General features: G+C 36.6%; 2 protein-coding genes across 3 annotated transcripts; one reads left to right on the top strand and one right to left on the bottom strand.

Annotated features, from left to right (window-relative positions):
• Positions 1-59,566: 59,566 nt before the first annotated feature.
• LOC145684471 (protein GVQW3-like) lies at positions 59,567-60,319 on the bottom strand. The gene has a single exon (XM_081756934.1). It carries the CDS (start codon positions 60,317-60,319, stop codon positions 59,567-59,569), a length of 753 nt encoding a protein of 250 aa, XP_081613060.1.
• A 7,557-nt stretch (positions 60,320-67,876) lies between these two features.
• On the top strand, positions 67,877-134,643 carry LOC145685290 (uncharacterized). 2 transcript variants are annotated; one of them, XM_081757659.1, is made up of 3 exons: positions 67,877-68,133; positions 91,131-91,311; positions 109,429-110,028. In XM_081757659.1, exons 2-3 carry the CDS (start codon positions 91,155-91,157, stop codon positions 109,833-109,835), a joined length of 564 nt encoding a protein of 187 aa, XP_081613785.1. In that variant the 5' UTR covers positions 67,877-68,133; positions 91,131-91,154; the 3' UTR covers positions 109,836-110,028. The 2 variants fall into 2 exon arrangements, with proteins under 2 accessions (XP_081613785.1, XP_081613787.1); XM_081757661.1 differs by lacking the exon at positions 109,429-110,028 and adding an exon at positions 133,967-134,643 and having other exon boundaries at positions 67,894-68,133.
• Positions 134,644-135,041: the final 398 nt, after the last annotated feature.

Raw genomic sequence — 135,041 nt, 5'->3', positions numbered from 1 at the left:
ACACGAGTGGCTAAAGACTTATGCTCCTTGACTTACACAGTCGAAATGTCTAAAAAGAGTATTGTGCTCATAATGTGTTCTTTTCCCCATCTTCTGCTTAGCGTAAGATGTTTGGGTTTCTTCTTTGTTAAGCCATTCATACACTACCATGTCATCCATGAAGCGTGTAAATGTTACGTCTCAAACCCATGGCATGAAGCAGCACTAGTAGATTCTAAGAGTTTCATGGAAAGCGACCCAGTAAATATCATGTTGATTTCTACAATCATGCATTGTGGAACTCGTGATATATATAACTAAGGAGTAAGGAACTCTATGAAGACACTTTCAGCACTTGATACAGCTAATGGGGCGTTTACACTTGGTCGATTTAGTCGCACGGCTAAATCGACTAGCTGCATTTGCGACTAAATCGAAGCGACTAGGCCGAATCAGATCGATGGATGTGTTCAATTGTTTCAACCGAAATTGAATGCTGCTTGTCGACTCGCTCTCCTCTGGTCGATTCGAAATCGACTGGCAATTTTAAAGATGTCCAAGCAAAAAGTAATTGGTACAATTTGCGGTGTTATAGCAGAAGAATTAAGGAACGAAATTAAATAGCAGTGACAAGAAAAAAAAAGAAAACAAAATGGTGTTGGATAAGGAAATTTATATTAAGAAAACAGTATTTAGAAGCATAGTATACGTATACTTTGATGATAGAATTTTCAGTAGAGAATCTTTGTTTATGCTTAAGCACTTGTCATGGTTCCACAGTAATAACTCTAAACTTGTAAACATAAAATATACTTTCCTATATTATAGAGAAAGACTTGTGAAATTAATATATTACACAGTCATGTTTCATATGGAGTCACTCATCATAACCGCAGTATACCACTTGTTAACATAAAATACTGCTTACTTTCATTTTGTAAAAATGTTCCATCAGTGGAAATGAGTATCATATTAATCTATTTTCATATATAGACAACTCTTTTTTTTTTTTACCATAAAATTGCTATTTTTATGACGGTCTACTATAAACTTGCACTATACAATGTATTAAAAATCATTAAATAATGAAAAAATGATATGATATTTTAATTAACATTATCTCGTAAAATTGACAAGTTCTTTAGTGGGATAGTCATTAGTAAGTGGAAACCGTGCAGTCCCAGTTTAGGTACACATACTTAAAATCATAATGTAACCATTATCTATATCATCTATGTATCCATTATAATGAGGAAGGCTATGTTACATAGCTGAAACTATAACACAAACGTATAATTTTAAAATATATATACTGCTTTGGTCAGTTGGAGTTTTATTAGTAATGTATCCATGTCTTTCAACGGCAGTTTTACTCTTGCAGAAGGGCGGACTTGCATTACTGGATGCAGATTTACTTTAAAAGGCTTACCTGTTATCGGTACAAGTACAGCGTAGTGCCATAAAAGCTAACAGTAAATAGCTACAAAAAGCACTAACCAACTTGTATTAAGCAGCTACTAAAAGCGAGAATTTAGATTTCTGGGCTTTCGGCATCAAAGGGCATGTTAGACCGTCACGTTTTTGAGGGATGACGTCTCTCGGCGAGCACACTGAAAGGGTAGAAATAAGGAATTGAGGAAGAAAGGAAGAGGCCTAGGATCTATGTTAGGTACCACCCCGGCGTTTACCATGAGTGAATAAGGAGACCTCATTCAGGATGGTTCGCATGAAAAAACTTTTTACAGTTTTTCGATCGAGTGCCCCCACCGGGAATCGAACCCGGGACCGCTCACACTGAAGGTAAAGCAAGAATGGTATTTAAAGCGCACAGACTAGGAGCAGCAAAACCTTTGCTTAGCACAAAATAATAAATTATTTTTAACAGGTCAAATCATAACACTTACCACTTTACTAGCGGGTGCAGGTTTTGTTTTTGTGCATTCTATTTTGGAAGATTTACAAGCAAGATTCAATATTTTGCATGAAAAAAATAATGTTTATAAGGAACAAATTTCTGCAGGAATCAGAATTAAATACAAAGCAATACACCTATATTTTAGGTTTACAAGTGTAAGGTTACTAGTGTAAAATAATTGCAAGTGCTTTACGACGGAAGAAATAAGGAGTGTGTATGAAAGATGGCTCTAGTAGATGCTTTTTCCACCTGTGGCATATTTCTGCACAGTGTACAGGACCTCTATTTTATGTTTACAAGTGCAGCGTTACTAGGATGAAACCATAACAAGTGCTATTGAAACTCGTATCATTGCCAAAATCAACTTGTTTCCACTATCTTCGATTGCGCGCACATCTACCATCGCTGTCGCTGCTGGTCTCTTCGGACTTCTTCCCTCCCGCGCTACTACGCGGACCCACCAGCTTCGTCCTGTCTGACTCCGTTAAATAGTATTTTTCTTTCAATGGCAACCTAGCCAAGGTTGGTTTGCGTTTCTTAACTGTAAGTTTTATTCTACACACTCAGAAGCCGTATTTATACGCTAATCGTAAAAGAATTGTAATTTTTCAGCAATTACTTCTTGTGACCCCTTTGGATTTTATCTATACCAAGTGAAGTATTTTCATGGTGCCCAGTGGAAACTTTTTAGGTTATAATAAGAATATTAGTGAAAGATTTATAATTTTTTAACAATTCTTTCTAGTGGTGTGGCAAAAGTAGACCTGTACGTTCTAATGGAGCTTATATAATCTAGCGTAAAAAGCGATAAGCTTCATGAACCAAGCTATCTTTTGTTGAGGTATATCTTCCACACCTGCACCTGACCTTTTCGAAGCATTTTAATATTTTTAATTTTATTACGTAAATCAGCAGTTGTGATTTTTAAATTCATTTGATGAATAAATCTAGTGCTGTTCATCTAGTAGCAATATTTCTGTAAAGAGTATTTTTTGTGTTCCATAAACATTCATTTTCTCATATAATTATAAAAGTAATTTAATGTAAAATAAGCATTACCGCATGCCGGACACTTTTCCTTTCCCCTGAAAATGTTTTCGAATCAGGTGTTTACATTAGGCAATCTAGTCGCATTCGCTAGGCAATCTGATCGAATCGACCACAGAAAATAGAACGTCTTTGCCAGTCGATTAGTCACCTTCAATCAACAAGGGATTAAGTTGAAGTCCGGTTTACACGGTCGATTAAGTTGAAAGTGACGTCAATTCAATTGAATCGAACGCAAATCGACTAAGTGTAAACGCCCCATAAGGATTAAATTAGGTGACGAAACAATGAGGAGAGATCTGGAAAAGGGAAATAGAAATGCTACTATTTGTTTCCACGAAACCAAAACGAATTAATTTTTTCGGGTTGGTTGTTAAAGATGCTATAGTGAACGATGTAATGAAAGCTTATGCCTACAGCATAATGGCAGCGAAACATTGACATTTTTCTGGACAGGAGCAGTTGCTCATCGATATTCGGTTTCTTGATGAAAAAATGGCCATTCGTGAAGAGTTTCTCGGGTTTGTTGAATTGAATGCAATGAATGTTGAAACTATTGCTTACGAAATATATTTTCGCAGACTACATTAAATTCATTTATTAAATTTTGCCCGCGATTGTATTTTTAGTTCATTATTCTTCTAATCGAATTGCACAGGATGGTGAAAGGAAACTTTGGATATTTTAAAACTCATTTATGATTAACTTAAGAATTGTTTATCTGCAAAAATTGTTTTGTAATTCTGTCTTTGAATTTGTTTCCACGTACCGAAGTCATTATGTTAGATCATGCATTGACGAACGTGATGAGAGACAGGGGCGTAAATAAGGGCCACGCAGACTCTGCATTGCGGGGGCCCCAAACCATTAGGGGGACCCCAAATAGTGAAGTGACACGTAGAAAGGGGAACCACACCACGCTGTCTGTGGGAGGGCCTTTAGTTACACCACTGATGAGACAAGTATATTCCTGTAGGTACACGTACCCAAGGGCACCCATGTTGTGGTTCCCAAGGGGGGGGGGAGTATAAGCGACATTTCAAATAAAGTTTCAAATTTTGATGTAACTATTCTAAAAATTCTATTGGATTTTCGATATTCCGAAGTACAATTTCATCTGGGGGGCGAGCGCCCCACCTTGCCCCTCTGATGGGCGCTCTTGCACGTACTTACTATGTTCACCATGAGTAGGCCTACAGTAAGTCGAAGAAGAAAACGACTTGGATTTTCTAAGTCGTGGCATTACGACGTTAGACGATAGGAAGAGGAGAACTCCGTATTAAACTTTGGATTTGACTGAACATTAGAGTTATAGTTACTTATACTTAAGTGTATCATCCAAGGGAGCCCATGTTGTGGTTTCCAAGGGGGGGCAAGTATAAGCGACATTTCAAATATAGTTTCAAATTTTGCTGTAACTAAGTAAAAATTATATTGGGTTTTCGATATTCCCAAGTATAATTTCCTCTTAGGGGGAGGGCGATCGCCCCATCTTGCCCCCCTGATGGGCGCCCTTGGTATCATCTACAGGACTTCTATATATGATCATCAATAAGTCTACAACATAAAAAGGCATTTATTCCGAAGTTGGGCGTCCGCTTTCGCCACGTTTTTTTTGCTGTTACCTCCTTTCCACACTTTCTGCAATTTGCTATTAGGTTCATTAATCCGTGCTCTTCACAAACTTTTAAAAGATTTTGCTCGTTATCAACGTATTGCTTCACAAAAGTTAAAACTGTTAGTTCATTGCCCTTGTACATTCGCCATGTTGATAACATAAATGCTCGTTTCTTTCCCACAATGCAACTGTTCGGGTACCTTGCGCCAAGTAGTTCCCTCCGCTCGCCATATAGTCCCATGTTTATAACCGCTTATATATAACTAATAAACAGATTTTTCGAGACTCTTATATATTATCAAGCACACAAACGATCAAATTATCCATATCTTTCCTGTAAATTTTAAAAAAATTGCTTGAAACGGACGCCCAACTTTGGAACTTAACTCCATAAAAAATATGGCACTCACTTTATATTTGTCCATGTCTAGTCATGATACTTGGAAGTCATGACAAGGGTACGTATATGTTAATCATAGATAACTAATAGCATAATCGCATGCTGGAGGCATTAAAATTATGAAAAAAAAAAAACTTACGATTTAGCACAGGCCCGCATCCACGGGGAAGCACTGGGGGCATCCCCCTTTAATTTTCACGGTAGGCTTGCAAATGAACTATAAAATGATGATAAACTATAGTATGGTTGGATCGGGCCCCCCAAACTTCTATCGGCTCACCTTATATTTTTGGACTTGCAACGGACCTGATTTACTATAACATGTAAATAAAAGATATACAGATATAAAAGATATATTTCTTATAAACAGGTACATAAAATGAAATTTTTGAGTTTTACATCCCAAGTTTATGCCGGCTAGGCTAAAGAAGATGGAACAGATACATAAAGTCACTCAGGTTTCTGACACGAAAGTAAAGTTTACATTAGTAATTAGTTCTCTCAACGCACGCGAGCAAAGTTCAATAAGCATGCGAGGCAAACCCGGTTAATGTTTATGTTCCGAGACAGAAGTACGTAAATTGCCGCGATTTGATATTAAATCCAGAAAGGATATAGTTTCATTTTTTCAGGACTTTGATGATTGTTGTAAGATAAACAGATATGACAATGACAGGACAGAAGCATTGTTGCCAGTTGTATTTAAAGATCAGAGGAGGCAGTGGATTAAGATTTTTCTAGATCCAAGTGACACTCTAACGCGCATTTTCATTGCTATTTTTTTTTAAATACACTTTTCCTTTTCAAATATCTAACATGTTTACAACGATTTGTTTCATTTTCCACTAGAGCTTCGCAAAAAGTGATTTATGTCTGAGTATTTGGCACTACTTCATCAGACGATTCTATCAAATATAACTCAATTAACACAGTAGTAACTAATTTTTGCTGAATTAAAAAGTGTTTCTGAAGAAGGGAAAGTTCATTATGTGCCATGTAACTAAGCTATAAGAGGTCTACGCTGAATGTCAACGGAGCACCCACCGAATCAAGTTTTGGAATATTCCATTCTATGAGTTTCTCAATGTAACTAAAGGAAAAGTATATGAATGCGTAGAGTTCTCCGTGGCTAAAATGGATAGAATCATGGTTTAATAGCTAAGAGGTTCGTGGTTTAAAAACCCATCTCGGAAGCTTAAGATTTTTAAATTCTTAATTTCCCAGGTCTTAAGATCTTTCTATCTCCTCGTGATCATCTGATACTCTAAAAAGTGTTCTCGAATTTATTTCGATAACTGCCTGATGTGATCCTCGCAGTTCGGAAACTTTCCTTCTTCTGTTTCACAAAATCACAAATTTCGTCATAATATGGATGCTGTCCGATCATTTTTTCTCCAGTTCTAAACTTGCATATGTAAATCATCCCTCTGTGTCCGTATTTGAATCTCTCTCTCGCTCCCCCCCTCCCTCTCTCTCAATGTCATGCACTATGAACGCACATGATTTGGGATCAAACCTTCGACTCTTGAAGCCAAATGTAAGTGCACTAGCAAGGTGCTATCGTAAAAGCAGGGTCATTTTAGATTTTGTTCGGGGAAGTGGGGTATTCTCAGCCAATATAAGAGTTTCACTTTTTATATCAGTTTTACTACACATTTTGACCATGTTTATCACACTCAAGCGAGGGGGAAATTATACCCCCTGTCCTGCCCAGATGACACCCCTGGAACATTTGCTTGCAATACTGGGGAGGGGGGAGAAATGAAATTAATTGGATACCACTCATTTCTGTCAGTAATTTTTAGAGCTCTGCGCCCACATTACAGACTTTGGGAAGCACAAAACCTACTGCCGTGATTGACAATTACCGTAGATTTCACAAGGAGCATCTTCCTACTTTGATGTAATATGAAGTTTTTGAAGAAGGGAAAGAATGCAAACAAAGACGTTTATGAAGCTATGGGAATATTTTGTGACATTTTTTTTTTTTTTTTAATTCAGGCTCTAAAATGGCATTTCAGAACAAATGAATGAAAATGATGGTTTTAGAGTTATAAAGCTTGTAAACATGGTTTCTATTTTTCCGTCTAAATGGAAAGAATATATTACGTCACACAGACAGCTTTAGACAAGGAGAGGAGTGCGAGTTGGATTGAATACCAGGAATATTTAGTCGGTCGAGACATGTGTTTCTGAATGCATAAGCACACGGCGCAAGACTTTGATAGTAATTGGGACTTAAACTTTTCGTAACACTTTCATTGTTTCAATCTGTACTCCCTACAGTTCAGTTGACAAACTTCTGAACATATGTTACAAGGCTGCAACATTGTAATGCTGTCCCTTCACAGAAACTCTCCACTTGTAACTACTACCACAACGTTTATGAGTAGCGCCTCTCCCGATGATGATACCATAATAACCCCATGATGAACCTTTCCTTCTAAACAAAAATTTCTACATGGTTTTGAACTGTAAATTCATTTCTAATTTTGATCGGAGTATGATTCGGAGAACTCACCGAAGAGTTTCCTCCTAGTAAAGAAAATTGCTTTCAAATCCGAGAGGAATTGAAGACTTTGGGGTAAAAACCCGTCAAGTCCAAAAAGTGAAAGTGTAAAGGAGATAGCTTCACAAGGGTTTCTCTTCATCCGATTTTCTTCAAACTTAGCACTTATATACTAGAGCGAAAATAAATCGACACATATTTTTTTTTTCGGAAAATAGGTTAAGGGGGGCAAAGGGCCCCTTTTCAAAAAAGGGTCCGATTGATTAAAAGGGCCACCTAAAGAAACGTAACTCTACCGATGCAAAGATGACTTCAAACTAGTAAATACGGGTTTTGTCGTTTTTGCGAGAAAAGGATTCTATGGGACATTGACCCCCTTCGAAATGACAACTTACTCAGCACAATCCTTACGGAAATTGGATTTCGGTGGAATTGCTTGAAACCGTGATATGTTGTAGATATGGCGTTCCTAAGAATAAGTTTCAATGGGCACAACTACAAATCACTGACTGACTGACCGTTTGGCCACTACAGGGTCTTTTTTTTTTTTTTTTTTTTTGAAAACAGTCGAAGATAACGACATTCTGGATTTCAGTAAAAATGACTAAAACCGTGATATGTTGTAGATATTGTGATACTGAGAAAACGTCTTAATGGGCATAACCACAAATCCCTGATCATTTGGCCACTACAGGGCCACTTTTTTGAAAGCAACAGAATATAATGATATTCTGCATTTCGATGAATATGGCTGAAACTGTAATATAATGTCAGTGGCGAAGCTAAGGGAGGGCCAAAGGGGGCCAGGTGCAACTCTTTTCTCGCAAAAACGACAAAACCCGTATTTCCTAGTTTGAAGTCATCTTTGCATCGACAGAATATCGTAGCTTTAATGAGGCTCTTTTAATCAATCGACCCTTTTAAGAAAAGAGGCCCCTTGCCCACCTTAACCTATTTTCCGAAAGAAACAAAAAAATACGGGTTGATTTATTTTCGGTCTAGTATATATTGTGCCAAATTTGAAGAAAATTGGACGAAGAGAAACCCCTGTGAAGCTATCTCCTTTAATTTTTCACTTTTTGGACTTGACGGGTTTTTGCTTTGGTCTGTGAATACAGATCCCTTTCAACCCATTTTTGAAATAACATCGAAAAGGAAACTTCCTGTAACAAACATTTGGAGCCAGGCATCATTAAATACACAAGTTCTCATCAGGGGCGGATCCAGGACGGACTTCTGGAGGGGGCGGTGGGTTGTAATACTGCTACTTAGAGCTACTTTTAAGAGCGTCAAAAAATAAACCATATATTTTATTTATATATAAAATTAAAAAGTTTCCTCTTCTGGGGGGGCGATTGCCCCGATCGCCCCCCTGGATCCGCCCCTTGTTCTCATTATGGCGCATGAAGTTGCACGTCTTCAGTGAGATCAAAAATCAGACATTGCATTGCAGCGGGCTCGAAACGTGTAGTGTGCTTCGATGAGTCGCGTTTTACTCTGTTTTCCAATCATGAAAAATTTGGAGCACACCGAAAGTCCGAGGAAAAATGTCACCCTCAGTGTATGAAGGTTGTGGTTTAGTTTGAAGAAGAGTCTGTGATGGTGTGAGGGTATTTTTGGATCAAAATAACCGAAAAAGACTCATTCAAACACTCGTTCAATATATTTCAGGCAAAAATTTTCTTGTAGGCCTTATATCTGGAGAACTAAATATAATGTAGCCAAAACCAAACTATCACTTAACTGACTAGGGACGATTCCATACCGGGACCAAGTACCTGGGGAAAACCTATATATCGTCTGAAAGCTCTTGCCATGCGTCGGTTTGTTGGTGTTTGTGACCCTATGTATGGTGTATATTTAACAGAATAAAAATGAATGTTACGATGCATCACGCGTAAGCGTCTGAGCCCATCACGTTGTTTTTCGGTTCATTGCTAGAACGTGACTGAGGCAAGGGTTTGATAATATCACTTTGCACCTTGACCTACCCATTTGGTCAGTGTTGCCAACGAATTGTAAATACAATGTGGAAGATTGGACTGGATGTATATTCAGTTTCTACGGGTTGATTTATTTTCGGTCTAGTATATGAACTGGATGTATATCCATGAAACGTGGCATAAACATCATTTGAAATTGGAGAAAATATACTGTGGACTTATTCCTCTCCCAAGTACCCCAGTTTGTCAGTGTTGTCAACCAATTATAAAAATGAGAAGGTGTAAAACAGGTTCCGTGCGATGAGATGTTTATACACCAAGCTTGGCAGAAACATCACATAACACTATAGCAAAAAGACGTTGAATGTTACCGGCTATCAACCATTCTAGGTTGTCAGTGTTTCCAACCATTTTCAAATACATTTTCTCTTAAGGTTGTCTGACCATTGCATGCATAGAGACAAAACTTGGCATAAACATCATTCGACACAGCAGCAAACATACTGTGGCTGGTACCGTTCCCCAAGCACCCCAGTCTGTCAGTATTACTAACGTTTTCAAAATAGAAGCTCTTGAAATTGTATACAAGCTTGGTGGTATTTTTATATTGTCTAAAACTATGAACATGTGGCTAAATATATATTATTAGACATGATTGTTGACCACGCAACAACGAACGGCACAGGTTAGGAACTCGTATAGAAGGAAAGGGTTGAATGAGTCATGCATACAGCTGGTCATGGGAGCTTTATTGTAAAATACCGTATAGAAAGCAATTGTGGAGAAAATGCGATTTGTCTTTAGTTAGAGTTTGCTCATGGTACCAAATGATGTGATATGCCACGTGCCAGGGTTGGTCCATACAGACCCAGGGTCCAACAATGTTGACAACACTTTCCACCATACAATCAGCAGAACATTGCGAGCGTAGGTAATCAGCAAGATGGGTCAATAGATAGTTTAAAAAAAAAAAAAAAAAAGTTATGAAAATGTATCACTCCAGACACCTTCCATGCAGCAGACGATTACTGTTGAATCCTAATGCTTTCACAATTGGATGTGTCCTTGGCCATGCGCATTACAAACTTTCGTCAAACGTAAACTTACTTAAACGTGCTGTGTTTGACATTTTTGTTTCATAGAGAGTTGAACAAAGGAAAACTCGTCTTGCTATTCTATGTGATTTTCAAGAATTCTTGTGCTAATTCTGACAACATGCGTTTCCAATGAACATTGGACTTTCGTCATGACAACGTCAGTCGGTGTCATGAAAACCCTCCTTGAGCTCCAACCTGTCCCTGATGCGACAGTTCCACCTACAACAATGGAGTAAACAATTTCACGGAAAATACATACCAACATGAAAATAATGATTGAGAACAGTAATCTTGAAGAGGTTACCATCCGGATAGAAAACAGCATCTTCGTCGATCAGAACGAAGAACCGACGGATGCCTTGTCATGTAAACCGCTTGCTCTTGGTGGTGAGTCAGACGCCGATGTGGATAAGGAGGAGACGTTCACTCTCTCGCAAGAAACTGCAGCGTTGCGATTGTGGAAGCCTGCCAAGATCGCTGCAGTAGTTCAAGCCTACGAGAGTGCACCAAGAGGTAAACAAGCTAAATCAGCATCCCGAAGAGCAAGAGATACAGTCACTGCCAAGGCTATCCAGCGCATGAGATGACAATTGAACCAGGACTCGAAGAACCTCAAGTTGAGCAGTCTTCTCGAATCTGTAAAGTCTTGGATTCTGTCTGAACGTGCTCCTCTCAAGTATAATCGAATTACTGAAGAGGAAATTCGGATATATGCACGTAATCGAGCAACCGATCTTGGGATTACTGGATTTATGGTTTCTCGGAAATGGCTTTCCCGAATCAAGAAGGAATTAAACCTGCAGCCACGGAAAATCATCAAATTCGTAACAATGGCTACTCATGCGAAGAAGGATAATCGGTCAGTGAAAGCATATGGTTTCGTTCGACATATACGTTGAACCATTCACGACAAGAAGTATCTACTGGAGCAAGTTATCAACGTTGATCAGAGTGGATTTAATTATGAAATGATTACGCCACGAACTGTCTCCACGAGGATCGAAAGACGTATTCTGCCAGATCTGATCGGAAGATAAGATGAAGCACTCGTTCACATTCCAATAGGCAATAAGTGCTGCAGGCAGATTAGCTGGATAGCTATGATTGTGTTCAATGAAATACCAGCCAAACACACAACAAAAGCCTCTCCAAACCAGGCAGTCAGTGCGCCCAAAGGATTCGGACTTCAAGAACGGCCAAACTATCCGCGTGTCCAGGGTTCATCTTGCTGGGTAACTCGTCCGGTAAGATTAGTGCTGACCTCTTTGAAGAGTACTTGGAAGCGTTGGTGGCCGAAACGGGAACGCATTTACTGCTGATTGAAGACGAGGCATCAATCATAAAGCGCTCTTCAATGTACGACAAATGGTCTGATTTGGAGACCAAATCCATTCCAGCTGGAACAACAGGTTTAGTTCAACTTTGGAATGTGTAGGTCATACTGCAGATAAAATACATGGTGCGAAAAGCCCATGAATATATCAGGAATCATGGGTTCTCCGAAGATGTGGCCATGACGAGCTGATTTGCTCTCGTCATCATCACGGCAGTGACTAGGAGCCAACTGCAGTCCGAAAGATTCCATCCTCTTTTGCAGTACGCGTTCATGAAACCAGGATACATCGATCCATCTGCAAACTTCACGTTCACGTCAGTCAAGGATATGTGTTCTGGCTTTTCAAGAATGGAACCTTCGCTCTTAAAATGAAGCAAATCCGATGAAGAACACTGTATGGACACACGTTTCATCCAGTGTAGTCACTGCCTCCAGCCTTTTTGTTTCTACCACTTTGTCATTAACAACAACATTGGGAAGGGAACTCAACATACATGGAAACCTCATTACCATGCTGTGTAATCAGCATGAATGTGTGTGAGATATATAGGCCTCACACATTATAGCATGGAAGTCGAATATGGAATGTTCGTTATATGGCAACAAAAACCAAACTCTGGTGAACAACATCTATCCAGATTTATCTCTCTCATTATCCGAGCCTTAGCATGGACAGAGTGTTTGAACTCATAGGGCCTTATGCAGAGTCGTTCTGATGCGTGAGTAGTACCATACTAAAGAGTTCGATTAACGTATGTTTTCTACAGTAATCTGGCCTTTAGTATGGCCCTAATCATACGTCAAAACGACTCTGCTTAGGCCCATAAAGTTCATCAAACGGGGCTCTAACAGAAGGAGTAGACATATCGATTTGATCAAGTTAACACATATGTACATAATAACGTATCAATACTGACTATTTACTTTCATGACCTTCCCTATTATGCTACGTTTCAAACAACTTGGTGCGATGCCAGAAAAAACACATATGCTACCAGTTTGACATCTATTAGTTTTCCTGTCACAGTTTTCATAAACGCTACCAGTAGCGGCTTTAGCGGGTAGGCCGGATAAGCACAGGCCTACCCAAAAATCTTGAAAATATATAAACCCTAAAATATACAATAAACAATAAATATATTTTCCATTCTTTGTATTAATGGTAGATAATTATTTAATAAGTAGCATCAACCACTATTGTAAAAGTAATTTCCTACTGTCATTAATCAATCAAATGTGTATATGTATCCATTAGCGAGGGAGTGGGCCTACCCAAAATTAAAATCTCAAAGCCTCCCCTGAACGCTACTAACGTATTAATAATACCTGACTTAAAATGAAACTGGATTCCTATGGCCCAACCCTAGCATGTGGCATATCACATCATTTGGTACGATGAGCAAACTCTAAAGACAAATCGTGGTTTCTCCACAATTGCTTTCTATGCGGTATGTTACAATGAAGCTCGTATGACCAGATGTATGCATGGCTCATTCAACTCCTTTTTATACGAGTTCCTAACTTGTGGCGTTTGTTGTTGCGTGGTAAACAATCATGTATCATGATATATATATTTAGCCGCGTGTTCATATTTTTAGACAATATAAAAATACCACCAAGCCAGTATACTATTTGAAGAGCTTCCATTTTGAAAACGTTAGTAATACTGACAGACTGGGGTGCTTGGGGAATGGTACCAACAACACTATGTTCGCTGTTGTGTCGAATGATGTTTATGCCAAGTTTTGTCTCTATACATGCAATGGCCAGACAAAGTTTCGAGAGGACGTATTTTAGAATGGTTGGAAATACTGACAATATGGATGCTTGTGGGTTTACACTAACATACTACAAAATAATATGGGTCGCAGTCTAACTATGTCCGCCAATGCTGTAGACTTCATGCTAAAAATACTTGAATGTTTGCATTGGTTGGCAACACTGCCAAACTTGGGTGCTTGGGAGACGGAGACATTCACACTATGTTTTCCACTATTCAATCATGGTTCTATCACATTTGTTCTACATTAGTTCAATGGCACGCACGCCATTTGCAGCATTATTATGTTTACACTTGGTTGGCAACACTGTCAGCCTAGGATGGTTGGGAGACGTTAACACTCAACGTCTTTTTGCTATAGTGCCGTGTGATGTTTGTGATGTGTCATCGTGTGGAATCTGTTTTACAATTTTTCATTTTTACAATTGGTTTGACAAACCGGGGTACTTGGGAGAGGAATACGTCCACAGTTTATTTTCTCCAATGCCGAATGATGTTTGTGAAACGTTTCATTAATATACATCCAGTGGTACAGAAATGATCTTTCACATTGTATTTATACTTCGTTGGCAACACTTACCAAATGGGTAGGGCAAGGTGCAAAGTGATATTATCAAACCCTTTCCCAAGCCACGTTCTAACAATGAACCGAAAAAGAACGTGATGGGCTCAAGCGTTTACGCGTGGTGCATCGTAACATTCACTTTTATTCTGTTAAATATACACCATACTAGGGTCACAAACACCAACAAACCGACCCTTTATAGGATCAAGTTACGGATTTGCCCGTGATTTGCAAACGGTTTCGTAGTTCTCATGGCAAGAGCTTTCAGACGATATATAGGTTTTCCCCAGGTACCTGGTCCCGGTATGGAATCGTCCCTAGCGAGTACGATGTGCTTAGGGACTGTTCAAAAATTGTGAGGCCCCTAATCCAAAAACTCCATATATTTCAATCAAAAATTTTCTTGTACGCCTTATATCTGGAGAACTACATATAGTGTAGCCAAACCCAAACTATCACTTAACTCAGTATGATGTGCTTGTTCCGTAAAAAATACGAAAACTCGGTTTAAGGGCCGTTCAAAAATTTTGTGACCCCTGGTCTAGAAACTAATTATTGGCCAAGATCGCAATCTTTTGATGCATTTTTTGGATCATTCCTAAAATTCTCGGCCAAGATCGCAATCTTTTGATCCATTTTTTAGAATTATTCCTAAAATTCTCGTTCATAACGTGATTTGGTCCCATTCATACAGGTGAATGTGAACAGGAGCAAGTATGTTTATTTAGACATACTCAGTGATCAGGTGTTACCATTTCTCCAGACATCTTCATGGTGAATCACAATGAAAACTCTCAACTTCCAAAATAATTACCGTATTCATAACGTATGCACATGATTTGAGGAACGTTCATGCACCCTGTCGCACGTGGTATGCCCTCCAAGTTCCCCAGATTTAAATCCAGTTAGAAATCTGTGGGACTATTTGGAGGAGCCAGTGAAACTCACAAATAGACATTCTCGTACTGTCTTCGAAACGGCATCACCAGTGTTTTATTTCTGGCGGTACGCAACGGTACGACGTACCAGCAACTTTTAATGAGAACGGAATATTTCCTCTTCTGCCTTAAAAAGGGGTTGACGAGAAACTTCGAAAAGACCAAATAGTAAATATATAGTGTTATTGAAAATCAGAGTTTTTATTGTTTTCCTTTTTTCTAGAGATAGAGTTGCGAATCTTTGTTCCTTCTTGAAGTCAGTAAATTGTATTTAGGGACCAGTTTGAGTCCTTCTGTTTCTCGCTCGCTGACAGGCCCTCGCGCCTCCCTGCTTCATTCGTTTTTCGTACGGTAATATAAACCATAAAGGCTCTGAACGGACCAGATTTTTTTCCCTTAAAAACACATCTCCAACAATGAAATAATCCCAACAAATTTGTCGCTGAAGTTCGGCTAAACTGAAAGCCAGTACAAAAGTCCTGTTGGGTAGTACAAAAGCCTGTACTTTCTCCGCACTGGAGGCTTTTCTCAGTTCCCATTTTAGTGTATCCAATTAATTGTTTTTATTTATTATTAGGAAGAGGATTAAGTAAAAACATCCCCTAGATTATTTTAGTAAAGTTTATCCATTAATTTAGTAGGAAGAACATGATGTGAACAATGTACTGAATGTGTGTTGTTATTGAAATTCAGTATTTGTGGAACTCTTGCTGCTTTTTGAAAATAAACAATAGCACCTTACTTTCGCCCGTTTACAGAAAGAGAAAAAAGCAAGAAACAATTCACTAAGAAATATTGATTATAATTACGTTTATTTTATTATAAAATTAAGATATAAGAATCAGACATTTTAAAGCATCTATATATATATATATATATATATATATATATATATATATATATATATATATATATATATATATATATATGTGAGAGCTTTTAGTTATGCTACTGGACATTATTATTTTTATTGTTAATAATAATAATAATAATAATAATAATACTCTGAAAGGTATGCAACTTTTAACGGTTATGAACCTGCAGTCCAACGTATTAATACCTGTACCTTTATTTTTAGAAATAAAACGCTATATATATATATATATATATATATATATATATATATATATATATATATATATATATATATATATATATATATATATATATATATAGAGAGAGAGAGAGAGAGAGAGAGAGAGAATCTAAATTCAACACGTCAGTTTAAAACATAAGTGAGAAAATCATTTTTTTTTTTTTGTATTGAATAAATATTTAGTACAAAAATGAAATCTTTAAGTTTTACGTCCCACGGTTATGCCGGTTAGGCTAAAGGAGACGGTGACAATGAGTGAAATGAAGGAAGTGGGAGAATCCCGAGAAAACCCACGAGCACGGTGTTTGTCCACCACAAAGTCCGCACGGCGCGAGCTGGGATCGAACCAGGGACCCCAAGCACCGGAGGTGAACGCTCTACCAATTAGCTACCTACCCCCCATATTTAGTACAAAACAGATCGCAAAACAACACAATAATATTGAGACAATCAAACGTAACCGTGAAGTTACTTTGACAATTTTTTACACATTTCTTCACTTGATGAGGCAATCAAATAAATTACTTTATCTTTGTCTGCATTCTGCAATAAATGTTTGTCTGTATCTTGCGATTGCGAAAATTCGACGAAGGCATGTAGTTCCTGTGCTTCGTGATTCCTGCTGGGCCCCCGGACCTCGGACCCTTGGCAATCGCCAAGTAGCCAAATTGGCCAGTCTGGCACTGCTTCGAAGTACGCAATCTATTGATGAGTGTATGGATTCACGTCGGAGTAGCCCATCTGTAACACCTCATGGAGTCATTTTAAAACATAACTCTGGAACTTATGGAGACCAGAAAGAGCCCTGGTATTAGGTAAGTTTTACGGTGAAAGGGTTTACTTTTTTTTTTTTTTTTAGTCAGATGTTCTTAATTACAACATACTACATAGAAACACCGTATCCCGTTCATCATCATTATAACACTCACTTTACTATAAAATGAAATGCAAGTGTTGACTGACGGATCACTATCTTGACCAACTGAAATGAAATTGTTTCTATAATTAGCTCCTAAGTACAGGCTAAGCAAGAGTTAAAACAAATTAAACACATAACGAGGTTGAAAAAGGCACTTTTCTTCTTTTAACCTGTCAAACAAAATATTTGACTCGCTAGATACAAAATTTGACATGCAAGGGGGGAGAGGAAAATTCCTACCAATACAAACAGACATGTAATTTGAATTGTAGATTCTTGTATTTCTTTACTGGCTTTACACTTACGTGCTATCTTGTGAAATTATGCAATATTATTTTCTTAAAAATCTGTTGTGTTACTTCGAGCGCTACACATCTAAAATATTGTGTCCGATGAAATGTTCTTTCAGATATAGCCTACTAATATTATTACCTATTTTAAATCACTTAGGGCTACAGATACCCTGCCTATCGAAAAAGGGGCAGATGGAATAAGATCTGGAAGAAGTTAGTATGGACTCTTGATTCTTCCAAAGGACAAACACCATCTGAACCAAGGATCCATATCTAAACCAGTCAGATAAGAGAATGTGCGGCAATGTTCAGGAATACAGTACAACTGGACTCAAATGTCATCATATTCAGGAAAGCAAAAATACACATGTAAGTAAATAAATAATAGAGTTAAAAAAAATAGTAATAGATCGAATATATGACACAAGGCAAAAATAGAAAACAAAATACGAAAATTTAATAAATATATGTCTGTAGTTCTTTATTATAACAGAAACATAAAATGTTTTGAATTCCAGACTCAGCTATTTTCAATTGATGGTTAAAAATAAAAGTTAATTTTTAATATGTAAGAAAGCATTGTATATTATGAAACATTCATTGCATTTTTTAAATACACAACTTATCTTTACATTTCTGTTTCATAAAATATGTGACTTTGTGGTGTTGATGATAATTAAAGTTGTTATTATCAAGTTTTCTTTCAGGCTTTTAGAGATATTATCAAAATAAATAAAGAAATAATTGCAAGTATCTCGTAAGAATCTGGCTGATTTCATATTTGATAAGTGACTGATGGTACATACATGAAGTGTGAATGGTCTTCTTTGCAAGTTGGCATTATATAGTTTTGAATGAACGCATAAGATACAATTATGTTATTATTGCAAAATACTTATAACCAAAACCCTAACTTGGAATGAATGAATCAGCGTGTACAAAAGTAACGTTTAATAACAGCTGCATTTGCCTCCTATCTCTGAACAGAAAACTCACAATAATCTTCAAGAGATATAATGTATTATTGAATAAAATAATCCACAATGTTATCATGTTTCGTGTTTTTGCATTAAAATGTTATGCAAATAAAATACATTAAAAAAAGATAACAATGAAATGTACTCAATAATTTATTTTAGTGTAGGACTGGTTCACATGAAAATGTTACGGAACAAAAGTTTTTGGTTGCCCTAAATGTTCTAGCAAAATATATTCTTTTTCCAGAATCTATTTCTTTCAATTCAAGCCATTACAACCAAGTTTGAGTTCACTTAAGACTACAGTATATACTAAGTCCCATATTGAAAAAGACGAATCTGGCTATAATTGTTTTACTCAGTCAGATGACATTTCATTTACTCAGAGGAAACACGTAACTACAACATCATGTCCCTAAATATGGCCAAAAGGTTTCTTTCCTTTCTCGTGACACTCTAATTCCAGTCTAGGTTCGTTCTGTTTGTTTCATCTAGTTTATCTGTCAATTGAGTTTGAGCCTTTCTGACTGACAAGTAAAGGTTCCAAATGGATGAATCGAGTTGCGGGATGAGATTTAGTGAGCTTGATAGAGGATGTTAAAATATGTATATATGCAAAGTTATATCGGCTGAGTGCCATAAGAAACGGAGGGGGAGGGGGTCAAAGTTAGTGGGAGAAGGGCTATGCTATGTAATTGAAATACATCAAATAAACTGTTGAATCGCGAAAGTAGTGAAAGATAGACAACGCAAACGGTGGTGGTTTCACATACAAAGGAAAAATGGGCAGAGTAGATCACGAACTTCCGCCACCGTCTTGAAATCCACCATTTTGAAATCTGTGATATTTTTTGAAATAGTAAGGTAGTAATGTGATATATGAATTCGGGCCAGCACGTTCTCAAAAAGTCAAGTTATCTGCACTTATTTGGGAGATTTAGGATCGTCTTTATAGTTATTTACGAAAATCTAGGAGACTGATACTCGTATATTGAAAGTTTGGATTATCACGAAAACACATGTAGGCCTAAGTTAAACATATCAACAAGCCAAGAAAGCTAAGAGTGAAATTTGATATCCAACAGGGAAATTTGATGATAATAATAATGTAATAACATACAAATTTTGTACCAAATTTCGTTGTTAGTTTTCTTGGTTTGTTAATATGTTTAACTTACATGCGTTTTCGTGATAATCCAAACTTTCAACATAAGAGTATCAGTCTCCTAGATTTTCGTAAATAAATACATAGATGATCCTAAATCTTCCAAATAAGTACAGATAACGATTACTAAAGTTCATAATTGAGTTTTTGAGAACATGTTGACCCTAATTGACATATCACATGACTACCTTTCTATTTAAAAAATATCTGTTTCAAAATGGCGGATTTCAAGATGGCGCCGGAGGTTCTTGATCTATTCTGCCCATTCATCTTTTTCCACTATGTCAAACTATCACAGTTTACGTTGTCTATCTTTCACTATTTTCGCGATTCAACACTTTATTTGATGTATTGCAATAACATAGCATTGCCCTTCTCCCACCGACTTTGACCCCCTCCCCCTCTGTTTCTTATGGCGCTCAGCCGCTATAACTTTGCACATATACATATTTTCACATCCTCTATCAAGCTCACTAAGTCTCATCCCGCAACTCGATTCATCCATTTGGACCCTTTACTTGTGAGTTTATATCTAGGAGAACCATCTATTTCATCAATATACTGATTCAGTCTGCTCTGATTCTGCGAAGATCGTGGGTTTCTTATACCTTCCAAAGATTCCGTCCTTTTATATAATGGAAGGATTTCCTCTTTTGGGACAAATCATTTTGAATCTATGTGAATATTTGATTTTTACGTCCTATTGCCATGTAGGTTTACGGAAAAAGAAAAGAAAAAAAAAGGAATGCTTGAGTGATGATGAAGGAATTGGTGAAATTTCAAAAAGGAAAGAATTGTAAATGCTAAAGAAGATAGCACTTAACTATGTGAAGCCATCATGAAGTGTGTGGGATAGAGTACGGACAAGTTCATAGTCCCTAAGTCAACGGTACTGCAGTCGGATTGGGTAAGGTGGCTAGTTGCTTCACATAAGTTCATTGAGGAGCAGTTTCTTCACTTTTCTTATGTAGAAGTAAGATAAAATATACATTAAGTAAAACGGAATACATAATGACTACAATGGTTTGTTAGGAAGGATAAGGTAATGAATAACTTCTTGTCTCCTCTCTATTTGGAAATTCGATCCGGCACTCATGCATTAGAACCCGTCTGTTAAGATATAGAATAACGAAACTATCTAACGTAAGTTCGGATTCAATTCTTCACATACATTATAAATGAAAGAACACAAATAAATCACTACTGGCAGTTTGGACCTTATGCAGAGTCGTTCTGACGTTTGATTAGTGCCATACTAAAGAGTTCCACTAACATATGTTTCCTACAGTAGTCAGGCTTTTAGTATGACGCTAATCATACGTCAAAACGACTAAGCATAAGGCCCATTATTTCCGTTTCCAGTGAATGATAATTAACTTCATTACTATTATGCCAGTGTTAGCTCTTGAGAGAAGCCACATCAATAAAAATGAAAATTTTATCGTTTCAAACGAAAGGAAGAACACTTATCTAATGTTCCAAGACACATGAGTTAGTATTGATATGTTAGTTAAGTTTTCTTTCTTCAATTAGAAGAGATAAAAGTTCAATTTTTACCGATATGACTTCCTTCAATTTACTTACTTTACATATTTCTGGGTGTTACCAGCATCTGTGACCTTAAACTTGTCACATATAAGAGATGACATCCTTCGGAGAGTACATTATCCAAGGAAGTGAAGTAGGAAAGAAGCGGTCTGGGATATGTGTGTTACGCACCATCCCAGCTTTTACCTGGTATGAAAGAGGAAAATTCAGAAAAAGTACACTTAAAACAGCTGGTATGAAAAGAAACTGTTGTACCTTTTTCAGCAAGTGTACCCACCAGGAATCAAACTCGAAATTGCTTGCACAAAGACATGAGGGTTAACAACTATGCTACGCGAGCAGCATGACTTCCCCCAGGAACCACCAGTGATTATTCGAATACATTCTCCCTTCTTATTGCAAATGCCTTATTTTCCAATTATTATTCGTGATCTCGGTGCTAATCTTAATATCTTACTGTGTAGTAGAAGTACTAAGAACAGAGTTATTATCTTTCCTTTAAAAACATTTAATCATAGGTAGCCGCACAATGGGTGCTGCAGCATCCACACTAACTCCGATCTTTCTTTTTCCTACAAGAATTCGTTCAGTTTCGAATCTCTATTCTTTTCTGTGTTTGGCTCATGTTGCTTTCTGTTCAAAAGTCATTTTCTATGTACATAAATTTTGAAGATGTTATGGGAACTGATAGTAAAATATAATACCGTCAGAAAACAACTGCGATCCTAGTCTCTGCAGTAGCTATGGTAAAACCACAGATGTGAGAAGACAGAAAATATTTTCTTTGCCAATGTAGAGGTCATTGTTGTTTACAATGTTAATTACATATTTACATAGTGAACTGGTTGTTTAGCGATTACATAAATGGCAAAAGTGACCAAGAAGATTAACTTAATGAGATAAGCTAAGATCTTAGTCAGCCTTAGTAAACTAAGATTCTGAGTTTTTCACTCCGTAAATCACAAATATATAATAGAAGTTTCAGTTTATTTATTTGTTTAATTCAAATCTCAAAATATTGTTTGAGAGTATTTCACTTTAAAACCGTCGTTAATTTTAACTGTAATGAATGTCTGTCCCATTTTTGTTTTATAGGCCATTGATTTATATGGAGTGTTATTTTCCTAATTAAATCTATTTAAATATTCCTTACTTGAAGAACATTAAATTTTGTTATATATAATTATAATATTTAATTTAAGGACTATTGAATTATATGTAACGCAAATTCATTTTGAAATACCAAGAGACGTTTAACTAACCTTGAAAAAAAGTCATTGGAATCACATCATTAAAATTTCAATTTATTTTTAAAACCCCTAAGTACTACGCGGAATCTGTCAGACTCCGCTTTTCGCCATGACTTTCCGTTCGACCGCGTCTCCTGATTGTTGCTTCCTCTACCTTTTTGGATATATTTAGTGTGTATGCGAAAATAACATCGTGTCGTTAGTTTGTCGGAGTTTGGTAGACTCCACGTAGTACTAATGTGACAAAAAACATGCGTAGTACTTATAATCTGGAGGTGACCCATGTAAAAATTTGCGACACTTTAACATTTAATGCTAATATACAATAACTCACTGAGCAAGGCTATGTGATAACATGTAAAAAAAAATAATAAAAAAAAAACAATCAGGTAACAGTTTCAACACAATAACTGTGTCTTCATCAGACTTCCACTCCTTCAGAGGAGTGGAAGTCTGATGAAGACACAGTTATTGTGTTGAAACTTTTACCTGATTGTTTTTTTTTTTAACATATTATCACATAGCCTTGCTCAGTTTGTTATTGTATATTTTTACAAAATGGAAACAAGGCTTGATAGAATAGTTGTAACATTTAGTATAGTTTTTTTCTTTGCATTTTATGATAGTTAGGTACTTCAACCTTCATATTATGACGGATGCCACCCTGGCACTCCTGGACAAGTCTCGTAATTCTTAATCCGAAATCTAAAGGTTCTATTTAAAAATAACTACCAGGGCCGGACTTTGCATGGCTGGCTGTAAAACACCCCATTACAATTGAAAATCAATTGGCGCCAATGCCACACTTACAAGTAATGCTAGTTTGAGAAAAATTCCCCGCGGCACAGGGAGATTTAGGAAAGATATTTGAAAGAAGGAAAAGGAGAAATTTTACGAATATAAGATAAAATGTGAAATTTAGCTTTTCAGTAGATGTTACATTAAACACTACGGTAGTACAACAAAAGACAGCAGCATTCTTTCCACAATCCCATCATATGCACAAAATACAAATGTAACACTCTTCATTTCTCTCCCAACAACCCTTCCGCGACTTGCTATAGTCCGCGTCAGCCGAACTGGCGTATGGCGTCAACCAATGAGTCTGCAGCGCGATGTTACCAAACCTCCGGTCAGAAAAGCTTCCAGCGGGTATATATTGCATGTATCAAATGTACTTGTCTCACTAACAACATCCAGTATGTTATAACAATGCAAAACTTTTACACTAATAGGATCATTAATGTATTGTCTGTTACAAATGTGGTATAAATACTATATTTCGTTTGGTTCGAATATTCAAATGATAAGCAAATTAATGTATATACAAATACTTGATATTAGTTGGCTATACGTTGTTTATAACCCAATTTACATCCATCTGGGGATCAAACTTAGTACTCCGCATACTGAAGGACAATGTCCTACCATTTTGATTTTTTTTAAATTCGCAATAAAAAAGTCTCGCAATAAGAAAACAATTACATGTTATCCACCAATTTATAAAGTATACATATGAAATGCACGGTGGCCTAGTGACGAGGCACTCACCTCTAATGATGACCATCTTAGATTCGACTAAAACCTTTACAAACTTGTCATGGAAATATGTTTATAGGTTTATCGAAATTTTTCCATTTCCTCCCAGTATCTTAACAGCATTAATTCTTCCACCTTCATTAATTTTTACTTATTTTTTCTGTGAATTAACCCACAGAGTATAACCGCTGTGCGTTGAATTAATAATGTATTTTTTTAAATTTAACGGCCCACGATTATTAGTGTTGCCACGAGACGAGACATTTCTCGTGTCTCGTCTCGTCTCGTCTCGTAAACAAGACGAGACACGAGACGAGACAGAACCCTTTTAGACGAGACACGTGACGAGACAAACTATTTGTCCCGTCTCGAAAACGAGACGAGACACGAGACGAGACGGGACGTCTCGTGAAATGTCTCGTCTCGTCTCGTGTCTCAAAAATGAAATTTCTGGCGGGAATGGCCAAGCTTGAAATTGCCAGTGGTCATATAGATTGCAAAAGGAAAATCCCCTTTGTGAGAAAACATGTTGAAAAGCCTTCATAGAAAAGTGTCCTCTGTCTATTGAATGAAACAATCGTGATACATGAGCTTCCAGGAATATCATCCTTAATGTCTTGTCCCCCTTGCTGTAAACTGAGGAATTCTCAGTTTTTTTATTTCTGGCTGGAATGATGACAAACAAAATCAAAGACAGGGAAGATTTTTACAAGGTCAAGAAACCGAACTACCACTACCATCTATTCAATTTGAAAACTGGGTAAGGTCTACACTCATTACAGGCTGTAGTTGAAAGTTCTGGCTGAGATGGCGGAAGAGAACAGAACAGACTACACTTGTCTTTATTCTCTGGTGGCGGTATTCTTTTTGCTACATGAACCGAAAACGGCAATTGAAGTATGTCATCTTGCAACTAAAATTTTGTCTTCTCTCTCTCTCTCTCTCTCTCCCTCCCTCCCTCTCTGTTTCTCTCTCTCTCACACACACACACACAAACACACTCACATACACATACACATAATAACATACTTTTACCATTTTACCAATCGCTCGCTTATTATACAGCAGTCATGTTGTAAAATTCACCTCTTCGTTTGGAAGGCGGAAGAAAGACAAAGAAAGCGAAGATATTATCGACGAACTCTTCAAATTGTTTGCTTTCAGCAAATTTATGATACTAAGAATAACACTTTAGGTGAAGAGGTTTTACAGGGGGACCTTCGTTTTGTTACGCGGAAATGTTTGATCTGACCAGAGTGCGAAATTGCCCTCTGCTTCCATATTGAGAGGAGGGGAATACTTCCCTTTCCTAGTGAATAATATTCACTAGGATCTGAATTATCTTCAGAAATTGTTTCTTACAGGCATATGAAACCTCTCGAACTTGATAAGTTTAAAGAACATTGAGTATAATATTTATGGAACTCCGTTGAAAGCAGAAAATATTATGAGAATGATCAAAATTCGAACATTGGAGAACATAATTAACAGAAAAGAAATAGGATACCCAAACCATATTTTTAAACCTGCTACCTGCTATAAAATGTATATCCTATATTTTTACTAATTCCTTACTCCCATGAAAGTATCCTGGTGAGGATATTCTCTCCAATTTTTTCAGACTGAAATCCTTTTATCCCGTACGATTTCGCCCCCTGACACAAAACGAAAAAACAAATGCTGTTAAAATTTGTACACATGACCCTTCCAGGACTCAACCGGTGCCTTCAAGCCATGGTCTATCGCCGCAGACCGCTCGGCTTGGTATGAAGATGTACGTTGTATGATTGCGAATAGATCACGACAATATAAGAAACTTTAATCCAAAATGGCCAACCAAAAATCAACTTCTTATTTTTAGCCACTAGCTAATCTGGGTGTACTGTTATGAGTTTGTTACACAAACGGGGCAACCACCACATAGTAGCACACACCCCGCGGTTATGGGAACAGATTTGAACCATGGCGGTGAAGACTGGCCCCAAGCATTCTATCGTCCGATGTATTGTTCAGCTCCCATTACTATGGCATTTTAAGTAGAGCTTATTGTGCAGTAACTTATAAAATTTCAATCAAATACTTTCCATTACTCAATATAAGTATTTGGTTCCAAGCTTAAAAAAAATAATAATTGCAACAAATCTAAACATGCTAAAATGGAAAGTACTTTTTGGACAACTAACAGCAGAGATATATTATCTTGTAAACTATTTGTCCTTGCCTTGTGAGCTTATTTGAATTTATTTTTAAGACCTTTAGGCAACTTTGGCCGAATGGATGACGATGGGAAAATTAGTGGAATGAAGAAAGCGGTAGGTTACTAGACAACTTCGAGAAACCACACACATTCGAAAAATGAAATGAAATGAAATGAAATCTTTGAGTTTTACGTCCCACGATTATGCCTGTTAGGCTAAAGGAGACAGTGATGATGAGTAATGAATGAAATGGTGGAATGAAGCAAGTGGGAGGAAACGGGAGAACCCCGAGAAAACCCACGCACAAGGTGTTTGTCACTTGGCGGGGCTGGGATCGAACGCGAGACCCCAAGCACCAGAGGTGAACGCTCTACCACTGAGCCACCGCGGTCCCCACACACATTCAATGTTTGTCCATCACAAAGCTCAAATCGCACTAACCGAGATCGAACCGACTACCACATACACTAGAGGTGAAGGCTTCACGGTCCAGCTACCGTGACATTTCTTGTCTTGTGTGTTCTGGGTAATACTTGTAACTTAGTTGTATCTTGATTAGCATGGTGCAGCCTGCTACATTTTACTTTCGTTCCCATGGTATGCTGCTATATTTTTTACGAGACCAGACGAGACAAAACGAGACAAACAAGACGAGACGAGACGAGACGGGACAGTACCTCTCGAGACGAGACACGAGACGGGACGAGCACATTTTTTCGAGACGAGACACGAGACGAGACATACTTTGCACGAGACGAGACGAGACAGACTGATGTCTCGTCTCGTCTCGTCTCGTGGCAACACTAACGATTATTCACCCAGACTAAGGGATATAAAGATGTAATGAAAGATGGTAGAATGATGAAAGTGGCGGAAACGAGAAAACATTGAGAAAATCCACGCACACTGTATTTTCCTCTATGAAGCACACTTCGAGAGCTAGGGTTGAATCAGGGACCTCATACGCCAAAGATAAGAGCTCTGCCAGAGCCACTGAGCCGCTCTGCACTGAGCTGTCCGAAATAAGAATGTTGCTCTTGAGTCCTAATTTGGTTAGCCTTATACAGTGTTCGAAGTGGAATAAAGAAAGAGGCGGTATGTTTTATTACGATTTTGACTCGACATACCGGCTATTTAAATGTTCAAATACAGTGAGGGTATGTTGCCTAAAAGATTGCATTTCTATTTGCATAATGACTGAAAACTATTGAAGAGCTTCTCTGTAGTTGCAGGAAGGGGGGCATGGAGAGACTTTGATCCCCTGTCAACAACTTTCTCGAAAGAAATCCTCTTATGCTGTACTATAGAGAATTATACACGAAAATGCTCTAGAACCGAGTTTTTATATTAATTTGTGTGGAAAATCTCCCGGGTCTCCCACTTGACTGAGGGGTATTCTAAACCCCTAGAAGATCCGCTCCCACGCCAGACAACCCCTAAATCCGCCCATGCTTAAAACAGGACATTTATATGCATTAAGGCAAGAACACACACACACACACACACAAAGAAACAATTCAATATGGCACATCAAAATATAAAACTAGATGAACTTCTTTGGAGACACCTCATTTTAAAAACATAAGGCAGGGAAAAAAACGAAAATGTTGGTGTTGTCAACTTAGAAAGTACTTCTACATAAGAAATAAAATCTTTTTACGTGCAAAGCTATTCGTCAATTACTGTGTATAAAAATGGATTTATTAAAGATATTTTAGCATCTTCTCTCCAGTGACGGTATGTCATGATCACTGAAAAACCAGAGGCGGTATACAGTCTCACTTTTACCACTGGTCTTATATACATATACACTCTAAATTTCAAAACACTATAATCGACCAATTCGCACTCTGTACCATCCAGAAGTGTCCCTCGCTGTACAATATACCGCTGTCCGGAGAACGGATTCTTCTCAGTGCACCATACCCTGTATCACGTCCCTCATGATACAGTTCCTTCTTAGCCAATGTCCTAACCAGTTTCTCTTCCTCTTCTTAATAATGTCTGAAAGTGTTTTTTTTTTCTCCCTCACAGCCTCTCAATTCATTTTCCGCTCGACCCAGCTAATTTTATCCATTCTTCTCCCCATCCATATTTTAAAAGCTTCCAGTTGCTTTTTTTAAAAAAATCATTTTTGCGCATGTCCATGTTTCTGACCCATACAGAACAATACGTCACACGAAGTATTTTATGAGTTTTTTTCTCAACTCTTTATTCAAGGTTCCACAAAATAGTATTTTCTTCCTCCTGAAGGCTTCTTTCGTCATTCCTATCCTTGCTTTTGTTTCACATTTTTCACTTCATATCATCACTAATAATACTACCCAAGTATCGAAAACTATTTCCCCCGCTCCTACTTCTATATTTGACACCAACCGTTTCGTTCGAAAAATCATGGCTTTTGTATTTCTAACGTTTATTTTCATTCCATATTCTTCAGAGCTCTTTCTCTCAAGTTTTCTAACATCTTAGATTTTATCTTCCGATTCCTCAACAAGCACCATATCATCTGTAAACCGTATTATTTGCCGTTGATGTAGAGAACGAAAAATACTAATAATCAAGTCCCTTCCACCTCCACCTCCCTCAGGGCTCACATTTATTAAGACTCATATTATCGTCATCCTAGGGTACATATGTTGAATATTTATACAAAACTTCAAGATTCTACGCCCAACAGTTTCAAACATTTGGAGAAAATGAAAAAAAAAATCAAACTCCTTTTCCTCCTTAGGGCAGGAACGTAGCCAGGATTTCGTGAAGGGGGGGGGAGGGTCCGTGACATGAAATACGTTGGTCATCACACCAGGGTCTTGATCATTCTAAACTATTTTACTGGAACATATATTGGTTCGTTTAACCAGGATTTCGTAACGGCGGGGGGCGTGACATGAAATACTGAAGGCCCAGGAGCTCGATCAATATAAACTACTTTACTATCAACATATATTGGTTTGTTAGGACAATAAAATGAGGATATGTTGGTAAGTATTTTAATAACGAACTATGAAGAAATCTCGAGTAAAATAAAAACAAAAAAGTATTTTAAAAGATTAAATAATATTTACGCCCTTCGTCTGTTTATTCAAATATAACAATTTTTCTTTCATTATGACCTCAACTATTATTATATAAAAAGTACATATTCACTATTATAAAAAGCACATACTCAATAATGTAAAATATTTTACAATATCTGAGTTTCTTTCTCTGTTGAATCAAATGTTAACAGAACGTTCTTTCCACATTTTTTTTTTTTTTTTTTTTTTTTTATTGTTCCGTCAACTACTGTCTGTTCCAAATGACAGGTTAAATAGCAGTAGAAAATTGTTTTTGAAATAACATGTTTGATAATGCAAGGATGCAATGACGAAAAATTATGATAAAAAATGTCCATTCTGTTACACAACGGCACTATGCGTTCTGAAGCTTGAAATCTCCCTGACTAGTAGCAGAAATTCTGAGAATTCCGTAACTTTTCTAGAATATTCTGAGAATTCCGTAATTTTTCTAGAAATTTCAAATTCCCTGACTCTTCCAGGATATCTCGCTCACTTCGCCACCCACCATGTATTGCAAGTAATGCAAAACTCTTAATAAGAATGAGTAACCAAAAGCTCCCTATAGTTTTTTTTCTTACTTTTAATGCTGATCCTTCTTTTTCTTGTTTCATTGTGTTTCATCCTTCCCTAATTTTTTCATTTCTGGTTTCGAGGGGGATGGGGTCCGGACCCACCCTTGGCTACGTGCGTGCTTAGGGGATCCTTTTTTCATAAAATTAAATCTTATCGTCAGCCTATGATGCATACGGGGATTATTTTAATAATATTATACGTTTGTGCTCCTAATAGTTTCAAAGTCACGGAGAAAATTAAAGAAATAAAAACAAACTTTCAAGCTCCTTTCGTCTCTCAGGGAACACATTTCACACAAAATTCCATCTTATCTACAACATATGCTGTAGGAATAATAATAATAATAATAATAATAATAATAATAATATATATATATATATATATATATATATATATATATATATATATATATATATATATATATATATATATATATATATATATATATATATATATAACTCTATGGCCTATGGAACCCGGAGGTTCAATGCCGCCTTCACAAAAGCTCTCCACTGACTTCTATCCTTAGCTAATTGGATCCAGTTTCTACTTTGTATTCCTATCTCTGCGAGATCCATCTTAATATTGTCCTCCCATCTGCGCCTAGGTCTTCCTAATTGTCGTTTTCCGATGGGTCTTCCAGTCAAGACTTTGAAAGCGTTTCTACTTTCTTCCATTCTAGCTACATGACCTGCCCACCTAAGCCTCCTAAACTTGACGACCCTAACAATGTTGGGTAAACCGTATAAATTATGTAGTTCCTCGTTATGAAGTTTCCGCCATTCCCCATTCCCGTTCCTCTTGGGTCCGAGTATTCTTCTCAGCATCTTGTTCTCAAATACTTTCAGTCTATGTTCTTCCCTCAGAGTAAGCGACCATGTTTCACAACCATACAGAACAACAGGCATGATTATCGTTTTATATATTTTAAGCTTCAAATTCCTCTACAGAATTCGCGATGACAAGAGATTTTGAACCGAATAGTAACACGAATTCCCTGTTTTTTAATTTCTTCGTGAATATGATTTTCGTCTGTTAATATCGATCCTAAATATTTGAAAGTATCCACTTTATCAAAAGTATTATTTAATATTTTAACGCGTTGGAGGCGCGGTGGCTCAGTGGTAGAGCGTTCACCTCCGGTGCTTCGGGTCTCTGGTTCGATCCCAGCTCGCGCCGTGTGGACTTTGTGGTGGACAAACATCGTGCTCGTGGGTTTTCTCGGGGTTCTCCCGTTTCCTCCCACTTCTTTCATTCCACCATTTCATTCATTTCTCATCTTTACCGTCTCCTTTAGCCTAACCGGCATAACCATGGGACGTAAAACTTAAAGATTTCATTTCATTTTGAATATTTTAACGCATCCACAATTTGCCGTATTACGGTCCCGACGCACTTCCATGTACAGTGGCTCAATAAAGAAGTCGGACATATACATACTTACACATTGCAAGAGGGAATAAACATTCCAAGAGTATTCTTCAGAGAACAAAAATTATATTTTAATTACTCTATATTATTTCCTTCTGAAAAATAGAAACATGAATGACAAAACTCAATTTGATGACTATAAAAATACCAAAAGTGAAAACATGGCGTAAATCCATGTCAAAAAAAGAACTCGGACACTTTATTTCTATCAAAATTTTAGACTGTTATTAGATATTTTTAATATTTTGTTGTCAATCCTTTATTTTTCGCGATTGCTTTCAATCTTCCAGACATCAATTTTACAAGTTTTTTGCAGAAGGAAGGATAATTGTTTGCCCATTCAGTCTGAAGTGCTGATTCCAAGTTTTCCTTTGTTCTAATAGTGTGATATTTTAACTGGTTTTCTAAATAAGTCCATAAGTGCTCAATAACGTTAATATCAGGAACTTGGGGACTTGTTTCCAACACATGCGGATAATTATACAGGAGCTACAAGCGCACATTGAGTGCGTTGTGCTTGGGATTGTTATCCTGGTGGTACTGGAAGTTTTCTGTTATTCCCAATGTTTCAGCACTTTTTACCAAATTTTGCTTCAGAATGTTTAAATATTTCGTTTGGTCCATAATTTCATCGTTTACACACAGTTTACGTGGACCAGCACCGGACATACAGCTTCAAACCATTACTCAGCCATCTCCATTTTTCACAGTGGATCGTAGATTACGCTGTCGGAGTTCTTCATTAGTTTTTCGCCAGATATAACATTGATCATCTGAGCGGAATAAATTAAATTTGCTTTCGTCCGCGAATAACACAGTACTCCTAAACGAAAAATCTTTATTTTTATAAGTTTTTGCAAAACTAAGTCTCTTTTGTCTATTGCACTTGCTCACGAATGGTTTTCTACGGGCTACTCTTCCGTGTAAATTGCTTCTTCTTAAAACCAATCTTATCGTTTCGGGATGCACACTTTTATTAAGATGTTCTGATACTTCTTTGGCCATTTTAGGACACTTATCTTGGAGTTTTTATTAACCTATAGTACAATCCATCGCTCAACTGACTTTGAAAACACTCTAGGTCCACCACTTTTTGGCTTATTTTCCAGTGTTTTTGTTGATTTAAAACGTCTAATAATGTCATGAACTTTGGAGTGTGACCTATTTGCTATTTCCACAGTATCACGAACTGATTTTCCCTTTTTATAATATTTTAAAATAAGTTCTCTTATCGCTAAAGAAGTTTGCCCAAGTTTACTTCCAATTTTAAATTTTAAACACACAGTTTTACCTACGTACAAACAGTGCGGCTTCAACTCGTTTCACTTGGACACCTGAAACTGTCAAGTAGATAAACTCTTGGAAATTCCTTTATTAAGCCCAAAAAGAAAGAGAGTGGTGTTGCCTGTCCGAGTTCTTTTTTGACATGGCTTTTAGCTGTATTTTCACTTTTTTGTATTTTTATAGTCATGAAATTGAGTTTTATTAATGATGTTTCTATTTTCCATAAGTAAATAATACAGAGTAATTGAAATATATATTTTGTTCTCTGAAGCATACTCTTGGAATGTCTATTCTCTCTTGGAATGTGTGAATATGTATATGTGCGACTTCTTTATTGAGCCACTGTATTTAGTTTTCTCTGCATTTACTTCTAAACCCAGGTACCTGCAAGCGTTTAATAAGATCTCTGCATTTCTTTCTATTGTTCTCCTATCATCCCCTATTAAATTTACATCATCAGCATATGCCATAATCTGGTGAATACCGTTCAACTCTAGGCCCTGGTTGCTATCTTTGATTTTCCTTATTGCGTATTCCAGCACTAAGTTAAATAATAATGGCGACAACGCATTTCCTTGTTTCAGGCCACTTTCGACGTGAAAGCTCGTGGACAAAAAGTTTCCTACCCGGACTTTACTTTGGGATTCATTTAAACATATCTCAATTAATCTATGTATGTATGTATATACAAATTTCTGAACTAACGGTGATGTTTTACAATGTAAGATTATATCGTAACATTGCTAATATAATTTTATCCTTATGCTTATTTTGAATAGCTGCTAGTTAATTGCGGCAAGTTTTAAACCAACGAAACTTAATCATTATCTATTTTGATTTGTAATGAAGCAAGAAACTTCAATATATAACGTGAGAGTCTTGACCGTTATCTGAGGAAAGAATGACTAAAAGTCTTTTCACCGATTGTAACTGCTATTGATAAATATTAGCATGTGGTGTTGGAATTCCAAACTAGATTTATGTGTCAGCATGACACGCAATATCGATCTATTCCCCCATTCTACAATATTTCCTAAGTTCATGTTAAGTTCACTTTTTTATGTATTGCTTTTCATTTCCGAAGGTAAACTTTCCACTCGTAAACTGACGTCAGCAAGAAGTTATTTTTGGTGGGAAGGGAATGAATTCGGTTCGAGGTTAAATTTTAGGGTTAATATATGTAACTATTGATTTAATTTTATTATTATTATTATTGTTATTATTAATAGGTTTCATAATAAACATTCTCACCTTCTTATTCACATTAAGATTGAAGAGAAATAGAGATAAACTTCAAATTCTTTCTACAAATCCTGATTCCGAATCCTTTTCTAAATGAGAAGAAACATATTACTGACAATAATTTTATAACAGTAAAGCTGAAGATAAAACGTGTTAATCTTTCATGTACACACTACTGAAAATACTTGTTTTGCAAGTTAAGTCGTCATTATTCACAACGGCGTAACTTAGATTTTTTCCTGGGACGGCAAGCATTAATATGCGTATGTGGCCCCCTAGAAAAAGTTGTTTTTCTAATTCTTGGCCCCTCTTACTCTTAATCTTTCTCTTACTCTTTATGGATCCCCGGAGCCTGTGGGCCCTTCCGCACGGCAAGGTCTGAGGTGCAGTCATTTACGCCCCTGGAGCCTTTCCATACGTAACAAATTAATTAAGGGGAATATGGACAAATCTCAAAGCCATACGAATAAATATTATTTCTAGGGCCCCTAATAATAGACTTTTTTTTTTTTTTTTTTACTGAAATGAGCCCATGGCTAATTTTTGTTTTATTTGCCTTTTGTGTGCTTTTTTGTTTGTGTAATGTAGTGAACCTGTTTGATGCTTCATTTATAATTTCATATTAGTATCGTATATGGAGTAAGAAAATTTTGTCTTTTTAAAATGGTCCCCCCTCGAATGGCGGGGAGCTTCCCTAGGAGGGCAGTTGCTCCCTGTCCCCACAAGTTACGTCCCTAATTATTCATTTTGTAAATATTCAGGTTACATACAGTCAGGGGGCGAAATTATAACAGTCGAAGAAGGGGGGAGAGACATAAGTGTGAAAAAAGGCTGTTCGCAGGGAAATGTTTCGACATATCTGAACATCCGTAATTACTAAACTATGTAAAATTAGGCATACCGTTAACCATTAGTTCATTCATTAATTATGCCTATATGTCCATAACCATATATTTGAATTACTATTAATTAATCTGCAAGCTTCTGACAATAATATCATTTTATTCACCCCTTCAGAAAGTTTTTAGTGAGGGAGAATCCCCCTCATCCTACGATTTAGCACCCTACATACATTGCGATATCCCATTCATAAATTGTAAGTTTCTTTTTCCTCAGTGATAGAATTAGAAATAAATTGCTAAATGCTCGTATGTGTAGACCTATATTAGTGCATTTCAATACAATAGAAGTTTTTTCTTAATTTTTAGAGCTGGTATGATTTTTGTTATGTTAATTTGGGATACGGACAAAATCTCGCGGCCGAAACCTCGCAGCCCAAAACCTCGCGTGGCCAAAACCTCGCCGCGAATGAAACTTTTCTTTAAAATTTACCCAATGAGTTTCTTAATATGCAATTCCACATTACAAATAATAATAATAATAATAATAATAATAATAATAATAATAATAATAATAATAATAATAATAATAATAATAAGAAGAAGAAGAAGAAGAAGAAGAAGAAGAAGAAGAAGGAGAAGATACAAAACATCGTGTGCGCGGGCTTTCTCGAGTTATTCCCGTTTCCCGTTTCCTCCCACTTTCTTTATTCGATCATTTCCTTCATCCTGGTCATCTACATCTCCTTTAACCTACAGGACATAATCAAGGGACGTCGTAAAAACTCATATATTATTTCATACTTTCATAAATATTATTAGATTTTTGTTAAAATTTTGTTTTTGGATGTTCCAAAGTTCACGAAACTAACCCCGCCCTACCTTCACATTGAAATCCTCTAATACAGAAATAGAATTTTCATATGGTATCGCGGGACTTGGTCAAATACCTGTGATACTTCTTCTGAAACAGCGTCTTTTATACCGTCATCCTTATCATCTGTTGGAATATTTACATTTTGGTCAGGAGAGATTTTGGGTATGGCGATATTTTGGGGCGCGAGGTTTTGGAAGACGAGGTTTTGGCCCGGCGAGATTTTGGCCCGCAAGGTTTTGGGTGGCGAGGTTTTGGCCAGGCGGGGTTTTGGCCAGGCGAGATTTTGTCCCGTGAGGTTTTGGGCGGCAAGGTTTTGGGTATGGCGATATTTTGGGGCGCGAGGTTTTGGAAGACGAGGTTTTGGCCCGGCGAGATTTTGGCCCGCAAGGTTTTGGGTGGCGAGGTTTTGGCCAGGCGGGGTTTTGGCCAGGCGAGATTTTGTCCCGCGAGGTTTTGGGCGGCAAGGTTTTGGGTATGGCGATATTTTGGGGCGCGAGGTTTTGGAAGACGAGGTTTCGGCCCGGCGAGATTTTGGGCCGCGAGGTTTTGGGAGGCGATGTTTTGGCCAGGCGAGGTTTTGTACCCAAACCGTTAATTTACTACCTATACATATGTGGTATAATATTATATTTAACTTTGAAACTCTTCCTGATATAATTTATAATATAGGTGTTACAATATGAAAATTACGCATTCTATCTGTTCACTTTGTTATTTAGGGTTAACTTTTAGGTTTCTATGCAACGAACACAAGTAAGAATTCAATATATACAGTTATCTAGAAAGACAAAAAAATAAAAAAATAAAAGCCTTCTCTTGCTAACCAAATGTAATTATAAACAAGAAAATATTCTGTACTCAATTTTAGTGAGGGAGTTCCAAGTTGAATTTCCAGCAGGATTGCATTGTTCCAGACCTCACAGAACCTCAATGTGAAACTGGATTCAAGGAGACAAAGGAATCATCTTCATAGGTATTCTGCCAATATTGGAAGGTCAGTTGCCACAACTGAGAAGTTTCTATACTCCACGATCTTCAGCTAACCTCTTCGTTTTCGAGTGTTTTTTTTTTTTTTTTTTCTGTTTTGATATCGTCCATTAATTGTAGCCTTGTTCGCCCCATCCCTTCCTTTCCTATCATCATGCCTTCTAGCACGTCCCTCATGATAAAGTTCCTTCGTAGCCAATATCCCAACCAGTTTCTCTTTTTCTTCTTAATAATATTTAATATTGTTCTTTTCTCCCCACCATTTCTAAATACCCCTCATTCGTTTTCCACTCGACCCAGTTATTTCTCTCTATTCTTCTCCATACCCACATTTCGAAAGCTTCCAGTGGTTTTTCGTCCTTCCTGTCCACTCAATGATACAAATGTATAATGAGAGTGAAAGTGTGACTCTGATTGAGAGTCAAAGTGTGCAAGTTGTAATCCTCAATATAACTTTAACTTTTTGTTCTATATGATTAACTTCCTTCTTTTAAGACGAAACAGACAGAAAAACATTTATTCTGGATTATTCATGTCACGTGATCAACAATGAACCCACTGCGTTCCCCGTAGTCTCATGGTTTTTCCTTCTCGAAAGCTTTTGATATGTACGAGCTTAAATCGAATATTGGTTTGAATTCCAAGCTTTAGTATTCTAAATGACATCATATTTTTCAAAAAGGTGCTAGTGCTCAAATAACGGAAGTATTATAGAAATTGTATTCTTGAAGACAAAGGCAACAATCTCTCTAAATTCCTTGTGCTTTGCAGAAAGCAATAATTGTGATTTGTCGAATATTTTTCTCAACATCTCTCACTCTGATCTCCGAAACATTATAATAATATAACGACTTTACTGAATATAACAAAGCATCGTTCTCTCTGGCTGGATATTCATAAACCAGGCTTTGCTTCTATACGAGACTCGTATTTGATATCAAAGCGGTTTATCACACTAGATCAAAAATCCCTGTAGAAAGAGAGGATATTATGCTTCTCACGTTCCCAACATGCTTGAGTGACCCTAATTACTAGAAACGTGTTATGTTCACCGATGAGGCATTACACATACAAAAGAAATATAATCCAGCCTCCTGTCAGTACGAACGGAGAGTGCGGACGGCAGAACGAGTGAATGCAATTGTTGGTAACGGATGCTCTACAGCACTGATAGCCAAATGACGGTCCGCAAGTATCTTTCATCCGACCCACGAGTTTGTTCTCTCTTTTAACTCCGTCGTAACAGAAGAATTGTAACAGATCATTATAGTATACCTGAATCGAAACTTGACTTTTAACCTTTTGGTTACCGAGACCATTCTGCTGGGTAAAGCCTTGGTACCGATTTTTTTTTTTTTTTTTTTTTTTTTAAGTAGCAAAATGCAGATCTTGTAAAGTTACATTCAATTTTCATAACTCAGATCCTAACCGGCCTAGAAACAAAATGAATGTCGAAAATAGAACAAAGAATCAGAAAATGTACGACCTACGCACTTTCGAGAACGGTTAATGCAGAACCGGGGGGGTTCAACGGGTCCGGCACCCCCGAAAAAAATTCTAACTCAACATACATTTGTCAATAAAACTGTACTTGTTTAACAGGTAAACGAACGACGTAGCATGAAAATTTGGTCTTACTCTTCATCTGTATTTTTTCTCTTATAAAAGAAAAAACTAATTCTATCACTTTTTTCCCCTTGGAAATATAGGTGGAAGTATTTTACAATTACTTATCGTCTTTTCGGGTGCAGAATAATATTAGGTTAATACTATATAGACGTAGTGGGGCCCTCACCCGCAAAGCTTGGACCCTTAGGCCTACCAACAAAATGAGGCTCATTGGGGCTCAATGAAAAAAAAAACGCTTACCTCTGTTTCCCTAGTTCGATCCCTGGCCAAGTAAGTTTGTGGTGGACAACATCGCGTCTGTGGGTTTTCTGGGTTCCCTCCACTTTTTCATTCTACCAATTCATTCATTTGCCTTAATCATCCGTCTTCCTTAGCCCAAAGGGCATAATCGTGGGAATTTCAACTGAAAGATTTTCCTTACCAACAAGAATTTGTGGGTGCACGCCTGCTGCACGAAGAAGGAAAATTGAAAAAACAAAAAAAAAAAAGTTCTCAACAATGGATCTTATTTTGTCCTGACCTGTAATAAATTGGCTCTCACTGTTCTGTAAAATTAAAAAAAAAAAAATAAATAAATAAAAATAAAATATCCACTTCTCATTCTCTACTTTACACCTTAAAAGTAAATTTATTCAAAATTAGAAGTAGTGAATTAGTCACTAAACTGTAGTCTGTTAACATGATATTCCAGAAAATACTTAAAATATTTAAGTTCTTTGTAATAAAATTTTGTTTCGACTCTCCCTTTGCGTAGTGACCAGTGGCGTATTTAGGGGGGGCTTCCGGGCTTAAGCCTCCCCCCGAAATCTTACTTACTATAGTAAAGTATATGAAATATCTTGCTGAATTTTCACATTTTCAGGGAAAGCCCCCCCCCTTCCCGAAAGTTAGCAAAGCCTCCTCCGAAACAAAATCGTAAATACGCCACTGGTAGTGACTACCGGTTTCGCGATCGGAGTTATTGTTTTCGACTTCAATTTCCTACACAATCCATAACCTCATTTTTCACCAAGTGTCACGTAAAAACGTGAGAGACTAAAGTACCAAGTGTAAAATGTTAAAAAATACAAATCGAATGAAGGTATGAATTCCGATATAGAGTGCATAATGAGAAAAAAAGTGAAGTCAATTGGTAGATATCAAGCTTATAAAAGTGACATGCTTTATGGTAAATTCTGATGCATAGTTCTTGAAAAAACCGAGAATATGAATTTTTATGGAGCTAAAATGTATGTTGTTAATTGCCAATCTGATGCAATTGATAGTTTTTATTCTGTTAGAATAGCTTATTTATTTGATTAAGAATCGAATGTGAAAAATAAATAGTATTAAGTAGTGGATCGTGCCTAATGTTCTTTGATTTCTTCTAACAGCGATACATAAAGTCCTGACAGTGACACTCATACCCCTAACAATTACGAGGAAATTCGACTTACAGAAATAAACTTCTACTCCTATTGGTTCACAGATACGAAAATTCGAGTTACTCTGATACCTGTCAACAGACAGACGGACTGACAGATGGACAGCTGTTCTATAAACTTCCTATACTTATGCATAGCTAGTATGAAATCCTAAAGGGGGTCTTAAACTTGAGTTAAGCAATGGTGTATCCGTGAATAAGGTTTCTTCATGTCGCCCTAAACCGCTCCTACATTAAGTAAATGCAACAAATGAATGTAGATGTGTTTCATCTAACAATATTGGTGCGAGCGATCCCGGGTTCGATTCTTGGTGAAGACACTCGGTCGAAAAAGTATTAAAAAAAATTCTTCAGGCCAGCTATCCTGAGGGAAGTTTTTCCTTGGATACCCTCATTCATACCAGGGAAATGCCGGGATAGAGATAACATAATGGTCCTGGGCCGTTTTCTTCCCCAATTTTCAGGGTAATGGTCGCCGAGGGACGTCATCCCTCGTATGTGACAGGCTAAAATGCGTAGATGCCGACAGTCCAGAAATGTAATACCTAAATGTGTAAATTCCAATCTAACAATTCATATATCTATTAAGAGATTTTCGTTTAAAAAAATAAATAAAAAGTTCTGGTATGAGTGAAGTTCTAATAACAATGATAAAGTCATATGAAAACTTTGTTCAACTTCATTCTCAAATGAATTACCTGCTGATATACTCCACGCAATCTAAACATTCATTGTTACACAGAAAACATCGATTTTTCTGAGTGACAGTAAATATGACCCAGATAAGATGTGAGTCAATAAAAGTCGTTTAAGAGTAGTGTGTATAATAGCTAATGCTATTAAAGAAAATGGAACAGAGTCCTACAGTGGGTAGATATTATTGTGACCATCACGCAAGGAGAGACAGAATATTCTGTTGAACAATTTAGCTAATATGGTTTCTTTGTCTGGTATTAATATTTTCCATGGTATTCTTCAAGTATACTAGGTACAACAAAATTGTTCCTTAAATATAAAACTTAAATGTTTCGTTCGTAACTGAGACAAATTTAGTTCTCTCAAAATATACATGATGGGTGATTAGTTTCAATCCGTCGTGTGAACTTGAATCCAGGCGAGATGATTTGGTTTGGGGAGAACCTGTTCTATACTGTATGATCTTCTACACTTATGAGATCTATGTTCTTTGCAACTGCATCGGGCCGCCCGAAAGGGGAAAGACCATGACTTTTTTATCTTAACTTTTCTTCATTCAATTGTGTGGTTTTTTTTTTTTTTTCAATTTTGAAATTCCAAAACAGTGACAAAATAATTAAAACTTTTCTAGAGGTTAAAATAAATAAAATCAGATTTTAAAAACATGAATTTATAAAATTAACTTCAAGAATATTATTTGCATTTGCGCTTTATTACAGAAAAAAGTAAAAAAAACAACATATATACCAATTGGTATATGTTACAGTGTAGAATAAAATGATATACCGGTATGTCAGTGTAAACACTCATGCGTAGTTATTGAGAAAATGAAAAAAAATATTTTGTAAACCTAAAAATCAATGCTTATCGATAACCATGCCAAACATTAAAATAAAACTAACACCAAAGTATATTATCTTAAATCTCTTCATTATGACACTAACAAGATAATAGTACTGTGATATTCTCCAAAGATAAAACATTCTGCAACCGGCCAATTATAAACTTTTATTCTTGTTGTACTTTTATTTCAAATGTAATATCGTTTGTCCAAAAAAAGAAAAAGAGATAAACAAACAAAAAAGATTACTATGCATAATTTCGTGTTAAAAATCCATTGTAAAATGTTAAAAAAAAATATTATACTGAAAATTTGCTTTATGTCTGAAGACAGCTTAACTTGCATAATGAGCTTCTTCAAGTTTATCTTACATTGACAGATTTCCATCGTCTGAGCCAAATTCTAATTTATACATAAACCCAAATTTCTGGATCAGTCTTTCGAGTGCGTGGCTCTACGTTATAACCAAGGGCACTTTAAGTAGCAACCTCAGCAAAAGTAATACATAGTATAAAACCTTAAAATACTTTCAAAATGGGATAGTGTGTACGTTGTTACATGGTACGTTGTTTCTATCTCGCTCTGAGACTGAAATTATATCTTGACTTCAAACTCCGGCGGAAAAAATAACAGTTTACATCAAGCAGCAGCCATCTATGGACTTCTACTAAGATCAAGTACTTGTGATGAGGTTGAACTCTAAGTAACCACGGTATAAAACATTCACATCAACTGGAAATAAGCAGGGATGTGCTCAATTAAAATCTGTCAACTGCATACAGGTCACACCATAAACACTTCACAGACGCTATATAAAAACAAAGAATCAAAATCATTAAACTAATTATACATTAAAACTTGTATCTACGAGGGTGATTTAGAAAGTATTGCCTCCAAAGTGTACCTTTATTTGTGTTTGACAGATAGCGACGATACAGGTATCAGTGGAACGCTTGCAGTGTCAGCTACAAATGGTGGCATCATTTTTCAACATAATCCCCATTACGGGCATTACACTTGCGACAACGCAAAAAAGGTTTTTCAAGCCTTCGGCGAAGAATTGTGGTGGCTGCTGGCGATACCATTGCCGAACTGCAGCTTTAACCTCCGCATCACAACTGTAGCATTGGCCCTTAAGGTGATCTTTAAGTTTGGGGAAGAGCCAAAAGTGTAAGGGCACAAGATCCGGACTATAGGCAGGATGAGGCAGAATGTCAACATCACTTTGCCAGCAGATGGGACAACTTTGAATTTTTTGGCGGAGGAGAGAACTTGTGGTGGTATTCCATCCACTGACGCTTTGTTTCCGGGTCGTAATCGTGTAGCCATGACTCATTCCTGGGCGCACAACCTTCTGCAGTCAGAAATTCAATGACAGCCCGCTGTTTCAACAGCATGTCGCCACTGGATGCCATGAATAGCTCCATTACTCTGGAACGAGAAGAGATAGGAAGGCGAAACAAGTGACATTTTATAGCTTAAACATTAGTGCATTAAGATAAACAGTTGAGAATGTTTGCAGCACAATTGGCCAAGTAGTGGGCTTGGCAGCATTACTTTCTGAATCACCCTCGTATTATTCAGGCTTAGAATTATCATGTTTTAATTCATGTCATAAAACTTTACTATCAGGAGTATAGTAAAACGTTTGGATATGTTTGGGTTACTAAAAAGTTCTCGCAATACACCTCAAATAAAATTTCATGAATAAACCATAAACGTAACCACAATACTGTACATCAGTCAATATATCACACTGAAATGAACAAAGTGACATGCTTGAATGTGAATTATTATTTGAAACTTTCAAGAAAATAGGAGAAACGAATCTTTATGGCGTTAAAATGTATGTCGCCAATCTGATGCAGTTGAACTATTTATTCTTAGGGAAAACAATATTAATAATTTATGTACCCAGGCCCGTATTTAGGTAAGTGCTACTCTGTGCTTGAGCACAGGTCGGCAGAATTTAGTGGGTGGCAAAATATTGGATTTTTTAAAAAAGATTCACAATAAAGTAATATTTAAATCTAGCAACCTGCAGAGTCCCGCGCGAGCACGAGAAAATATGTTAATGTGTTTAATTCGCTCTAATTACAGTAGTCTAATTAGCTAGCTTATCTGATTATTTGTAAAAAGTCATCCTCTCCCATGCCCACCCCCAAGGAGTAAGGATGAACTTGAATATAATGAAAACTGATATTGTTAAACTCAGCGACCTCGAAAAATATGAATTCAACACTAACATCTGCCGTTTTCGATTACTTTTAAAATCTTGCCCCTTGTCTGGAGAGTGGAGTATAACCTTGAAGTTGAATTGGATTTAAACTGTCACTATTCATCTCAGCGCCCCAAAAACTATGAATTCAACTCTAATATATTGGTCGTTTCCAGGAGGTGGCAAATTATTTAGAGTACAGGGACGCACAATATATAAATACGGGCCTGTGTGTACTGTATAAAAAATATAAACGTTAAGAAGGAGATTGTATCCATCTTCAACACTAATGCACAAACTACTTGCAAAATTAGATTTTTTAAAATAAGAAAGGGGGAGGAAACGGGAGAATCTCGAGAAAATCCACGCACACGGTGTTTGTCTACCAAAAAGCTCACTTGGCACGAGCTGGGATCAAACCAAGGACCCTATGCACTACAGGTGAACGCTCTACCACTGAGCCATCGGGGCCTCTGTCAAGAATAAAGTTAATTCCATTTGTAGCACAGGGATTTAGCTACTTTTGAATTGTTATTTTGAGTAAAACGGACTTTGCAACAGGGAGGTGCCTTGAAATTTATTTGGGGGCCCGTGTACTCTATGAGCGTCTCTGTCCGGGAGATGGGTGTTACTTATGGAAATATTACGTGCTATCCTTCATCATTTCTGTGTTGCTGGAGAACGTAAAGCAAAAATAGGTCATTCAAATTAACAAATAAAATGAGTTACCGTGTTAAGTATTACCGTCTTCGTAAAACGATTGATTTTCACCGCGTAAGTATATAACCGTCTTCTTCAAACATCAAATGAAATTATATCCTGATCACACCACTTTCCTCATTCAATGTCAATGTTGTATTACCGGTATGTTATCAATTGTCTGCATACTTTATTACTGTTCGTACTGTGCAACAAAGAAACACGCAAGCTTCAAGATTTTTAATTATATTTCATGTGGGAAATATTAGAAACAAAACACTGGCGTAAAATGTACGTACATTACGCTAATAGAAATGTTAAGAGTCTCTCTCTATGCCTCCCACCTTACATACGTATTTTGTATTATAAGAAGCCCTACAAACTCTTCGCGAGAAGACATTATTAAAAACAATTTTGCTCAGAAATCATGTCTGCCATAAATACTTTACAATTAAAAACAGAAAGGTAAAGAAATGTAATGAAATTTATAGTTTATGTCCCACGATTACGCCCGTTAAGCTAAAAGAGAGAGGTGATTCATGTAAATGAACGATGATGAAATAATTAGTAGAATGAGAATGTGGAAAGAAATGAGAGAACCCCGAGAAAACCAACGTACACGATGTTGTTTACCACAAACTCACTTGGCCTGATATCAAACCAAGAGCCTCTAGCACCAGAGGTAAACCACTTTTCCAATGAGCCTCGCTACACATTCAAATAGTTATCTATCTTGCTTATGATTCCACTGGTACTTTTATTATGCAACATCAAATAAAAAATATACTTACATCATATTAAATTTGATATAAAGTATAAACGGAACAAAGCCTTTGGCAAACATACAACGATAAACTGAATTACTTGACTATAGCCATTAATATTTTAATGGCCATTATTAAAGAGAAAACTATAATGAAGAGTTAATAGCTTATGACCAACAGGCAAAGTTCTGAATATTTTCTTAATATTTACATAATGTATTATGATAACTAAAGTCAGAATTAATCTGCAAATTTAACCGTTTAGGGACGGCTATTTTAGATTAGTCTTCAGTCTTTCCTGAATAAATAAATAAATGTAAAATTTAGAATTTTCAAATTGAATTTTTATTATATTCCAACACATAGAAAGACTTATTTGACAAATTAAACGGAAATCAGTCTTATAAATCTTATTCGTCCTCTTTGTCTAGATATTGTGTTTATATACCACCAGATTTCAACTACTTCCGGTCTCATTAAAGTATTGCTGGATGTTGTCTTAAGGGTATTCACTACAACGAAATTAAACTTCCGCTAATTTTAGAGCTTTTTTGTAATATCTTCAAAGCAAATAAACATATTCGAAAAGCAGAAACGTAGTGAACTAGACACTACGATTTTGCATGTGACATGTTTACCACATTCACCTATCTGCTTTTGATATGCCGCTATTTACAGAACACGTAAAAAAATGCTAAATCTATCTACCGTTGCAAATCGAAAGCAAATAGATGAGTTGTGATAACGGTATCACATGTAAAATCAAATTGTGTAGTTCACTACGTTTTTACTTTTCGAATATTTTTTATTTGTTTTGAAGATATTACAGAAAAATTCTAAAATTAGCGGTAGTTTAATTTCGTTGTAGTGAGGACCCTTAAGACGCTGAACAGATTGCAAAAAGCAGCTTGTCGCTATCTGTTACTCTGTTTGTTCTATGGTGGTAAACGTGGACACCGGAAATGGTTGATTTCTACCTACTTCAGGTTTGAGTAGAGGGTTAGATTAGAATATGGAACCTATCCTTGGGATGTTGAATTAACTGAAAAAAATCACTTCTAGAAACCTTTTTACTGTTTTTGATCTATGGAAATTAGTATTGAAAGCGGAAGTATAGGTAAATTTCAACAATTTTCAGTTTTGATAGAGTGTGGGGGATGATGACGATATATTGCCTTGTAGCGCTGAATCGACAGTAAAACATCGTTTGTCGTTACGTATTACCATTTTTGAGATACAGCGAAAAATGTTGAAACCGGAAATGAATAATTTCAACCATTTCTGGTTTGAATAAGAGGTTAACGAAGTAAATGGAGTTTATTCTTGGGACACTGAATCAATTGCAAGAAACTGCTTTTCGACTTCTTTTACCGGTTTTGATCTGGTACCTGTCAACAGACAGACGGACAAACGTATGTACGAACATAGCCGGTCTATAAAATTTCTGACACTTATGCATTGCAGTTTGAAAGTCTAAAAAATCAAGTTAGACTATGGTCCACTAATGTGCCAAAAATAATCTAAATCGGTGGAAAGTCTAGGAGGAGTTCAATGTAGAACATCGTTACATTCACTTATGCCTATTATTTGTTAATATTTTACCTTAAAATCCAGTGAAGTTACTGTTAAACTTATTTTGAAACTTCCAGTTCGTAGGACTCAGGAATGGATTAATGCAGTTTCTATGATATCATTTTAAACGGGAAAAGATATCTTGAAACTCGAACCAATTTGGAACACAAACAAGGTTCTTGGAAGGATTAAGTTTCGTATTCCAAATTAAATATCACTGTATACATAATATAGCATTGCACTACTATAATGTGAAAAAATATTGGATATTAGTAAAGCAAACTTGATGTGATTGATGCATACCATATTTTTCAACAATCAGCAACCTTTTACTAATCACTAATCGAATAAACTATTTCCAAAGAAAAACATATCCTGAAATATGCAGCAACCAGATAATCAACAAAGTAAGGTGGGTTTCATATAAGCAAAGGGTTAAGAACCATTTTGTAGTCTCCTTTCTCCAAATGGTTTAACACTAGAACGACGGTGTTTTTGATACTCCCTAGAACGGCGGGAGTGGGTCAAAAATGACCCATTCCAATTTTATTAAATATTTGTATTCTAAACCACTAACATTTATTGCATAATAAAACGTGACTTTCATTCAATAAAACAAAAAACTTCTTTGAACTCTAGCTTAATATTTATTGATCAATGTGTTTTTTGCCAATAATACAAATTTAAGAAACATGCTATTTTCTATGAATATAATATTATTAGAATGATATTATTGAATGTATTATATACAATGTCAGTTTATTATATTATATATCATTCTAATTCCTACATAGTTATTATTCTTAGATAGTTTGTTCAAGCGCATGACCTAACTGAACTAAACTAACCTAATCTGCACACATCTAAACTTGCAGTCTTACACAGAACAAAGTTCAGTCACTCCTCTACAAGGAGAAGGGTCATACAAAAACATTGTTCACAAATAAAAACGTGACGTATTACACAAAAAAATATTTTACTAATATGGTTGTAATACACATCTATACATTTCTATAACTTTCCTCTCCCTATTTAGCATTTGTGGAAACACATAACCTAAAGTAGCATACACAGTCGTAAACTTGCAGTAGTTCAAACCAGAAAAATTCAGCATTTAGTGATTGTTTTATAAATAGGATATGCTAGGTTCTAATCATGAAAACTCTGACATGAAAAGAATGGTAAACTACCTGTTCTTTCGAACAACTCCGTTAGAGATTCTACTTCTTTGGTTGAAATATAATTTATCGAAACATACAAGAAAGTAAGTTGTCTCCTATTTAGACCTCTAAATTTTTTGGTTTCGGTAGCTTCGAAATTTCGTGTTACGCCACAGGCTAGTAGTCTAAGAATTCTTGGCAGCGCCGGAAATTGAACTCGAGATCCCTCAATCCGTACTCAGCCACGTTCACCACTAGACCAGCGGGGCGGTCATATAGTGGCGATCACAGTGAGAACTTCGGCTTTCTTCTCCCAACCCGTCTGGTATATAAGAACCTTGTCCCAACCCGTCTGGTCAGCGTGGGAGCAGTAGACCAAGTCCTCCCTCCGGGGAGAGGCCTCATCCAATAGTGGATCGAATATGGCTGTGGTTTATTTATTATTATTTATTTGTGCTATAAACGTTTTCTCATGAAACATTTCAACATAGTGATACCAGAAAAAAACACTAGCTATATATTTTCACAATAGCATGCAAATTGCTTGCAATTTTTGTGTTAAAATGATTGAAATTAGTATGAATATTTTGTTACGATGTAAGACATATAATTTGTGTTTAACAATAATAATAATAATAATAATAATAATAATAATAATAATAATAATAATAATAATAATAATAGTCTTACCTATTTTACGACGCTTATTTGCAGAAGTATGGTTTTCTGTGCTTATATCTTCCTCTTTCAATATTTCATCCGAATCATCATATTCGTTGTTATTCGGCAGGTACTCTTCATCTGAAGAAATATCAAGGCATTCAGCGTCAGACTCGGCCTCACTTATGTCATTGAAATTTGCAAGTATTTCATCCAGTGTCATCAGTTTCTTGCTCATAATGAGTGTTTGAAATAGCACATCAGTCCGAAAATAATGAGATTCTCCTAATCAACAGACTTTCTAAAGTATTACTAACTCCAACTAAACTGACAAAATTGCTGAGAAGCTGGTCTTGAACACGAGGTGGATTGGGAGAGTATTATGAGAAACAGTAGGTAAAGATGCTAGCCAGCAGTGTTGCTACAATGCAACAAAATATCACTAATAAAAGAGTTGGGTCAAAATTGACCCACGCCGCCGTTCTAGTATAATTGTTTATTATTTCAAAAGGCAAAGTGTGGATAAGAGTGATACTTAGTACAAATATTTCTTCAAGAGAACGAGTAAAAGTCACAAAAATTCGACCCGATTCGTAAGAAAATAGAAAAGTTGTTAAAACGTAAATTTCGAAATGGGTCAAAAATGACCCAGCCGCCGTTCTAGTGTTAACAGTGCTTGGTGATGGATGTCGTGATCGCTTACATGACAGTCTTGGTTCACTTTTGCCAGAATATCATCCAGTGTTTCTGTGATTGGCCGCCTACTGCGAGGACCATCTTTTACATCAACATTTCCTAAACGAAAGCTACTGAAGATCTTTTGACTGTTGTCTATCTTTTGATAACATATCTTGTCCATAAGCGGTACAAATTTAAATACAAGCTTGCACAACATTTGCGTCTTTATAGAAATAAAATTGTAAAATCTAGCGAAGTTTTACGGAAAGGTTATTCATCTGATAGCGGAAAAGCGACATTTTATTTTATTTTATGTTTGATTCTTGTCATTTGTTTATAATGCAAAATATGAGAAGGGGCCTCATGTTGTTAATCAGTCCCGGGACCCCAACTACCTACGGTACGGCACTGTATATACACTTCTTTCTTGCACGTAACAATATGAATAGTTCCAAATTGTCATATACTTTCGTGTTTGTAGTGGAACAAAATGAAACTGCTATTATTATTATTATTATTATTATTATTATTATTATTATTATTATTATTATTATTATTATTATTATTATTATTATTATTATTATTATTATTATTATTATCATTATTATTATTATTATTATTATTATTATTATTATTATTATTATTATTATTATTATTATTATTATTATTATTATTTTAACACCATATTTACAAACTAGAAAGTAAAAATCAACAAAAGATTTAGAAACTACACAAACTGACATACAATTAATCTTAATATTTGAGTTTTTTTTCTTTTTTTTGGTAATGAAGAACCGTAATGTGTATTTTATATTTTTTTCAATATTTTACAGTTCGTTTCTTAAGCCTTTGGAACAGCGGACGATTCCTGGGCTTCTTCTTATAAATGCATGCATAATATATTTACAAAAGCATGTATCCTTACTGATAAACGGTGACACTTTATGCTATGCTTTTACATGAGAGTAATTTAATGTTAGCAAATGTTACAGAAGAAATACACACGAAAAATATTTATTGCTATACACAGTAAACAAAAAATAAGTCATTTTAAGTGTGAAATCAACTTAAAATATGTTTACTATTATTATTATTGGCTTTCACTGATTCCATTGAGCCTCTTCTTTCTCTGCCCAGTTACTGTGAGGACACTGTTTTTCAAACACCAGAAGAAATTGAATGCAGATTTCCATAATATACAGTTACTCACATAAGTACCTGGACCCCTGACTGTTATAATTCCATTACTTGGGGTCCAGGTCATTTGCAGTTGTGAGAACGCCTTGACAGATGCAACCCAACTTACACGTACCTTTTCTTGGCAATGACAGCAGTTGATAGCCCTGATCCAGGTGTTTATGCAGGTAAAATATAAAGTAGATGACTAACGAAACAGTTCTCCATTCTAAAATGAATCTCTATGGTTCGGATCGTGTTTTACAAAGAACGCCATATATTAATCTCAATATTGCTGTGTATGTAATGTATTACTTCTTTATATACTGTATGTTTAGAGAAATAAAAATACTGAGCACGCATGAATCAGTAAATGCTTGAAAGTAGCTGAAAATATCAAATCTAGAGCAACTACAGTAAATAAATTTGTAAATGATGGCCTCCATTGAGAGACCTTCTAGAATTCTCCTCATTGCAACATCTTTTTCTCCCTGGAGGAGAGAAGATCTTTCTTGTCACACTAAGTATGTGTTGAAATTGAAATTGAAACATTCGAAAAGGTTTCGGCCCGGCCGGGGTTCGAACCCGGGTCCGACAAATTGTCATTATTATTATTATTTTAACACCATATTTACAAACTAGAAAGTAAAAATCAACAAAAGATTTAGAAACTACACAAACTGACTTGGCACATACAATTAATTTTAATATTTGAGTTTCTTCTTCTTCTTCTTCTTTTTTTGTAATGAAAATAATGGCCGGCAACATTCTGCAACCGGCCATTCAATAACCTAACCACTTACCTACCGCGTCACCTCATCTTTCACCTAAACTATTAGCTAGTTAAAATTGTTGCATGTAAGACTATACAAAATACTAATGCTCGTATAATGAGACATTCCTTATGAGTGTCACATCGAAATTTCCTTCTTTAACCCCAAAACAAGTTATATAGACGTTCCTCAATCAGGAACATATCACGAAACGTTCTTCAAGTTAAGACTACGTCATTGCTTTCAGCGATGGTCCAGATTTACAGTACAATTCTTCTTGACCTTCTAGTTTCCAAAGAAGAAAAGAGGATAGAAATTAATTTCATATTCTTTGGATTTTATCAACACGTGTAGCAATAGTGTGTGCTATGTTTATCTAACATACTATTAGTTTATTTTTTATCTTTGTATGAAGAATTGATGGCACAGTGTGAAAGTAGAGAACTACCATTACAAGGACCCGGGTTTGAATTCCGTAGTGGCGTTTACTTTTTTCTTTATTAGAAGGTATTGTTTACGTAATTGATATTGTAATTCTATTATTCCTTTATTATTATTATTATTATTATTATTATTATTATTATTATTATTATTATTATTATTATTATTATTATTATTATTATTATTATTATTATTAATATTGCATTTAAATAATGTATCACGTAATAATGACTTCATTAGAAACGTTAATACTCAGAAGGAACTTCATTTGAATCAACGCATGATATTTAATACTGTATTCTATGCAGTGGCATATTTAAGGAGGTGGCTTCAGGGCTTAACCACTCACCGAAATTTTATCGCATTTTTTATTGTTTTATATATATTATAGAATTTTCACATTTCCAGGAATAAATTTAGCAAAGCCCCTCGAAACAAAATTGTAATTCACTAATTCTATGAAATGGAAAACTCAACTAAAATTACACACAAATGTTATTATTTTATCCTTACGGTAGCGTTTGGTAAATTTATACATATCTTTAATGTATCAGACATATTCTACAAGCTATTAAGGACCAGGCCCCATGTAGGAAAAAGAAAACAGCTATATATACCTAAATTAAACAAGTTATCACTAATAGAAATACATAATTCTACACAGAAACTTCTTACTCTATGTTAAAGAAATCATTTAATAACGTATTAGCACTCAAAGATGCCGTCAACGCTAAAACTAAATTCCCAGAGGCGAGCCTTCGCACCTTCCTAACAATGCGTGCAATCCCCAGCAATAATAACTTCGCTCCTTGCGCAGCATAGCCTGTCTAGCGAGCTGGTGAGGCCCAGACGGAAGGGCATCCAAGGTTTCCAACCTACTAACTTCTTACAGAGAAAAAGAAATGTTGAAGTATTGACTTCATTTTATAAGAAATCAAAGATAAAGAAAATATACGGTAGAAAACAGGGTAAGCCCAGCCTCAGAGCCTCATAGTACGCTTCGCCACTGCTCAGAACAAAGAGTACAAAAGAGATTATCGCCTTCTACTTTGAAATGGTCAATTGGGAATTTTCTCACTCCCTGAGATTGCATATACTTTTCATTTTGGCATCTTGGAATAAGCACAACCAGTTTTGCATGTCTTTTAACACAAAGTGAAGTAAAAAATCCTTCTGAGCGGAAGGTGCTGCGAAAGGAGGAATTCTATTTTTCCATTGTTACGCATAAAGGCAATTGGCAGTTGATTTCCATTATTTGCGGCATTGACAGTAGCCTTTGTTGATATTTTTTCTTTAACACAAAATATATTAACTTTTTTCTTTAATATATACATACACAGGATTCTGGAATAAAAAGCAATAAGCATTATGCTTTATGCTTTATTTCTGTAAATTATGCTTATGAGATTAGCAAATTTGGATATGTAAAGTGGTCAAAATCACAGATATGGTACCAACCATAGATGAAAAATTCCATTATGCTTTTACTGCTTTTTAGGCTTTATGGTCGCCTTATACATTACATACACAGCAATATTCAGATTAACATATTATATTCATTGGACAACATGCTCTGAACCAGAGAGATTCATCTCAGAAAGGAGAAATGTTTCGTAAGTCATCTACTCAATTTTACTTGCATAAAGACTTGACTCAGTGCCGAGAAAAGTTACGTGTAAGTTAGATTGCATCTGTCTAGGAGTTCTCACAACTGCAAATGACCTGGACCCCAAGTAATGGAATTATAAAAGTCAGGGGTCCAGGTACTTATGTGAGTGACTGTACATGGTTGCTTGTTTCCACAGCTAGAAAACACTATTCGAATTGGTCAATTTATTCCGACGTTATTGCCGCCTTCCAAATAAAAATCTAGCGATAGAAATCCTGTAAAAGTACAAAATTATGGCTTGGTTAGTTTACCTCTGAGGTCCAGATATAATAAAATCATCACCATCATCATAATCAACTATTGTCAATCCACTGCTGGATGAAGGTCTTTTCAAGTCTTCTCCACAACTACTGTATCTATCTTGGGCAATTCTTTTCCAGATTACTACCCAGTGATTCTTGAGTTCATCACACCTTCTTGTATGCGGACGTTTCCTAGGCTGTTTTTGCCCCATGATATGCAGTCTAGAATTGTTTTCGTTCATCGATCATAATTTCTTCTTGCAATATGTCCAGAACATTTTCCAGCCCATGTTAAAAATTATTTCATTAGTAGGCCTACCAGTCATTAGTTGCCAAATAATTCACTTCTATATATTTGGGCAACAAATAGTTCAAATCCATTACTTTTGGAGAACAGACAAGCTACTTTTTGATCTTCGGATCTAGCAACACTGACTCAATGATTCAAATCAAAACAATGTAAGGACTCCCACTTGGTCTAGCGACTAGCACACTTGACCGGTTCGCGTGCTTCCGAGTTCGATTCCCGATGGGGGTAAAGTTGAACGACCGAAATGGTTCGGATTCCAGTATAATCAGTAGCTCCACGTCTCCTTTAGCCGCCTTTAGACGCCCGTGGAACGTTAAACTAAACCAAAACAAAACAAAAATCAACACAATATTTAATACTAACTGTAAGTCCTTGAATAATTGTATATATGGTATGGATTGAGTTTGAGATGGTTGGTGATCAAACTAAAAGAACTGAAATGTAATTAGGGTGTACGCCTAATTACTTCTAATTAAGCGATTTTAATCTAAAGTGTACAGCAGGCCTAAGGCTTAGAGACAACAACTAGTGTTACTGAAAAGTTATCAGTTACATTTAATTCCAGTTACAATTTGTATTTACATGTATTGCTGGAACGAAAACTGGAGGGAGGAGAGATGGCGCTGTAAACTATAAGTATTGGGGAGCTCTGCTCTCAGTGTTTATTCATTTTTTATTATTTACTTTACAATATTTTGGACAATTTTGTTATTTATTACAACTTTAATATACTATGATTCAAGTTATATGAATTCATGCGCCGCTTATCCTTCCGTATTACATTTACAGAGTGAAAACAATTATACTTAAAACCGGCTAATTCGGCCATATTGGCACGAGCCATTTTAATACATAATTGTATTTTAAACAATTTTCATTCAAAACAAGTTTAGTGAAACAGTCTACAGTGCTCTAAGGCCGGGACTTCCTTTATATAAATCTCCCGTAAGGGAGGTAACTGGAACTGGAACTGGAACGAAAACTTTGACATTCATCAAAAGTAACCCAAAGACTGTGAAAATCGTCGTCTTTTGAAAACATTCTTGCAAGTCAGTCAGTCTTTTGAAAAACTATATTTAGCAATTGAAGTTGGAAACATTCTTTAAAATAATGTAACTGCGACTTGTAATTAAAATCACCAAAAACTATTGTTGTAATGTTATAGAAGCAAAGAAAAGCAACACACAAATACTGTATGTTATTTTAAGCAGTACTACTGATATGTTTGGTATCTCTTAAACGGTTTGAAATAACAATCGTTCTAAATGACATAATGATTACTTAAGTCTTTTGGAAACATCTACATGATGAGCCGTGATATGTCAGCACAGTGACGACGCCAGCTTTAAGTTCTTAGGGGGGCAAAGAAGGGGCAGATACTTTTTCGGGGGGGCGGCTATTTGCCATACCAAAAATGGCATATTTATTACGTTTGACTTATTTTACATCACATTGTCTATTTCGTTGCTGTTTTCATATTAGACCTATATGATTATAAATTAAACTTATTTCAAGTAAAATTTGTAACTAAAAAATAAGTAACGTCTGCACATTAAATATTTTTCAATGAAACTTTTGCAGCGTAAACATAAATTTAATTATTTTCTCGTATGCTACAAATGCTACAAGTAACACATTCGTCTAGTACTATATATAGACGTACTTGTCTAGTACTAACACACGTATCTCTCTTTATATATATATATATATATATATATATATATATATATATATATATATATATATATATATATATATATATATATATATATATATATATATATATATATAGAGAGAGAGAGAGAGAGAGAGAGAGAGAGAGAGAGAGAGAGAGAGAGAGAATGAGAATTTACGAGGAACTGTTGAAAATGTCGTAGTCCAATTCAGAAGAGGTGTAGGTACTAGGTAGAAAAATGAAACCATAGTTTAGAAAAAAAACATATCTCTGCATGTACCAATACAAATTTTCATATTAATAATGAAATTCTTATTGTTTCTCAGACCTCTGAAGTTATTATGGGTGCCCAAACACCAAAATTTCACGAACATCCAGATCCTAAATGTTACAACATTTTTGTTCCACCAAGGAAAGTCACCGAAGTAAATTAATTAGGAAATCAGTGAAACACTACGGGACTCTCCTCCGTTATATACAGTGATAAAGAAGTGAGTGGCTTAGTATAAACGTGGCGATTTCTCAACAAATTATGCTTTACAATCAGGTTGACTAAAAGCAGTCACTCTTCCCTAGAGATGCAAGGGCTCGGAAAAAAACGGCTTTTTTGGAAAAAAACTCGGTTTTTTCTGCTTTGCTTTTTTGCTTGGGAAATTTTGGGCTTTTTCCAAAATTCTGCTTTAAATCGATAAAGCAGACTTTGTTTCGCTTCTCTATAACACAGAAAGTCATTTAATTAGTGGTTGATGCCGATAATAATATAAAACCTCGAAAGTAAACCACGAATTTCGAAAAGATATTTTAAACAATTTTACTTCAACATTTTTACATTATGAATGCCAAAGGATTAACCAATGTATATAATAAACACATTTTAACCGTGAGTGTACGTCTGATGAGGATCTTGGATAGAAGATCGAAACGTCACGTGTAAATGTGTTTTTATATTAAATAAGTGCAGTCTTGTTCAGCAGTGTGTTTATTTTTCTAAAACTGAGGTATTAAATTACAAATTTAGTATGTAGGTATCATTGAAAGTCCAATCCAAGCTAATGTTGGAAGGTAAGTAGGCAATCGATAAATTTTACCAATTTTAATCAATATATTTAAGCAACCTTCGCTTCTTTATAAAACAGGCATGCAGAAATATATAATTTGGTTTCGTTTTGTATGTTTAGGCTTAACATCCTTACGTAATACCGAGGTTATCAAGGAGAAGACTTTCGCTTAAAGTGACATCCGAAAGAGTACTTGGTTTACACATGAAAGAAGGGTTGTGGTTCGACCGAGAATTGAACATGGGACACCTTGATTAAAAGGTGAAAAGGAAATAAGACTAATGCAGATGGTTTGACATGTGAAACGTCACCATGAAGTTCACACGATTCGCATTTTTGTTCTTTTAATTTTTTTTTTAGTTTAAACCAGTTATTAAAAAAAAACAGCTGGTGTAAACGAGCCAACCCTAAGAGTAAAAACTTCTTTCAAAAAATACACAAATAACTAGCAAAATTGTATGTAGTATTTTTACTTCAAAATATTCCATACCCTCTTTTTGAAACAAAATAAAATTAAAATAAAACATAAGAGAAATACTTAGATTTGTATGATACAATTAAAGGCTGCACATGGTTCTGTATAGTCTTGAAATTCTACAGTCAAGTTTTTTATAACCACCATCAAGGGCGCCCATCAGGGAAGTTAAGGGGCCGCTTGCCCCCCCTAGAGGAAAATGTACTTCAGAATATTGAAAATCCAATAGGATTTTTACATTAGTTACAGCAAAATTTGAAACTATTTTTGAAAAGTCGCTTATACTTTCCCCTCCTTGGAAACCACAACATGGGCGCCCTTGACCACCATCACAGTTTACCCAGTCCTCAAGTTTTCTGAATTTTTAACAAGAGGGATTCAACATATCATTACGGAACAAAAAAAAAAAAAAAAAAAAGACTACGGAATATATTTAAGTTAAGCTAAATACAACTGCACAACAAACGTGACTGAGTGGTTGGCTTTTGCGCTTCTATCGGGAAGTCCGGGATTCAACCCAGCATTCGACCATTCTGACAAAGCATTCCTTCATTCCATCTGAGAATGTAGAAATAGTGCGTGTACTGGCCGACTAGGAGTGTAGGAGTTGGCCGACTTCCTTTCTTATTGTTTTTAAATCATTATTATTACTAATTACCAGCAGTGACGGTTTTGCGAAGGTTAGAGGATCGGTCTTTCGGACTGAAGCCTGTTCTCCAAAGTTGTGGAATGTCTAAAACGAACGAAATATCTATTAGTTATGCCTTTACTCATAAACTTTAAGCTCCCGTCAAATAAAAATTACGAATGTTTAGAAAAACTAAACATTAGTAGTAAGAAAACCCCTCCCAAAACACTTTTTAAAATTCGCCACTGATTCTCAGTATAAAATGATCTTCAAGGTTGTATCCGGAAGATTATTGCTAAACATATAAACGAAACGAAATATTAGTTATGCCTGTACTCATAAACTTCAAGCTGCTCCCAAATAAAATTAGGACTTTTTAGAAAACGAAACAATCAGAGAAACCCCTCCCAAAGTACTTTTCTAAATCTGCTATTGATTATTTGTATAAATTGGTATTCAAGGTTGTATCTGGAAAATTATTGCTAAATCATTGCACAACTACAGTATAACAGAAATGTGGAAATACGGTTTGACGGACATATTGAAAAACGTATGCTTTGACGGATATATAGAAAAACGTAAGTTTAATTTTCGTGCTAGAAGCTGGAGTACTAAGCTCTTAGAAATGAAACACGGATGACAAACTAAAATGATCTAGAGAAGGAAAAAAATGTCGATAACTCAAAAGTTAAAATAAAGTTAAATAACCTGTAAAATTGCCCTCAAATACTACATTCTTCATGTTAGCTTTAATTCGTAAAATATGTGCTCCATCCATCTTGATGGTGAATTACAGAGCTAAATATGGCATTCAGGTCGTGGAAATCTTATCTAACTATAGAATATACTATAAGAAAGCTATTTGGATAGAAAAATCATGAAAATGAAAAAAGCCAAAATTTCCAAAATTCTCGTTTTTTTTTCTTTCTTCAAAAAAGCCGGCTTTTTTGCATCTCTACTCTTCCCGAAGTCATGGATGCAATTTGTTACATTATTCTTGAAAATTACAGCATTTCAGCAAGTGGTGAATATAGCCCGGGGCCGGAGGGCCTAGGCCACCCCAGTTTTTGAGTGACAAAAATAATTTAAGCTATTATTTATAGCCTATAGTTTTTAAAGTATATAGTAAACTCACGATATACTAATATAGTCCGAGGTCTGGCTGCACCCCGCTTTCTCAGTTGTTACCTTCTCAGCAAACCTTGTGTCAGAGATTCTGGGCATTTCTTTGGAACTCGTCGGTAGCATAATTCAGAATGGTTTCTGTATGCGCAAGTTCTCGGCATAACGAGTTTCCAAAAATTCTGTCAGGAGAATAAAAGAGTAACGGCATTAAGAGAAGTCTTCTTCCAATTTGACCGTAATGCTGATCAATTTCGCTCATGAATAGTAACCATGGATGAAATATGGTTGTGCCACTATGATCCTGAAACGAAACAACAGTCAATGGAGTAGTAGCACTCATTTCTCCCTCGCCCCAAGAAGTTCAAGACACAGAAATAGGTTGAGAACTGTTTGCAATATTCTTCTGGGATAAGTATGGAGTCGTACTCATAGACTACCTCCGCAACGGTCAGATATTTAATCCAGAATCTCTATATTACTTACAAAACTGAAAGAAAAATTCAAAGTTCAACGCCGCGAAAAATGAAAAGAAAGGAATTCTGTTCCTTCAGGAGAATACACCTGTCCATCAAGCCCCTGCGAACACAACTGACATTGCATAATCTTGGATTTCAATGTCTAGATCATCATTCTTATTCCGCAGATTTAGCTCCGTCTAACTATTACGTGTACTTATTTCCCAAACTTAAATAACACTTGAAAGGACGCCATTTTAGATCTGATAGGGATAGTGCTACGAACAGTGGTGCGATGAAATATTCAGATTTTTAAACTTTTCTGCAAAAACTGGAGCACTGTACGAGGTAGTATATTGATTCTTGGGGGAAGTGTACAAGTAAAACTTCACCATTCCACGTTCACTCCTTCTGGGTTGGGCTACGAATTTTTCAGCAGTTCCTAGTCATTATGGTAGACGCCACGTCAGTACTTTGAAACAAAATAAGTAAGGAAGCACTAGTATATAGGGTTCATTATGAAAGTAATGAGCATTGCTTTAGAAAAGCTGTTTTATTGTTCCGATTGTTACAAATCTTTAAAATTCCTCAAAATACGCTCCTTCTTCATCGATATACTTCTGGAGACGTGTTTTCCACGCTTGGGAAGCATATTTAAAGTCCTCGGCTAAAATGGCTTTTAAAAACCTTGTAACATGGGCTTAAATGTTCTTCACGGAGTCCCAATGTTTTCCTTTGAGGTGTCTCTTCAAACGGGGAAACAAAAAAAAGTCACTAGGAGCCAGGTCAGGACTATAGGGGGGGAAACAATGGGGTTCTGCTCCGGGCCAGGAAAACGACAACAGTGAAGGCGGTGTGACTTGGTACATTGTCGCGGTGGAGTCTCATTGAGTCTTTGATGTCACTTCGAAAGCGGGCGACCCTGCGTTTCAGTCTCTTGAGCACTTCTAGATAAAATCCTGCGTTGACAGGTTGTCCTGGTGGCACAAACTCGAAATGGATGATTCCTCGAACGTCGAAGAAGACAATGAGCATGGTTTTGATTCGGGATTTGCTCATGCGCGCCTTTTTGGGGCGGGGGGAGGATGAGGTGTGCCACTCCGCACTCTGCCTTTTGGATTCTGGATCGTATTCGAACATCCAGGATTCGTCTCCAGTTACGACCGAGTCTAAAAAGTCCGGATCACTTTCACAGAATGCCAACAACTCCTTGCAGCGCAAAACTCGAAGTTCTTTTTGTTCGTCCGTCAACACCTTCGGCACAAGCTTCGCACAGACCTTTCGCATTTGCAGGTCCTCGGTCACTATCCCATGTACCGCGAATGTTGACATGTTTAGGGTGTCCGTGATTTCTTGAATGCTCACACGCCGGTCTGAGCGCAACACTTCACGAACACGGTTAACGTTGTCGTCGGCCCTGGCCGTTGTTGGGCATCCAAAACGGGGCTCGTCGGCGACCTCCTCCCGATCCTCCTTGAACGACTTGTGCCATTTTCCGACCTGGGATCTTGACAAACACTCCTGCTTGTAGGCCTCTTTGAGCATTTGGTAAGTTTCCGTAGCATTCTTACCCAACTTGACTCAAAATTTTATGGCGTAGCGTTGTTCGAGCGAACCCTCCATCGCGCCGTGTTACAACTTGTAAAAACGTGCTTCACGCGGATCAACATCCACACGCTGTCACTGCTCGCAGCAGACTGACTCCGGGCGCGTTTGGAAGGACAGACCACCCACTGCTTTCTCCGCGCCGGCAGCGTCCGCTGCGGTGGATTGTTGAGTCAGGGTAGCATCATGCTCATTACTTTCATAATGAACCCTGTATACCAATTACTAACGAAAGATCAGCACTCTGACAATACGTTTTATTTGGAATCAATTTAATTCCATAAATTTATTATTATCATTTGCAGGAAGGGAAAAGACAACTCTTTTAATCCCCTTCAAAAAATTAAGTCCTGGTAGTTGCAAGCTAAGCTGTCTATAAGCTCATCCTCTGAATATTGAATGCTGAGAATAATGTTTCAGAAAAAAGAAGTATAGAACCTTTAAATAAACCAAAATATGAAACTGAAAACTTCAAACCTGGATGAATACAAACAAGTTACGTAACTGGTTCTACCTTTCTTTTGTTCCCAATAGAAGTTGATCCAATGAGAAGAAAACAAGTCTACCAAATCTACTATTGTACGCTAGGCACAATAATTAAAAATCATAAGAAAGAAGTATAACTAAAATTTACCTCAAAAGGCGCTAAATTAGAAAAGAAATATGTGTGCATACCCAGACGCTCAAAGAAGAAAGCTTGAGGACTAATCTGCCACATAGTAAATGAATGGAAAATAGAATACAATTTGACAATGAGATTGGTTATGATACTGATATAAAATACTACATGTAGAATATTTAAAGATTCTAGTCTGGGGGAGGGGCAGTCTAGGTGGCAGTCATGGGGGCAGAAGTAGCTACTAGGGGGGCGCTCGCCCCCCTCTGGCGTCGTCACTGTGTCAGCATGTTTTCGAAGTAAAGTCTTTACAAAAAGTTAAATTTTCCATTTCTTGTAACTTTGTTCCTTCATTCATTCGAAAATACATTATACCATGATCATAGTATTTGACGCTAAGATTCAATTGATGCGCATTGCATCATCCCTGCCATTTGAGTTATTAGAGATCTCCAAAATGTTGATGTTAGTAATACTGTATTGCCCTTTGTTACAATGAATAATGTACCTGTATGTGGTATTGTTGTTTTATTTAATATGTAAATAGAAATGTGTAATATCTTACGTAGTGCAATTTGAGAAAATACAAATTTATGTTGTGTTGGCAACACTGCTTGTTTATCTAATGGTATTGCAGAATATCTAGAAGAATTTCCCCTTCAATATTTCAAACAACATGGTACAAAATTTCAGCATTATATATATATATATATATATACAGGCGTGGATCGAAAGGGAGGGCTATAAGGACTATAGCCCCCCTTGACTCTCAGATATACACTGGATAAAGTGGTAAACTATGTTTTATCTTCTCCCTTGATCATATCCTGGATGCTCGGCTATATATATGAGAGAGAGAGAAATGAAAAATGAAATCTTTGAGTTTTACGTCCCACAGTTATGCCGACTAGGCTAAAGGAGACGGTGATTATGAGAAATGAATGAAATGATGGAATGAAGAAAGTGGGAGGAAACGGGAGTACCCCGAGAAAACCCACGCACACGGTGGTTGTCCACCACAAAGTTCACTTGGCGGGAGCAGGGTTTGAACCCGGGACCCCATGCACGAGAGAGAGAGAGAGAGAGAGAAAGGCTATATACATCAGCTATGGATTTTGCTTCGAGAGAGGTTTGAGGAATGGGTAAGAAACATTTGTGTTGTACATGCAATGCGAAAAAATGATCAGAAATTTATTTCGGGAGGGGCTCGAGCCCTGTAGCCACCCCGTAAATACGCCGCTATACATCAAACAATCGTTCCCATATTATCTAACACTGCAATGAAACAAATTTTGAGTAAAGTTAATTTTAAGAGCTATCAATATTCGAGACGAGACCGAGACTTTCGAGACTGACCTAAGTCTCGCCTCGGTCTCGTCTCAATTTATAGAGGTCTGTCTCGGTCTCTTTTATAAAACGTCCTTTTCGGTCTCGGTCTCGTGTCTATATATATAAGTCCGTCTCGGTCTCGATCTCGTCTCGAATTGTCGAGAAGAGACCGAGACTAGTCTCGGTCTCGGTACCATCCCTAAACGGTAACAGATAGCTAGAAGCGGTTTTCGGCAATCAATTAAGCAATCCAAGAATATATTCCATATCCACTCTAATTTCTGTATTAAAACCAGAAGTGACGAAAATTCAACCACTTTCGGTTTTTAACGGCGATCACTGTGGAGTAAAAACGGTTATAAACAGCGAAAAGCGATTATGTGTAATTAAAATACAGTAAGTGCTAACGACATTATATGAACGACTATATTATCACTTCATCATTTTAGAAATTATTATTATAAATCAAATACAGACATCGTAAAAACTACTTTTAAAAAACTGCATAGTTAACTTAGTAGTTTTGAAGATCTATTGTTCGTTAGATATTACATGGTATTACGCACTGGTGTATGACGACAGTTAGTGTGGATGATAATTATGGAACGTATTTTGGTGGAAGTGTCAAGCTATTTTAAATTATAATATTTTGTATTTTCCAAAGATGTATTTTATTTTTCTTCAATATTTTGACAACTGAAATAAACTATAAATTTCGTGAAAGAGCTGTAATAAGAGGTTATTGCAAATGAGAAAATGCATCTTTTGTCTTGCTTGTTAGTGTTACGTATTGAATATGTTAGCACTATCTGTCGATCACCTTGGAACTTCAGGCATGCACATAAAAGAACTTCCTCAACTATTACGTAATATTTGGTGTACGTGTATTATTAAGTATGTGCGTTTAGGTAATAAAAACAAACAAATGTTTTTCAATTACTAACAGAAATGACAAAACAAATGTGCAATTGTAAACTTAAAGATATAGTGTTAAATTATATCTCTCTAAACGTATGATTTTAGTCAAATTATTTTATTTAGTTTGTTTCATTCGTACTTGAGAGTCATTTTCTCACCATCAGTCTAAATTATATACGAACCTATTGCTTAACATGAAATAGAAGGCCTCCTCGCTAGTGGCTATCGCACAAGCCAGGGGTGCCCACAAGGGGGGGGCTATGACGCAAACTGCGTCATTGAAATATTTGGGGGGGGTAAAAATCTATATAAATATGTTTGAGGGGGTGTAAAAATTAATCGGAAAGATTTTTTTTTCGTGGAAGAACACTTACGGATAGACAATTGAGGGGGGTGCGTCATGGACATGAGGGGGGGCACCACTGCACAAGCCTCTAGTTTACCTAGTCGTGGGTTCAATTCCCGGTGGGAGAAAATTGAATGCATTATGATGATTTGGATTCCACTTTAAACTGTAAATTCACGTCATATTAGCCTATTGGTGCTGAAAAGGAAAAAAAAACTTTGTAAAACGGAAGTCGAAACCAACCACCATTATAACAGTGGTGAAATCGGTCTCGAATTTCGTGACCTATGATCCAGAAGACCTAGAGGCAGCCATACCCATGTCCTTAAGTGACCCGGTCTGATACAGATAGACCCATAACCCAGTGTAACCCGGTAGGACTCGGAGACGAAAAGTCGTTTTACATATTGGTAGAATGTGTGAGGCTACTAATGCAACTCTAGCAAACATGAATTTCTCTTCTCTCAGTGCCTTTATCAGACTATAAACAGGTCAGAATCACAGAAAAGATAAGCTTTGTTTCCTCTGTCATTTCTTCCTCTATTCCAATGGTTATTTTTTTCTCGAATGTTTCTTATGAGTTTTCGATCTCTCCATTCCATTCCAATCTTCTTTACAACTTCCATCAAGAATCCCAAACTCATCCGGTCAAAAGCCACATGGCCCCACGTAGTGTACTAGGCCTAGTCGCTAATACTATCGTCTTTAGTGCGAGTGGTTCCGGATTTGATTCTCGGTGGGCATATACGCCCTAAAAAGTAACAACTTTTTCAGGCTAGCCATCCTAAGTGAGTTTTTCTCATTTATGTCAAGCAAGTCCTGGGATGGTACCTTTCATAATGGTCCCCAACCACTTCCTTCTTTCTGCATTTTTTCCTCCTTGCCAATTCTCCGTGCACTGTGATCGCCGGGAGATGCAATCCCCCAAATGTGATGGGCTAACATTGCCATAGCTAGTGAAAACTTAGAAATCTAATTCCTAATCCTATCCAGTCAAAAGCCTTTTCTAGGTCAATAAATACAACATACACCTCTCTTCCTCTACTTGTAAACCTTCACAGATTACTCTTAATAAACCAATTGCATCTCATTTGCTTTACTTCTAAACTCGAACTGTTTCTCCTTAACTTCTTCATTTGTTCTTCCACACAACCTTACATTCAATATTTCAAGATATATGCTGCTGTGTTTGATATGAGACTAATAGTTCTGTAGTCTTCACATGTCTGTGGCAGTGGCGGCGATTGGAGTGTTAAACAGGGGGGGGGGGCAAAACATGATCTGAATATTTGTATATCAATGTTAGTTTTTCTGGTTGTTTCTAACACTGACGAAAGGTTGTATAAATAATAGGATACTATCTTTTTCAGTTTAAATACCGTATATTGTATTTCATATTTTATTAATTAAATTCACAAGAGCAACGCAAGTAGGTATTAGGACTTTGTACTCTTAAATACAGAAAATGTAAGAAGAGATTTGATTCTTTGCTCACGAACATCTTAAAATTCTGTCTGGAAGATTGTGTGAGATTATTTAATAACAAATTTGCAAAACAAAGAAACAGAATTAATCATTAATGAATAATGACGCTTGTTTTGTAGAAGTTACATTGAAACTGGAGATTAATGAACAACTTATATTTTTAATTCCACACATGCCATTAAATGTATCAGTAAATATTACAAGCATATGCCACGACATTTAAAGAAATACGCAATTGCAATATTAATTGCTTTGAATTGCGATTAAAATGCAATTCCTGTAGCTTTCTTAACTCCACGGGAAGACAAATAATCAATACGTACCTATGCAATGGCAAATATTATATGGCACCATTTTTTTTTCTATGAACCAGTAATACATACAAAAACTTTACATTTGCAAATGAAACTATATACATTAGGGGTCACTTCAAAAAAGTGAAGGGCAATTACCCCCTCTTGGCCCCCCTAATCGCCGCCTCTGGGTTCGATTCCTTAGCTAACGGTATTATGATTTCCTCAGGAAATCTTTTGGTCACTCTCTTCTATCATATATTTCATTTCAGAGTTGAAACAACTCTTTTTTGTCCTTGTCTCCCATATTCTTAAATAATTCGATTGGTATGTTGTCTAACTACAATGCAAAGATGCAAACTGTTGCGGAATGAGGTCCCAGATTGCATTTGTACTTCATTTTAAAGAAATAATTTTGTTCAGATGATGGTTCAGCAGCAGCACCTTAAATTATTTGAAATTCTTTTGGAAATTGTATCCAGGGTCCATTTTATGCTGAGCTTTACAAATTAAGTCGCACAATATTTGACACAACTAAAAGCCTTACGAAATGTACATTATTTTTGGAGGCCCTGTCAGAAGACATCTTAAAGAAATGATTCCAGAGCACATTTTCGTTTCATTTAAGAGGTATTTTTTATGTGGTGAACCTATTCAATTCTTCATTTATACAATCATGTTCTATCGTAACATATGGAGTAAGTTTTATTATGAAGTGGATCCCTTCGAACGTTGCTGAGCCCAAATGAGAGCGCAGCTCATCCCTGGCCTCATAAGTTACGGCCTGATATTCATTATTATATTTAAATGTATTTGAACTGCGGGATTAGTAGCTTTGCATCCATTTAAGAACTAGATTCTTCTATCACCTGCCTTTGCTGTAGCCAGGTCTCACACTCACCATCGAGTTATGTACGTATTCCCGATCAAGTATATCTAGTAAAACCGGAAGTTTGCCAATAGAATAGCTAATAGTTTTTAAGGCATTAGGAAACGATTTTAGCTCCGTAATTTGGCAAACTATATACATTCACTATATGCACCAGATTTTTAATCTACATACGAAATTTTATAATTATATGTATAGAGCATGGAATGCAATAACGCTTTCTTTCTACGTTTTTTTTTTTCTTTCTTCATTATAAATTCACAAATTGTAGGGCTCTTTTCAGGTGTAATTTCTATCCCATTTTAGATTTAATTTCTGTTATTTAACATATGATTTAACATACGGTGTTGCCAATTTGGGGGGAAAGTCGCTTAATCTATGGGATTTGACTTCCAGGATAGCGACAAACATTAATTTTTCTGATTAGCGAATTTTTGGTGGTTTTTGAATGGCAATTTGAGGACATAAATCTAGCGACTGTTGTGCTAGAGTAACTTGTATTTCTGTAATCAAACACTATTATCTCGAACCAGTTTAGATATATGTTTCTTTTCTTTTCTTTAATTTGAATCAGCGCAGGCTGAATTGAGTTGGTTTTGAGTTTAACATCCCGTTCAGCAGCGAGGCTATATGAGACATGGACCTACTGATTAACGTGAAATCCGAACCACATGAGCTCCCACCAGGAATCGAACCCGGTTCTCCCACGCCAAAGGCGCGTACGCAACCGCTTAGCCACGAAGGAGCTCCCTGAATCAGCGCAAGCGTCGACCAACTGGGAAAATACACAACGTGTATCTCCAAAATTTCACTTTGATTGCTGTTACCTCTTGCCCTCTAACGGAGACCAACTCCAATATTTAATGCTTTTTAATTTGCAGAGTTTCCGTTTAGAGGAACAAATAATACATTATCGATATCAAGCTTGTTATCCGTAGAAGCGTGAGTAAAAGTGAAGTCAATGTAAGACTTTTTGTACACTTTTAATTTCGTTCGTTTTTCTAAACGCATTTTTAATTTCGGTGAGTTGAGTTGATTTTAGTTTAGCGTCCTTTTCAGCAGCGAGGCTATATGAGACGTTGACCTGATTAACGTGGAATCCAAACCACATGAGCTCCCACCAGGAATCGAACCCGGTTCTCCCACACCAAAGTTTGCGTAAGTGAAATTGATCATAAACTAAAAATATATATATTGTACTATTGATAAAAGCGAAATTATTGTTAGGTATATACATATGATTCTTTAAATTACATTTTTGCGTGTTCGTTTTTGTAGCTTAGATAGGATTATGACTTGATTCACAAATATATACACCTTGTTCCTAAAAATCATGTCTTTCGATGGAGAGTGTTGAATTTTACATGCACATTTTGAAAATGAGAAGTGCCTAAACTTGATCAGCTCCATAAGAGAGAATTCCGCGAATAACTTTTTAGCGACTTTTCACCCAATATAGGAGTGATTTCATCTCCCATTTAACGATATTTTGTCAACTTGTTGGCAACATTGTTAATATAATTTTAGAATTAACTTAAATAAAATTCAGCTATTATTATTTCTTTCTACAAAGCCTCAATTTATGTTGATTGTTTAACTATTGCTAACTGGCAATATTTAAATTCAAACAAGTGAAGACTAAAACGGTAGTAACCATGGAAACAATAGTTTGTTTAAAGAAAATTATTCAGTGGTTCACGTCATTGTAATTGAATTTAGGCTCTTAGGTGGGAAGCAATCAAACAAGAAAAAAATTTATAGTTCTGAACACGCATGATTAATTGCGTTAAAAGGTTACTGTAAGGTCATGTTTTAACGTTCTGCTGCCAAAAAAACATCGAAAGAGTGGTGTGCTCACCTGATTTTTTTCATTACGTGGTAAGAATAGTTGCTAGTTCCAAAACATTTTTATTTTTGTTTTAAAGACGTAAACCAATTTTTTATTGCTTAATGAGTGTTTTTATCTGTGAAATGTATGTTAGACCCAACCTTTACAAAAAAGTAGATTTGTGAGCTATGGTTTGATGGGAAGTGTGTGTCTTTAGTCTGAATTTCGGTTTGTAGCAATTCTGTATCGACTAAGTCAAATTGTTTCTTAAAATCATTCGTTGTTTTCTCAGTCAACTGAGTATATTTCATTATTAAATAATCCTAATCCAATCATTTATGAGAATATAGGCCTATTAGCCCCAGAGTATCATTCGATTTAAGTCTAAACCAGACAATCAAATGTTATAATTATCTTTTTGTAGCGTTTAGGCCCATTCAATCCTAATTCACCATACTCAAATAAGCCTAATCGAAAGACCGTTCAAACTGTTACTGATAATTTACAAATATTTGTGTTAATATTCTTGTTTAAATTTTTCATTATCATTAAGTATTAATGTAATATATTTTTACTTCATTCATTCAACACTTGAGCTGAGCATTATTAATATCAATTAATATTGGCATTAGTGCTGTGTCGCCGGACCAATTTCAAAATCGAAAAAAGCACCAAAATGTACATTATTCGGTTATATTTCGTTGGATTACATTAACTTACGGTAGATTACGTTATATTAGGCGTGTAGATTTACTATACGGATGCATACTATAAGTACGGTAATACTAGTAGGAACGGGTTAGAAGCCCCGCAGGAGCTCGTTGGAGTCTGTTCTCGACATGAAACGGGTAGATTAAAGACTTGCCCAAATTTTTCTGTACACTTTACAAGTCTACACTGCCTTTTGCGCCACTATATCATAATATGTGTACCTCTCCGCAAAATAGTTCAGCCGTCTCCCAAGGGCGTCGATTTCTCTGTAAATTTGGGGGAAGGCCCATTCAGATGATGAAGGTATATATGTGAAGATTTTAAGACAATTTGCACTCAAATTATGCAAAATATTGTATATTAATAAATACAATAAGGGGGCTCACATGAGCTTTGGGGGGCCCGAGCCCCCCAGGATCGGCGCCCTTGCCGCCTCCACATACAATGCCGCTTAAAACATCCAACAAATACAACCACTTTCTTCACTTTTACTCATTCTTCCTCACAAACTTAAATAAATTATCCAATTGACCCGGTAAATTTCCTAATATTGGTCCGACGATACAACACTTAACCCTTAATATTTGATAAGGAACTGAAAAGCTTTTAGCTTTCAGGTAAATCTAAGAGGTACAAATTTGGTAATTCCTTCACATTGCAACATAATCCCTTTGTACATCAATCCACTCGCTTCAGTGGTGCTGAAGTGCCTTTATCCCAGTAACAAAAATAAATAAATAAATAAAAACTATTTCTGTTGTGTTCGCAAGAGCTAAATGGCTGTAACGACGCCAGTGTCACTTGCAGAACATCGTCCAGCTAGAGCCTTTGGCTTAGTTTCGGGAATAAATTGAAATCTCAGACGGTCAAATCTGATGAATCGAGTGGATCAGGAGTGGATTCAAATCTACATTCATGAATTGTTGCCATGGCAACTGTGCTCAGTTTTAGCCTGAAGCACTATTGTAAAGTAGAGTACTCTTCTGGCCAGTCTTTGGAACATTGTTTTTTCTTGGATTTTAGCTTTATGTAATTACTACACCTTGAAAATAAAACAAAAGCTCGACGCCATCAAATTCCCGCCGGAATGAGAGACTTTTGCCTTCTTTGCGACTAGTGGATGAAGATTGCTTCCAGTCTTTGGATTGTTGCTGATAGTAGATTGAGATTCGGATAGTGGATTGTTGCTGATAGTGATAGAGATAGCGATTCATCCATAATGATGAATCCAGATAGAAAATTGTCCACATTATCTTCAAACAGTTTCAAATTGTTCAATGACATGGTGCACCGAGTGCACTTTTGTCCATGAGCCAGAGGTCGTGGAACCCATTTAACTGAATTCATTGATAAACGAGGTTCATTTTTCAGAATGTTATTTGCTTGTGTGATATGCCCAGCCCCTCTGCTATCTGACGAGTTGACAATCGACTATCTTGCATAATCATATTAAGTGTACAAGGGTAATGTTTTCCTTGGTGGTAGCAATTGATGGTCTCCCTGAACTTGACTCATCTTCAACATTCTTTATGTCGTGCATGAATTCTTGCACTCATCTTTTTTGATAGTGCCATATGAACAGTCAGATTCATCTGAAGTATTGACCATATCCTGATGGATATCGAAAGCTGACATTCCATTCATCTGCAGATATTTATGATAGCGCTGTTCTCGATTTTTTCACTTTCCCAATTTTTGACATTTGACTAACTTGAAGGACCTGTCAAAGACAAAAGATATTCCTTAGAACCATGAAATAGGATATGTTAATAGAGTGGCGTATTTACGATTTTGTTTCGGGAGGGGCTTTGCTAACTTTCGGGGGGGGGGGCTTTGCCTGGAAATGTAAAAATTCTGCAAGATATTTCATTAACTTTACTATAATAAGTAAGATTTCGGGGGGGGGCTTAAGCCCGGAAGCCACCCCCTAAATACGCCACTGTGTTAATAATAAGGTTGTGTTATTATTAAAGAAGTATTTTTTATATTCTAGCATATTATAAAATAACAGACAAATTCTGACCAAAGCATATATTAACTAATAAATAATAGCGTTACAGTTTCGGCAAATTAACTTTGCCTTCATCAGACACATTAATGTGTCTGATGAAGGCAAAGTTAATTTGCCGAAACTGTAACGCTATTATTTATTAGTTAATATATGCTTTGGTCAGAATTTGTCTGTTATTTTATAAAAGAAGTTCCAAAGCTAGAATGAGTGGCATTCTAGCATATTTGTTTCTGTATTAGGAACAAAACTTTTCAGTCACTTTCCGTATTTCTATCGATAAATATATAAATTGTACGCATTAAGTATCATTTCCCAGTATCGATTATTAAAAATAAATCTTATTTCTAACACCATGAATAATATTTCAGTTTGTAATTATGCAAAATTTGATTGAACACCACCCGACTTAATTTTCATGAATTATGTTTCGGAGTATTTTGTAATTAAAACTACAAAAAAAAAAAAAAAAAAAACTATGATAACGTTTCATGAATTATGTTTCGGAGTATTTTGTAATTAAAACTACAAAAAAAAAAAAAAAACTATGATAACGAAGTTTTGAAAGATTTTTGGTGCTCTTTACTGCAAGCTACTTTAGTCTTTCACCATTAGGTTATTATATTTCTGCTATTCCAAACTGGGACACTTTAGTGGAAAATTTATTTCTACTCCATATATCGGTAGAAAGTATTTAACCAGGACAAGAGCTGTTTTTATTTTATTCTTGTTGGGCCTACCAATCAGTAATGATGATTAGGAAAGTAAATGAACTGTGTGCCATGACGTTGGGCGCTTTACCAATATTCAAGTATCTCTAAATTGAGGTTACATTAGTATTTTACTATTACTTTGCAATGAAGATAGGGATAGGGAACATAAAAAGACATGCAAAAGATTGTCGTCAGTGAAAACCGAGTCAAAATGTAAACCAACGAGACTTCGGGACAAAAACTTCAAACTGCTACTGTCCCTATTCAAACAGAACTATGATAACCTTATCAATCATGATGTTGTCTGTCCTTGAACTTTAGTTTATACGAATTCTGTTTCGCAGAAATGGCTAGACCGAGTTGGATCATAATTAACAAGAAGGGTTTGATGGTTACTTAAAATCCTGCCAAATCTGGTTGATGTTGCTTATTCTTCTCTGTGCATACGTGGTAGAATTCGAGAAGAACAATAGAAAGTGCTTTCAGGCTGATATGATCCTAGAAATACAGTACTTAAATTACTCTTAAAATAGAGGAAGGAACAACGGAAGCCATGTCAGAAGATAAGTGCACCTGCCAAATGGTCATGCTTTAAGAGAACTTAAAGAAAAGAGCGTATTAATTTAAATCGGCCTTTACTGACATATTCAAGGTGCAACGCCTTCTAAGTTATTAATCAGAGAAAAGCCGGGCGCCGTATATATTTAAATACCCCGAAATTACCAACTACTTTCGGAGACTAGCATCAGCATCTGTGTTGCCACAGCAACAGGACTATGTCGTCGTCGTCTGCTGAATACCGGAATATGCCGACATTCAGGGAAATGAACGTGAAGATGCAGCAGCTAAGATTACTGTATTGGCAGAGGTTGCATTGAAGCACTCTCCTATCTCCAATCTCAGTAGCCATTTTTCCCAACAGATGTGCTCTCACTGGCAAGCAAATTAGAACCAGGCAAATGAAAATAAGCTTCACTCAGTAAAATCTCTTGGGCAATTTGTGGATGTTGTCGTCTACTAGCAGCCGCGATCCTGACTCACTTGCGCATCGAACACTTTCATCTATACCGCTTCTGGTTTCAGTAGTGATCTCCATAGAGCAAAATTGGTGGATTCAGTACCACGAAAATATATTCCATCTCTGACTTTATTTCTCTTTCACAACGGTAAATAAAAATTATAATACTACTCCCGGTTCGGTTCCAATATTGATCTCCATAGACCAAAAATGGTCAGATATAGCTAGTGGTTTTCCGATATGGATTTATAGTTCCAAGAGCAAGTTTGATCTCGATTTGTATCCCTAGATTGAAAACCGCAAGTGTTGGAAATCTACGATTCACACACAAATTTCTGTTGTTGTTGATTTAAGTTTAGCGTCCCTTTCAGCAGCGAGGCTATATGAGACGTGGACCTACTGATTAACGTGGAATCCGAACCACATGAGCTCCCGCCGGGAATACACAAATTTCTGTTTCGATGTTGATCTCTATATAGTAATAATTGTAAGGGATAGCGAGAAATTGATTTTGGAATAGACTGAACATCAAAAGAACATATTCCATTTTTTGAATTTGTCCTTCTGCTGTAACTATTACTTTCGGTTTCAGTATTCAGAAATTAGCATATTTTGGAAGTCTACCACAATACACAATGTGAAGAAACACTAACCTTTTTTTAAAAAAAAAAAAAAAAAAAAACTTACTTCATTAATTAGTGTTAATGTGATCTTGGGTATAAGGTGCTAAGAAAAGTGAAAGATGCCTGAAGTGAGGGTATAAATTTCCCAGCATTATGAAGCACCCTAACGCTTCATTCCACGAGTTGCTCACCGTAGCTCAATTTTCGTCTTTCTTTCTAAATTTCTCTTTCACTGTTTAAGCAGTAATCGTAGACAGTCTCATAGTATGTACTAACTATGGACGTCACTAATAGTATGCTATTCTCGAAGTGTAACGAACATAATGAATATTTTCTAATCGGAATTCATTCGGGCTCAGGACTAGTGCTCACTAATCTCAATGAGCGCTATGCAGAGTCATATTTAGAAACACAATAATGTAGTTAGCAACAATTGCCCAGAAATTGACCAGTCATGACTTTTCCGCAGGGTTGTTTAAACAAATTTGGAGAAATAAAGATCAGGGATAACAGTTCTCTCGTACCTTGATTTATCCAATGAATTTGGACAACCCTGCAGAAAAACGGTGGCCGGCATTTTTCAATACAAGTCGTCGTTAACTTTTCTAGTGTGTTTCTAAATACGGAAGTTAGCATTACACATTGGTCAAACTCTTAATACAACGCTGAAAACGATTCTGCACAGGGCCTAATGAATCTTGCATTACTTCCTTCACACTTACGAAGGGCTTGGGCTCACTAGTCTCATGGTCAGTAGGGCTCGCACTTGGCTCATTTGGGAGTTTGCTCGCTCGGATTTTGATTATGTTTCGGATTCACAGAGCCCGTATTCACGTGTCTTCGTTCGAGCTTCGACATCTCTGGTAACAAGAACAAACTTCAGTTAAAAAGTAACGCACAATAGAAAAATGAAATGAAATCTTTAAGTTTTAGGTCCCATGCTAGCTAAACTAAAGGAGACAGTGATGATTAGAAATTAATGAAATGGTGGAATGATGAAAGTAGGAGGAAACGAAGCACCCCGAGAAAACTCACGCACACGGTTCTTGTCCACCACAGCACAATAGGTCGGTAATTTTAAGCACTAGAGAAATGAAATTTTGTACGTAAAAGAAGTGGTTCTTTGGGAATGAACTACATATCCATTTGCTTCACTGCACTACAGCCATGTTTGTTTCCATGACACAAATCCACGTCCCTAAAACTCTTCAGGTAGGTCAGTATACCATTGTTTCATATACATTATGAGCTTATCATCATCTCGAAACTGTTTCCCACGCCAATAAGCCTTCAGTCGTCCAAACAGTTAGAAAAATTGGAATGAAATCTTTCAGTTTTACGTCCCATAGTTCGCCCGGTTAAGCTAAAGGTGATGATTAGAAATGAATGCAATTGTGGAATGAATCAAGTGGGAGAAAACGAGAGAATCCGAGAAAGCCCACGAACACAGTGTTTGTCCACCATAAAACCCACTTGGCACGAGCTGGGATCGAACCAGGGACCTGACGCACCAGAGGCGAAGCTCTACAACTGACCTACCGTGCCTCCTAAACAGTTAGAAATTTGATGACGTTGAATCGAGTCTGCATAGGGTATGGTACCACTGTCCATCTCCGTTGGCAATCTTCTAAATTCTCTTGGGGCCGCGGTGGCTCAGTGGTAGAGCGTTCACCTCTGGTGCTTGGAGCCCCTGCTTCGATCCCAGCCCCGCCAAGTGAACTTTGTGGTGGACAAACACCGTGTGCGTGGGTTTTCTCGGGGTACTCCCGTTTCCTCCCACTTTCTTCATTCCACCATTTCATTCATTACTCATCATCACCGTCTTCTTTAGCCTAACCGGCATAACCGTGGGACGTAAAACTCAAAGATTTCATTTCAATTTTTCTTCTAAACTCTCATGTATGCACAGCGGCGAAAATAATGGCCCGCAGAGCCCTCAAGTCAACAATATGCCCCAAATCGTAAAATAAGTAAATAAATAAATGAGTTGAATAAGTTTTTTAGAGAATGCCAGTATCACCTGAAGTAGTATACTAAATATTAATATTGCTGATAGATTCATGAATGTTCCAGCGGTTACTCTACTTTAGAACACTATACGTGTAGAAATTAAAAGAAAAGAAGTTATATCAGTGAAATATGTCAATTTCTGTTTGTTGTTAATACCTGCTTAGTGGGTAGTCTCCCTGACTTAAATCATTTTTCTTCAGCTGTGTTTAACTTCACCGGTAACATCAGCAACTGCAAAGAGGTCTTTTTCAAAGTTGAAATCAATCAAAATATTTTTAAGGAATACATGACTCACAAGTCAGTGTAGGTTAAATGCGTTTTAGCATTGTTAAGTATTGAAAATGAAACGTGTAGGAAACTGGACCAGGAGGATGTGAGGGGGGCGCGGTGGCTCAGTGGTAGAGCGTTTACCTCCGGTGCTTGGGGTCCCTGATTCGATCCCAGCTCGCACCGTGTGGACTTTGTGGTGGACAAACACCGTGCTCGTGAGTTTTGTCGGGATTCTCCCGTTTCCTCCCACTTTCTTCATTCCACCATTTCATTCATTTCTCATCATCACCGTCCCCTTTAACCTAACAGGTATAACCGTGGGACGTAAAACTTAAACACGGCTGTGATGAGAAAAAGACTTCTAATCGTGAAACAAAGATGATTTGGAAAATGCTGAATCTGTGAAAGACCTGCTAAGTTGGTAAATATTTCAGTTGCAAAGGTAAGGACGGGTTTCTTAACTAAAAATATACTAATTAAAAACATTTGTTGAATTCGAGAAAATTGTTTAAAAACATTCAATGCTTCTAGTGTATCTGACATTCTGCTCTATGTATGTGTGTTCTATGTTTCTTTCTCTCATACATGAAATGACATTTATGGTTATGGTGATTGCTTTCTTACAATCAAATACAATACGAAACGATATAGAGTTCAGTTCTGTATTCAGAACCAGCTTATAACCAGAAATTATTCAAAAGTGTGCACGCCAGAACTCTTACAGCATAAGCCTCCATATCCAGCAAGACCAAAATAAACGTTTTCTTTGTTTAATTCGTTCGGTCTCAAACTGGCTCTTGTCCATTTAGAGCAAATCCCGGAAAACCGAAAATACTGTAGGAACTATACGTGTTGTAGAACTGGAAATATTTGAAGTTGTTCAAGTGAATAAACATCTACAGAACCTACAGTTTTTCTCAGCTTTCCAACATTTGCTGTAAATAGACAAAGCCGATTTGGAACTGAACGACTCATATAGATAGAACTTTTTAAAGCACTGTACAGTGGTGTTTTCCGATATATAGTGATGCATTTCACAAGCCATTGTAGCATTGTAGTATTTGTAAATCCTCCTTGAAAGTTGTAATAATCGGCCAGTATGTCATATTGTCTTTTCAATAGAAACAAGGAAAAGGAACCCCATTCCCGCTGTCTGGGGAGAAGGATCCTGAACCTTTGGTTATGCCACTATGTTTGCAGCATGGGATCTTACGCTATCGTAATGCAACTTGATGTCTCATGCATGCAACTTACCCAAGGACGAACAATAATTATCGTTCCTTGGTAATGGTCGTTCCACATTCGAGAAAGTCTATGTAAATAATCACCCTGTAATCCCAAAAGAATGTTGTCATCAATTTTTTTGTATGACATGGCAAAGTCGCGGCTTCTTTCGACGCGGTGATCCTTAACCTTTAGTTTCATCGACTATGCTTTGCTCTCAGGATCGAAATGAAACAGCCAGATTTCATCACTCGTGATGACTCCATAAAACCATTCTGGGCAATTTCTTGGGAATTGTTCTGATTTGCAACATATTCCGTGGATCCCAGCGAGAATTTTTTTTTTTCTGTATCTCAGTCGTTGGATTAGCGTTAATATAGATCCGTTTAGTGTACCTGTATCCTCCATGCTTTGTCTCGTGGTACAGCAACTGCCTTTTATGGATAATGATTTATGCATTTTAATCGGTTGTGACGATTGACAGTGTACCTGAACGTGGCTGGTCCGAAATGCTGCGATTACAATGCCAAAACCTCTGAAGCCATTGACACACATTACTTCGATTCTTGTGTTGTAACCATAGACTGACAACAGCTTACTGTAAATCGATGTTGCTAAGTTGTCTCCAGCACATTGTGGAGTAATTCGGTCATTGCACGTTGACATAGAACGGTGTCACGTTGTTAATTCACAACGCAACAGATTTGAATAAAAGTTAGGTGTAAGTTAGATGGGAAAGGACCAATGCTTTAGCCTACAAAATCTCATTTCTCTAATCCTTTCCATTACCGAACTATAGAGTGACTTGTGCGTTTCCTTTTGTCCAAACTTTGTAGACAAACATAGCAAAACAGTTATTATTTTAATTTAATGTCTCATCATTTATTTTCAAACTGATTATAGGAAACGAAAGCCTACATATGGAAAGTAATGACAACGGTGTTAGACTCGTGTATTTTGCAACATCCAAAAACCTAATCGTGAAGAGTACAAAATTCCCACATCGCGACGTTCATAAATATACTTGGACATCACCAGATGGAAAAACACATAATCAAATTGATCACGTTTTAGTAGGTAGAAAAAGGGAATCTAGCATAATTGATGTCCGGTCGTTTAGAGGGGCTGATTGTGACACTGATCACTACCTGATAGCAGCGATAATACTAGAGAGATTATCGTTGAACAAAGGTAATATTCAATGTCCGAAAACGGAGAGATTCAATTTAAAGAAATTAGAAGAAAGCCAGGTAAAAGAAGAATACCAGATTGAAGTTTCGAATAGATTCTCGGCTTAAGATTCGGAGTGCACTATGTTGAGGATACCTGGATTGAAATTAGAGATAGCATTAAAATTTCAGTAAAAGAAAAGTTCGGCCATGCGGAAATACGCAGGAACAAACCATGGTTCGACCAGGAATGCATTAAACTAGCAGAAAAGAGAAAACAGTCAAAATTACGCTGGCTACAAAATCCGAATGAAATAACTACACAAAATTTCGCAGATATCAGGCGGGAAACTTCTAAACTTTTAGAACAAAGAACTTAATTTTTTAAAGCTAAAATTAAGGAACTTGAAGATAATAGTAAAAATAAAAACATCTGGGACATGTATAAGGGGATCAGTGAATTTAAGAAAGGCTATCAAGCTCGTGCTTATATATTAAAGAAATCTGAAGGTACAGTTCTCACTGATACGGATAGCATTTTAAATAGATGGAAAGATTTCTTTGACGATAAGCTTAACACGCAACCAAAAACTAGTGTGCGTGGAGAAAAGGAGATACACACCGCAGAACCGTATATTCCAGAACCCAACCGAATAGAAGTAGAAACCTCTATAAAGAAATTAAAGAAACACAAATCTCCGGGTGTAGATGAAATTCCGGCTGTGTTAATTTTAGCTGGAGGCGAAAAATTGTGGAACAAGATATACAAACTCATTCTCATTATCTGGAACAAGGAAGAATTGCCACAAGAGTGGAAAGAATCAATCATTGTCCCAATTCACAAGAAAGGCGACAAAACTGACTGCAATAATTATCGAGGCATTTCTCTTCTGTCAACATCCTATAAAATACTTTCAAACATTCTATTAGCAAGATTGACCCCATACGCAGATGCAATTATTGGAGATTATCAGTGCGGATTTAGACGAAATCAATCAACTAGCGACCAAATATTTACCATTCGCCAAATACTCGAAAAAAAGTGGGAATACAATACCCCGATACATCAACTATTTATTGATTTTAGAAAGGCGTACGACTCGGTTAGGAGAGAAACATTATACAACATTCTTACAGAACTAGGAATACCGAGAAAGCTAATTAGATTAATTAAGATATGTTTAAATGAATCCCAAAGTAAAGTCCGGGTAGGAAAATTTTTGTCCACGAGCTTTCACGTCGAAAATGGCCTGAAAGAAGGAGATGCGTTGTCGTCATTATTATTTAATTTTGTTCTGGAATACGCTATAAGGAAAATCAAAGATAGCAACCAGGGCCTACAGTTGAACGGTATTCACCAGGTGATGGCATATGCTGATGATGTAAATTTAATAGGGGATGATAGGAGGACAATAGAAAGTAATGCAGAGATCGTATTAAACGCTTGCAGGGAGATGGGTTTAGAAGTAAATGCAGAGAAAACTAAGTACATGGAAGTACGTCGGGACCGTAATACGGCAAATTATGGATGCTTTAAAATATTAAATAATACTTTTGATAAAGTGGTTAGTTTCAAGTATCTAGGATCAATGTTATCATACGAAAATCATATTCACGAAGAAATTAAATATCGACTGAAATCAGAGAATTCGTGTTACTATTCGGTTCAAAATCTCTTGTCGTCGCGAATTCTGTCGAGGAATTTGAAGCTTAAAATATACAAAACGATAATCATGCCTGTTGTTCTGTATGGCTGCGAAACATGATCGCTTACTCTGAGGGAAGAACATAGACTGAAAGTATTTGAGAACAAGATCCTGAGACGAATATTCGGATCCAAGAGGAACGGGAATGGGGAATGGCGGAAACTTCATAACGAGGAACTACATAATTTATACGGTTTACCCAACATTGTTAGGGTCGTCAAGTCTAGGAGGCTTAGATGGGCAGGTCATGTAGCTAGAATGGAAGAAAGTAGAAATGCTTTCAAAGTCTTAACTGGAAGACCAATCGGAAAACGACCATTAGGAAGACCTAGGCGAAGATGGGAGGACAATATTAAGATGGATCTCGCAGAGATTGGAATACAAAGTAGAAACTGGATGCAGTTAGCTAAGGATAGAAGTCAGTGGAGAGCTTTTGTGAACGCGGCATTGAACCTCCGGGTTCCATAGGCCATAGAGTGAGTTAATTAGTTTAGTTAATGTCTCATCATTATGTTCCGAGGCTAAGGGGATGGTGATGATGATAATGAACGAACTAGTGGAATGGTAAGTGAGAGGAAACGGGAGAATCTCAAGAAAATCCACGCACATAGTGTTTGTCCGCCATAAAGCTCACTTGGCGCGAGCCGCGAAGGAACCAGGGACTCCACGCATACTAATTCTTGTATGCATGTGATTTCCGATATCACATACCGAAGTGATTTGGGTCACGAACCGCCACTGGCAAATCGGAGCATTTTTGTTCACTCAAATAAACCTTGTTCAGTTTGCCCCTTTGAGAGTTCTTCTTTTTGTAGGGAGGGACAGAACGTAAACTATAAATATGTTTGCATTAAATGTGAAGGTAAATATATTCTGGAATTCTAAACAGCATTGTTTTACTCACGAATATAAAGCCTTCCTCCCGGTCTTTATAAACTACGTATATATCTATATATATACTCTTTATATTCTGTATATACACCAGCGTAGCAAGTCTGGTGCTCTTTAGTGTTAATTATGTCTACTTAGTATTGTAGTTAAGCTCTTAAAAATGATTGACATTCCAAACAAAACATTTCACACTCGTTATTTATATTATCATTCTTTCTGGCCGTACATATTTAAAAGAAAAAAAATAGTTAATTGCATTCCAAAGTGGTGACAAGATCAGTATGTGAGATAACTGTGTTTGTGTTTGACGTGTTGCACAAATAAACATAGCATTGGCTTTAGTTTATATCCCATAATCGAAATTCCCTTGCTGGGCGGCAGGAACCGTTACATAGGGTGAACCAACCAACCGGCTGGGACCTCGTGCATGGAAAGGGCCCGAGGTTCAAAAACTTTATTTTTTATTTTTTTAGAACATTTATGGAATATAGATTATGCTCCATTCAATAAAATTCTGAAATTTACAAAATCCCAGAGCAGTCAAGCCCGATTAAAGTTCTGTAAGTAGCTTATCTGCAGGACTCCATCACATGGATCTTGAACAAAAATATTATCTCTGTAGTATTTCTGTAGATGTGTGGATGAATAAGGTTGTAAAATTCAAATCGTATTTTCTAACCAATCTTGCTCAAGCAACGCCTTTCTGCTGCGGTGTCGCTCTGTACCATGTTTACAGTTGGCAAAAATGTTAGAAATCTAGTTTTGTATGATTTGAATCCATAACAGTGATGCCAACCCTTGGGAAAATTCGATTTTGTAAGATTTTGGACATTAATTATTCGAAATAGGAAAAAGGGTTTTTCGTCAAAATTGTGAATATATATGGGATTTTTCATTATACAGTAGAATCCGTCTAATCCGTTACCTTTGGGACTGGGGATCAGGCGCGGATGCAAGGGAGGCTATAGGGGCTATAACCTCCCCTTGACGCTCTGGTATACACTGGATAAAATGGGCTTCAATCCTGCTTTACACTGGATAAAGCTGCAAACTATGGACATATTTAATTGATCCGCCTCTCCCTTGATCATATTTAAATATCCTGGATCCGCCACTGCTGGGGGTATGGTCGAACGCAAAAAAGGTCGGATTGTGCAGTCGCCCCAGGATATGATGCAAGAAATGACGGAGTACTAAAGCGGATAAGCAGTAACAGCAAGTAAACAACAATGCCGCGACGGCAGTAAACGACAATGGGTCTCTTGAGTCACCGACGAGTCGTGACAAGTTCGGCTCGAACATGTTCGGATTAACCGGAGTGACGTACCAGCCGAGGGCGGACAAGAGGGGTTCTACTGTATGTATAATCCATGCCAACAAAATTCTCTACGAGCGGGAAGTGTATATGATGAGTCATCAATAATCTTCTTTTCAATTCTTAGTCTCAAGTCTTTTATTTGCTATCGATGAAGTCCACGCTAGTTAGGAATAACTTGATCATATATGATTCTTAAAAAATCAAGTAGAGTCTACCGATAAACGAAATTAGGGGCCGTCCACATATTACGTAATGCTATTTTTGACTAATTTTTACCCCCTCCCTCCCTTTTGTCATACTTCGTAACGCAAGAAGGAACCCCTGCACCCTTTATTACGTAACACTTTTTGATTTTTGTTTTTTCATCAAAAACCGCTTATTTTGCGGGTTATTACAACAAAAATAAATAAATAAATAATGGTAGGACTTTTTATTACAAAATGCTTCGCCAACAAATAAAAGTATTATAAAATGGCAGTACCGTAATAATATTTTAATCTCATATATATATATATATATATATATTTAATTAACCAGTTTTAATTCTTCGAAATTGCATGCTGTCGTTTTCCCAAGGAGATCACACCCATCCTTTTAGGTCACCGATGATTGGCAAGAAGAAAATACTACTGGAAAATGCAGATGAAACAGGATCTAATTAACTGACATCAACCTCATTTTCGGAGATCCAGGGTGATTCGTGTATTTGAAGGTCGTCAGTGTCGATGATGCAAAGAAATTCTCTTCGTCGACCATAGATTCGAAGTGGCTGCACACATGAAGGAGCAAGGACATCTTTGAGAACAAGCTTTCGAGCATCTATGGACTTTGGACTTCACTTTACTCCTTTTAAAATTCTTATTGTCCTAAATCAGTGCCAGAATAAACTCGATTTCACGAGAAATATTTAAATCCAAAATGAAAAAAAAAAATCAGTACGAGATGAACATCTGGCGAATTAGGTTTTAATATCTTATTTTGTTCCAAATCGTGGATCGTTCCGTCACGGAAAATATTATTTCACAGAAAGAAATTTCTTCTGTTTCACATACGAACCCCTTAGAACAAGAGAGTGGGTAATGATTCAAATCGAAAGTTTTAAATAATATTCTCAGAAATAGCGATACGATTGAGAGCGTGAGAGCATTTTAAGCGGTAGTTACGATCACTAACAACCAAGTCCAGAAAAGCGTGTGCCGTAAATGCAGCTCTGCGATAGCCACAAAACACATTTTTATTTTATTATAATACATGAAGTGTTCGTCACCAGTCATGCTGGTGTCTAGTAGCGTCTTAGAATCCCTTCTGCATAATTCAATTTATACAGGCTATATGTTCGCAATTTCCCAAAAGAATAGAAATATTTATTTCTATATATATAAAAGAGAACGTACAAATCCTTTGTGAACTCATCACGCTAATACGGCTGAACCGATTTCTTTCATTTTTGGGGGGTTGTTAGGATTTGGACCCTAGATGGTTTTTATCATATCACTTTAATTTTTAATTACCAGTGTCTTGAGATAATGGACCATTCAAGTCTGCATAGTTCATCATAGGTAAAAATAAACGTATGTATATGCAACCCGCATGACCACGTGACTCGGCGGGTTAACATAAATGACAGGCGCTTGCAATTTGAAAGCGAAAAAGTAAAAATTATCTAAGTAACAAAGTTTATTGCGTTCCGGGGTGACCGCAGCGAAGCGGGGTGAACGCTGCTAGTATTTATATATAAAAAAGAAAAGAACTGAATAAACTTATTTGTTTAAAAGATTGCATATGAACCTGAGAATAAAAATAAAAATTACAACAACAACAACAACAACAAAAACATTCGTTACGTAACGAGAACGTAAACCCCATCTTCCTACCTTGTAACACCTCGTAACGCAAGACCGACCCCCCCCCCATTATCGCATTACGTAATATATGGACGACCCCTTTGCGCTCTGGTATTTGATGAAAGAAGAAAATAAAACAATGAACGAATAAAAGAAAGAAAATAAATACTAAATGAGAAACAATCAATTTTCAAACGTTCCACATGAAATGTGCGGAGAACATTTTAGTATCATTCGGCTCAGGTACATAGGTATTATAAAGTCACTGCACTTCTGACAATATAACAAATTGTTATCGATCAAGGAAAATAGTTATTAATACTATTTTTTTTTAAACTTGGAAGATCGAAATTTATTGATAATTCGTCTAGAAATTGAAAAAAGTAACACACTCCATACATAAGTTTCGTATGATTTAAGGATTTTTTTTTTAAAGTATTTCGTAAGGATTTTCTGACTCTCGAGGTAGGATTTTAAAGCGTTTCAGGATGGCATCACTGGTCCATAAGTTTAAGGAATTCTTTACGACTTACAACATTCTTTACGCTGTATGAGAATTTAGTGTACAACTTACTTACGAAACTCTGTATTTAATACATCATAAGAAAACAAATTTATATCACCTTTGCTGCTCTGCAATTATATGAGTATTATTGAGTCTTTTAGAGTTGTTGATAAACAGATTTATGTTTCCCAAAAATTGACTGATGGAGGCACGTAGCCAGGATTTCATACTAGGGGAGTCTGTGATATGAAATATTGTGGTTATCACACCAGGGGCTCGATCATTCTAAACTATTTTACTGGCAACATACCCATATTGGTTGATTAGGACAATAAAATGAGGATATGTTAATATTTTAATAACAAACTATAAAGAAATCTCGAGTAAAAATATTTTTAAAATATTGAAAAATATCTTCCGAGGTCATTCGAACTCGGTTCTTGTTGTCTTCTTCCTTCTTCTTTTTCTTATCTTCGATTAATGCCGTCAAAGATAGCAACGAGATCTCTTTCGGCGGTAAACATATCCTATAAAATGGATTAGTGTTGCCGCGAATTTGAAAATTACTTTATTAAGTGTAACTGGAATTTATGTTGCCAGGCTCATATTATTGGTGATTCTGGGCATTTCTTAAGTTCTACCTGAGAATCTATTTAATAGAACAGATTCATCAATTGTCATTTGTAGTCCATAGGATTAGCATCGAGGTAAATGAAATTCGGAACGGTCCGTTCCAATAATATCCATTTTTAGATTAAACCCCTTCCGATTCCTCCACACAAAGTTCCTCATAAAAAAGAGTAACCAAACGTTTGCTGTAGTTTTATATTTTTAAGGATGATTCTTCTTTTTCTCGTTTCTTTTTGTTTCATCCTTCCTTAAATTTTTCATTTATGGTTTCGAAAGGAGGGGATCCGGATCCCCGGACCCACCCCTTGGCTACGTGCCTGGCTGATGCGTTATCTACACTATTAGCGATTACTGTTTTTAAGTTATTGTTTCCGAATCATTTAACAATGTTGTCAGCAATTGCTTCTGAAGTTTCATTCGAATGTTCAATAAAGTCTATTATTACATTTTATTCACAAACTAGCTGAATACTCGTATACCCATTCTTCGCATGGGGGCTGTATTTGGAAGTCAACGCGTGTGGGAGTATCATCCTTCATTTCAGTGGCCGCGAAAACTATGGATTTGACACTAAAATATCGATTATTTTGGGCTATTTTTACATGTCTCGGTATCCTTCCCCCCTCTGACCCCCGGCCTGCATACAATGGTAGCTGATTTTGCAAGTCATCGCTAATGGAAGTGTTACCGTTGATCTCATCGGCCTCGAAAACTATGGATTTGACACTAATATCGGTCATTTTGGATTACTTTTACATGTCTCGGTTCCCCCCCCCCCGGATTACCCCCGGCCCGCAGCCGAATAGGGTGAATTTGAAAGTTAATAGATTAGAGTTTCACCATCGATCTCAGCGACCGTGAAAACTATGAATGGTCTGAGGCCTGGACTAAGGTATCCGTGACCAAAATTTGGTAACTCTCGGTCAACTTGTCTGGTCCCCAGGCCGGTCTCGGTAAACGCCCGTCCTGAGACCCCCCTGGTTTGAAATTTAAAACAACGCTTCGTCTTGATCTGGAAATTGGACTAAGGTATTCGTGACCAAATTTTGATAATTCTCGGTCCACTCATCTTGTCCCCGGGCCACACACAAACATACAACCAAACTCTTTATATTATGTATATTAGATTGTATTTTTTTTTTTAAAAAAACAGCAATAGGACACATTTTTTGGTCACCTTCTTAGATGTTTCGGTCGCAATTGAGAATGGGTCAGATGAAGTGTCTTCTAAAACCGACTCCAGTGAAATGGGATGGACGTTTTCTACAATGGCTTCAGCCTTCGTTCGTGCATAGTGAAAGAGGAAGAAGGGGCAATGTACCTAGGTAGTACCTTCGAATCTGGGATTAAGTATTTAATAATTTTGTTCTTACAATTCTGTGATAAGTAGCTATGGCCATGTTTGACTTCAGGGTATATCAAAAATAGTTCCGTCAAGATGGGATTCGTATCATCATCATCGTCATCACCATAGGTATTCTGCCCTTATTGGCAGGTCACTTGTCGCAGCTGAGAAGCTTCCATGCTCCACGATCCTTCGCTAACCTCTTCGTCTTCACGTATGATCTTCCTGTTTTAATGTCATCCATTAATTGTAGTCTCCTTTGCCCCTCCCTTTCTTTCCCGCCACCATACCCTCTAGGACGTCCCTCATGATACATTTTTTTCTTAGGCAATGTCCCACCCAGTTTCTCTTCCTCTTTTTAACAATATCTAAAAGTGCTCTTTTCTCCCCCACCATTTCTAACACTCTCTCATTCGTTTTCCGCTCGACCCAACTAATTATTTCTATTCTTCTCCACACCCAAATTTCGAAGGCTTCCAGTCGTTTTTCATCATCTTTACGTAATGTCCATGTTTCCGCCCCATACAGTACAACACTCCACACGAAGCATTTTATGAGTCTTTTTCTCAACTCTTTACTCAAGGCTCCACAAAACAGACTTTTCTTCCTTCTAAAGGCTTCTTTCGCCATTCCTATCCTTGCTTTTATTTCACGTTCGCACTTCATGTCATTACTAAGAATACTACCTAGATATCGAAAACTATTCACTTGTTCTATATTCTCCCTTCCCACTTTTATATTTGACACAGATCGCTTCGTTCCAATCACCATGGCTTTTATCTTTCTAACATTTATTTTCATCCCATATTCTTCAAAGCCCTTCAAATTTTCTAACATCTTATTAATTAATTATCTTTTCAGATTCTGCAACAAGCGCCATATCGTTTGCAAATCTTATGCATCTAATCATTCTACCTCCTACCGAAATGCCGTCATCATCATCTAGGCTCTTTTTCACTATCTCTTCTAGATAGACATTAAATAGTGTTTGCGGCAGACAGCATCCTTGTCGAACTCCCCTTCCAATTGCACTCTCCCCCGTCAGTTCTTCCCCTATCCTAACACTTGTTGGTTCGTGTATAAGGATTCGTATTAGATATGCGATATTCATGTTTGAAATATTTGAAATAAATTAAGATTGTGCCTTACATCTAGCCACTTCAATATGTTTCTTCGATTCAGATGCTTTCTTGTAGTTTTAATAATGGACGTCCGCAGCGGGGTCGTGGCCCTCCCTGGTATTCAAGTGAATCAATAATTTGATTTAAATTTTCAAGTCACGGGCAAATTTTCTAAATTTAGTTGTTCATATTTTCTTTATTTCTTTACGTTCCCAATTTATGTTGTAAAAATACCTGTTACATAATACGAGGTGGTAAGCAAAATACCAAAGCATTTGCTCCTTCGGTGAAATATTGAAATAGTGCCATACAAATTAGCCTCGTTGCGGCTCCTTTCCCTTACCCTATCCAGAGCAAAGCTTTACATGACAAACGGCCATAAATATTTTTCTTTGAAGTAAAATCAAATGATTACAAACTTTGCCTCCACTTGTGAAAAATTCTGCACACACCCATGGTTTTAATGATAGAACGTACACAAGTCTTTGTCCTGCAGGAAGGGTCTTCCAGAAGGACTTCTGTACACGAGCCGCCGTCCTGCCGGTAGGATACGCTTCCTCAATGGAAAGAATATGAGTTTGTCCTTCCAGAAGGAGGAAACCTTCCAGGGGTACGCATTTTAAAATACAATAAACAATATAAGAGTAGGTTTAGTGTTTCCCAGTTATCGAAATTCGCTCTAGTCCACACACGATTGGTGTTTGGTGGATTTTAAAAAGGCGTAAACGTACACACGATCACGTTTAGAAAACATCTTGCCATTATTGAACTAACAGTCGTATCAACATAATTCTTTCTTGCGCTAAAACTAGAGTTTATGCTCTTTAAACTACGAGAACTCTCTGTAACACTGAACGTATACAAAGTACGCTAATTTATAGATAAATGTAGGACTTCTAAGATGGTACATCCTGCCGGAAGGACGTTTTATGTTCTAAGGTTAAGACAATTGAATTGTACGCATAATGTCACATTACAAAATTTTCACAAAACACCACTATATTCTTGGAATTAGTAATCAGTCTTGAAATTCGGTTTAACTCGACCATTCGTCTTTAATTTGTAAAAATATTTGAATGGTTTAAGTATTATCTGTCTCTTCGAAATGTCCTATTGGTCTTACTTATTTTCGAGCTATCAATTCATACGATCACACTATAAAATGTTAATAAATTAGAAGCGACGTAGGACGTTGCAATCAGTGACTATTCTAGGGAATAGTCCGGGGAGAAATTTCTTTCCCCCGGAGCTGCGAAAATTCCCCAGGGAAAATCTCCGATCCTGGACAACAAATGGTCAACAAGTATTTTTTCATTACTACTGTACTTTAACCCCCTGTGTATTAAAATTTCCCCTGGGAAAATCGTCTGAAATCATTGCTTTTTACCACTCAGGCTATGCAGTGAATGTCTAAAGTGATAGACAAGATGTAATGAGAAAAATAAAGAACTAGTGTTTTCTAGATCTTACCGAACAGTGGACAGTAAAATCAGATTGTCCAGTTGAAAACAACACGGTTTACAACAGTAAATCGTACCCAAATTTCCTGCATCAATTGGATCCGTTTATATTCGGGAAAATCTTAACTCTTAATTCTTTCAGTGTCTAAGATATACATATGTTGCTCTTAATTCTTTCAGTGTCTAAGATATACATATGTTGCTGGCTGTAGCCAATAAATCATAGAAAATGTAATGATATAACAATCATCTGGAAATTGTTTCACACATCTTGATTGGCTAATACAGCACTCTTCATTGGCCATCCCAATATTGACCAACATTGGGTTAACAGTATTCCCTAGTTCTGATTTCGAAATGCGGCTGGTTGTAAGTTTCTGAACTCTGGTTCGTGGATTAGGGTTCCTTGACTGGATTAGTGTTAGGAGAGTAGTAACTAATGAATAAATTGTTTAGAAGCGTGAGTTTAACGTGACAACTTTGGCAATCATCTGCTTTACTTCTTTGCGGGAAAAATCAAGTTAGTTGAGTCTAGCAACAGTTTAATTTTTTTATTAGCGGTTCTGAATTAACAATGAAATATATTTTAGACATTGGAGAAGATATCAGAAAAAAATGGCTTACCTTACTTTTACGTTGTTCATTGTTTGTGACTGATTTGTACTTAGCATCCTGTTTTATCAACGAAGCTTATATGAGACGTGGACCTACAGCTTAACGTGGGATTTGAATTACCCCTTTGGGGCACTTATGGTACAATTTGTACCATACGGGTGTTTCATGGTACATTGCGTTATAACTCTCCTATTTGAGCTTTTTCGTCCTGTTTGTTTTTTCAAGTCCAGAGGCATTGTAGAAGACCTTACGTATGGTTTCACACCTTCCTGCGTCGAGACATAGGAGGTGATGACGTCATAATTTTAAATATATATTTTCTTTTATATGTTTTCTTTTTCGCCTATGTTCATTATTTTTTGGCGGACTTATTTTTACACGTAGAAGATTAAAATTTTGCACAAACATTCAGTCCACCGAGTAGTATTTACCAGATTTTTTTTCAGATTTCTGCGTTAAAACAGGGGGGATCCAGAGGGGCTAAAAGTTGAAAAAAGGGATATTTTTACAAAAAAATCCCTTTCACGAGATTTTCCCGCCTTAGATACATGATGGACACATGTGAGTGGTAACGTCTGAAAGGCAGTTCTATTCTGAGGAGAATGATGTGCAAACCATGATTCTAGGGTAATTAGGGATCTCTCAGGGAATGTTTACAAAATATCCCTCTGTATACGGGAATATGAGACATTGTCGTTATATATTTTTTTGGCGGGCTTACTTTTGCACCTGGAAAATTGGAATTGTGCATAAACATTCAGCCCACCTAGTAGTATTTATCAGATTTTTTCAGATCTCTGCGTTAAAACAGGGAGGTCCAGGGGGGATAAAAGTTGAAAAATGGGATATTTAGATCCAAAAAATCCCTTTTTTCGGGATTTTCCCGCCTTAGATACACGATAGAGACACTTGAATGGTACCGCCTGAAAGGCAGTTCTATTCGGAAGAGAATGATTGGCGGATTATAGTCCTAGGGTAAATAGACATGTTTCAGGAAATTTTTTACCTGAGATCATGGTGTTTTGTGGTAATTTGGGGCATTGTAGGGATTCTTGATAAAATTTCTCCCGCCCTTAGTATTCAAGATAGAAACTTGAAATTTGGCGCACACATTCAGTATACCAAGTACTATTTATCAGATGTTTTTTGAGATCTCTACGTTCACACAGGGCCGTTCCAGAGGGGTGTGAAAAAATTTTTCCCTCGAAATTTTCCCTTTGACATCACTTTTCCCTCTCCTGGTATATGGTATGAGCATGCAAGTGGTACCATTTGAAAGCCAGCTCCATTCTGAAGAGAATGAGGTATGAACCATGATCCTAGGATAAATAGTGACGATGCAGTAGCTGCTTGACTGAAAGTCTAAAAAATACCCCAAAAACCCCGGATCCCGAAAGGGTTACATGAGCTCCCACTGGCAGTCGAACCCGGTCTCCCACGCTACAGATGCTAGTAAGAAAACCACGAAACTTAGCATATAGAACTTCTTGCTTTGGAGACAGATAAGTGTGTATTAGTCGCCTGCAAGAAAATGGGCCCAGAGGAAGAAGGGGCAATGTATTGTAAGAGGTAAGAGGAAAAAGAAACTAGATTTTGAATGACTAAAATTTGTAGAATTTAAGACGTAAGAAAACCTGTTTTCTAGTTGCACAACAGCTTAGTTGTACGTATTAGTTTACAGAGCTGTGCCGTGGAAAATCAGCGCCCAGGGCGAGAGTATACGACGGCGCCCCCATACATACGTATATTCCAAGAAATTTTTCCTATCTTTTTTCCATTTTTCTCTCGATTTTCGCCCCGCTCGCCCCCCACGGCACGGCCCTGTTAGTTTATATATATTAATTTTATTAATCTGGTGCATTTCAGAACTGAAAACTAAGAAGTGCCAAGATGGTGTGTATGGGCGGAATTATATCTCATGGTTTCCTAGCTGTTCAAGCTGTGTGGGGACTTCAGCTGTTGTATGCCCACAAATTCGACCAGGTGCTTGCTGTCCCATGGTTCGCGACAGCTTTACTTGCTGCGTTTCTTGGGATTATGCGCCATTGTAAGTAAACTGTTTTCTATTACATTTATACACGGAAACTTAATATTGATCTAAGTGTGATCCAGAAAATAAAAATAAATTTTGGGAATTTCTAGTGGGTTTTAATAAGATAAATCTAATAATTCTGAAAAATATTCTAGAAAACAAGCTTATATGCATATTTTGGTTGAAGAATTTCCTAGTATATCCACAAAGATGCGTACATAAAATGAAGTCGAGTACATAAAAAAGAAGTTCATTGTTTCATAGCTACGAGTAAAGTACTATGAGTTCAAACCAACGTACTGTTACTTAACATGTTTTACACATATTTAGGATCAAGATCAGTGGCGACGATTGGACGTTAAAAGTGAGGGGGGGAGCCAAGGCATGATCTGAATATTTGTATATCATTATTAGTTTCCCTGGTTATTTCTAAACACTTTGTTTGACGAAAGGTTGTATAACTAATAGGATACTATATTTTTCGGTTAAAATACCGTATATCGCATTTCATATTTTATTAAGTAAATAGACAAGAGCAACGCCAGTAGGTACTATTCATTTGTACTCTTAAACAACGAAGGTGTAAGAAGATATTTGATTCCATGCTCATGAACATCTTAAAATTTTGTCTAGAAAATTGTGTAATCAGATTATTTAATAACAAATTTACAAAACAAATAAATAGAAAAAATAATATTAAACATAGTAATGAATAACGAGTCTTGTTTTGTAGAAGTTATATTGAAACTGGGGATTAATGAACAACTTAATTTTTAATTCCACACATGCAATTAAATGTATGTTATTACTCTTAGAAAATGAAAGACAGTAAATACCGGTACTACAAGCATATGCTACGACATTTAAAGCAATATTTGCTTTTGTAGCTTCCCGAAATATGTTCGTTGCCATTAGGTGCAGTTTTCACTTTCTTGGAACACATTAAAACACAATAATACTTAGAATCACTCCACACTCCATCACTCCACTAGAAAATAATCCTAAAACCTAGAATTGTGTTGAATTCACTAAATTTCATTGTATATACACTCGTGCACCCCTAAACACACTACTCATTCGTATATTACACTACAAAACAATGAAAAAGGTAGAAGTTGTTTCTTATTACGCTCTGTTTAATCAATATTCCTTACTTTACAAAGAAGAGAAGACATTTTAGGAACTGTCAGTTTATGTGCAATTAAGAATACCTTGTCAAATACCTTTTTTTTTTTTTTTTTTTGGCGAAACATTCTCTCAGTTTCAAAACGGCTAACTAACATATCGAGCCTTTGTAAGAAAGGGGTATAGAAGCAAACCCTGCTAAATCCAATTTCGAATTTTATCTGGGAACGAAGAAAAAATGACGCCCTCATTAAGTAGTGACCACTAAACAAAAAACTGTTCAACAATTTTGAAACAAAAGGGCGTCACTTCTTCGTTTCCTGAGAAAATTGAAAAATGAATTTAACAAGTTTTGCTTCTAATATCCCTGAATGCTGGAATTGTTGTGCTCCAGTAGGTCATTTTTTGGGTTATTTTCCGTGGCAATTAAAACACAATTCTTGTAGCTTTCTTAACTTCACAGGAAGAAAACCAATACGTACTCACGCAACGGCAAATATTATATGGCACCATTTTTTTTCTATGAAACAGTAATACATACGAAAACTTTAACTTCCAAATGAAATTATATACATTAATGGGTTACTTCAAAAAAGTGGGGGGACAATTGCCCCCCTTTGCCCCCCAATCGCCACCCATGATCAAGATCACCAGTATACAGATTGATTCAGTTATATTAAGCCGAATTCGAATGTGCCTCTTACTTAGGAAATACCATGTTTCCATCACCAGTTGTCTTCAATCTCCAGACCATCTCTACTGACCATTGCCCAGCATCTAAATTTCCGTTGCACGAGACTGGGTTGCGGCTAGACCTGGATATTACATCCCACTCCTCTTTGTAGGCTTTCCACAGGTTGGAGACAGTGCGAACTCGATGATAGGACAGGCTTCGCTTTAGGAGTCCAAACGCACAATAATCCATTGAGCTTGGAATATGGAGTCTTGGCAGGGATGTCAGAGAAGGAATTTGCCAAAATTCCAGTTTCCTGTTCCATTTGGCGATAGAATTCCAGTGATGTTTTCGCGTCTGGCTGGAAGTCTTGTCTTGGTGCAGTTCGACGTGGTTCACGTCTTGACCGTAAGATACTGGAATTTCATGCTGGTACATTTCAGTCAGAACATGAGTCTGGTAGTCCGCAATATTAATTTTGACGTTTCGTTCCACCTTTCGGAGACTTAGTTTATTCCTGTACGAGAAAACGGCTACAACCATGAACTCGTTTGGGAGACTCTCTCTGTATGTAATAGCACGAACAGTCTGTGAGGTAAATCCACGCCTTATCAAGGATAACAACAACCTTCTACCAATCGCCTGCGAGATTAAATTCATACAGCCTCCTGCAATTCCTTTTTCGCTCACCTACATAGCATATCCACTTCAGGGCGTGCATACTGTTCTTGCAGGCGTAAATCCGTGTAAATGGCGTGGTTGATTGTCACCTGGGATGAGCGGCATTTGCTGATCATCGCATGCTGTGTGTGGGGACTTTCGGAGGTCCCCATACGCCTAACCACACGTAATAACGGAGGAGTCCTCTTCACGGGAGACCCGGAATCTGTGCCTCGTATTTCCTATGATACAATTCATAGTGGCATGAGCTACGCGAAAATTACGCACTTTACACATATCTTCAATGCGCGATGCGCGACTTGCTCCGAAAGTCCCACGATAAACCTCTTCTAGGATCTGTTCAGTTTCGACGACATTAGATTACGCTCGATCACACTAGTCTGCTGTGTGACTAACGAAATACACCTCTTGGTAATCTCACGGTGATGGGTTGCACATGCGCGGTACAGTTGCATATTGAGTTCGGCTCAATATAATTGAATCAACCTCTGTATTATAGTGCCTAAATAGAAAATTTAATATTAATTATGGTTAAAATAGAAAATAATTTTGTACGTAAGCAATATAATAATTTGTATATACTGTATATTCTAATTAATTAGTAATATATTCAGAGGCAACTCTTTAAGACAGCATGGTCGCTGTTTTCCTATTCCACATTGGTACACATAATTTCAGACTAGAATCCAGACGGTGATTTAGTCTGAATTAGATTTCAAGATAACTCTGGAATGTGAAAGAAGAAAACGAGACAAATTGGTCGCTCGTACAGAATGATTTAGAGTAAAAATTTAAAAACTTCAAAACCATTATTTAACAGTGAAAATTACTTTTAAAAAAACTTGAGATGATGGGCTACTTTACTAGACAAGTCGAGGTATTCTTATGCCAGATCCGTTTAGAAATGTATTCTGCTCAAATTACTCTGAACAATGAACTTATTTGAAACGTCTAGAACTTTTAAAACACAAATTTGTTCAATTATATTGTCAATTGCTCGTCAGTAAAGAGAAATTACGAAACTCTTACCACTGTATCTTATAATAATTCTTTGTAACTAATAAAAGTGAAAATTGTGATATTATTATTATTATAGACATCTATACACTTTATTATTGAGGTCTTATTTCCAAAGAGAAGTATATAATTCAAAATCCTTTCATTTTGAACTTAACCTAAAATTCTGAGAAAATCCGAAGTATATACCAAGTATATAAATCGAGCTATTGTAAATTTGTACTGTGTATAATTTCATAAGTACTATATAGAACTTATATTTAGAAGATTATTCAAATACTCTATCACAAATGTTAAATCGTCCGACATATTGGAGCCCATGTTACTGTAATTATGATTTTCAGTTTAAATCCTGATTATTGTACACTTAAAACTAGTATATGTTTGCAAAAAAAAGTTAAACCATCTGCTCATATTAGGAATTGAAATTAATTAAACTAATTAATTAGTGGAAGAAGCACGGTGACTCAGTTTGTAGAGTTCTGCACGGGACGAGACAGAATTTTCAAGGCGAGATTCGTGGTGAGATAGAGCTCTTTCAGTAAAAACATACATTTTTCGAGAGGAGACATCACTTTCAACTGAACTCTTGTCTCGTATTTAGTCACATTTAGAAATATTCACATTTAGATTGCTCACTTTTAGTGTGCGGGAACCCTGGTTCGATTTCAGGCTATATGAGATTATACGATACAAGGCATGATGTCCTTATATTTACTTGCTGTTTCTCGGTTTTCTCTTACTTTGCCCATCTCACCAATTCTTTAACCCCTTGCGTACCAGTGGGTATCCCTTATTACTTGTATTAATCCTGGAGATGCTGAAACTTGTTAGTGGATTCAAAGCAAGACTTAGTTCTACTATTTCTCCTTAGGTGACAGCACCTTCTGACAGAAAAGACATGAAATGTCTCAGTAGATGGCAGGCCTAGGAGTGTAATCAATTACAACACACATGTGTTTGTTTTGAGCAACTTCAAGATCTATTTCGTGATCGGAAAAGGAAAACCTTTGTCTTTGATATCCGGTGAGTGTTGCCAACCTGAAGCAACATAAAATCCCTTCAAAACACCAGAACTTCCCTTTTTCAGTCCAAATATTCCACAATACAAATAATTGTATTTATCAGTAATGTGAATGCTCTCCTCTAGCACGCACAATAACTATGCACTATATAATGGTCTAGACAGTCTTTTAAGAGTAAATGAAACTGGTATGACAGCACGCACATAGGAAAATGACACTTGGAACGCAAGGGGTTAATTGTTCACATGTAATAATTATAGTCTCTTTAGCTTATAGGGCATAAGTACAAGATGTTGAGGTAAAAGTATCTACTTCTTTGGTTTGTACGAATATTATTTTCTTCATTATTCTAATATTATTCTAGTTAATAGGTTTCTCTGGATAGACGTTGATTACATATAAGTGTTCTTTCTATTATTCGAATATGCGTTTCCAATATTTGAATGATTATTCGAATTCTGATACTACCGTGTATCACTGACAAATATCATTGATACTTCTCACCTCATTAAAGATTTCACTTCATAGTGACCATTCCAAAGTCGTTTTGCCTGCGTTTGCACTTATTGAATGAATAGTAGGATATTTAAACAATATTCCAAGAAAATTTTTTGTGTATTTATATAAAATTTCATAAATTTTAATTTTTATAATTTGACGAGATTTGTTCAATTATTATTCAATAGTCTTTTCTTTGCTTGTTACTTTGATTTTATCCAATACAATGTTTACATGTAACCGGAAATTGAATTCTGAATTGTGAATACCAAAAATAAATATGCTAGCAAATTGTGTCTACTCAAAATCTCAAAGGGAAAGTGTATATACTTATTATATATGGGATAATTCATTAATTCGGAGCCTGCGTCCACTCACTGGAACACGTAACAGTGACTGGGACGCATAGGCGTCTCTAACAAGTTAAAATTGGAGGGGACGGGAACGACTAGAATAGTACAACACTTCAACGGAATTTACCTCAAAATTATGAGTAAATGGTAATTTACAAAATCTTGACTCTCTGAAAGAAGTCTTACAATGACATTCTTGATTTGACTACACATTTCGAATAGTCTATTTCTTTTTCCTTTTTCTCCTGTATTCTTAATGAAGGAGTGTATATTGTCTACCTTTTATCCTTAATTTCGCTATATGTTTTTGAACTTCTCGCTTAACATCCCAGTTCCTTTGCCATCATTATTTACTTGTTTTCCGTTTTAATATCTAAGATATAAAATCTATTCTTGCTTTCATCCGGTTTCTCAATGTATTATTTCCATCTTTCTGAAGCTACAATTCTCTTATTAAAAGTGCATTTCTATCTATCATTAGTTTCTATATTTCAAAGTAATTTTCCCTTGCTACCTTCTATTTCCAAGAAATTTACCCTCATATATATTATTAAAATTTCTCTATCCCTTTTAATTCCTCTTGTGATCTTTACTTCAATTATACACCGTGTATATTCCCCTGTCTTTGTAGATTGCCTTTCTTAATTCACAGATCAACTTTCTACACATTTTTCCCTTCTATGGTCTTCGTTTGTCATGAAATCCAATTTTTCCTGGTTAAGTAATGACAAAAGTATATGAAAGTGTATGACTGAAGCCGAGACTACTTTGACTAACCAAGAAATGAAGCTTTTTAAATACATACATATATATTTCCTTGGAAGTAGCACACGTCAAATGGACATTTCAATCACAACAACCTAATATTTAACAACACATATAAATTCATTTGTTCTGCCTCTCTGTACTTCTTCCATATAGATCAGCATTGGTCAATTTCATCTTCTCAACAAAATATTGGGGGGACACGTCCCCCTGTCTTCTCCGCCAGTGACGCCCGTGCTGGAACGCATTCTACGATCCGTCTATAATCATGATAGCTTATTCCGTCCAGAAGGTATTGTCAAGTCTAGTCATGGACAAAATATTTAATTTTGCTAAATAGATTAACTCATTCTGATTCACGAAAACGATTCGAACATTTCACACGCTCGTGCGAATCACTGACATTTCTGCTCTTCCTTTTCTGCAGATAACTCACTTCGAGAATTGAAAGGGTAAAGATGATTCGATAATATGAACTGTTTAGTTCTCTGCGTGGTTTAATTGAATGGTATGAGAATAATAAGGTCATACGGATTGATTGAGCTATTGTTGTATGTTTATCGTTGTGAGAATGAAGTGTGTTGTATGTTACTAATGTACTCGTATATTACAGATAAAATATTCAACTAAATATATGATTTATATTGGTATTATACGACTTCCTTTCTTCACTTCTCTCGCTGTTTGCAAAAGCAAACAAGTGGTCTTCCTACTGTCTACTCTGTTTCCTGCTATGCAGTGGTTCTTTTTTCTATTTTTTTTTTTTTTAATCCTTCTAAGGACGTTTGTTGTGTACAAAGATGAAATATGATGCATGTACAATTTCAAAGAGAATGCTGACTGACTCACTCACACATTTGGTAATAAGTGCTGCACAGTTCGATCATTTAAAAAAAATAAAGAAAGAATGATCCTTTATAAGAATCGATTCATTTCTGGAAAGAATCTTGATTCACTTGATTCAGAATGTAACGATCGAATCGTTCATAAACAACACAACACTAGTCAAGTCCAACCCTGACACTGAAACTCAAAGTGTCTGTTTTCAAGATCAGAACTCGAAGTACACAGCTCAATCATCTACTGTTCCAATTGAATTTTCTTACAAGAGGGCAAAGGGAAAGGGATCTCTTGTCTACGCAACGTATTTGTGCGCTGGAAACAAACGATTTGAGACGTTATATATGATGATGCAAGAAAATTGGAAATTACTACTACTACACCAGAAACTACAAGTGGAAGTTTCCAATACCTGAATCTACATATAGGACTGCCCTATTGGTAGAAGTTATGAATAACCCAAATATACAAGAAAGTTCCTACTTTCATATTCATGAAAGGGTGCATAAGAATAAAATAAAAAAAAATTACTATGCCAAGACAACTGTAAATTCAACAAAGTTCAGTAGGCCACCGAGATCAAGCAGCTTAAAGAAACCATCAAGGCGGTGATCCTTGTATAATCATATCAATTTGATTAAAGGTGTGTTTTGTGGGAATACGGTGTTGTAATATTTATGCCAAAAGTAGAGTATCTTCTGTATTCTTATCATCACACTTTCATTGATATAAATGTTCTATAGAGAAAGGGGATTCAAATATTTCCCATAAATCTATTCTCCTGGTGCGAAGAACTGGCATTTCAGCTAGAAGTGTGTGTGTTGGAAAAGCATACTGTTCAAGCTATTAACTTTACACGTACTTTATGTTTTCGTGCCTATTGAAAAAACCTCAGTTCTTATGGGTATTGTATTCAGACATTCTCGATTCCATGATTTTACAACCAAAAATTCAAAGTCCCAGATTGACTTATGCCTGGCTTTGAAGTGGTGCGATTTTCGTTGCTGCCTCAAAAATATACTCGAGCTATTTTGTCCCTATTTTAAGTTGCACAGTAAAATTACTGGAGTTGCTAATAAGTGCTAGGAACTTGGCTTGATTTTTAAAAATAAATGTATTTGTTTTAATAAATGCACCTGTTTGTTCAAGAATTTCTTTGAATTATCAGATTGAATTATGAGAGTAATACCTACTTTTTAAATTAGTGGCTCTCAACTTTTTTTGGGGGGGGGAGGGGTCATGGCACAGTCCTTTGTTGAGTATACCCTCTGCACACTAATAGTCCGGCAGATAAACATCATTTTTTTCCTGAGGTGGGTTTTTTGTCTATAGTTTATTTTATAATTTCACTTTAAAGTTAGGATCATAAAGTGACAGAAAATCCCAGGTGACACCATGAAATTAAATGAAATTTTTAAGTAATACGTCCCACTGTTATGCCGGTTAGGCTCAAGGAGACGGCAGGTGACATCATGTCACTGTTGGGCATTTGTTAAAAAAGCAGGGTATCAAACTTGCAAAAAAATTCACTGTGAATCAAATTTACAATGTTAAAAATTGTAAAAGAATACTTCGTAAATATGAAAGCCATAGTTCTAATCCTCCTTTTATATCATAGATTCCTGGAATATGTTCCTTCTTCAACTCAATCGCATCTACATATTTTTGGCAAGCTTATTTGCAATAGTGAAATATGTTTCTTTTTCTGCTCTATGGATGTAGATACGTCCAAAGAAAAAAATGGCTATCTCAGTTTAATTTGTGATATTTTTGGAATATATACCTTTTTCAACTCACCCATTCAATTGAGAAAGCTTGACAAAATTTATTTTCTCTTTGACTTTTAAGTCAGATGTTAAGTATTATAAACTAACAGGCAAATTGTTATTAATGCATAGTATTTGTGAAAAAAGTATCAAATCTACGAGTACATGTTATGTAAATCAAACTTACAACAAGATAATGAATAATATAAATGCAGAAAGCTAAATTAATTGTTCGATTTTTACTTTAAAGATACACGTAAATACGAGTTGTGACAATTAAATAACAAGACTAGTATCATAAATGGGATGTATTGCAAAGAAAGTTACAATTGACTATTATCCCCTTCAATATACTCCCCTCCCCTATCTGTACACCGCTGCATATGTGCCTTCCATTGTTCAAAGCAATGCTGTAGGTCATCAGATGTCACCCTGTTCAACAACTCTGCCGTTTTTTGTCTCACCTCTTCCACAGACTGAGACTGAAAAATGTTTTCCCTTCAATGCACTTTTCACTTTTGGGAAAAGATAAAAGTCACAGAGAGCCAGGTCTGGGGAATACTGAGGATGGTCGAGCACAGGAATGCGCTTGACTGCTAAAAACTGCTTCACAGAAAGGGCATTATGGGCAGGCACATTGTCTTGGTGGAGGATCCATGTATCGTTCTTCCACAAATCCGGTCTCTTCTTCCTTATTCTTTCCCTCAGCTTGATTAGGACTTCTTTGTAGTAGGTCTGATTCATCGTTTGACCCTGAGGCACCCATTCAGTCATGACGATACCCCTGATATCGAAAAAAAAAACTATGAGCATTGCCTTCATTTTAGACTTGCTCATTCGTGGTTTTTTCATTCCTGGCGATGTGGGACTCTTCCAGTGCATGGATTGACGCTTAGTCTCGGGGTCATAGGCCTACTGGAAAATCCATGTTTCATCACATGTGATGATACGTGTTAGACAGTCTGGTTCTGCTTTGAGTCGTTCCATGACGTCACAGCAAATGGTCTTTTGAATGTGTTTTTGTTCCTGAGAGAGCTTTCTCGGGACAATTTTTGCACAAACTTTTGTCATGTTTAAATTGTCATGCAAAATTTGTCTTACTGTCTCTTTGTTAATGTTCGTCATGTCTGTGATCATCCGAATGCTCAGACGTCTGCCTTTCCTGACAAGTTCAATAACTTTTTGAACATTTTCGTCGTTCTTGAACTCAAAGGGCGGCCGGGTCGTTCATCATCTTCAACCTCCTCCCTACCTTCTGAAAATCATTTGTGCTATTCGAAAACTCGCGCATGTGACATAGCATTATCACCATACACCTCTTTTAACATTGCACAACATTCCGTCGGTGTTTTGTTTAAATCACCAGAAATTTGATGTTAATGCGCTGCTCAACTTTACTGTTCACCATGATTGCGGCACTACTACAGAACACTGTCCTCTTCATGCAAGCCTGCAAAGAAAAGAAAAGCTTTCAGAATTATGAAACAAACAGTGACTGCTCATGAAGGTTCAAGATCAACAACACATCATTAGCTACCTAACCACCACGATCCTGTGCGACAGGAGGTGGGCAGTCTCGTTATTTAATTGCCACACCTCGTATATTTAAAATATGTTTCAGTACTTAATATTTGCTAAAACAGAATATCAAACTGGCGATAAAAAAGAAATACCCTCATGTGATGTCATTAAGAACACGTTATATGCATAAAGCAAATTGATACTCTATAGTATAAATTAAAAACAAGTAACATACAGGGGTTGGCAAAAAAAAAAAAATTAAAATGCTTGCAAAAGTGTGAAAATCATACCTAGTATGGTGTGGGGCGTCCTTTTGCGTCAAAAACAGCTTGGATCCGACGTATACAGCTCCTGAATCGTGATATGTGGAATTTTGTACAATAGTTCCTCCAAAACATGCTCCAGTTCCTTAAGGGAGTGGAGGTGGAGGGAGGTGGAGAGTAACGAGACCGAACATGCCTTTCTAACTCAGACCACAATGGCTCAATGATGTTCAGATCTGGTGATTGTGGGACCCAGGGGAGGTGTGATAGCTCCTGGTCATGCTCCTAAAACCATGATTTCACCGTTGCTGCAGCGTGACAGGGTGCCAAATCATCTTGGTAGATGCCATCACCATCAGGGAACAATATTTGGACCATAGGTAGAACCTGGTCCCCCAAAATGGCCTCATACGCCTTAGCATTCATCATTCCATGCAGGGCTATGATGGGACTTGCGGAAAACCACGATATCACTGCCCATACTGTAACAGAACCACCCCCATGCTTTACAGTTGGGAGCAGACAGCCTGTATCATTGGCCTGCGACGGTGTTCTCCATACGTTAGCACGACCGGTTGTTGGAAACAAGATGAAAGTCGATTCATCGGACCACATTACGTGTTTCCACTGGTCATGAGTCTGCGCCTTGTGGTCCTTGCACCATTGGATACGCCTCTTCGCATTTACTGTTGTGACCAGGGGTTTGGTGATAGCGGCCCTGCCATGAATTTTCATTTTATGAAGTTCCCGTCGAACTTTTTTCGATGAAACCGTGTTCTGTAGGCCGGAATTGAGTTCAGACGTAATTTTAATTTCAGTGGTCTTTTTAGCTGCTACAATCCGTTTTAATGCCCTCCGGCCTCACAGGATTGTCTTACGACCACTGTTTTGCTATGCAGACGTCGTTTGCCCATGAATTGTGTATTCCCTTGTGACATTGGACACAGTGCCTTTCGATACCCCCACAATGTTCGCCAATGTTGCCACTGAAGCTCCAACCAGACGGGCACCAACGATCATGCCTCTTCGGAAGTTTGTCAGGCCGCCCATTTTACCACACCACTTTCACACCACGACACTCACAGGTGAACGGGTTACTGCTGACGGAAGAGGAAGGTCCACATGACACATTGAAAACAAAATCGATCGGCAACCGCAACACGTGTTGTACAGTGGAGGGCCAAACTTACGTGTCCTGTATGAAGTGTTTTTAATTTTTTTTGTCTATCTCCTGTATATTTACAATTCGGTAATTTCGTCTCTTGAAAACAAATGTTTATGTATATTTCACAAATGATATGAACTGTTGTTCAGAAACCAGTGTAAAAAGAGAAATAATTTTGGTGATAATTAATCATGAAATGTCTTAGGGTTTAGTGAACGAATTTCCATTAATGAAAATTCAAGCATTCTAAATCTAGATCACTGCAACTACAGAATAACGTGCAAGGTATTCCTTTAACAAAACAGTAACATCCCGAAAATCGGCATATGTTCCCTTTGGAACAACCCCCTTTTGACCATTTCAAAATTGATTGAGGAACATACGGAACTCCAGGAGGGATTGTGATTGGTATACCAGTGATTTGTTCAATTCGTCCTTAACCCACCCATAATCCACAGGATCGAGACCTTTCGGGTTGCTTATTCCTGCTGATTTCCATATATACATCTGGTAATGTGCTCTTTTAACATTTTCAGTAAGTGATTCGTTGGTTGGTGGAAGAGAACGTAGACTCGGAGGAATGGCAAATCCTTTGCTAGTTTTGCTCGCCCAAACTTTCATATGAACATCAGAAAATGTATTGCTGTTCTGTTGGCCGTAGCATGCAGAAACGAATTTTGTCGCCTGTTGTAGAACTTGGTCGAATGGCACATTCACGTCCCCTAGGAATGAAAGTGGCAATCCTGAGCGAAGTGCCCTTAACATTTTACCTTTACCTATACCATAAAGACAGGCTACAGTATCGCACCCAGATAGGGCATGTGCTGGTAGAATTTCTGAAACGATTTTAGTGTGTTTCTGTACTGTCTTCATTAGTACACAGTTTGTTATATTTTCCTTATAGCAGTAGTACAAAAGAAGTATGAAAATGTCAGTGTCATCGGATACTACAGTGATTGTATTCCGTTGTTCTTTGGCAACTACAAGTATTTGCTCTACAAGGATCATATAAGCTTCTTCATGGTTTGTTTCCATGTCCTGTCGAAGTCTCTATTGCACTGCCTAAAGAAATTTCGAGAGGCATACTACCTGGACCTGTAATGACCATTTTCTTGCCACCTAATACATCCTCAAAGAAGGACTTAATCATCTGACAAATCTTCACAGATAAGTTCAATAAGTTGTTTGTTTTTTGTCACTGTCATTACAATCTTCTGTGCTGGAATTGGTGTATTGTGTTGCAGTTGATACATTCTGGTTACTGAACTAGATCTACCTCTCTTGCTGCAGATTTTGGACTGTAATCATAGTATCTGACAAAAATTAGGTACACATCACCCATTTGCAACTTGGCTTTTATGCGTTGTCTTAGATTTAATATTAAATCCTTCATTGTTCCATGATTAGGCCAATAGAGAGTCCACAGAAGAGCAACAGCATCACATTGGATTGAGGGGTTAATCTTGCAGGTGTAATGATTTGCAGAAGTCTTTTAAGGATTGATTTTGTTTTGATATTCGCATTTCTCCATTCTCATCAAACACAGATGCAGGAAGGGGAGTCAGCTCATGAGTCAAGGTATCAATAATGTCTATGTCTCGTGAATTTGCCTGGATTCCAATGATTCTTGAGTAGATTATGCTTCGATCTAAAGTTCTCTTTCCATCGATGTTCACGACTTTTTTCCGCGGCCATGATTTTTACTTTCTTTGAAATTGTCTTATGAAAACTCTTTGGCCAATTGCTTTCAAAATGCTTCTTTTGTTCCTTTCCTATTGCTAAAGCATTATGAACATTGACATCTGGGCTGGCAACTCTTCCAGTTACTACGTTTACTAACCCCTCTGGGTGTTGTTGCGGACCTAGAGGATCAATGCACATATCCAACTTCTCATGAATCCACCTGCGGTCCTTGCTATCAGAAACAAGTCTGCTCTTTCCTTCTTCTTTGTGTGTCGTTTGAATTATTTCTTGTTTACTGTCATTCATTTCAAATAAATCATTCTCTATCTGGGAACAAATGTGAAGACTAAGTGCCCATGTTTTTAATGTCTCAGGCTTCAAAGTAATACCAATTATTCCTTTCTTTCCATGTTCATATCTCATAAAAGTTGTGTCGATATACATGTCGCTCCATATACCATTCCAGATACCAGCATTATGTCTCATTACGTGTTGTCCTTCCATGAAGTATTTCAGAACGTGCTGAGGAAGAGCTTCTATTGATCGGAGATAATATGTTGCATATCGAGCATAATTCACATTCCCAGCAGCGAAAAAGTATGGTATCATTTCTTTCACAGCATCAAGGTGCAGAGTCCATTCTCCTCTTTCAGCTCTTACAAACTTCATTATAGTAAACAGAGGTTTGATCAGCATATCCACCCACAGTCTGGTTGTTTTGCTGTTTGATGCCAATTCTTCTAACAAATCCATTAGACAATTTTTGTTTGTTATATACTGGTATTCCGAAAGTGTTTTTCTTAACAATTCTTCGGCCAGTAGACGCAGGGCCCGAATATTTTGTGGATTTTTTTTTACCTAGCATCATTTTAGGGACACCTGTGAAAACGTCACTTAATATTTCTGTGAAACCAATTCCTTGCATTAAGGTGACAATAGAACCAACAAATGACATTATAGTGTGCATTCCACCAAGTCTAAGGATTACATTCGCAAATCTATCTTCATACGACCGTTTCACATTTACTGCAATACGGTAGAGCTGTAGGTCGCATGTGAACACTACAAAATCCTGGCCAGTTTTCATAATAAAATCCTGGCTGCGAATTAATGCTGTGAAAATAGTGTCTGGGTCAGATGGTGTCATGTCAATGAGAGGAAGATATATTTCTTTCGTTTTCTTCTTAACAGCTTCATTATGTTCGTGGCAGAAGACAGTGTTATATCTATTATACTCAGAGCAGTCTTGATTGCTTATAACATTTTAGAGGAAGCTGAAGTCAAGTTCTGAAGTCTTTTCCACAAATTAATACATTCCGACAGAGAACTTTCAAGGAATCTACAGATTTTCGTGCATCTCTTGGAGGCATGCTGGCATTTTTGGACCATCGTATCTGTGAATTGGAACATGGTATAAACTTCAGACATTTCCTGCTTTTTTTTAACGCTTGAAAGTTTTCAATTCATTATATTATGTTATTCTCTGCTTGGGTAAGGAGTATTGCCAATAAATTAAATGGGTGGTAAGTCTTCCATTCTGTGATGATATATCTGCGTCAAAATTGTCGACAACAAATTGTACTAAACCGGAAGATGAATCAAACATGCCTGAATCAGTTATCTCTTCTGATTCAACTGTTGTGTTAGCAGCAGATTTCTTGAATCTGAGGACCTCATCGTACGAGCATGTAACTCCTAATTTGTTCATCAACTGAATGAGTAACTTTGAGTCTCGAAGGAGTACACCTAAAGCGATTTGTAAAGTTGTACTGTAGCTTTTTATTACGCTTGTTACAATAGATGCTATCAAAATTGATGGAAGTGGCTGGCCAATTTCTCACACACATTTGAAAGAAGTTTCATGAAAGTATCACTTCATTTTTTACAATGTCTATATTAAAATTAGCTTTATACTCAGATGATTCCCGTGGGATTGCTCTTATATCACTGACAATTTTCCTACTTACTTTCTTGATTGCTATATCCAGATCGTCCTCATCTTGTTCCAAAATTTTAAGAACTTTTACTGCAGTGCCGCGGAATAACACAATACTTGCTATACCCGGTGAGTTAAGAATGAGAATATCTGAACCAAACCTGCTTGATAGTGTCTCAATTACATGCTTCCGAGACAATTCTTTCCACCATTTTGTTGATATAATTGATGTAACTGAATACTATTTCAAATACCTGATATATTGCTTTGCATATAATTTACTACAAATTCTAATGCAGAATCATAAGAACTTTCTGATATTTTGGGTCGCGCACTTTCTACCGACTTTGGTGACATGAAATTTGCTTTACAGTCGACGTGATATTTTGCATCTGCTGCATGCACGTCACTGAGAACACCAATCATACATAATTTAACTGCAACTTGCCCATTCATCGTTTCTTAAATCACATACTTCAAGAATACAGTCCTTAAACGATTTTCTTTTATATGGTACATCTGTTTGCCTGCACACATAAGCAGGCCGTCAACGAGAGGGATGTTTTGGGTCTTTTACAACACAACATTCCTCTGCACAAAACAAGCAGTGTTCTGTGAATGAAAATGTATTTTGAAATGTACTTCTTGTTTTTTTGGGAGAAACCACCGCAGATGATTCCTGAGAATGCCTCTTTCTAGTCTGGCTACTTGGGTTGATAATGTATATGTTGACACACAACTTTAATGACACTTCACTGTTACATCCTGGTTTTCACATAGTTTTTCTTCAAGGCTAGTGTGTAAATCGTCATTGTACACTTTACATCAGTTAATAATGTTTTGAATCCTACGCAGTCCACTTACAATTAATTTTTCTCCCTATCTCGTCTCAATCGAATTTCCGACTAAACAAGCATTTCTCTTCCATTGTTTTTATTTTCGTTGTCCTCTTCTCAATTATTTATCTCATCTGAAACAAGAAACACATTTAGTACATTCTAAACATATTAATGTTTACAATTAACACATAATTCTATATATTTGAGAACAAGATCAAAAAGTAAACGAAAATTGAAATTCCCAATTGAAAAAAAATGCCCGAGGGTGAGCTCGTGTTACCAATTAATTTTGTATTAAATATCACTTCATTAACACAAAAGGGAAGAAAAATCAATAAACGGTTAAATCTTTGTCCTGACCTACTTTTTCTCTGGTATATCATCACTATGTTTGAAATGAATAGTAGAAAGAAACCATAGTTATCATATGCGATATTTCTAATGCCATTGTTATTGATTTTTTCTTTTGTAAGTTAGATACCTTGCTGTTTTAAGACAATCATATGACGTCACCATATTTCTCTATTATTTAACATCGTACCTTTATTTGAATAGGGAATAGAAACTATTACATGCGTGTTCTTAACGCATTTGGCACGAGATTTTTTTTACGTGTAAGTTGGATACACTGTTCTGATAAATAAGTTATAAATTGATATGATAGTATACACCTTTCTCTATAGTTTCTTATGACTATCTATGATGTATGGGGAAGAATGAAACTGTAGCTTTTATAATTACAAAGTATTTTTTACAATTTTTAACACTGTAAATTTGATTTACAGTGATTTTTTTTTTTTGCAACTTTGATAGGCCTACCCTACTTTTTTAACAAATGCCCAACAGTGACATGATGTCACCCGGCATTTTCAGTTATCTTATCTCTTCATCAACACAAAAGTGTAAAAATAAATTTTATAGACGACAAATCTCTGTCCTGACCTAGTTCTGCCGGACTATAATATATGTATTGGGAATATTATGGAAAATTCTTGTTAATAATTAGTGTCACTTCCTCAACATCTCTGGAAAATAAATATTTTTAGTCCTTTGAATTGCTTTTCTTGTTTTGTTTTTTTTCAAATGGATACTGAATTATTTCTCTTATTTATTTCCACCATAATTGGCAAAGCTTAAAATTTACAAAACGATCATCATGTTTATTATTCTGTATGGTTGCGAAACATGGTAGTTTACTCTAGGGAAGAACGTAGACTGAAAGTATTTGAGCACAAGATTTTGAGATGAATATTCGGACTCAAGAGGAACGGGAATGGGGAATGGCGGAAACTTTATGACGAAGAACTACTTGTACATAATTTGTATCTTTCACCAAACATTATTAGGGTCATCAAATCTAGGAGGCTCAGGAGGATAGGTCATGTAACCAGAATGGAAGAAAGTAGAAACGCTTTTAGAAGAAGTTTTAACTGAAAATTCAATCGGAAAACGTCCATTAGGAAGATCTTGGCGCAGATGGGAGGACAATATTAAGATAGATCTCGCAGAAATAGGAATACAAAGTAGAAATTTGATCCAGTGGGCTGAGAATGGAAGTCAATGGACAACTTTTGTGAACGCGGCATTGAACCTCCGGTTTCTATAGGCCAGAGAGTTAGTTAGTTATAATTAGCACATTGGCTCAAAAGTTCCCGGCACACCGGTTGAGAATCGCTGCTTTAACCTATATTATACATCTATGAAGCTTTGAAGGAAATGGAATGAATAATCAAGACAAACACCAAGTATATTACACTTTTATTAGCATATCTACAATCCAAACACATGAAAAAAGTATAACAATAAATCGTGTCATTGATGTACCTTACTTCAGTCACTCATACCCTTTCACCGCTTATGTATATGCTCGTCTATTTGTATTTATTACGTTGTTTATTACATTCGAAATATGTTGTTAGTCGCGAACCGTGAGATCTATGGACACTCACAGTGAAATACTTTTTCTTCGTTTTATTTTTCAGTGTCAGGAAGTAACGAGGTAGCAGAAACAGAAGATTATCTTTACTGGTTCAACTGTATCGTTGCGACTCCGCTTTTTGTTTCTCAAGTATGCTCGATAGTGGGTTCACATGGGATGGCAGTAGGTGCTTATCTCCTGGCCGCTATCCCTTTCGTCACAGCCTTATTTCGCAATGACAGAGCCGAATTTAGTGCACTTATTTTGGGAGCTGTCTGTCTCATGTTAGGATTTGTGAGCATCAAAAATCAAATGGGCTACGGAATTGCTTCTGCTGCCTGTATTTTCTTTAATTTCTTTTTGGGCCCTCAAGCAGCAAAACATGTTGGCATGTGTAAAGATGATCTTTTGATCCTTGGATTAGGTGTGACCTCTACTTTTTTCTTGCTTACACTCTTTGCATACAATTAAAATGTTGCTTCTCCACCCTTGAAAATTAATATTATAGTGAGATATTTCATGTTCTGCAGCAAAGCATTAAATAAATAATTGTAAATAGATATACGACTGACCTAAAACAAACAGTGAACCAGTATGGTTACACATAGTGTTACTCGGATTCATGTACTGTAATCAAATTAGCTACAAATAAAATCTGCATAATTATTTGAAAAAATATCTTGTTAAATTGCTTTCCAAATCTTGTCTGTAGAGTAGTTATGTTTCGATTATGTGCGTAACTGTTAGGAGTATCTGTATGCGTATTATAACCTGTTCCACATAACCTGATAGGAAAAAGAAGTTTTCCCCCTACCAAGGTGACCATAATTTTTACTTTAAAAACGGGACACATACGAATCGCCGAGGGGGGAGGTAATAAATATCTTACTTCCAGATTGTGTTTTGGGACTCAGCAGTGTTTTCCATGTACAAAATACACAAGTAAGAGTGATAACAGAGCGTTTCTAAGTACTACAGAACAATACTTTTAACTACTTGAACACTGAGAAATCCCACTCAATTCCCACTTGAACCACAGAAACACTCGATTCCCACTTGAACCACAGAACTCTCAATTTGAACATTCAGCAGTTCTAGACACGGCTAAACCTTCCCATAATGTGTGTTGGTACGGAAGAGTGTAGAATTTGCATTGACCATTTATATTTTGAGTAATAATTAAGGGACACCTGGGTCATTTTTGCTTAAAAACGGGACATTTAGGTGTCCCGTTTGAGAATCAAAAAACGGGACAACGATTGAAAAAAGAGACTGTCCCGGCTAAAACGGGACGTCTGGCCACCTTGCCCCCCATGGATGTTGGTGTTCCGTCTTCTACCATCAGCCCCCGCACAAGGAGGTATAGAGTGTATCTAAATATGTCTAAATAGTAAATTATAACTTCACGATAACACGCCGTATTTTAACACTTAATTACAATTACTTGTATTGTGAGGTAAATGACACACGTGTTATTATAATTTACATTTTATTGAACAGTTGCATTGTTTATTTTTCTTCTTTTGACAGTCGGGGTTCTGGCATAATGTTGGAATGGCAAGTGATGGCAGGGTTGGTAATTGAATGGGTAGTTACTGTGTTGATACAATAATTTCATAATAATATAGAATCGAAACTCAAGTACAATATGTATGGCTAAAGTACCAGAGGGTTAAGATGATAACAGTAGAACCTGAAATGATAAAAATAAAACAAGAAAAAACACACACACTTCTCGTTTCCTCTCTTATAAACAGATGTTCTTACATTAAAAAGAACAAGAAATATATATACATATATATACGAGGGCCATCCGGAAAGTGGTACCCGTTTGTGCAATAAAGACACAGTAGTACATATTAACAAATACATACATTTTTATTGGAAAGAGCATACTTTACACTACTTCTCCACATAATCACCAAGCAAATTGAGGCATTTGTCATACCGTGTGACGAGTTTTTGTATTCCAGCGTCATAGTCCTCCGCCGCCAGCGTATTGAGATACGTAGTCACGCCTCGTTTAAGTTCTTCATCGCTGTCAAATCTTTTCCCACCAGAAAGTCTTTAAGCTTCGTAAAGAGATGAAAATCCGAAGGGGCCAAGTCTGGGCTATACAGTGGATGGTCGAAGGTTTCCGACTTGAATTGCTGCAGAAGTTGTTGTGTTTTCACAGTTGCATTCGGCATGGCATTGTCATGAAGGAGAATGACGCCTGTAGACAACAGACCTCGCCGTCGATTTTGTATTGCCCGCCGTAATTTCTTTAATTTCACAATACGCATTAGCATTAATTGTGTCTCCACGGGCCATAAAATCAATAAGCAGTACACCTCGTCGATCCCAGAATATGGTTGCCATGAGTTTCTGGTGGACGGAACTGTCTTGAATTTTTTTGGTTTGGTTGGTGAATGAGCGTAATGCCACTCCATGGACTGTCGTTTACTCTCAGGTGATGCATAACAAACCCATGTTTCGTCCCCTGTAATGATGCGATGCAGGAAAGAGTCTCCATCATCGGAATAACGTCCCAGAAACGTCAGTGCTGCAGCCATACGCTTGGTTTTGTGCTCATCTGTGAGCATGCGAGGGACCCATCTTGCACAGATTTTTGAATAATGCAGATGGTCTTTGACAATTTCATGAACAATTGTTCGAGACACATTAGGAAAATATTCACAGAGTTCATCAATTGTGACGCGCCGATCGTTCCTCACGCATTCGTCTACTGACCTCAGCAGTTCGTCTGTAATGACAGATGGTCTCCCTGTACGCTCCTCGTCGTGTGTACTCCCCCTCCCCAGGTTGAAGTTGCAACACCAGCGCCGAACAGACGACTCGTCCATCACATTGTCTCCATACACCTCCTTTAATTGGCGATGAATTTCACAAGGTCGAACGTTTCGTGCATTAAGAAATTTAATCACGGCTCTCACTTCCCAACTAGCGGGGTTTTCGATTCGTTTAATCATTATAAACGAGCACAGACACAACACAGGCACTGCTAGCGTCACGCAACCTCGCACAGAGCAGGCAGACAAGCCACTGACGCGGTGGTCTGACCTTGCCCAGCGGCTCCCCGAGTCGTCAACGCTTTCGCTTCATGCTGAGCAAACGGGTACCACTTTCCGGATGACCCTCGTATATATATATATATATATATATATATATATATATATATATATATATATATATATATGCTGATAATAGTGTTCCAATAATAATATTTGTTTGCCGAGCCTCTCTTGGAGGAAAAAGACTTTTTATTGTCTTAGAAAGATTCGGTCTCCATTAATAGGAATAATAATTTGCAGTAATTAACTTGCAAGAGAGAGACGGTTATGCCCTACAGTGTAGTCTAATGTTGTAGGATTTTAGGATTTCGGATTTAGAATTCTGGGCTTTCGGCATCTGTGGCCATTTAGCCCGTCATGTATGAGGGATGATGTCCCTCGGCGAGCACACTATCTGGGGAAGGAAAGAAGTGGCCTGGGACCTATAAGTGAGGTACCTCCCCGACATTTGCCTGGTATGAATGCAGAAAACCCAGGAACACCTCATTCAGGATAGCTAGCCTGAAAAAGCTTTTATACTTTTTCGACCGAGTGCTCCCACCGGGAATCGAACCCGTTACCGCTCGCATCGAAGGCGAGAGCGTTAGCAACTACTCTAATGTTGTAACAAGAGTTGATTAGAGTAAACGAAAGAAAGAGTTCGTTCAATTATACAAAAATAACGAACGCTTTGGATTAAAGAGATCTAAGGCTTATCGCAGCAGAAACAAACTTTTCCATTAGATTTTAACCTGTGAAGTCAATGTACCATAATTGTTATCAACCATCGTTCCAAGACCCTGCTTTACATTGTCCAGAAGCCTTCACCTTCGCCCACCTAATAATAGTCTCTTTCTCCTAGGCTATTTGAATAGGAGTTTGTGACTTACTGCATATTTCCCATGTAAGCAACGTGCCATTCTTATCTTACACGTATTAACTTTACTATTTCTATAATACTCGGTGACCTGCAGTTGTTGTGAAATAAAAGCTTGTATAGCATTTTAATTCACCTGAATATTTGCCTTTTCCGCTCCAAATATATTTATTAACATTTTATTTTCGAAACTCCTCAGTTCCCGTTCTTTTATTCGTGTTAGGGATCAACTTTCACATTCATTCAAAATAATGGGCAGATTGAGCTGTTATTGATTTTAATGTCTTTGATATTTGTTAAGACAATAAAGTGTTTTACAGTAGGGTAAATTTAAGTACATAAATAATATGCAATACTTTTCTTAAATACAAACATTAAAGATAGTAACTGTTAGTTACTCCGGGTTGATAGCTAAAAGGAACAGGGGTGCTTTCTCAACATCAGGTGCGAGCGAATTGACATACGAATTTAAAGTTTACACGATTGTGTCTGTTAGAAAAGCTTCCCTCCCTGTGAAGGTCAACGATTTGCTTTCCCCTTCTGCAGTGGTAAGTGGTGGGAGGTAGGGGGAGTTTCCTATCAGATTGCCTGAAACAGACTATAGAAGTATGTGTGATAACACCATTAGGAAAAGACAAACAACAGGTTAGGAATATCTATATGCATATTAGAAGTATGTGTGACAATACCGTTAGGAGAAGACAGACAACAGGTTAGGAATATCTGTATGCATATTAGAAGTATGTGTGACAACATCGTTAGAAGAAGACAAACAACAGGTTAGGAGTAGGTATATCTGTATGCATATTAAAAGTATGTGTGACAACACCGTTAGGAAAAGACAAACAACAGGTTAGGAGTATCTGTATCCGTATTAGAAGTATGTGTGACAACACAGTTAGAAGAAAAACAACGGATTAGGAGTATCTGTATCATATTAGAAGTATGTAGGTTAGAAGTATGTTATGCGTATTAGAAGTAGGTGTGACAACACCGTTAGAAGAAAATAGGAGTATCTGTGTAACAACGCCCGTTAGGAGAAGATAAAAAAAAAAAAAACAGGGTCAGAGTATGTTAGGAGAACTATTACAAGTATGTGTGAAAACACCGTTAGGAGAAGACAAACAATAATACATATAATTTGATTGAGAAGAACAAAACTGCCGATTATTATTGGCAAGAAAAGATACCTTTGAGAGCCATAAAAATTCATTTTTCTCGAAGCTACACATAAGAATTTGCCCTCAATCATGTTGTTTTGTTCAGATTGATATGATCTATCGATTGATATGCAGTGCGTCCGGATGAAATATACCAATTAAAAACTTGAATACCTCGAGAACGAATAGTGATAGAATCGTCTGGTTTTGTTTTTTCGGAAAGAAGAATTGAATGCAACAGGATTTCACGCTTGCACATTACTCGTGAGCAAAAGGGCGTCCTATACTGTTCATCAGAAAGTGGAGTGCTGTTTTTGGTTCACAGAATTAAAATTCCCTGTAATCGTACAGAGAAAATTTAGACAACAATACAGACAGGAACCACCAGATCGTCATTAAATTGTTAGATAGAACAAACAACTCCTGGAAACTGGCTCTGTATTGTCGAAGAAAGGCAGTGGTGGTGGGGGGGGGGGGAAATACAGAATGAAGAAGAAGTGGAAATGATTCGGGAAACCTGTCAGCGAAGTCCACGGGAATCGAAAAGGCGTGTGAGTAACAACTGCGAATCCCGCGTTCGACTATGCAGGATAGCGTGTATAAAAGATTACGTCTCACAGCCTACAAGCTAAGTTTGTTCAGAAACTTCGGTTGACAATCCTTGCAGACAGTAGCGTCATTTCAAATTTGGCTTTGGGAGGGGGCAAGACCCCTTTATATAAGTAAAATTTCGCATTTTCACTCACTTACTACTATCCCGCTAAACAGTAGGAGGCCCAAAACTTGGAATTACAACAACTAATTAGCCCATAATTCTGGTGTTAATAATATCTATATAAATCTCAAAGGGGGGGGGGGGCAAATGTTATAATTTTAGTTTTTGCTCTTATATTACTTAGTACTGTTGTGAATATTTGTTTTGCAATAAAAAAGAGGAAGTGCGTAAGTTTTTTCAAAAGTCGATAAATGCAAATGCATACAAATTTAATTAATACAGAGACCGATACAGTTATATTTTATTTTGTTGTGTATATTTATTTGTCTACCTCGTTTATTTAATTCTTATATATTTTTTATACAATTTTGTTCATGAACTTGCTGTTGCTAACTTCATTCGTAGTAATCGTGATGTTCGTTTACACTTAGTTTACACTATTTGCACAACCAAGAATGTAAACAGTATAAAAAATATGAACGCTAGTATATTCATATAAAATATTGTACCATTTTATGCATTATCACTTTGGTTCAGTCTGCTAGAACATCTTTTTCAGTATGCTAGAAAAGCTCTTTGCATCTTCCGGTATAACAAAATCTTGTAAGAGAACAGAAACATCTTTCTTCTTCTCTTTGCCAACCATATTTTGCTTCGCAAGACTTCAACTGAATTTCCAAAATGTGTACTCTTAACTCATACATGAACTCGGTTCTTTGCCTTTGGGTATTTCCAAATGATAACACGCTGGTCATTCATTTTGAATGGAAGTCTGGGTTTCAGCACGTTTCTCGCACTTTCCAGGTTTTTAATTTTCTAGTTTTTGGTAAGAACTTTGTGTTCCATGCTCTTCTAAAATTAGGTAGTAGGCCTATTCTTGAGGGGACAAAATGTTTTCCCTTCTTCTGTATGATTTCTCTATTCGAGCAAATACATAGTCTGGAGGCATGTAGCTATTTCCACGAACTGGGAGGAAGTGAAGGATATTATGGAATTTTTCACTTCTTTCTAAGAATACAATGAGTTGCCATCATGACGCTGTTTTTATTCTGGATGCTACGTGAATCTGAGAAGGGATGTAATGTAGTAGGACCATTACGTGGCTGTTTCATCTCTAGGGTTAACAAAGTTCAGCAAAGTCAATGCGACTTGGTTGCATTCTCTTGAAGATTCTGTTTCCAGCCAGATATAGAAAACTGCGTTTTCCTTGCTTTGCTGATTAGAATTAATCATGACGCAGAGATTGTATAGCCACAGTTGCCTGGAATTTAAAAGAAAAAAATGTATTTTATGTATCGACTTCTGCTGTAACTCTTAGAGAGCATGTGTCGACTTCTGCTAAAACCTTGTGTTTTCGGTTATTTCTACGCACTCTACATTTCGCATTTTGCTAAAACAAAATTCACAGGATGAAGAAAGAGATATAAGTGATGCCGTTACAAAGCATAACTCATTTTTTATTTATTATTATTTTTTTCATTTATCGACTTTTGAAAACATGCTCCTCATAGACGTTTAATTATGCAGAAGTTATTGCCTGACAATTGTTTTGAACTTGTTTTCGGACACACTAAATACGTTTACTACATGGAATCTAATCATTTCGTTATATGAAGCACACATTCTCCACAGAGGCGACTTATGTAATATGTTAGTTCTTGCTTTTCTACAATAGAGTGTCCTAGTGTTTACTAATCTTACCTATTGGGACACGTAATAATACTTCTGAAACTATTTCTGAGCAGTCAATTTTACCGTTTAATAATTTATGTAAGAACAACATATCAAACACCCATCTCCTTTTTTCTAATGTTTGAAAACTGAAATTCGTTACTAAGTTTTCAGAGGGGACATATTTTGGGTAGAGACCTGTTTTATTGTATGCAGCATTTTTCAAAATTTAAACTCTACATTTTCTCTTCCATCAGAGTATTTAATATTTGATGTCCAAATAGTACAATAGTACTCTAATTTTGGCTTCACATACGAAAATATAGCCTTATAAATGTTGATACTTTGTAGAAATCCTGTCCTATCTCATAAGTTAAACCTAGTTTTCTATATGCACTACTCGTTATTGCGTAAACGTGTTGGGCAAAGGTTAATTTGCTCTCAATAGATTGTAACTCCTAGATCTTTGATAGCATTTAAGTTAGACAAGGAAGTGCCACTTATTGTATAGGTAAAATTAAGTGGATTTCCTTTCCTGATGAAAGATACAGATTTATATTTGGACACATTCAGGACTAATTTATTCTTATCACACCATATTTGAACTTTCTGTAGATCTTGTTGAAATCTCACGCAGTCATCAATTGATCTTACTTTGGAGTATAATTTGAGATTTTAGAGTTTTAGTACACAGAGGAATATCATTAATAACAAGAACAAACAACAGGGCACCTAGATTAGATCCTTGAGAGACTCCTGATAGAGTATTGACCTTGAAAATTACCGGTAATATCAAACATCGTCTAGGATTATTCAACTGGAACTCAAGTTCAAAATAAACAAGAATAGCTCTCGATTTCAATAATTCAAAAACCATGTTTTCATTAACTTTTATGTCTCAACTACAAAAGTTATTCACTTTAAAACATTTTCATAATGCCAACTTCTTTTATCTTACATTCTATATTTAAATCTAAGAGTACAGAATAAACTCTGGTTGTTTTGCATAACACACTGGGGCGGGGGTGTTATAACCGGGCACTTACAACCCACGCGACGGCCCTGAATATACATATAGTATAATAATGAAAAACAAAGCTCAAGTGTCGAGTTCTACTTTCTACTTTTCCAAGTGGACATGTTCGAAACGCTTGGTCAGATCGTCAACAATTACTGAGAAGTTTACACGTAACTGACTACAACTAGAGAACTAAATCTGTTCAAGTGCAGCGCCGATGCGAACTCGCAGTTTCTGCAGGTCCTGTATTGGGATCTTGTAAAGCACATCCTTCACAAAGCCTCAAAGAAAAAATCTAGTGGAGTGATGTTAGGGCACCTTGGGGGCAAGGCAATGGGTCCTCCTTGACTGATCCAGCGACCTGGAAATGTGTCGTCTAAAGCTCTCCTAAGGATCGCGGCCCAGTGAAGAAGGACACCTTCATGCTGCAGCAGAATGTCAGGTTTGCAGGTGTTGGACCTATGAAAATGCAAACTATTCCAATATGTCCAGATAAACAGTTATGGTGATTGACACTTCTACAAACAAAAATTGTCTCACCTGACCTGAAGCAGTCCACACCACACATTTATCTTTGGACTGTCGCGGACAATTTCCCGGCTTACGTGGGAGTTCTCCGAGCCCCATATCTGCACACTGTATCGGTGTTGTAACGGATTTGGTTGGTCTCCGGAGAAATGACTGTTGCGCCTGTTCCAGATCTGCTTCACTCGTGCTCAGACGTCCAGAACACATCCTCTTCATAACACTTCCGGTTTCCTTGAACCTCGTATACCACAGCGGGATGGTTGGACGTGATTGGGGTAGGTGTCTGTAACGTGTCCGGAAGTTCCGCTGGACCTGGGTGATAGATTTGATCACTATCCACCATTCCACACACTATTCCATGCCTTATCTGCAAAGACAAAACAAAAGAAATTAGAGAAGGGTGATTTGTTAGAAGTGTTGGTATAGAACAACTTAGGCGTGTATGAACATTATGCCGATGTCGCACCTTTCTACCTGTCTTCATTTCTGACTTATTCGCAGCAAAATTGGAAAGATCATTTTGGAACACTTTATAGGCTACTTTTTATTAATAATTATTTATTCTCGTATTTTATTAATTATAATGCTGAATAAGTTTACTTTTAACAGAAACCATATAACACTTGAAATTTGACTCCGAACTTTCAATAATGAATGCCTATCTCAAAGGAATTTTTACCTAACCTCTTGTGCCCATTGCCAACAATGGAATGGAAATGGACAATGGAAAATAAGCGAGTGCTACAAAATTACTCTTAATATGAAATATTTTCTGTAGTGATGAGCAAATGCAAGACCAAGACCAAGACCCGGGTAATCTTGGTCTTGGTCTTGGTCTTGCACATCCAGTCTTAGTCTTGGTCTTCCACATCCAGTCTTAGTCTTGGTTTTGCACTGGAACCCTTGGTCTTGGTCTTGCACACCCAGTCTTGATCTTGGTTTTGGTCTTGCTGCAAGAGTCTTGCAAGTCTTGCTTTTAAGAAACCTTATGCTTTAAATTTTACTCTGGATAAATTCTACAGTACGCCAATAGTAACGGAAATACAATGTATGTTTCTAAATGTAATATAGTTTACCTTTGTGTAAGTATGATGATAGTGTACAACCGATAACCTTTTTGAATAGTTGACCGCGCTTCACTACTTAGCCGCGCTGCTGAAAGGGACGTTAAACTCAAAATCAATTCAACTATTATTATGAACCAAGTGAAGACTATGAAATACATATTTCCTCTGTTGCTATTTCATGGAACAAGATGAAAGTTTCAATTTAAGTTGAACATAAAACATAACACATAAATACATTTTCTTATTCACCTAGTTTGCAGTGTTGCCACGTAATAACTAAAAGAATCGCGAGGAGGGATTTTTTAGGAAAATTTTCTTAAATATCCCTCAATTATTTTTCCTTTGTACATAGAAATGTCCCGTTCACTACGTAAACTGAAAGCCTACAATCTTACAAATCGATCAAGGTATAACTTGTTAAAGTGTTGCACTAACGGTCTGATCTACGGTCATTTAAAGAGATCCCATCGATGTCTGTAAATATACACGGGTGCTAAAGGGTTAAGGGCCCCAGGTATTGCACTTATACGTTGACCAACAGCTATTTTTTGATTCTAAGGACTCTAAGGAACATTTCTAATATAGTGGCAAAAGTTCCCTAAGTGGGGGAGTTATCACCACCTTGGCCCTTGGTCTAAGAGGAACTCTCAGAGAAACCAGTGGAAACATTTAAATACAAGTTTGTTGGACGATGTATCTTACGCCTATAAAGGCAAACAAGCACTCCAAGGAAGATAATGACCATTATGAGATTGATTATCTCTTTGAGGTGGATTCTGGGGTACCAGGTTCAGAACAAGAGAAAGTTCGAAGAGATCAAATATGTGACAAGAAGAAATTCTGTACCAAATGTGCTTATTGTGCTTTTCTTGCCCTCTTAAAATACAGGCTGTTTGATTCTCAATTTGACACTTCATTCAGAGTGTACAAATTCATTTTAACCATTTCTGTTACATTGGTTTGTTGTGAAAGGGCGTTTTCGAAACTATAAAAAAAAAAGTAATAGAGAACCTTTTCAGGAGTTCATTGAGTCAGGTTCATTTGGAAACGCTGTTACTAATGAGTTTCGAGAGAGAGCTGTTCACCAGTAAAATCGAACCAGAAAAAGTTATAAACTGTTTGTGTTCTAAAATAAAGATATGTTAGATATTTTCATCCGTGACTATTTCCGCTTTTAAGAAGAATTTTGAAGCACTTTCGCCAGTTGTCCGTTCGCCTAACACACCAGTGAGTAGGACAAACAGGCAGCAAATGTTTAGGATTACTTTCGTTGATAGTTTTACAGGGTTCAAGAACAATGTCGGCGTGCGTATGTTGTCTATCGTTTTGCAGAATCTAGGTTGGTGTTTCAAACGTCTTGCACTATGGCCCGCACGTCATACAAAGATTCGCATTTTCGTGCTACTTCCTGCAATGGAAGATCTAATGCATGATTATTGCAATGAATGTATGCAACTTTCGGATATTGAGTCGAAGTTATCTTCTGCACACCATTAACTCGTCCTGACATGATAGATGCACCATCATGACACTGTTCGCATGTTTCTGCATTCAGGTTAGGTTTCGTTAGAATATCTTTGATCGTGAATTCTGTTTCCGATTTTGTGCCATGTGGGGTGATCATTTCCATTTGTTGAGTTTGATGAATCAGAGTGAATACAGCGCACACATATACAACTATTCTTTCTTTGAAATATCAGTCGTGGAGTCGGCTATGATTGCATAAAATGGAGACTATTTAACTTCTGCTACCAAAAGTCTCTCTATATTCCATGTCCCATAATCTTTAAAATTTCATTCTTTCAATCAGCACTAAGCTGGTTATCTTGTCGATTAATCCATTGGCTGAGAACAGGCACATCCATTTTTCTTTCATCCAGGAGTGACATCAAATTACTCGTACTATGCAAATGTCCACTGATTGCTTGACCACTGCGAGCTAGATGTCTAACACTACTAGTTATAAGCAGTGACTGTCTTCCTTATTCTTGTTTACAAACTTGGTCTGAAAGGAGTGCTGAAACAGGTGTTCTGTTTCTGCATTCATATCTTAACCCTTTCACTACCACTGGGACATGTGTGTCCCAAGATTCACTCTCTGAGGACCCCTGGTAATTTACCATATTTTATTGCTATGAATCGATGTTCCACTGGTAAAAAGAAGCCTGCTAATGGTTCATATAATTCTTATTAACATTATCAAATAGACAGTAGTGGAAGTGAACATGAACAATGAAAGTGATAATAGAACAGATGAAAGTGAGGAACAATATGCTTGTGATAAAGCAGTGGTTGCATTTACTGTAATTTGGAAAAGAATGCCGAAATGTAAAATATTTGTAATCATAAGTTCGACCCAATTGTTTTTCTGACAATATACGTTTCATAATTGAAAATACAAGATGATCATTCATGTCAATACCACTGGGACATATAGACCACACGTAAAAATATTAGAGGGATACATAATGTCCCACCTTTCCCACGTCGAAAAACGAAACGGTGGAAAATGTCTCATATATATTTATACGTTTGAAAACAACTTAAAATAGCCCATATATTAATGTTTCTCACTCCGAAAAAGATGGTACTGAAAGGATTAAATCAACGGAACGACAATAGAGTTCGCATTTCTCATATGCTCTGAATTATTAATCCTACTTTATACATTTTTCCAACTCATTATAAAACTTATTGCATTCTGCATATTGTTTGTAAGAACATTAATTTAACTTTATGAAAAATGTATTTAGGCCCTATATGACCTGTTACTATTTTAAACTCTTATATTTTTCAAACTTTAAAATCTCATTTGACGACTCGTTTCATATTGCAGACTTACGATTACATAAACAACAATTTTAAAAGAATTTACAGTGTTTTGAGAATGTACACCAATGGAAATAAAGATAATTTTCAATTCTTTTTCCTAACTCTTTTTGTCTAACATGGGGGCAGAAAAAGCGCCCGGTCCCTTGTTTCAAATAGAAAGATGAATCTGGAATAGAGATTTTTTTTTCACATTACTATAAAAAGCAAAATTTAGTTCGTATAATCACTGTTGTGTGATGTTTTTACAGTCTGAAAGTGAGGTGGCAAAACGAGTATCTTGCCCCTTTTGAGAATTTCAGGAGGAGCAACTGTCCCCCGGTTCCGGCGCCCCTGCTCTTAGGAAACAAGCCATACAAGATAGACAAGAGCAAATTGCTTTACTGGATACCACAAATGACCATCCTAATATAAGGTGGTGTGACGACATTAGGTAGCACTGCTAATATCTTGGAAACGAATTATCCAAAATAGATGGTTGTCAAAAAGTATTGGAAAGACCTTAATCCAGCAGTGAATTGACAATTTTTAATCATGATATGTATGGGTTTGTACAGTCATGTGATTCAGTTCTTGGTCTTGATATGTGAGCATTTGCGATTAAGAAATAAACGCTTATACCTTGTTCTGAGAGATCATATGTTAACTCTGTAGCTGTAAGAATTTCTAAATACAAAGATAGTTGAACTAAAATTCACTGTTTCTAGGTATAACCGGGTAAAATTTACTGTTATGTCTGGGTATAACAAACGGTTCTGCGAACACGAAATATTTTAACAACTAGTTCTACCGAACCGATGCGAACCGGCTGAATAGCACCACTGTGTATACTCAAACATGTGTCGGAAAGGTTAAGAGCGGGCATTACACTATCATCAAAGGTTTGGAAACAGTCACATTTTTATATATATCAATAGTAATTAGCAGCGAGAAAGTTATTTGTATTGATTTATATTGCCGCACTCAGCAAAAACAAAACAAAAAGATCCTTTGCATGTTTCTTGGAAATTTTTAATATTGTCTCGTTTTGACTTTTTACGTGTTTTTCTACCATTGCCTGTTATACCTATAGTCACAGTTAATTTTCTTATCAAAAATCGATGCATTTGCAAATTGTTTTGCATTTTTCATCTATCATATTAAACCACTTGTGGACGAAAGGAGCTACATTAAACCCACGAGGCGAACATATGTACGGTACTTCAATGCACTTCAAGCAATCTTACTAGTGCACTATCAAATACTGTGCATTTATAATGGCAAGGCAAAAGCTCCTTGAACAAGAATCAAGTGTCTATGCTCTACCTTCCACAAACCTGAAGGTAAATTTTGGTAGCTGGAGCTACCATTGACTATGAAGTCATTACTCAACACTGATGCTAAGAAGCCTCCCCAGGTCCGAATGACATCTCACCTAACCTTGAACAAATCGTAGGCAACTTGAAAAATTTCAACAAAATATTTATAGATGGCAGAACACCAGCTTGAAAATCGTGCTCTGCAAGTCGAGGTATAGTACAGTAGCAGAACCCTTCACTTAGGTGAAACCCGGAAAAAATGGTACAGAAATGATTTATGCCTTGTTTGAAAGGTTTATGCTTGTACCAAAATCCACCAAAATCCACCAAAATCTCCCTTGGGAATAACAAGATATGGCGTCATCAATATGGCCAACAGTGAATTTCTCCTCAGTATATTGAAAAATGCATTAAATCTCTACCGTTCATTAGAAAAGTTAAATTTTCGGTCCATTTCTTAGAGAATACATCAGAAAAGAATTTATGTGAAAAATACAATGCATATAATGCCGCCATTTTTAAATATGGCGTCTAACGATAAAAGAAATCGACTTTCATAGTATGCATTACAGTGTTTAATGGTAAATAACTTTTAAATTATTAGATTTATGCGTAAATATATTTATATCAGGATTTGAGTATACCATGAACATTCAAACGACCTCAGTACCAGTACTATATGCGTTAAGATGGCAGAGATATAACCTGTTTTATAGTGCAAGGTGTATTTTCTCGTTTAAAGTGTTTTCTCGTTTAAGCGAATATGACTTCAGTAAAGTACTTGTAGTGGAACAGCATCTCCAGAAGTGCAAAGAATTTCTTGCAGAAAATTCCTGGACATTACGATTGGGGTTGCAGTATCTCGAGTGTCTGAAACTGTGAAATTATTTGTTCATGCTGAGCGTATTGTTAATTGACACCTGTATTTGTTTGCTGTTCGTCGTATGATCAATCTCTGCAGTAACTGGACACATATATACGCAACATGTGCTCGCCTGTATTTGCAATTCATCTACAAACTTCCGACATCTGATCCCTGGTTATATGAATAGTTCATATCAAATGCTTGTACAATCCGTCGATCAGGCACGTAGCCAGGATTTCGTGAAGGGGGGGGGGTCCGTGACATGAAATACTGTGATCATCACACCAGGGGCTCGATCATTCTAAAATCATTTTACTGAAACATATACTGGGTCGTTTAGCCAGGATTTCGTAAGGGGTGGACGTGACATGAAACACTGAAGGCCCAATCAATCTAAACTACTTTACTATCAACATATATTGGTTTGTTAGGACAATAAAATGGGGATATGTTGGTAAGTATTTTAATAACAAACTACGAAGAAATTGGAGAAAAATAATAATAATAAAAAAAACGTATTGAATATGATTTTACAATATTTACGTTCTTCCTCTGTTCATTCAAATATAACAATTTTTTTTTCATTATGACCTCAACTATTATAAAAGTACATATTCACTATTATAAAAAGTACACTCATGTCGAAAATGATTGTCACATATCTATGACTGTCTTCTTGTAAGAATATAATTTGATAATGATTTTGCAGGGTGCTTTTAATACTGATACCATGTATATAATCGGCAAATGTATAGACCCTATTTGTGGTAAATTTCATAGGAAAAGAATTATATATACGAAAATTAGAGTGAGTAAAACGAAATGTTGCTAAATGGACAAAAAAGTTTTAGTTTTGTTTTATTGTTCTTATTTACTGCTCTTTTGACAAAATTTGCCACTTACATATCTTTGCCGATTATACACATTGTAAGAAATACCGGGCGAATTTGTTATCAAATTATACTCCTACAACAACCTATTTATAGACATCCGACAATAATTTTGGACATGAGTGTACAAACTCAATGATGTCTTGTAAAATATTTTACAATATCTGCGTTCCTTTCTCTGTTGAATCAAATGTTAACAGAACTTTCTTTTCACATAATTTTTTGTTTTTATTATTCCTTCAACTACTGTCTGTTCCAAATGACATGTTAAAGGAGTAGTAGAAAATTGTTTTTGAAATAACATGTTTGATACTGCAAGGATGCGATGACGAAAAATTATGACTAAAAATGTCCGCACTGTTACACAACGGCACTATGCTTTCAGAAGCTTCAAATCTCCTTGACTAGTAGCAGAAATTCTAAGAATTGCGTAACTTCCGGAAATTTCAAATCCCCTGACTCTTCCAGGATATCCGACTCATCTCGACACCATATATTGCAAGTAATACAAATCACCTCATAAGATAGAGTAATCAAAAGCTTTCTGTAGTTTTTTTTAAATTTTAACGCCGATTCTTCTTTTTCTCAATTCATTTCGTTTTATCCTTCCTTATTTTTTTCATTTCTGGTCTCGAAGGGAGGCTCCAGACCAGCCGGACCCCCCCCCTTGGCTACGTGCCTGCGTCGATCGAGTTGCGAATTTGCTGGTTTATGACCAGACCATGTCATTGAATGAACGCTAATTAAGAGACGGTCTGACTTAAGGAAGGGGATTCTTTGACAATGTAAAGCGGCCCATACACGTAAACACATGCCTGAAGAAACAGCCCGACTTGCATGAAAAATTATAAAACCACAGGCAAGTTGATCGTGTATGGCCTCGTTCATTCATGTTGAAAGTTTTCAAAATCTTCTGAAAACATGTTTGATGTTTTTGGCGTTCTGCATGCATGTTTACCGTGTATGGGCTCGTTCATGCAAGGTGGCTGTTTTATATTTAGGTCCGCCAATCACGACAGTGGAAGAAATCACGTGACTCTCTCCTCCGTCGCATGCCAAGGTCATTGAAGATGGGTGATCTTCGTTATTCCTGGAGCATCAAAACATAGAGAGAGAGAGAGAGAGATGCGTTACATGACAAGCGATTCTGTGCATGCATTTATTCAGGTATACAAAGAAGTACCATGTTTTTGGAAGGCAAAATAAAAATTAAAAAAACTACTGTGTGGGGAATGACGTAAAGAATTCTACATTTGAAAATCTAGAAAAGCTGAGAGAATTTCAACCTCACTCCACACTTGATAGTTGTTAAAAGGAGGATAAATACGTTGCGCTCCAACTACAGAAGAGAGCATATCAAAGTGAGAAAAAAGGAAATTAAGTGGTTCTGCCGCTCATGAAGTTTACATGTCAAAGTTATGGTACTACAGGGGTGTAGCCAGCAGGTTTATCTAGGGGGGTCGTTTTTGAGGGGAGAGAGCTACAATGTACAAAACCCCAAAAAATGTGTTACAGCTAGAGATTTTGAGGGCTGAAAAAACGGATTTTTTTTTGTTTCCGTCTGAAAATCTAAACACACTGTTTTTTTAAAACTTTTTTCTTCAAAAATATTATGTACCAGGTAGTTTTTATTATACTTAACCAAGAACTACTGCCCCGAAGCAAACGTTATACCTTTGTGCAAAACTATTTCAATCCAAGTCCTTGTACACAGAACCTATCTACATAAGACTGATTTTTTTTTTAAATTTCATTTAATTTCTTTAAAATTTCCTGACAAAAATATTTATTTATTATTCGTGACTAAAAAACATTATAATTATTTTATTAACAGCTATATATCACTTCCTGTTTTACACCAAGTGGAAAAAAAAGCGAATAAAATTCAAACTGAAAAACTGAATTAAAACGTTGTTTTTCACCATATTTTCAAACTGATAAAAAAATGTGTTTTTTAAAACACTCAGTTTACTGCGATAGTTTTGTAGCAGTATTTATAGTATCTTGTTGAAACGTTTGTCTTCAAACTGTCAAATATAAAACAGGGGCGGATCCAGGACGGACTTCTGGGGGTCGGTGGGTTATAATACTGCTACTTAGAGCTACCTTTAAGAGCTCCAAACTCTGAGATGGGTTTTATTTATATATAAAATAAGAAATCTTCATCTTCTGGGGGTTATCGCCCCTCTGGATCCGCCTCTTATATAAAATCACAGTAAATCGTGTAATCTGCTGTTACAAATAAGTGTATATATATATATATATATATATATATATATATATATATATATATATATATATATATATATATATATATATATTGAAGTCCATTTGTTTGTTACGAGTTTATATTGACACAAATCTAAAGAAAAATTTTGTGTGGAATAATTTAGTTCCATTATCTAAACCATTTCCATCCAATTTGGACATGTTGGCGTGGGAGACCCGGGTTCGATTCCCAGCGGGAACTAATGTGGTTCGGATTCCACGTTAATCAGTAGGTTCACGTCTCATATAGCCTCGCTGCTGAACGGGGCGTTAAACTCAAAATCAACTCAACCAATTTGGAAATGATCCGCACAGGAGCACTAGAGCAATCGATTGTAGTAGATGTGGTAGCAACCTGTGCATTTGGTCATTCCTTACACAGAAGATATACAGATATTTTTCAATCGGTAAATAATTTAACGTAAATTATTAATTATATGTAAACTTTGTTATATTTAAATGACTGGAGCGATATATTTTACGATGATGTTTTAGAAACTGGTCGTTTAGGGGGTCCTGGAAATCATTTGGGGGGACTGGCCCTGACGCCCTCCTCCCCATGGCTACACCCCGTGGTATTACGATTAACTTTAATTTTTATCGGATTAGGAAGAAACACGTGTAAGCAAAAGCAACCTAGATGAATACAGCAGTGATGAAGAGCCTGATGAGTCATCTCCACAGGTAATTAAAATAAAATATTATTGCAACTAGTTTTATTTTCACACTTATTCCTGTGTACTGACATGTAGAATTAAGAGACCTCGATGGTCACTACTAGTTGGTAGCAATCATATTGTCTTACCATTCGACTCTTCACGGTCTCCGTCCTCCACATTTCTTACTCAACTTCTAGTAAGTTGAACACCATGTTAGTGCGTGTGTGGGCAAAAAATTCTTCCAACATACATGATGAGACAAATCTTTCATACATGTTGGTCATGCAAGTGTGTACATGTTATGGGCCGCTTAAGATTGTTTTGGGTCCGCACTATGTATATGTGCTCTGCTGTCTACGAAACTAAGACTTCGTCAACTGTAAATCGCCACATTTCCGGAGAACAATATGTTGAAATGGGGACGACAGAAGGAACCGTGATGCACCAGATCTAAATCAGGTACCTGAGTGGTTTGAAGTTCACAATTGATTTGACATTAGTGACGACTCACTTCAAAATTTGTCATCAAGTACTCGTGCTGTTTTGGAAGGATTAATTGCGATGACGCTGAAGATATTGGCACAAGAATACAGAAGACGTTGGACAACAAGGAAGTGTATAAAGCATCAATTCGAAAGACAGATCAAGTTCAAACGCTAATAACTTCATAGAAAGGAATCAATGTTGGCCACACAATGCTCCACATTGATCCGTCCATACTGTTTTTGCGACTTATTACCATTGCTGAACGAAATGGAAATGTGGCTGAGCAACTCAAATATGAGCTTCCTGCTGAGTCTGTAGCATTGTTCAAAGATGGCTGCATGAGAAAGCACGATAAGGCTAACCTAATAATATTAATGAAGGACATGCCTGATGTTCCACAACCCAGAGTGTGGCAGATATGTCTCAGATGATGGAGCTGTTCTTCATCACATTCAATGACCTACATGTGGAACTTACACATCTGCCAACAGTACAGACAGTGCATTTTTTTTTTTTTTTTTTTTTTTTTTTGCAAATATGGATGCTCCAATCAAATTATAGTAGTATTTGATGGCTATGGTGACCAGTCTTCCATTAAAGACAATAAACATCAACTGCGCTCTGCTAAAGACATTCCAGCCAACGTAAAAGTTACTTAAGGCACGAAAATCCAGAGAAACCAAAATGCTTTCATCGCAAATCCGTACAACAAAGGACAGTTCATTTCCACACTGTGCAAGCATCTTTCAGACGATGGTCACAAAGTGATCCAAGCTTCTGGTAACGCGGACACCGAAATCGTTGCACCCTCACTTCAGATAGCTTTAGAAGATCATGAAGTAACCGTAGTTACTGATGATACAGGTATTCTCATTATGATACTTTATCATCTAAAATCGGTAATGCTAATGTCTCTTAATTTCTGGAACTAGACGGAAAGGTTCAACTAAACATATTAGAGTATACCATATGTTACAGAATGTGGAACAAAATCTTCAGCTGCGTCTGTTTTTCTTCCATGCAATGACTGGGTGTGATACCACATACGCTCTCTTTGGATGTGGAAAAGGAAGTTGTGTAAAAATAATCGCAGCATCAAAGGATCATCAAATGCTCAGTGAACAGATTGACCAAGTTAACTCCACCCAAAAAAACTATTGCATCCAGTGGCCTCCAATTTCTTGTTAAATTATATGGTCGTAGGGCCTCAGTCTCCCTCAGTGTCCTGCGTTTTAAACTGTACATGAAAATAGTTGCAACCGGTGGTTCTGCACCTCAACCTGAGACTGCCACCCACAGAAAGAGCGGCGTATTTTCACTGCCTGTGAGTGCATCTTCAAGTCGTTTCATGGAAGCAACTTTCACTGTAGGCGCTGGGTCCTCTTGAATGGGGCTGAAGCTCGATCATTGGAGGCTGGCACCCATTATGACTGACCAAGCTTTTGCTCATGATGACCTACTAAAACCGATAGGTTGTAAATGCAAAATGTCCTCCAAGCGGCCACGTGGATCAACTGTTTGCTCATGTTGTAAGTACGGCCTAAAATGTTTTATAGTCTGTGATCATTGTAACGGTCAAGGATGCTAGAATACTAGATCTCCGCAAGCTGAAGAAAATGGTGATCTACTGGAGGATTCAAATGAAGTTTGGTAGAACTTTGTCTCCCTTTTGCTTTTCGTGCTACATGTTATATTAAGTTATCCGAGTTTTTCTTCTTAATAGTTTTTTACTGTTAATTGATATTTTCTTCTTCAGCATTCATAGATAAATACATTTAAAGAAAATGGAGAAAGGGAAGAATATAAGCAGTGATAACGATTGAACAACATACATTTGTTGCATTACAGAGCTTATTGTGAGGAAATTGTCAGTGACGATTAACATACAAATGTAATTACTGATTTGCAAATAAAAAGTTTTCTGCAATGTATTTCTTGAATAAAAATAAATTTAGGAGCAGCAAAAGTGCCAATATCCTTGATGGATTTTGGCGAATTTTGGATATTTTGTTGTTGATAGTAAGTACTTTGATTTTAGCTGTTAAAAGATACAGTATTATTTTGTCGAGTACTGTAGATATTTCCATTAATTTTCCTTAAACCTTTCGACAGAAAGCCACAAGAATAGGAAAGGTATATTTCTTTAAAACAGCTCCCATATTAAAAGATTTTGCAGAATCATGATGATTTTAACACACAACTGAAACATTGTGTCAGGCCCGCAACCAGCCACAGAGGTTTGGGGGGCATGAATATGTTAGGGGAGCCAAGTCATTAAACATTCTCTTACCAATAACTAAATTGTGTTTTTTGTATTAATAATAGCATTTTGTGTTAAGGTTTGGAGGGGCCACGAAAAGTTTAGGGGGGCCAGGCCCCTCCTAGCCCCTCTCTGGTTACAAGCCTGCATTGTGTATATCCATATTTATGGTTTAGTTTGGTTTAGTTAATAATTGCGGAATAGGTTAAGAATTGCGAAAATTATGGATATTTGAAAAGTCCCAACTTCTGCCATTTTGAAATTTATCATACTATCTTGCTGTCTAAATAACGTGTGCGCTAGGGGGTGTCGAACAGAAAAATCACATGGAATTTCTCACTAAATTTCTGATATAAGGGTTTCTGCAGTAAGTCATGTTATAAAGAAATATTCCATATATAACTCGCACTTAGAAAAGTCGATTTATTTTATTGCTAGACGCCATATTTAAGAAGTAGTGGTAACATAGGCAAGATATTTTTCACAGAAGTTCTATTGTGATGTGTTCCCTAAGAAAGGAACCGGAAATATAACTTTTCCAATGAACAGTAGAGGTTTTTACACTTTTCAATGTACTAAGGCGAAATTCACTGTTGGCCATTTTGATGACGTCATATCTTGATATTTCCGAGAGTGATTTTGGTGGATTTTGGTTATGTTGAAGTACAAACATAAACCTTTCAAACAAGCCATAAATTGTTTCTGTACCAATTTTTTCCGGGTTCACCCTATTTTCTACTGTACTAGTAAGTTGTCAATTATAGATGTGTTTGTTAATTTTCTTTTGAAAGACTCGGTATTACTAGCATTTATTAGATGGTTGCTAGAAGTAAGTGACATCCAGGTGAGATGCCATTCGGACCTGGGGAGATTTCTTAGCATCAATGTTAAGCCATGAATTCATAGCCAATGGTAGCTCCAGCTACCAAAAATTGCCTTCAGTTCTGAGGAGGTGTATAGTAAGCGGTAAATTATGAACAAGCTCAACATATCATTGGTAGTTAGAAGACGAGAGATTCGTACAAATGAAGACTGAAATTGACTCGGAAGACCCAAATCCATCACGATGAATTTATTAGAGCTTTATGTAAAAGGAATCGATGCTTTAAATGAAACACGCAGAACTCAAGCACTCAGTACTACGGTTGAAAGGTTTATGTAGTCCATTGAACTAGGAGGATGTGTAGCCGCTAAGACACCATACTTAACAGCTAAATATGAGAAAAATAGATTAAGCTAGGCAAAAATATACAAGAAAATGAACTATAGACTAATAGAAACAAAGTCTTTGGACGATTCATTTAAATTTCAATTATTTGGTTCCAGTACAAGAGTGTTTATGCGCCACTCAGCAAACGAGAGGGCATCTGAAATGTGTTTTTTGTCAACTATTCTGCATCGTAGGTTTCATAATGATTCGTGGATGTTCTGGAGGCAATAAACCTGACAGTCTGGTGAAAGTAGACGGGATATTATAAAAAGAAGGATATTTAAAATTTCTTCGAGCCCATGCTAAACCTTCTGGGCAAAATATTTTTGGTCATAGTTTTGTATACCAACAAGACAACGGCCCATAAAATGCCTCTATACTGTGTAGTATGATTGCTCGAACAGAAATAGGACGAATCATCATCATTATCATAGGTATTCTGCCATTATTAGCAGGTCATTTGTGGCAACTGAAAAGCTTCGATGCTCCACGGTCCCCCGTTAATCTTTTTGTCTTCACGTACGATTTTTATTAATCCTTAAGGACGAACAATTATTAAAAATCTATGAAATGCCCTCAAAATAACCCGATTTACGCACCTTGAATCGAGTGTGTGAGAGATGAAGTGCAGAGAGGAGTGAAAATCGGTTTGTAATCAATGTTAAATAAGTGAGAAACTACTTACAGCCCGAATGGATTGAATAGCGTGTTCTTTGACAAATTGTTTAATCATATGAATAAAGAATGTCTTTCTATTAATAATTTTGTTGTTGATTTTTTCGTATTTTCTTAGTGCTTCCAAACTTTTAAGTGATAGTTAATTTAGTCTTGTTCTAAACTTATTAATTTAATAAAGTTCTTATGTGTGATGAGGGAGAGGGCATCATTATTACATTTTGAAGTATAGCACCTTCAGATCTTTGTGCCTTGTTCGACCCCATTTTATCCCTTCCAATACAAATAATCTAATTCGCATTCTATTCAAACATAATGGTGGGAACAACAGGGCCAGCTATGCCATATATGCAACACATGCACTTGCACGGGGTGAAAAAATCTACCATAACTATATTTTTTAAAATACCTAGGTAAATATTTCTTCTTAGAAACTGACTTTATGGTGATAGTAGTTAAATTTACTAAGCTGGCCTTCTATTTGAATACTACATTCATATAGCATGCTAAGGTCGCATTAGTTTAAGGTCACATGGACAGTGCTAAAGCAAATGGTCAAACAAATCCCAGCATGAATTCCTTGATTGTTGTCAAACAAGAACTCAATTCTCGAACAGTAGCGAACACCTGTTCCATTTAGTTAGTTATCAGAGCTTCGAAAACTATTCTGTCTTTGTCACAAACAAGTTCCTTATCATTGAAGGTAGAAACAAGTTTTTAAAAAAAGCAGATATAGAAGGAAAATCAAGAAATAAAGCTAAAAGAGCTAGTTGCACTGGAATTGCAAACTGATACATTGAGATTGAAGCTCGATATTGAATTTTGTAAAAGGATTACCATCTTTCCTCTGCAGGTGTGCTTGCTTTATCTTTCACTAATATAAGAGACTATTATTTAAAGGAAAAAAGCCACAAGGAGATTGTAATTGTAATGTTTGAGCCTTTCTGCGTGTATCGCCTAGGTCTGGCCCTAGGGAACAATAGGATCCACCTTTTAAAATGTATTTTCTGTTAATTGATTGTGTGTGAGACTGTGCTATTAACACAATGAATTGTTTATCTTCCTTTTTTCAGTGGCAGGAACCAATGAAGTAGTAGAGCACGAAGATTTGCTTTTCTGGTTCAACTGTGTCATCGCCACACCTCTGTTGGTTGGTTCGTATGCCCTATTGAAGGACTACTTTTGGAGTGGATATTGGACCATGGCCCTCTCACTCGTAGCACCCCTCATGTGTTTCTTCGGGAACGATAGATTAGAGCTCAGTCCTCTTATTTTGGGATTGACCTGTATAGTTTTGGGATTCATAAGCACTAACAACAACAACTACTATGGCGTTGCTTCAGCTGGAGCGATCTTCTTTAATTACTTTTTAGGTCCGCAAGCAGCAAAACACCTTGGAATGTGCAAAGATGACTTGTTGGTTATTGGGCTCGGTATTAATTGCTATCTTTTTTCAAACACTCTTTACGCATAAGAATACCAATATGCATCCCAGTCAGGCCGTATTCTGATTTATTTTTCTATTACCTACTTCTTGTAATGTGTTTACTATAACCAGTGGCTACTTCCTAATTCTGTAATCTTACTTTCTGAATTATTTTACTTCCCACAAAATTTTTGTAATGCTTTTGCATAATTAATAATGTATTTCTGAATAATATATACATACTTTCCAAATACCCTGTAAATTATATAAATACTTGGAAATTGTAATTGGCATTTTTTCTTAGAATACATTTTATAAACGTAAGACTCCTTTTTATTTTTTTAAAATTTTAATTAAGGTTCTTAAGTTTCTTTACTATTACTTCCACGAGATATTTAAGAACTCAAACTTGTATATAATACAAACTTAATTAAATACTTTGCAGAAGAGGTACACAAAAATTATACCATAAGTGATAAAAAGAAAAAAGAACGCCATAGTACAGAGGCTGAACCGGTATTATTCGAACAACTTGCAAATAGCGACGACACCTTCCTAACCAGATTTCCCAAAGCAACAAAATTGTATATACATGTGTATCTTTCTCTTAGCTGTGTTGCAGAGTGAAGTGTCTCAGTGGATGAAATGCTGTCCAAAAAAAAAAAAAAAATCGCTTTTCCAAAGGGTGCATCATTGCTCTTTCCTACGCAAACTTTAACATT

Source organism: Thermobia domestica, chromosome 1, assembly GCF_964235325.1.
Source record: "Thermobia domestica chromosome 1, izTheDome1.hap1.1, whole genome shotgun sequence".
NCBI classification, from domain to species: domain Eukaryota; kingdom Metazoa; phylum Arthropoda; class Insecta; order Zygentoma; family Lepismatidae; genus Thermobia; species Thermobia domestica.
This window is presented reverse-complemented; position numbering and strand designations above follow the sequence as displayed.

Bases quoted from the DNA above. Each gene is read 5' to 3' on its own strand.
- LOC145684471 (XM_081756934.1), bottom strand. From the start codon at position 60,319: ATGCTCAAAGAGGCCTACAAGCAGGAGTGTTTGTCAAGATCCCAGGTC.
- LOC145685290 (XM_081757659.1), top strand. From the start codon at position 91,155: ATGGTGTGTATGGGCGGAATTATATCTCATGGTTTCCTAGCTGTTCAA. The intron at 91,312-109,428 runs GTAAGTAAACTG...TTTATTTTTCAG, and splicing joins TCTTGGGATTATGCGCCATT to TGTCAGGAAGTAACGAGGTA.